This window comes from Balaenoptera ricei, chromosome 3 (genome assembly GCF_028023285.1).
Source record: "Balaenoptera ricei isolate mBalRic1 chromosome 3, mBalRic1.hap2, whole genome shotgun sequence".
NCBI classification, from domain to species: domain Eukaryota; kingdom Metazoa; phylum Chordata; class Mammalia; order Artiodactyla; family Balaenopteridae; genus Balaenoptera; species Balaenoptera ricei.
The window spans coordinates 80,508,283-80,652,461 of record NC_082641.1 but is presented as its reverse complement, the minus strand read 5'-3'; the positions used below and the strand labels follow the sequence as shown (position 1 = coordinate 80,652,461).

The 144,179-nt window shown below is 36.1% G+C and overlaps 1 protein-coding gene across 4 annotated transcripts; it reads left to right on the top strand.

The window, feature by feature from the left end:
• The first annotated feature begins 24,600 nt into the window (after positions 1-24,600).
• Positions 24,601-101,281, top strand: CHD1 (chromodomain helicase DNA binding protein 1). Of its 4 annotated transcripts, none has more exons than XM_059916825.1 (37): positions 24,601-25,142; positions 27,211-27,409; positions 51,871-52,072; positions 53,111-53,215; positions 54,491-54,555; positions 56,505-56,654; positions 56,792-57,066; positions 58,444-58,669; positions 58,850-58,950; positions 59,178-59,356; positions 60,605-60,732; positions 61,418-61,634; positions 62,306-62,395; positions 63,286-63,476; positions 64,199-64,387; positions 65,708-65,870; positions 66,735-66,887; positions 68,606-68,677; positions 69,139-69,288; positions 72,179-72,327; positions 72,703-72,799; positions 72,919-73,014; positions 75,036-75,212; positions 78,051-78,211; positions 79,510-79,551; positions 80,245-80,375; positions 81,074-81,212; positions 81,441-81,591; positions 82,931-83,053; positions 83,859-83,987; positions 84,429-84,692; positions 85,054-85,194; positions 89,092-89,270; positions 96,263-96,359; positions 97,322-97,373; positions 98,054-98,101; positions 99,652-99,814. In XM_059916825.1, exons 2-37 carry the CDS (start codon positions 27,357-27,359, stop codon positions 99,732-99,734), a joined length of 4,968 nt encoding a protein of 1,655 aa, XP_059772808.1. In that variant the 5' UTR covers positions 24,601-25,142; positions 27,211-27,356; the 3' UTR covers positions 99,735-99,814. The 4 variants fall into 4 exon arrangements, with proteins under 4 accessions (XP_059772808.1, XP_059772809.1, XP_059772806.1 ...); XM_059916823.1 differs by having other exon boundaries at positions 24,602-25,142; positions 97,891-98,101; positions 99,652-101,281; XM_059916826.1 differs by lacking the exon at positions 98,054-98,101.
• The last annotated feature ends 42,898 nt before the right edge of the window (positions 101,282-144,179 follow it).

Genomic DNA, 144,179 nt, shown 5'->3' with positions numbered 1-144,179 from the left:
TAGCTATGCCAGATAAAACAGGCAATGTTGGAATAATCATTCGTTCCTGACCAGAGATGAATTTAGCCAATGTGAAAAATGGAATAAGCTTCCAAAGTTAAAAACAATACAATGTGCAGAGTCAAGAACTGTTTCCCCTTTGCATAGCCTGGCCTGCTCGTGAGCATAGATTAAATCTCTGGTATTAGCTGTACAGATGATGATTTGTCACCAGGTAGAACAGGAGATCATAGAATTTTAGAACTGGGTGATGCCTTAGGGATAATTGATATCCTATATCTCCACTGTACAGATCAGGAAAGCAAAGACCATAAGAGAGTTAGTGTTCAGCTCAATTCTTACCTAATGCTTTCAGATTCTTACCTAATGTTTGTTCCTCTAGAATAGTTTGCAAACTATATTTCTCAGGGACCCAGGATTCTTGGAGAAACCTACAGGGCTTCTAGGATGATGGAGGGGTGGCTAAGTAGAAGAGCCTCTGCATCTCTCCCTAACTTACTCTAACAGCTTTGACTTCATAAGATTCTAAGCAAGCTTTTGTTTTAAAATAGCTTCACTGCTAAAAAAAAAACACGTTTAAAATTTTTGGCATTTGCTAAACTACTCCACAGTGTCCAGGGGAGGTACATACCTAGCACTGCACACACAGTTTAAATAGCCTGCCTAGAAAACTGCTCAACACCACCTAAACACTAAACTGGTTTCTTAGTACATGGTATATGTTTTAGGAATTGCTCCTTTTTCATGCAAGAAGATTTTTTAAAATATACTGTCCATGTTTGAAAGCCCCCTGAAGAAAGCATTTTTCATTTACTGACCTCAAGTTCAGGTTCTGAAATTACAGAGAAAAAAAAAGAACAAAAAACCCACACACGGGTAGATGACTATATTTATTAACTGAATGCAAATCTATCCACATTCAAAAATGTATTTCTGACTATAGTTTCTGTTATATTAATCTGAATTGAAAATAGAATAGCATCTTCCCTAGAGTACTTCATTTTTAAAAACAAAGTATTTATAAAGTGTTTGAAGTCAAATTATGCCTAAAGAAATAATAAAGATGCTTTGCTAAAAAGTCTATTCAAATACATATTCTAGTACTAGCATAGTTCTACTACTAGGATAGCAAGTATTTGTTTATTTCCTAAGGCAACTGGCCTTCAAGGAGTATGAAAGGCTGACTTGGCACCTGGAGTACCCAACATGTGTACTAAGTGTCACCAAAATGTGTTGGAGTAAAAAGAGTGGGGTATAGACACTAGATCAAAGCTCTTTGAAAGTCATCTCAATAAATTTACTTCTGTAGAAACTTTAATGCTTTCTTGGGTCACTCACTATATTCTAGGGCTGCCATTACAAAGTGCCACAGACTGGGTGGCTTAGACAAAAGAAATTTATTTTCTCAGCGTCCTGTGATGCTAGAAGCCTGAGATCAGGGTGTCAGCAGGGTAGACTTCTGAAGCCTCTCTCCTAGGCTTGCTGATGGCCGTCTTCTCCCCAACTCTTCACGTGGTCTTGCCTCTGTACCTGTTTCCAAATTTCTTCTTATAAGGACACCAGTTATATTGGAGTAGGGCCTACCCTAATGATCTCATTTTAACTGAATTACCTCTTTAAAGACCTTATCTCCAAATGCAGTCACATTCTGAGGTCCTGGGGGTTATGACTTCAATATATGAATTTTGAGAAGACACAATTCAGTCCACAGTGCTCACCATGCAGCAATAAATGCTGCTGGTAAATGTTTAATAAGCAGCTCTCCAAAAAGAAAATGCCCTGAATTTTAGCATTTACTTATTTCTTTGGCAATAAGTCTCCTATTTCAGCCAATGTCAGGCTACCAATGTGATTCCTCCGAGTGCAGAGTTGGGAAGAGATAGGCGGCAGCACAGCATTTTATAGTATTTCTACCACAGAAATAACGCAGACGTAAAAAACTTAAGAACAGAGGTCAGGAGTCAGCAAACTTTTCTGTATATGGCCAGGTACTAAGTGTTTTCCATTTGCTCAACTCTGTGTTGTAGCAAGAAAGCAGCCATAAACAATATGTAAATAGATGGGCATGGCTATGTTCCAATGAAACTTCAGTTTGCAGTTGGCCTTTGCCCAGTGATAAGAAGTTGGGGACATCTAGCATTCTCATTGTTTCTTCAGCAGCTTTCAACCAGCCTTCATGAAGGTCCATTCTCCCGATCAAGTTCTCCTGCTCCAGCTGCTGGTACCCCCTGAACCTTCTCAGGCTAGATCAATAGGGCAGCCATGAAAGTGCACTTTGTAGGTCTCCCTTCAAGATATAACTTTGCCATTCAGCTGCCATGAATGCTAATAAGCTAACTGCCTCCATCTGCAGCAATTTTAAGATATGCTACAGACTTCCAGTTGAGGCCATCTCTTCCCTAGCAGCCCATAGCCAATGACTGAGCATGTGATGGTACTAGGGTCGAGCCATTTCTGCCCACTGTAGGATTTCCATGACAGGCAATATTTGCTCCAGAGCTCCACATTGTGTTGACTGAGCTTTTGTCATATCTGTAGCACAATCTGAAGATTTTCCCCATTCCTGCCTTCTCCCTCTTTTTCTTTTTTACAGTAGACTTCTTGCACTCCTAACTTCATGTCATCTTCTGCTTCTTGGAACACCCAGAGTGACACAGTGGGTAAAAGGAGTAGTCCAGGAAAGCAGGCAGTAAGATAGGGGTTGGGCTAGATCAGAACTGTCCCACTATCAATGAACTTCATTCCATATGGTGTTTGGGGCACAGATAGTCCCTGGCAGAATGTGGTGGCCTGATTACTAAAACTCTCACCAGTTATGACTTGGAAGATCATTCTGATATGGAGGAATGCCCTGGCTGGGGAAAAATGCAGGCAGTTTAAAACTTTGTGTATGTGTATGGAACAATGGATACAGGCTATTATTGGCTAGCCATTATTAACTTGCATTGAGGCCTACAGGAAGTTAATAAAAAACCTGAAAGCAGTTTACAAACAAGTGAAAACTCATTGCCAGATGGCTTCTTTAGTAGCTTCCAAAGAAGGCCTTATCTCTGGAAAAACAGAAACTTGAACACCAAACTCAGAACTTAATCGTCAAGATGCTTTAAAAGGTCATTAAAGCCAAGGATAGGTAACTTGTTGGAAAACTTGGTACCCTGACACACAGAATGGGGACAGCTGGGTGTATGCCCCCAAAGATTCTGGGTCCTGAGACTCCTCTGAACACTTGGAGCCTGCAGAGGTCACCCACCTTTCTTATTAAAAGCTAGCACTCCCCCTAAGCAGAAAAGCCACTGCAGTGAGTGCTTCTGAGCAAGATAACAGAAGGCCTCTCAAAAAACTACCTCACCTCCTCTCAGGGCTGCCACACCAACACCTAGTGGCAAATCACAGCATAACCCACATGGGAATGTGCTAGGTCTGATCTATACCCCAAAGAAGCTGCAAGAATTAGTCAGCATATACTGGCAGGAAACAGGGGAGTATTTGGGACTGGATTTTGAGGGTGCTTGATCAAGAGAGCTAGAAGGTGAGACTGGATAAGGGTGAACTTACTGAGTTAGAGGCATTTTTGGAATATGGGATTTAATACCCTGACACTAGGGGATGGTGCCAACTTCCTGTTAGGATGGTTACTAAAAGTCTGCACAAAGTAATAGTCTGTGCTGAGATGCTGAAATGCTTGAATTGCAGACAGTGGAGAGTGGGATTAAAAAGCTCAGAGAAGTGGGCAGGCTGGACTGCATATGTTATGGGAGGCCAGAAGCCCACAGGGAAGATTATGTTCCATGGGAGGGGCCAGAGGGTACACCCTTCACCAAGGTCATCAGGAGTGCCCTGCTAAAAGAGATAACTACCATAAGAAGCTCAGTGACAGCTCACCTCTGAGGGTCAAGGCTCACAGTAGGAGATGCTATCACAGGCTTGCTGTATTAAATTGCAATGGAAATGATGGGGCCTAGAAGCATAGTAGATCCAGGAGGCAGAACTTAATGCCAAAAATCAGGACAGTCACAATTATCATAATGACTAGCAAAACTGCACTGACAGTTAAGGGAGCTTGACCTGGAACTAGTTGAGATGTTTTATAGAACCCAGTGTTACGAGGAGAAAAACAGATGGGCAGGCAACAAGAGTACTGCCTACCATTTATAAGCAAAGAAAGCAAGAGTGGATGAGGAGACTGAGAGTAGTTACTACAATAAGAGAATGTCATGATCTCTTGCCCAGTTCCCAGATCTGAGCCAACGTTCAGACCCAGAACGTGCTGACTACAGAAGTGGCCAGGTCCTGGAGGAAAGTACCCCAAAACACTACGGCAAGTGTATATTGTAATAATTCTTCTAGTCCTTCCCTAAAGGCATCTAGGCCATTTTCTCAGGTGACTGCAGACTGAGAAACAGGGAATATCCAGACAGTTCATGGAAAATCAGACACAGGGTCTGAGCTGACATTGATACTTAGAGATCTGGAGTATCATCATCTTGGCCTCCCCATTAAGGGTAGAAACATTCAGAGGGCCAGGTAATAAATGTAGTACTGGCTAAATCCTGGCTCACAGTGGGTACTGGGTCCATGGAAACAGCTAGTGGTCATTTCCTCAGTCCCTGAAGGTTACAATTCTGATTGACACACTTGGCAGTTGGAGTAATCCCCACACTGGGTTTTAGCTCCTGAAGTAAGAGTTATCATAGTGGGGAAGGCCAAGCAGAAGTCTGGGAAACTTATACCCAGCCCACTACAGACAAAATAAACCAAAAGCAACACATCGTATTTTAGGTGAGGATGGTGGAGATCAGTGCCACTCTTAAAAACCACAAGGGTCGTCTGTGATGGTTAATTTTATGTGTCAACTTGAGTGGGTCACAGGGTGCCAAATATTTGGTTAAACATTCTGGGTGTGTTTATGAGGGTGTTTCTGAATGAGATTAACATGTGAATTGTTTGACTGAGCAAAATGCCCTCCCTAGTGTGGGTGAGCCTTATGCAATCTGTTGAAGGCCTGAATAGAGCAAAAAGGCTGAGTAAGGGAGAATTTGCTCTCTCTGGCAGACTGTCTTTGAACTGGGACATCAGTCTTCTCCTGCCTTCAGATTCAGACTCAAACTAGAACTTACAGCATCAGCGTTCCTGGTTCTCAGGTCTTGGGACTTGGACTGGAACTATACCATGGGCTCTCCTGGGTCTCCGGCTTGCCAACTGCAGATCTTGGGACACCTCAGTCTATACAATTGCATGAGCCAATTCCTTACAATAAATCTCTATTTATAGATATCCTATTGTTTCTGTTTCTCTGGAGATTCCTGACTAATATGGTCCCTATCATATCTCTATTTGTTTTTAATAAATTTATTTATTTATTTTTGGCTACGTTGGGTCTTTGTTGCTGTGCGCGGGCTTTCTCTAGTTGTGGCGAGTGGGGCTACTCTTCGTTGCGGTGCACGGGCTTCTCATTGCGGTGGCTTCACTTGTTGCAGAGCATGGGCTCTAGGCGCACGGGCTTCAGTAGTTGTGGCTCGCGGGCTCTAGAGCTCAGGCTCAGTAGTTGTGGTGCACGGGCTTTGTTGCTCCGCGGCATGTGGGATCTTCCCGGACCAGGGCTCTCAAACCTGTGTCCCCTGCATTGGCAGGGGGATTCTTAACCACTGTGCCAGCAGGGAAGTCCCTATCACATCTCTATTTAATTCACCTGTCTGTCTCCTACAAAAACTAGATGAATCCTGGAGAATGACCATAGACAACAGCAAGCCCAACCAAGTAGCAGCCCTAATTGTAGGTGGCAGCCTTGAATTGTCTCTTTACTCAAGCATATTAACATGGCTTCAGGTATACAGTATGTGAAAAAGCAAACTGAGCACAGAACGTTCTGAATGTTTATGCTATTTTCCTGTTTTTGTTTTTTGTTGTTTGTTTTTACAGTTGTTTCATCCACACCTCACTTATCTGAATATTTTTAGTCAGTTGCCTTTGGTTTTTAAAAAGCATTCCACAAAAATTCATGGAAAGAACCGTTTGCCTTCTTAGTTCATCAGTTTACATAATTTTTTTCAATTACATAATTGCAATAACAAGTAGCAACAATAGGCTTAAGAACAAAAACATAATCTCTTAAAATACACAATTCAACTTATAGGAGCAGAAATGTATGTGGTACTAGAGCAGTTTACCACCTGTAAGCATTTAGAAATTCAGCATTCCAGTGACAGCAGTGTGTTTTACAGATGGAAAGGAGAGGATCTGTTATTCATTCCAAGGAGTTAGAGTAGATTTAAAGATTAAGTGGAGCTCAGTTATGAGTGTGTTTACATTCAGAAAGGACATGATTCTCATCTCTTTCTCCCTCCCCCCATGTGTGTGGGAGGAGCATGGAGAATAGTGGTAGGGGAATGTACTTTTGCTCTTTTTCAATGCTAAAAAGATCTGATCTTATCATTTGCCTGCTTCCAAACCACCATCAGTCCCCAATGCCTTCAAGAAAAATAAACTCCTTAAAAGTAGTGTATCAGGCCCTTCACCGGCTCAGACTCCCTATTATTTGTCATATTTCTACCTCATGCCATTTCCACCCCCCCCCAACCTCCCTGTCATGCCAAACCAGAGATCATGCTTTTTCACTTACTCATGATTTTGCTGCTCAGTCTAGAATGACTTTTTTCCTTTTTTAGGGTGACTACATAATTTACTGTCCAAACTGGTACACATTTGAGAATGAAAGGGGACATTAATCAGATGGGACAATGAGAAAACAGGTATGAACTGGGGTAGCCCTATGCAGACAGGTCTATGGTTCCCCTACTCATTATGGGCCCACCAATTGCTTCATTAATATGATCTCAGTGCCTAACACTCAGCTTGTGCTCCAAAAAGCTTAGTTGAAATTGATTATATATTCTATGACCTTCTCCTATTGCTGTTTTTATTTCCCTCTCCAACCTTGTTCACCACTAATACATACAGAAATTTTGTGTGAATGACAAAATGTGCCCTTTCTTCCTGGAAGCAAAATCCAGACTACACAGTGTGTGGACACAGGCTGGATTTCAGCCACTGCTTTCCCCTCATGTGGACACTTCTGTGTGTACTGAAAAAAATTACTCAATGTGTCTCCAACTATTTAGACTGTATAAAAATTAAGTGGTTGTGGAAGATACTGAAACACTCCACTAAAATATATGTCAGATGACATTTGAAATCTGGATGAGAAAAGACACAAAGTGAATTTGTAGTAGTAGGAGGAAAGTATCAAACATTATCTGAAATTTTATGCAGAGTGAACACGAGAGCACTGTGAACATCTACTGGGGAGTAATAAATTTGCTTTACATAGAAAAAGTATTTTACAAGAGGAACATGGGCCATAATATTATGTAGGGAAGTGTATATCAATATCACCCTAAGAAAAAGAAAAGCTGATATTCTTACCAATCAGAAACAGGCTATGATAACCATATATATAAAATGTCCATTTCATTTTAAGAAATCTGTCTTAATAAACAAGCATTCAGTACTTTTTCAGTTGTTCAACACTTTCGCAGCATAGTGCATACATTTAAAGATATTGGCCATCAGGCACTTAAACAAAGACATCTTCAAACTTCTTATCCTTTTTACATCTAGAACACCAAATATTTTAATCTTTAAACTGCCTTTATTAAAATAGTAATTAAAGGGAATTCCCTGGTGGTCCAGTGGTTAGGACTCCACGCTTTCACTGCCGAGGGCCTGGGTTCAATCCCTAGTTCCCTGACTAGATCCCACAAGCCACGTGGCAGGACCAAAAAAAAAAAAAAAAAAAAGTAATTAAAGAAATAATTTTTTAAATGGACTCAATTTAAAATTCTAAATTTCATTAGGTTCTTTTTGAAAAATCTAAATAATTAAGGTACATGTTTAAGAAATCAAATAGCTTTGTAAGGCGAACAAGGAAAAAGAATAGGCTGGGGCTCATCTCCCTTCCCTCCATCTCTTGGCCCTGTTTCCAAGAAGAAAACACTTCAACTATTTAAAGCTATTTCTTCTGTTAACAAGCTCCACTTTTCTAAATAGTGCATACTAACATATATACATATAATTTACAAATTTTAAATATCTCTTGACTTGTTAGGAGAGAGTTGGATTTTGTCAGTTAGGATGCCTCAATTTCTAGTAATCCCAATCCCACCTGGTTTAAGAAATTAAGAAATGCACTGATTTCCACAATTAGAAGCCCAGAGTTTGCAATGAACCTGAGTCAGCTTCATTCAGTGGCTCTGGCTCCAGTTCTCTGTCATTTCCTCAGTTCTATTCTCCTCCAGGTGACGTCCCATCCTTAGACTGCTTCTCCTGTGGGGGCAAAGACCTATAACAGCTCCTGGTTTCACACTGACACACCCAAAATCCAGAGGAAGAAAGAGGTTCATTCTCTGATCTTTCACATTTGAATAAGAAAATCTTTTTCTGAATTCCTAGACAGCTTTATACTACAAACTGGGTCACAGCTCATTCCTGAATCATCCCCTATGGCCTAAGGAATGTCATGAATTTTTTGGCTTACACCTGCCCACCTATAAATTTATTAGAGTGGCACGGGGTATTGGATTACATGAATCAATTAGGATTAATCAGGCACATTTCTAAAGCTGAAGTACATGGCCACTATGCAGGGGGTAAAGGTGGAAGGGATGTTGAATGGCAATGCTGACTTCCACTGTGGGCATCTAGCACTCACACACCCCTCCCACCCCAACCACACTGAGAGAATTACATCATCATATTTATCTAAAACAGTAACAGTGTTAACTTTATGATGACCGTGGAAAAGATGGCCATAGGGTACTAGGATTTTATTTCCTTTCTGTAGAACTTTTACACTTTACCTGTAACCTTTTAATTGCTTTTTTAAAAAAAATCCTACAAAATTTACTTTCCACATATCCTTTACTTTTCCAAATGTTTCACTGTAGCAGTCTATCAGGGAGCTTACCTTCTTGGTAAGAAGGGGAGAAAGCAATAGGCAAGTAAGACAAGTAAAATGAAGTCATTGTAAATCATGATCATTACTATGAAAAAAACAAAGTAACTAAAAAAGTCACTGAGGAAGCCCCCTTTAGAGTATGTTGTTTAGAAGACCTCTGTAAGGAAGTGACATCTGGCCTGAGACCCAAAGGATAACGAATAGCCTCCATGAGAAGAGCTGAAAGAAGCATTCCACGCCTAGAAACCACCAAAGCGAAAGCCCGTGAATGGAAGACAATTTGGCAGGCATGAGGATAGAAAGGAGGCCAAGTAGCTGCAACATAATGAGTAGGGGGGAGAATGATGGGGGTAAGACTTTGGAGAGCCAGACTGAAGTGAGATCATGCAGGCTCTTGGAAGACCATGGAAAGAAGTTTGGCTTTTTCTGAAAGGGTGTTAAACAGTAGAGTGATATGATTTGTTTTATGTTTTTAAAAGACCCCTCTGGTTTCTATATTGAGAGTGGATGGAAGGTAGGGGGCAGGGTAAGGCAGAAATGGAAGTATGAAAAACAAGCAGGGTACTACCGCCACTCTCTTCCTCATAGCAATTCTACTGGACTGTACTTTTTGTCCTATAAACGCAGTTTTTAAAAAAGAGGGTTTTTTTTAACGTCTTTATTGGAGTATAATTGCTTTACAACGGTTAGTTTCTGCTTTATAACAAAGTGAATCAGCTATACATATACATATATCCCCATATCTGCTCCCTCTTGCGTCTCCCTCCCACCCTCCCCATCCCACCCCTCTAGGTGGTCACAAAGCACGGAGCTGATCTCCCTGTGCTATGTGGCTGCTTCCCACTAGCTATCTATTTTACGTTTGGTAGTATATATAAGTCCATGCCACTCTCTCACTTCGTCCCAGCTTACCCTTCCCCCCCATGTCCTCAAGTCCATTCTCTACATCTGCGTCTTTATTCCCGTCCTGCCCCTAGGTTCTTCAGAACTTTTTTTTTTTTTTTAGATTCCATATATATGTGTTAGCATACGGTATTTGTTTTTCTTTCTGACTTACTTCACTCTGTATGACAGTCTCTAGGTCCATCCACCTCACTACAAATAACTCAATTTCGTTTCTTTTTAAGGCTGAGTAACATTCCATTGTATGTATGTGTCACATCTTTATCCATTCATCTGTCAATGGACACTTACGTTGCTTCCATGTCCTGGCTATTGTAAACAGAGCTGCAATGAACATTGTGGTACATGACTCTTTTTGAATTATGGTTTTGAACAGTTTTGAAAATGCCTAATCAACTTTAATAATGTATTGTCACTTTAAATTAAATGTTAATTTTAACTATGACGACCCATAGGACGTCAAACTTAAACAAGGTACTCACACTTATTTTTCCTTCCGTTCAAATATGTCTATTTGTCTTGGCTAATTATTTCAGATGAATCATGTAGGCTCACTTCCTCTGAAAGTTTTGCTAGTGATACATATCAATTGATAGTTTCATGTAATTTTTACCTACATTTCTCTAATTAAAGTGATATTAACTGAACAGAGGAAAAAATAGGTGATCCATAGTTACAAATAATATTAAGAAACCATAGAACCAAATTGATTTCTATTTTTTTTTAAAAATAAAGCCTTTATGCTTTATTATAACTGTTATACCAAGTCTCCAAATACTTCAAATTTCAGGTTGAAAAATTAAAATCCATGGATAATTTAAAACATGAAAAGAGAGAAACTTCTAGCTAAATAAGCATTCTTACTTCCTGAAATTTGTCTTAACGCAAAAATTAGTATAAATGCAAACAAACAATTTTTAAAAATTAGTATGTGAGTGCTCATGCTACTGAAATCACATTAGATTCCTTGCTGTTCCATAAACATAATAAGCCCACTCTAGCCTATGGCTTTCTCTCACTCTTCTACATGGTGGAATGCCCCTGCCCCTGCCTTTGCCCCTGCCCCTGAAATATATCTGCAAGTCTCTCTTCTTTACTTTATTCAGGTGTTGGCTCACATATCTATTACCTTTTCAGGGAAGCTCTCTGTGATTGTTTAAAATACCATCCCCATCTCTCTCTCTCTATATATATATGTGTATATATATATGTATATATACACACACACATATATGATTTTTTTCTTCATAGCACTTACCACTATTAGGTATAACATATGTTTATTTTCTGGCTCCCCTCACAGGAATATTAAGCCCCAAACAATGCAGGGACTATTTTTGGTTGTTGTTGATTGCTGTATCTCGAACACTTAAAACAAAAACAGAATACACAGATGTTCAACACATAGTTGTTGAATAATACTGTGTCCTTTTCAAATTAAGACCTATATTCTTAACATTAACTGAGTCTAGGCTGTCTTAAACTCATAATGATTCAACCATATCAAGTGAAGACCTTCTTTGCTCCTGTATTATGAATCTCAGGGTTAGGATCTGGGGCCACTATTCTCCTTTCTCCAAGAATAATATGCTCCCTTGAAGCTAATGTTATCAGCTCTACCACTGATCAGTCCTCTGTAGCTGTCCATTCTAGTTACTCTCTTATTTATTATCAACTTTAGTTCCTGGTTTACTATCATATTTTCCCTTTCCAAGACTATATACAGTCATTCCCAGTGACTTTCAAAAATATATGTAGATGGCCCATCCAACAGCACAGTCTCTTAATTCTTTTTTTTAAAAATTTATTTATTTATTTATTATTTTTGGCTGCACTGGGTCTTCGTTGCTGCGTGCGGGCTTTCTCTAGTTGCAGTGAGCAGGCTTCTCATTAAGGTGGCTTCTCTTGTTGCGGAGCACAGGCTCTAGGCTTCAGTAGTTGTGGCACACGGGCTTAGTTGCTCCACAGCATGTGGGATCTTCCCGGACCAGGGCTTGAACCCCTGTCCCCTGCATTGGCAGGTGGATTCTTAACCACTGCACCACCAGGGAAGCCCTTAATTCTTTTCTGTTTCACTGTTTTTTAGTTTTTGTTTTTTTGGTTTGGCTGTTTATCCCTAGCACTTCTTTTTGGTTCTTTCTTAGGTTTTCCATCTCTCTGCTTACATTACCGATGTGTTCTTCCATGATGTCTACTTTATCCATTAGAGCCTTTAGGACACTAATTGTTTTAAATTCCTAGTCTGATAATTCCAATATTCTTGCCATGTCTGGGTCTGATGCTTTCTCTTTCTCTTCAAATTATGTTTTTTGCCTCTTGGTAATTTTTTTATTGATAGCTAAATACATTGTATCAGGTAAAAGAAACTGTTTGAAATGTCTTCAGCAATGCGGCAGTGATGTGTGGGGGCAGAGGAAGCATTCTCTAGTCCTATCATTAGGTCTCAGTCTTTTAGTGAGCCTATGCCTATGGACTGTGTACTTCACAAGTGTTCCTCAGTTTTCTTTCTGCCCTCTTTGGTGGGACAGGATGGCTAGAGTGGGCTGGAGTTGGGTACTTCCCTTCCCCTAGGTCAGTTAGGCTCTGATAATATCCCAGCAGATTGGGCTCTGGCTAACTAGCTTCCCCCGAGAGCAGGTTTTCTTTAGAACAGAGTGCTCTTAGATATTTCAAAATGGGTCCTTTTCCCTTCCTCCTGCTGGAAGCCCAAGAAGATTTTTTGTCAGATATTTACTGTGGGAACCTAGTCGAGCTCCTGGAGGTAAACCTTAACGATTCTGTCTTCCCTAGCCGCCCATGACTGAGTCCCCTGAAGTTTTTAACTCTTAGAGTTGTCTGCACTGGGCTTCCAGCAATTCATAATTACAGTTCAGATTTTCTTACCCTGGATTGGTTCCCACAGTGGTTTATGCTCACCTCTGCTTAGGTGAACTGTGACTCCCAATATTCTCCTGTCTCTCCAATCTTGGGGACAGAGGTTTGTCCTGTGTCCTCCCCCCTCTTACGGATCCAAAAAGAGTTGTTGATTTTTCACTCAGTTAGGATGGAGTGGAAACTTGTAAGCTCCTTACACGCAGAACCAGAAAAAACTTAATTCTCTAACTTCATCACCTCCAAAGACTATTACACAACCTAAACTCATATCTTAGACTAACCCCAGACGACGTAAGCCCTGATAACTGCACTACCTGTGAAATATCAATTCTGGGCATCTTATTCAGTCCACCATCTCACTTTAGGTTGGCAATAAGTGTTTGGCCTCTTAGAGATGTCCAGTCCATTGACCCCCACCTCCCACCTTCACCCCACTACTTTTTAATTATCTGTATTTACTCCCAGGTTTACCCAGCTTGAATTTCATGGTTCATCATTATATTCATTCCTTTTTAAGCACAATCAACTGCCTTGGCTCCCATCTCTCTCTGTTGAACTTACTTAACAAAATCCCAGATCTGCTTGAACTCAGTTTGGTTCCTTGTGCAGAGAACCAAGCAACTTAATAAAGAAACAATACAATTACCTGATTTTTTTTTGAAATTCATGACCACAGACTGCAAATGAACACTCAAGACAACCTGGCAGTCCTACTATGCTTCCCTAGGAAGTTCATGTTCACATTCTCTGAGGTAAAAATGTCATATTTTTTTCCTGTTAGGTCAAACTCTTTCACTCTACCCATTTTCAGCTGGTGATCCTACTCCATAATTCATTGTGAATACAGAAACCATCAGAGAGGATTTACTTCAATTTCATTCCAACAAATATTCACACCTCTCTGCATCTGTACTCACCTTCTCAGCCTCTTTTCTGTAAAAAATTGAAAGAGTGTCATTTTTCCTATCATGGTCAATTCTAACTCTTAACACCTATAGTTTCTTTTCTTCTCAGTATTTTGCTTCTTCAGTTATTCCGTTTGTCTACTGCACTTCATCAAATTTTCATTCTCTGCTTAGTATTCATGCATCATACATTAGTTATTATTCTGCCCACATACATTAGTATTTTCTACTTAAAAAAAAATCCTCTGACTTCCTCCATCTATCACTACACCTCTCTGACCTTTTCACAGCAAAGCTTACACATAAACACATTTACACACATATATACAATTTTTATAAGAAAATGATATTGAATATTTATAACAAAAAATAGCATTCTGTCCCCCACCCCTCTCCACTCCCAACTATCTTCAGCATTTCTAGCTCTGATATGTCTCCACATTTCCAAATATGTTTGTATTGCTTTTTATCAATTAACATATTTAGATACTAATGAATGGTAAGTGAGGACCTCAACTCAAATGTTACTTTAACATCCCCAATTTATCTTGATTCCATCTTGTCTACATCTCTAAAGCTACTCCTCTAATCCTAACAGGCCATTATACACTAAAGTAGGTCCCTAAGTGGAGAGCTAGAGAGTGGAGAGCCACTCTTGCTACTACTACCATCCATTTTCTACACAGCAGCTAGAACAATCTTATGGAAGGCAAATCAGATTATGCAATTCTCTGGTGTAAAAACTTCCAATGGCATCCTGCTGTGTTTGGAATTAAACCCCAAATGCTTTCCATAGCCCTCAAGGCTCTAGATCAAAGGAGGTTCCTTGGCCATCTCTTCAATCTCATGTCAACCCAGCTTCCCCCTTGCTATGCTTCAGCTGTATTTGTCGCCTTCAGTTCTTCACACGTAACAAACCCTTTCTTACCTTAGGGTCTTTGCACTTGTTCTCCTTCCTACTCTTCTTGTGGTTCTTGCCACAGTAGGCTCTACTTCACTCTACCAGTTATAGCTCAAAGAGGCCTCCTCTGACCACCCCACTGCTCTTCCCATCTGAGTATGTCTCTCTTTACTCTCTCTGACATTACACTATCTATCTCTCCTTTATAGAGTCCATCCCAGCTTATAAGCTTATTTCCTCATTCATCTCTCTCTCTTCTCCTCCTTCCCCAAACTAGAATGTCAATTCCAAGTAAGAAAAACCCTTGTCCATCTTTACACTATTTTGAATGTAACTAGCCCTAGGATAGGTATATAAAACCCATACAAGAAATACTTGGATTAATTCTGCAATCTGTGGACTAAATAAAAATTTAACTAGTTTGCTAAAGTATGTATTGTACCCAGCAGGAGTGGGATAGTAAATAATGGCCCTTGAAATCTCATAAGGCATGAGTTAACTGAACAACTTCCTAGTCAGTTATTAGAAAATCTGTCTATATCCTGTTTGGATTCTCTTGTACAGAGTCCTCCAGGGCCACTCTTGACAAGGGACACTAAGGTTCTTCATTTCGGGAAAGGATACCCACTTCGAGCTGGTGCAGATTCTTTTGTACTGGAAAACAGGAGGTGCTTGAGGGGTTGAGATAGTCTGTGGCCTGAGTCTACTTTGGGGTTTTACGGCATGCAACTGCTCTACTGTGGAAGAGAGCCTGCTAATTTTGTTTTAGGCAGATTCCTTTTCCATTTAGCTAATGCTGAAGACTTTAGTGGGTCTGGTTTCTCCTTGTCAATCTGGACTTGTTTCTTAGCAACAGTTGAGACTCTGTCCATCCCCGTTGTTCTCTGCTTTAGCCTCAAAGCAAACAACAGAAAAAGTAGGCAAGGCAGTTTGCAGTTTGCCATTTAGTAATATTCCCAGACACATACTGCATTGCAATCCTAGTGGCTATTGATAGACAATGTGAAGGATCATCACACTTTTGTGAAGCATGAGAGGGGATGGGAAGTGGAAAATGTTTTGGAAGGAGCTGAGGAATTAGAGTCCTTAATATCATTTGTTCTTCCTTGACAGTCCTATTCTTATTACTAAAATTCCACTTTCTGGTATTCAATGTCAAAACTTTAGTGTGAGAAACAGGTGGCCAAAAAAAAAAAAAAAATTATGTTGCCATTCAATGAGCCCTTTGAGTAATCTCTTGATCTAGCTGTATATTCTCAGCCCAAAGGCAAATTGGCTTCCAATAATTGCTAAATCAAATTTGCTAAATTTGGCACAACCCGTTCCAATCTACTTTCACCTAGGAACTCTGTTTAGAATTCCTCTCTTTTCCAACATACTTTTCAAAACTCCACACATAGAAACCAACGCACTCAATATTTTTTATATTTGGCTACCAAGATCTCTAGGCCCTACCTCAGTGAGTACATTAGTCTGAGTTCTGAGACAAGATTGGAGAAAGCCTGGGTAAAAGATTCACTATTGCACAACAGAAGCTAACAGGTTCCCATCTTAAGGTAGGAAAGTCTTTATTGCCGGCAGCCCCACCTCGATTCAGTCAGTTTTAGTTTCTCTGAGCTTTGTTATTTGCATTCCAATTCATAGTCAAACTAGAGCAGGACACTTTCAGTTGCAATTGGCTGATCCACTTAGGCAAAGACATGAAATTTTATTATAAGGATAAATTATGATAAATAATTCAAAGATAGGGAGCAGACTACCCTTCTCAAGGGACTGAGCTCAGGAACTGGAAAGCTATCAGGAATCAAGGCAGCTATTATACATGTGTCTGATATGTCAGCACTTCATGAAAACACAGACTGGATTCAAACTGCCCAGGTTTTATTTTAGCTTCCAAAAAAAAAAAAGAGAGAGAAAGAAAAAAAAAATTTTAGCTTCAGCGCTTCAGCACTTTTTAGTCAAGCTTCTCAGTTTCCTTACCTGTAGAGATAACAGTACCAACCTCATAGAGTTATGACATTTGTAACACTGAGTGATACAGTAAGTAATCTGAGATTATTCTTGTTTTTGCAACAAAACTCTGACTCTCCATGTGCTGCTTCCAAACAAAGTACCCTGGCCTAACTTTATGTTTCTCAGGAAAAGATCAGCTGTCTGATGAACTTTCCAATTTTAAATTCTCAGAACAATCTGATTGGTCCAGATAGGGTTCAGTTGTTCATCCTGGCTAAAGCTAGGATAGTGTTCCTATGAAACCTTTCGCAAACCTAAATGAGGTAAAACAAAGAAGCAATTACCTTAGGACACATCTCGCTAATGGATGCACAAAATAAATGGAGATAAAGCACTGATGCTCAAAGCATGATGGCTTGATGCTGAGAGGCTGAGTGTAGTTCCCAGGGAAGGAGCTTGGAAGTGCCACTCTTGCTGCTCAGGGCGCATGCCACCTCTGTTACAACGGCTCACTGCAAAACAAATGCTGAATGCTATTTTCGCTTTTTGTCTTATTTTGTAAAAGCAAAAATCCTCTTCGGATTTCTTTTGTTTAGTGAAAACAGGTACTAAGGTATGTTTTTCATAAAAGTGAAGTGGCATAAAGTGAACTTTTGAAAAGGGGATACCTATACATATATAGCTGCTGAGGCCCACCCTAAATGTCTCTGGATATTTCTCAGTGGTGGGGGATCATGAATCAAGGCTGAATTTTTTTTTTAAGAATTTTTTTATACTCCTCCCAACTCACTGATCTTCTATTCTTCCATAATCACAAACATAAGGTCCCAATTTAAGGACTTTCCCAAAGTCATATGGTAATAATGGATGAAGGTGTGGTTCAAAACTAGGTCTGACTCCAAATCCAAAATTTACTTTCACTATACAATGCACTAGAGTTGTTTTTATCTGTTGAGAACATGTTAGGTAGCCAACCCTTTATTTAACCAAGTACTTAAGATACAAGATTTCAAGTAGTTCAAAATTAGGTTTCCTGATTTTTTTTCATAACTTTTAATTTTTAAAAATTGGGGTACGGCATGTGTAAAGTTCACAAAATTTAAATGTTCAGATTGATGAACTTTTTCATATGTATGCATTCATATAACAACCAATGAGATCAAGATCCAAAACATTTTCCATCATTTCATAAGGCTCCCTTGTGCCCCTTCTAAGTCAATACCCATGCCCAGAGAGGTAACTACTATCTTGACTTCTATCATCATGAATTAGTTTTTTTCTTGAATTTCATATAAATGGAATAATACTGGGTTGTCCAAAAAGTTTGTTCGAGTTTTTCCGTTACATCTTATGGAAAAACCCAAACAAACTATTTGGTCTACCCAATACAATATGAATTGGTTTTTGTCTATTTCACTCAACAAATACCTATGAGATCCATCCATATTATTTTGTGTAGCAGTTTATTCATTTTTATTGCTGGGTAATATTCCATTGTAAGAATATATTTTACTTTGTTCCTATTTGAGGCCATAATGAATCAAACTACTATGGATATTTGTATACAAGACTTTTAGAAGACACCTGCACTCATTTTCTTGGATATACACTCACGAGAGAAACTGAATTACAGGCCTAAATTCAGCTGTAATGGATACTGTCTATCAGTTTCCCAAAGTGACTGCAATCAATGTATACCCCCGCCAGCAATAAGAGTTTCAGTTGCACTATATTTTTTAAACTAGGAGAATAATGTTATCAGTCTATTGTGCTAGTCACACTTCGTAGTTCTACAAATTTATTTTATTTGAGGCTCTTTTGTTGCTGATTATAAGCAAGGCTAAGTTGTTAGGTGGGGCTACGTTGTTAGGTAGATCCTCATTCATTAGCACTCTTACTAAACTGTAAGCCCCACCTGTTAAGACTTTACTAAAAAATACTATTTAGCTTGCCATCCTATTTTATAGCAGGGTTTCTCAACAATGACATTATTGTCATTTTGGGCCAGATAATTCTTTGATGTGGGGGGTTGTCCAGTGCATTGTAGTATCTTCAGCAGTATCCCTGGCCTTTACCCACTGTATGTCAGTAGCTCCAACCCCCTTTCCCATTGTAACTACCAAAAATGTTTCCATATTTTGTCAAATGTCCCGAGAGGCAAAAACTCCCTGTTAATAACCACCATTTTCAAAATAAGTGACCTGGCCTCTCTCTACTTCATCTAAACTAAATGTTGAGTCAATGCAGTGTTAACATGATGATGTCCATAGTTTTTAAACGTCAGTGGCACATTAGAATCATCATTTAAAAAGCTTTTAAAGAATGCATATGCCCAGGCCCCTTCTCAGAACAACGGAATGGAATCCCTTGAAGTAGGGTTTCAGCATTTTTATCGTGAAGTTCCTCAGGTATTTCTAAATTTTGGCACAGTTCAGAACTACTTTCTTAACAGATTACTTTTCCCATGAATATATGCTTTAAAATAGATTTCTACCAACAACTTTTCAAACATTAGTAGAGCATGAGGCATGTATTTGGGGAGTAGAAGCTTCACAGAAACCCTCAAATCACAGCAATTAAGTGGCCACCTATAGCCCATAACTATAAACAGTGGTTATCTAGTGTTCAGTTCCTGATTGAAAAAAAAAATTCTATTTTTTCCCCAAATCACTTTGAAATGTTCATGTATTTTCTTTTTGAATGATTATTATGTGGTAATCCTTCCAGCTAATTCTTGTAGCTAACTCATATATTCACTCTCTCTCTCATAATGACATTTTCCATTGTCTTTCAAACACTCTAAATCTTTCACCTAAACAAAAATCCACAAAAACCAGCAAAAAAAAAAAAATTTCATATTCCCTCCCAAGTCAAAGTCAAATCACCTAAACGAGAAATTTAGACTCAGATTCCACTTTTTCATTTATCACGTTCTACTCCAGTCTGGCTTCTAGCCCTATTATTCCAACAAAATAGTTCTTGCTAAGGTAACTGATGACCGTCATGTTATTAAATCCAGTGGCTATTATTCAGGCCTTATTTCACCATAAAACTGGACACTATTCACCACTCCTTCCTTGAAGCACTCAGACCTTTGTCCTCTATTGCACAACACCCTTCTGACATTGCAACTCCTTATCCAGCTAATCTTCCTCTACCTAGCCAAAAATTAATTGAAGTTCTTCACTGTACACTCCTAGGCTGTCTTCCAAGCCTATTTCACATATACTAAAGATTTTAATTTTCCCCTACACACTTAACAGTTTTTATTTTTAGTCTAGATCTCCCTTCTCAGGTCCAGACTTCTATCCAAAAGCTTCTTGGATGACTCAATGACATGAGAAACTCTAAATTCTAAACTAAATCTATCATATTCACACCTACCCATTTCCAAACATATTACCATTCAGTTCCATTCCATTGTATGTACAGCTTCCCTCCTTCTCCTAACCTTGAATCCAACTGCATCAACAGATCCCATGGACATTTCCTTCCAAATCTACTCTCTCTACTTCCATACTACTACCCTGGTTCATTAAAGTTATTTCTAATCTTTTAGCCTCCTAATTCAAGAATTTTGTGTCGACTTTGACCCACCTTTAATCCATTTTTGGAATTTACAGTTAAAATTTTCAGTTTGTAAATCTCATCATTACCACCCAATTTAAAATCTGTCAAAGGTTTCCCTTTATTCCAGGCAAAGAACCTACTTCTTTACCTGGCATTTGGGCCCTGAATGGTCTGGCCACCATGCAGCTTCATCTTCCTCAGTTGTTGCTCCAGCAGTACTGTACTTCTTTTAGTCCCTTATACAGCGACAATGTAATTTATCATCCAAACCAGAACACTTCCGAAAGTAAAAAAAGGCCTATCCTTGGCAAACTGGGATGTAAGTTGATATCATCTCTCTGGCTCCTGAATTTTTGCCATGTTGTTACCGTTTACCTGTTACGAAGCTCTTCACTTCCCTTTTATCTAATCCACGTTAAAATCTTAGTTCTCATGGTTTGCAAGGCAGAAATAGAGACACAGATGTAGAGAACAAACGTATGGACACCAAGGGGGGAAAGCGGGGGTGGGGGGTGCGGTGGGATGAATTGGGAGATTGGGATTGACATGTATACACTGATTTGTATAAAATAGATAACTAATAAGAACCTGCTGTATAAAAAAATAAAATTCAAAAAAAAAATTCTCAGTTCTCAGATGTCACTTCCTTTAGGGAGACTTTTGGGACTAAGGTTCTGAACTATGAATTCTCACAGCACTATATGTTTCTTCATACCATTTTTCTCAGTTATCATTTCCAAGTGTGACTGTTTCTTGCACTAGACTTTAACTCCTGTAAGTGTCTGTGTTTGCTCTATTATAACCCTCCCTCCCCCACCCCTGTAGAATGCCTGGTATGCAATGTATTGAATAAATGTGGATATAATGCAATGGGAAACAGAGTCTGCTCAAGGAGCTCACAATGTAATATGGAAACAAATGCTTTATTACAATATAACGATATGCTGCATTTGCAGAATACAAAATTTCCTAGAAGGGAAATGAGAGAGCTGCATGACATGCCTCATAGGGTTTTGGCACAATTTGTCAGTGTATTCAACAGCTATTGATTTACTTACACCTAAAATAAAATGATTCATAAGACAGATGGACTATATCCATTTACAGTGATATTGATACATTCCCAGTGACCTGGAGAAATGTATGGCTGGAGTGTCAAATGTCTGCTAGGAATGATGGGATGCAATGTTGAAATCAGATTGTGAACAAAGTAATTAAAATATTATGTATGCAAATATATGTGGTATACTTAAACATATGTATTTGAAGCAGGGGAGTGATATCACTAGATTTCAAATCTGAAGGAAGCCTGTAGGGTAGCCTGGAGGGAAAGGTGTAGGGAATAGAACCTAAGTAAACAAAGTAGTGGGGATTAAGGAGAAAGGCTGAAGACAACATATATGAGGTAAAATGGACAGTAAATAAAGGATCTGGGGGAGAGGAAGGAATGATACAGCATCAAGGCACCAATCTGATATTTTGAGGTTAGCTACTTAAACAACATTTTTCCCCATCTGCACACTTAATTTTTAAGTAGAATCTTTGTATCCACTTCAATACCTATTAGATTTTATACACAGTTGCTTCTTAGTATCATCTCTAAGAGTTTTACATTTGAAATTTTACTTTCTATGATTTAAGAATTTTTACTGAAAAATCTCCAAATACAATGGCCATAAACAAGGTGGATGAGCTGTTGGTGGTTATCAGAACAATCTAGTTTTTCCAAACACTACTTAGAACCTAGAAATTGTGCATTTCAGAAAGGGAGTGTCCAGCATGTGTAATTAGGAAAAACTTTCCAAGGTGACTGACTCCTGTCCCTGCCCAACACTGGGAACCACAGCTACTCTCCTATAATTTTTAAGATCAAGAAAATAGAAAAGGTACAGTAAATTTTCACTATAAGGTGACTTGGGATTTCATGGGTTCTGTTTATAGCAGACTTTGTAAATTTAAGTATCATATTTGGAGGACTCTTTCTCTGTTTGGCAAAAACCCGGGAAATGATGTCATAGATTGAGATTCTAGAGTATTTTAATACTGTCCTGATTGTTTTAGCAGCTTTTTGTATACAAATCCTCTAGGCAACAAGAACATAATTATGGAATTAAAATCCTATCTTGGCATCCAAAATGTTAACAGAAAAGCAAGAGTTGTTACTGCCTTTATGCTGCACATCTCACAATTCTGGGTAAGTGGTTTTCAATCTATTCCCACCTAAGGATACCCATTGGTAACTAGTCCTAGTAGAGCATGTCAGAATTAAGAACCTATAAAGTGCTGTCCCAGATTTTGTAAAAGTAATATTCTTTCCAAAGAATATGAAATTTCCCAAATGGAAAATCAGATAGTAATAAAGACCTCCTGGTTGATGTTAATTTTCAGGGATTTTTGCTATTCATGTGTTCAGATTATTTACTGTTTGTCTATTGTTTTCAGTAGACTTTTCAAAAAGGAGACATACAGTTTGTTTAAACAAAGTGAAACTGAGACTTTAACTATGCAGATAAAATATGGTCAAAAAATATTTTTGTCTTATTTATCAACTGACTTTTAAAAAACTGAACTGGTAAGATTTTTCAATTTTCCACTTACCTTGTATTTCTCCACAGTCTCAACAGTCATTCTAAAATTCTGTGAAGTCATAAAGTATATTATAATTTTACCAGAAATATAAGTCTCCAAGGTTCAATATATTATTACAAATTTGGCAAGGTTTTTTTCTTTTTTGTCTGCAAAAAAAGTGTCTCAAAATTATACGTAGCATATCACATCCAAACAGCAACTCAGTTTAAAAAGGTGCTTTCAAAAAACATATAAAACAGATTAAGTCAATACAGTAATCATTTTTTGGTGAGGTAACAAAATGCAATATGGTTATAATTGAAGACTTTATTATCTGAATCACACTTCTGATTACAAAATTCTTTACCTGCCATGTTTTCCTCGGGTTTTTATTTTTTACTTACCACTCTAGTAATCCAAGAAATAAATTAGTCCGAGGAACAGGAAGTTCCTATTATCAAGGCATCTTATCATAATTTTAAAGCACAATATTAAAAATTAGCACTTAGTTTCTAAGGACTTCAGAGATGGATATTTGTATGATCTTTTTATTCCTCACAACCCAGAATTATAGCTATTTAATAACTAGGATAAAAAAAGAGGCTGAGCATAGATCATTTTGCAAACTATGGTGGTGTTTCATTTTGTTTCACTATTCATTGACCACAGACATAACACATTTTTTTCGAGAGACTGTGTCTACCTGTTTGCCTTCCCCTATTCCCCAAGGGTGAGTATACCTTTCCATATAATAAATACGTATTTGGTGTTATGTTTGGAGATCTTTTTGAGGGCTCGGAACAAACTGTTTAAACAGACAGTAGACTAAAACTTGAATATTTCCCACATGTGAAAATAATTATTTTGGGAATGAAGCTACCGCATTCAAACTCATTTGACTTGGAAGGCAGTCCTTTACATCAGATCAAATAACTGAAAAATGGGATTAGAAAGTTTCAGAAATTATCATTAACCTGGGCTGACTCAACACTGATCTGTGGACGAGAAAAATAATGAACTGTAAAATAATTCTGACTTAAAAAAATGGTTTAAAGGAGAGAAGCGGAACACTCCCGTGCTTGAAAAGATAGTGTTTCTTTGGACAGATCTAAAAGGTTGTAACTGAGGCCCGCAGTTACAGTTATGAAACAAACCGTCAACTAAATTACAGTACGTTAACCTGCGACAGTTACTAACGTCTCTCGCGTTGCATTTTTTGTAGTGATTCGGCACCGCACCCTCCCCCAGCCCTCCAGGGAGCGACCTGGAAACGTTCTACACGTTTTTTTCCTGAACCGGGCACGGGCTACCCACAAATGAATCAAGAAGGGTCACAGGGTGTCAACAACTCGGTCTCTGTTTTCTCTCCGCCTCCTCAGGTGCCCGGCTCGCACCTCCCTTAGGGAGCCTTTGTCTCAGGTCGCCTAAGCGTAGGAGGCGGCGGGAGGTGACCACAGTGGTCCAACAGTTGGGTTCCCAGGCTGCATGGTGTGACGCAGCATCCCCCTCCCCGCCTTTCCAGACAGGCGCTCAGACCCGGCGCGGGGCCGAGGCCTGGGCTACCGACCCCACGTTCGACCCCGCCCCCTCGGCTTATCCAACACAGCCCTTCCGCGGCTCCCCAAGCCCCATCAGTCTTCAATATCTCCCCACCCCCGTTTCCCTAGTTCCTTCTCGGGCTCTCGGTCGTGACGTCCTTACGCAACCGTGCCAAGTGACAGTAGCGTCCATACCCGCAAGGAACGAGCCTGCAGCTCCCACTTCCCGGAATTCAACTCCAGGCCGCTAAGGGAGGGAGCCCGAGCAAGGCTTAACAGCCCACCGCGGTAGCCAGAGTCCGGCAGCCTCTGCGCGGCCGGCGTGCGCGTTCCCATCAGTGCGCGTGCGCGCACTCGCTCTCCGCCCCGCCACAGCACCAATCGTTTTCTTCCTACGCCCCACGACTCCACAACGTAGCCCCTCCCACTGTCCGCGCGCCAGTTGGTGGAGTTCCGCGTGCGCGCGCCCGCTTGCCCGCCTCGCGCCCAGTGAGGAAGGGGAGTGAGCCGAGAAGCTTACGTCGCGCGGGAGGCGGAGGCGACGGCTAGCTCGGTGGCGGCGGCGGCGGCGGCGGCGGCGGCGGCGGAGGCGCCTACGACGGAGACGGTTGCGCTCGCTCTCTCGGCGTCATGGCGGCTGCCGGGAGCCGATAAGCGGCGGGAGCGGGAGCGCGCGCGCGGCCGCGGTGAAGACGACGAGTCGTTACTTCTTGCTTTTGCTGACCTCGCCGTTGGTGCTTTAATAATGAATTGATTGTTGGATCCGCTCCGCAGGGTATCGCGCGTTAGAGCCGCGGGCCGGGGCTTCCCCTTCTTCTCCGCGTCCTTCCCCTTCCCCCTCGCCCTCACGGACTTCTGCTTACCCCGAAACGCCCGGAGCCCGAGGACTCTCGGCGGCGGAGACCGCGGGCCCGGACACACGGGAGGCCGCCGATCGAGTTGGCTCTCTCCGCCCCGCGAAGCCTGCACGCCCGCCGGTAAGAAAGGGGTCGGCGGGCGGGTCAGGATGTGGCGGGGAGGACGGGAGCTGGCCAGGCGGAGGGCGGGGGCGGCGCGGTGCCCGGGCTGCGGCCCAGCCGCCGGGCGCCGGGCATAGGCCGGGGCGGTCTTAGAGGGCCGGCGGCGGCGGATGGGCTCGCCGCTCAGGGGGCGTGTGAGTGGCGAGCGCAGGCCGGCGCTGCGGAGCGCATCCTCTCTCCGGACGGGCGTGCAGCTGGCGGTCGAGCCCGGGCTTCCTCGGTCTGGGGCCGGCCGGGCCGCGAAGGGAAAGCTGCGAGACGCGAGCGGTGCGCTTGGCCGGTGCGTGGGTCCCGCCGCCACCCGGGCTCCCAGCACGTGGGGAGCGGCGGGGAGGGGGAGGGGGCAGCAGCCTGGGCGAGCCGGGAGGGCGCGGGGTGGGTCTGTAGGAAGTTTGAGGCGGGAAGGGAGACTCCGGGACCGGGATGGAGGCCCTGGGAGGGATGGGGGTGGGGGGGTGCGTCCGGGTGGCAGGCTGATTGGAGCGAAGCTGCGACGGACGGGGGAGGAAGGTTTCCAACCTCCTTTCGAGAACCGCTTGAAAACTTAGCAGGAGGAAAGCAACTGATAAAAGACGGGGCAAAGAAAAGGCGAATTGAAGAGATTTAAGGATTTAGGGAAGAATCATTGTTAAGACGCGTGAAAGGCAGGAGAGAGCTGCGGGTGCTTGGAGCTTCAGAACTTACGGTTGTAAGAAGGGTCTCAGAAAGAGGACTTAACTCTGAGAAGGAAAATGAGGAGGAGAAAGGAAGTTACAAAGTACAGAGAAAGCCATTTTGAGGGGCGAAAGGGAGGTGAAAAGGAAAGAACGAAAAGAGGAGTGAACTTTCTCAATGAAGAGAGACTTCCGGGAAGGAGAGGCAGTTTGTTAGAGTACCTAGATTTTTAAGATCTAATTGTTTAATAGTTAATCTCTTTGGCTAGTTGGAATTAATATTTAACATTAGGAATAAATGTTGCGTGAAATAATTTTTAGATAACAGTTCTTGCTAAGTCTACTGGACTGTAGTTTCTGGAGAATTAAAATCCCGATCTAGATGCAGAGTTTGCTATGATTAAGTTGGCAGCAGCCTATTTCCCCCCCCCCCCCACTCTTTTTTTGTGGAATGGAAGTAATCGTAGGAGTAAATTCTCTTTGCTGAGGTCGGAGGACAGCTCTGCTCTCAGTCGTCTGTATCGGTACTTTCTGGCTGGGGAAGGATCTGACGTCTCCTTCCCCCGCTTCTTCCTCTCCCTCCCCTGCCAGAGATCTCCTTTGTTTATTAGTGGGTGGCTTGTAGGTGACTCTCCAGTGTTGTGCTGATATGTTGAAAGGTGGAAATGTTTTGTCTTGGTCCATGATTTCTGCCGCAAACCCCTTACTTAAAAAATCATAGTGTATATTCTGTTACCTTTTTCCCCCAGAGGAATCTCTGCTTGTCCAAACTGGATATATACTGTATTATTTAAACTTAAAACTGCACTATCGGTTTACCTGTGAAAGGACACATTTATTTTGACCTGTACATTTTTTTGGCTAAGATTATATGATACACTTTTACTCTCCTGTTCTCATGTGAGCATTTTCAACACTTCCCCTCGCTCTGGTATACGAAGTCCTTCGTGATAGGAATTAGTGCTTGATTAAGGTAACCTTTTTCCCCCTTATTTCATTTGTTTGGCCATGTAATAAGACTCTATTTTCTATTCTTGGAACGTAGGTATATGTTACATACTACCATTTTGCTTTAGTTTTTTGTCTATAATGTGTGGTATATACACACGGTTGCAATTAGTCTAAAAGTTCTATCACTCCACAAATATTTTAATTTTTTCTGTCAAAAATAAGCAGTGGTGTGTTAAACTCTAGTAAGTAGTCAAGAATGTAGTTAATAGAAGCCTAGGTATTTTGAGAAAAAGACCCCTACCGCTTCCTTACCACCTCTAATCTAATTGGCGTAGATAGATTTGTATAAGTTCCAAATAGACTTATTTATCTTTTTGTCTACAGGAAATTTTCTCACTTTCTTAATTTTTTTTTTTTTTTAGGTGAGTCAAAAGGGTCCCAGGAAACCTGTGAATGTTGAAGAAAATTCGTCTGTGAATTTTTGATATTCAAAGAGGAGTCAGTATTTATATTCATCTTTTAAACTGGGAAGATTTATATTTTATTTTAAAACTTCTTGATATTTACAATGAATGGACACAGTGATGAAGAAAGTGTTAGAAACAGTAGTGGAGAGTCAAGGTAAGTACTTTATTATCAAGTTTTTATTATGAAAACAATTTAAAACTTATGTGACTCTTTTTAGTTTTTCTAATAGGTGGCAGAGTTTTCAGATTCAGATTCACTGTTAGCTCGCCAAACATTAAAAAGTTTCTAATAAATAAAGCTTTGTTGAAAATACAGAGTTTAATTATTTTTTTCCATTGAGATGCACAGAGAGAAATTTAAATATAGAAAGTTTGGGATACTTAAATCTCTTTGGAGATTTATATTGTTGGGGTTAATAATTGAAACTAGAGCAAGTAAAGGAAGACATTTAAATTGATTTGACTGTTACTGCACTCTTCAAATAAAGACAATAAGAATTTCTTTACTCATTTTTTTCTGGCATTTTGTCTTCTATACCTGTGCTGTCCAATGTAGTAGTCAGTAGCCACATGTGGCTATTTAAATTTAAATTAGTTTAAATTACAAAATATTCAAAATTCAGTACTCAGTCACATTAGACACATTTCAAGTGCCGAATAGTCACATGTGGCTAGCGTCTACCGTGATGAATAGAGAAAAATAGAAAACATTTCTATCATGGCAAAGGTTCTTTTGGACACTGCTGATCTGGACATTTGTTAGAGTCTTGCTGCAACACTTTTTTCCCCCATTACCTTTTCAAATTTGAGTTTTAATTATATATGACTGAGTTAAGAGTTCTTACGTGGGCCATGTCTTTGCAAAGAAGATATGGTTTATGGGAGTAAGCCATGTTAAGCTATTTTAATGTGTAAGAAACCTCTTCAAATACAAAGACTTTTAAAATTCTTCTGTAGCCCCCCAGTTTTAAGTTACCAGCCACGTTAATAATGCAATCCCATGTAGTTATATATGCTTATCATATAGAGAGGTCAGGAATATGGACATTGGGGTCAGGCTGCCTGATTACTTACCCAGTTGTACTTATTAGCTGTGTGAATTAGGGCTAATTTTTTAACCTCTGAGACTTTGATTTTTGTATTTATAAAATGGGGATTATAGTATTATTTATCTTATTTGAAGTTGAGGATTAAATGAAATGCTACCTGTAAAGGTTTTAAAATAGTTCCTGATATAATGAGCACTCTATATTATTATAATTAGCATCAGATTTTATATAACATAGAATAATACATAACTGAAACATTAATTACAGTGATGGAGAAATGTGAAGGACAAGGAACAGGAAAGTTTTGGCAGTTAAGAGGGCTTCAGGAAAATGTTGGATAGAAAATGAAGCAGTGGGATATGTATTTGACCTGAGGCTTGGGATTTTCTGGTTATGCTAGGTATACTTTAGTTTATCAGTTTCACAGGCAGACAGTTTGGATAACAAGAACATCATAGAAAACAAGGAGCAGTTATGGGAAGCAGAATGATTTAGTAAACAAGTATTGGTCTAGGAGTTACAAAACCTGAGTTGACCTGTCTCTGCACTAACTAGTTCTCTGAATGACTTCTGAACTGTAAAATAAGGAGAGTTGAATTAAACGATTTTGAAGTTTCATCCTACTACTTCATATACAAAGTATTTAACAACAGAGTTTAACTGGAAGCGCCAAAGTTGAAGGGCTAAGCTAGAAGACCTTTGAATTTCAGCTTTGATTCCAGTCTCTACAGGTATATTGACTGGAGTAAGTGAATAGGAGAGTCACATTGTCCACATTCTCTTGTTCATTAGTGAACAATGAAATGGTTAATAGGTAGAAATATCTAGGGGAAACGCAGGAGCCTAACTACCCATGGAATAGGAAATAAGGCTCTTGAGAGTAAATCTTCTGGTTGAACATGTAGAGAGATCACATGCTGTTATATTCTGACCCCTTACCTTTTCCAGTAATCTTTTATGTATTTTGCTGCCATATGTAAAACAAAGGGGGAGTCGTAAATCAAATTTGATATAGTAGAGATGAAAAAAATTAAACCCTGTGAAATCAAATTTACTTGAATCTTTTACAATGCATACTCATTTTAAATAATTGCAAAGTATATTCTCCAATTATTCTGAGTCATTATTTACACCATATAGATTTTATGTACTTCTGAGAATTGTGGCTGTCAGGTTATCTAGTTCTTGCAACTGCCTTGGTGTTTATCTGAAGAAGGGAGACCTGCTTCTGTTTTCCTTTCATTTTCTTCCTTTCTGCTGTTATGCTGTCCTTTTCCTTTGCTCTACCGAAGTTACTAAGCCTCAGTGCCCCCATACCAAAAGCTTTCATAACAAGGCAGTACAGAGAAGGGAGATTGTGCTTAGTTAAAAGAGTGAGGTGAACTTTATAGATACAGGGATTTTCTTGCAAAAACCAAAAGTCACCATAACTATGAATATTAATATAGAGTGATGAGGGGAGAAATATGCTTTTTTTTTAATAAAGCACACATCTTTTTTTTTTTTTAATTAATTAATTGGTTTTTTTTTTTTTTTTTTTTGGCTGTGTTGGGTCTTCGTTGCTGCGCGCGGGCTTTCTCTAGTTGCGGCGAGCGGGGGCTACTCTTCCTTGCGGTGCGCGGGCTTCTCATTGCAGTGGCTTCTCTTGTTGCGGAGCACGGGCTCTAGGCGCCCGGGCTTCAGTAGTTGTGGCGCGTGGGCTCAGTACTTGTGGCTAGCGTGCTGTAGAGCACGGGCTCAGTAGTTGTGGTGCACAGGCTTAGTTGCTCCGTGGCATGTGGGGTCTTCCCCGGCCAGAGATTGAACCCGTGTCCCCTGCATTGGCAGGTGGATTCTTAACCACTGGGCCCCCAGGGAAGCCCTATGCTTGTTTTTAAAATTGATATATGCTGTAAAATTTGATTGTTATTGGCTAGAATTTTTACATGTATTTTTGCTTCAGATTTCCTTTTTTTCCTTCATGGAAATTTATGAAATGAAGTAGAATTAAGCAAGAAGTCATTTGGCATTTTTAGTTGGTATGATTAGCTTTCTACTCAAGTGTCTTTTTTGATTCTTTTGATATGAAAACCTTTCCATAACCATTGACAGAAAGGAAGAAGAATACACGGGAGAACGTCTCTTTGGCTGTGTTGTAACTGACAATTTTGAAACTTATTTACTAAGAAATGTGTGTCAGGATGCACCTGTACCTCAATTTCAAGTTAGCACAAAGTTTATTATATAACTGAAGTTAAGCTTTCTGAAGATACTATTGGAAGATTTCAAAGCATCAGTTCCCAGCTGTGTAGATTTCTGTTGTTATTTGTAATGAAGTTTTTCAAAGCCTGGTTAGACATTTTTTATTTTAAAGTTAACTTGAATGATGATTTGCTCCAGAAATAGATTTGTGGGTAAAGACCAGAAATACATGGTTACATTTTACTAATTTTTGGATGATTGATAAATGCTTAATACTCAAAAGTAGTTTCTCTGCTTGCCTGTAGATTAAATTTTCAATAATGTAAATTTGTCCATGTAAATTTGAGAATTTATTTTAATTGCTTTAATTAATCTATATAGTATGCTTATGAAAAATTATCACAGAGTGAAGGAAATTTTGGTGATGTGTTGTAACAGTCTTACCTACTTAGAATTGATCTAGAGCTGGCAACTGAGCTATATTGACCTGATTCTAAAAGAATTTTTTTTTAAAAAATTTATTTATTTATTTATTTGGCTACATCGGGTCTTAGTTGCTGTACGCGGGATCTTCGTTGCGGCACGAGGGCTTCTCTCTGGTTGTGGCATGCGGGCTCTAGAGTGCATGGACTCAGTAGTTCTGGCACAGGCTCTCTAGTTGTGGTACACGGGCTCAGTAGTTGTGGCACACAGGCTTAGTTGCCCTGCGGCATGTGGGACCCTAGTTCCCTGACACGTATCGAACCCTTGTCCCCTGCACTGGAAGGTGGACTGTTAACCACTGGACCACCAGGGAAGTCCCTAAAAGAATTCTTTTCCTTGATATATTATAGCTTTTTATAGCATTAACAGTGCTTGACCAAATATAAATATGTTTTAAATATATGTGTGTAAATTTTATATTTACTTAGAGGAAGTCTGTTGCAATTAAATTTCCTTGGCTTACTGAAAATATTTTAATTGTTTTATGCTTCAAGAATCTTTGGGTCTCAACTTTTGAAGTGTTTTGAGTAGGCAGTGAGTAGGAAATATGATCAATGGAAATGTTCTAAATGAAAATCTCATTTTTAGAAATTCAGAGTCACTAAACACTATTTAAAGGCTTTGAGAAAAAAGCCAGATAGTCGAAATGACCTGTTAAATTTAAGGAACACCAAGTCAAAGTTAATTTGAAGACAGGGCTGCATATTTCACCATATACCTGTTAGTACCCTATCAAAGACTTCTATGGTATACCAATTTTGGAAACATTGCTTTTATGTATACACATACCAGCAAGATTTCTTGCCATCAAAATCAGTTTCTTTTAATAAATGAAATTGAACATTTTTTAAAGGCAATAGAATGATATTTCCTGAGTTTACTTTGATGTTATCTCAGAGTTTTAAAAATTAATTAATTAATTTTTATTTTTGGCTGCATTGGGTCTTCGTTGCTGTGCACGGGCTTTCTCTAGTTGCAGTGAGCAGAGGCTACTCTTCATTGTGGTGCACGGGCTTCTTATTGCGGTGTCTTCTCTTGTTGTGGAGCACAGGCTATAGGCGTGCGGGCTTCAGTAATTGTGGCGCATGGGCTCAGTAGTTGTGGTGCACGGGCTCTAGAGTGCAGGCTCAATAGTTGTGGTGCATGGGCTTGGTTGCTCCATGGCATGTGGGATCTTCCCAGACCAGGGATCAAACCCCATGTCCCCTGCATTGGCAGGCGGATTCTTAACCACTGCGCCACCAGGGAAGTCCTCAGAGTTTTTTTAAAAAGGTTCAATTTATTCTTAAATTTCAAAAGTTTTTGCGAAGAAGCATTTTAAGGAAGACAGGAAAATGTGAAATCACAAAGCCAGAATGTCTAGAAATCATTGAGTTAAAGAAACTGGTTTTTAAAATTAACTGTGATGTCATTAATTGTAGGAAAGTATGACTGTTTTACATCTCATTTTTTTGTTAATTCCTATTTCTTGATTCAGTATGTACTTTCTTCATCTTTTCCTACTAGTTTTTTCTTTCCTCAAATATCTTGTACATGCTACTGAATCTCAGATCATTTATTAAGATCATTTTTTATGCTTTGAAAACTCAATAAACTGTTAATCAGGAGCTTTGGTAATAGGTTACTCTCTCCAAACAGAATTCACGGAATTAAAATTTTCCGGGGACTTCTGAAAGTTGTGGTTAATCTAGATTACTGTAGTGTATTTAGACTAATTTTTAATTGGTAAAGATAAGAGAATTGTATGTGATTTGACTTTGAAAGACATTACTTTTATCTTCACAGGCATGAGATAATGTGGGGGCAAATATTAATGTGTAGTTGCCCCTTTTTTATACTGATTAAGTCATTGCTTATTTAAGATATTGATGACTTGTGGGTTATAGCTGGTACAGTTCTGTGTTTAAAAATACGAGTATTTGTGGCGAAGACATAAAGTTTGATGGAGAAAACTTTTTTTTTGTATTTTTTATGAAAAATTTTAAAACATTACAGAAGTAGAAAAGTTATAGCTCCAGTTGTGGTACTTGGTCTAGCAGCATTGGCATCACCTGGGAGCTTGTTTGTAATGTTCAACCTTGGACCTCACCCCAGACCTCCTGAATCAGAATCTTCTTTTTAACAAGATTCCCAAGTGATATGTATTCATAATAAATTCATATGCATATATATGAAGCTGTTTGCATGGAGTCATTCACCACCTTGCTACTTGTTGTTATTGAGTTTATTACACATGCTTTTTATTTTCTGGGAACCCCCCAGAGAACTGTGTCATAGGCCATGCAAGCAAGGAGCTGGGTACGTTTCATTTCACAGTAGTAATGGCAACCAGTAATTACTGAGCTCTTACTCTGACTGAGCCATGGTGTACATGGTGCATTACATTAATTTATTGTAGGTATTCCTTCCAAAATTCCTGTAATGTATTTAGTACTATGTTTCCCATTCTCCAGAAGGGGAAACCAGATTTATAGCCTTTTTAAACGTCTTAAAAAAAATAAAACAACTATTAACCAAATTTCAGATTTTACTTGGATTTTATTGTTTTTCCATTAATGCCCTCTTTCTATTCCAGGATTCAATCCAGGGTACCATGTTGCATTCAGTTGTTAACTCTCCCCAGTGTCCTCTGATCTGTGAGAGTTTCTAAGTCTTTCCTTAATTTCTTTAACAGTCTTGAGAAGTACTGGCCAGGTATCCTATGAAACGTCCCCCAATTTGGCTTTGTCTGATTTTTTTTACTAGGATAAACCAGGGTTATCAGTTACCAGTTTTTAGAAAGAGTATCACAGAGACGAAGTGCTCTACTGGTCACATCATAGGGGGAGCAGAATATCCACTTGACATTACTGATTATGTTAACCTTTATCATTTGACCAAGATAGTATTTGCCAGGTTTCTCCACTATAAAGTTACTGTTTTTCTCTTTCCATACTGTATTCTTTGGAAGTAAGTCACTATGTCTAGCCCACTCTCAAGGGATGTGGTGAGTGGTGGCATGGGTGGGAATTAAGTTCTATCTCCTGCTGGGAGGGAGTAACTACATAGTATTAAATGGAATTCTTCTATAAAGAAATAATTTCTCCCTCATTAATTCCGTCATTCACTTATATAAGCATGGACTTATTATGTATATTTTATTCTTTGGATTATAATCCAGTAGGTTAATTTTAATTTTTCTCAAATTGTTTTAGCCTTGCCCATTGGGAACTCTTTCAAGTTGGCTTCTGTGTTCTTTTTACACCCTCCCATTCTTTTGCCCTAGAATCAACCATTTCTCCAAAGAACCCTGGTTTCTTTTATTGGAGAAAAGGGTATTAGAAACCAAGATTTGGGTGCTGGGTTGCTACTCAGGTGTCACTGCTTCGAGGCCCTGTCAGTAGACAGAGCAGAGTTATATCAATCTATAGATGTTTATATGTACTAAACCATGTGTATCTATAGTTGTTTCTGTGTCTGTCCATCTGTGTACATTTTTTAAAGTTTTATTTATTTGTTTGTTTATTTATTTTTGGCTGCGTTGGGTCCTCGTTGCTGCACGTGGGCTTTCTTTAGCTGCGGTGAACAGGGGCTACTCTTCGTTGTGGTGCGCGGGCTTCTCATTGTGGTGCACGGGCTCTAGGCACACGGGCTTCAGTAGTTGCAGCGCATGGGCTCAGTAGTTGTGGCTCCTGGGCTCTACAGCACAGGCTCAGTAGTTATGGCTCACGGGCTTAGTTGCTCCACGGCATGTGGGATCTTCCTGGACCAGGGCTCGAACCCATGTCCCCTGCATTGGCAGGCAGATTCTTAACCACTGTGCCACCAGGGAAGCCCCCATCTGTGTGCATATTAGGGTAAACATGAGTTAGTACTGTTGTCCCAACTCTAATCCTATACTACAGGATTCATCCTAATCTTCCTTTCTTGTACTTTCGTAACTTCCGTCTCTAATAGAGAGAAGCCTGGCTCCCACCATCTGCCATCCACCATGCATGTACTCCAACCTCAGTATACAAGTAAAGTAGTTTCAGAATTTTTAGGCTATACCCCCAGAAGAAACAGATTTACCAACTAAAATACAGTGTTTATGTACAGTGTACAGTTCCTATTATATTTAGCCTTATGATTTCTAGTCAGAACACTGATTTCCAAAGTTACTCAAGGTAGCTTTCTTCCCCTCATCCCCTTCAGTGTGGTTATGTCATAAATTTGTAATAGTTAGATTCATTTATCAGTTTGCATTCTATCCTGGGATCCTCAGTCACATGGGTTTATGTTTTAAACTTGCATATATTACATTTACTCTGTGATATACAGTTTCATGGGTTTTGACAAATGCATAGAATCATTTATCCTCCACCCCAGTACTGTACAGAATGATTCCTTTACCCTAAAAGTTTCCCTCTGTGTCCCAGATCTGCTGAATGAGAATTTTCATTTTAACAAAATTCCCAAGGAAATGTATAGGCATATTAAATTTATATGCATATATATGAAACTATTTACCTGGAGTCATTCAGTATCTTGCCATGTTTTGAAATTATAAATTAAGTTGCAGAAAGATTATTTTGATCTAGAGGCGATAATGGAATAGCCAAGTTTAAATACACAATCAAGTGACTATACTCAAACTCATGGGGTCGTATAGGCATTCAGGTGAGGTGAAAGAAAATGGAATTGGGCAAATCACTGGAGTCAGGTAATGGGCTATATGGGAAGTCTTCATGGAGCTTTTGAACTTTTGTAATCTTAATGATCAGAAATGATGTGGTTTGGAAAGAAAAGAAGAACAAATGATGTATATCGAGAAACATGATGGAGAGGAAGGTTTTCACAGGATTCATAGTCCCCCAGTAAAAGAAGTACAAGTTCCCTAGTGCAGAGAATGTGTTGGACATCTTAGTTTCGCAGTTCTTGTCCCTGAGGTTTGTTTAGTGTCATATTGAAGTTTTTGTATGGTTTAGTCCCAGGTGGAGGAAGGAGGAAAAAAGGAAGCATAGCTGAATAAACACTACGAGTATTAAGAGACACCCATGGGAGAGTATATTACCCATGTGAATGGACTGGTCAGACCCACTGGTTTCAGAGAGAGACTCTAGGAATCTCGTGTACCAGAATCAAGTTCTTGTGTATTAATGACTGAGAAAATTGCTGTTTATAATTAGGAGTATATTATCTGTCATTGTGATATGAGGTGACTGCTTAGAAGTCAACTTTAAATAAATGTTAAACTGAATTTGAAAGTTTCTTTGGTGTGGATAGATTGAGATTTCAGTTATTGAGGTTAAAATACAGAGACACACAAAGTTCTGGCTAAACAGTACTGGCTTATGGGATCCACTGTCTACAGTATCTATCAGAGCTGTGGCATAAGGCACAAAAATAGTGGGGAGCACTTTTTTTAATGAAAACCATTCCCATTAGCTATTTCACATCTCTCCTGTTACTGCTTTTAGAAATACAGTTCTCTGTCCTCAGATAGTTATTTAATTTAGATGATTGAGCAACTACTATGTGATGAGTATCATTAGATGCTAAAATTTGAGATTATTCTCTAAAACTTAAAATCAAGAAAGAGACAGACCTAAACCTTAAATGTCTGAGTATCAGGTGGGTATGGTAAATACAGAGAGATACAGTCTGCAGCAGTTCAAAGGTAGGAGACAAGGAAGTTTGATCATAAGACAGATGGTTAATCTCTGTATCAAACCCAATATCAGAATGAAATTTTGTGCTTTTTTTTGTTTGTTTTTGAGAGATCATTTAAAACCTCTGGTAACCTTAAATTTTACACATGTTGAAAGTCCTTGTTATGTGGCTTTTATGGTGGTAAGGTGTTTTGACAGGCTTAGGCAAAAAGCAAAGAAAAATTTTTTATACCGAGGAAAAATGATGTTAGAAGGCAATACATTATGCTGAAGAGTTTTTATGTAAAGGATTGGGGCCATTGGAAAAGAGTGGAGTTAGTCTAAATTCCCTCAAAGAAGGCTGTTCTTGTTTTTGTGCTTGAGGTAGATTATAATATGATGATTGCCATCTGATGCAAATACTACAGTATTTCCAGTTCTAAATTACTAAATCCTGAATTACATTAATAAAAGGAAGAAGTTTGATCTGAAAGGAAATTTTATAAGAAAAGAATTACAATTAGGGGTACATGAGAGCTGAAAAGGTAAATAATCTCCTTATTCCAGTTTTAGCATGTATTTTATACCAAAGGTTTGACCTAGTGTGCAGTAGTTTATCTCAGTCATACTGTACTACATTGATCATTTCACTTTTTTTTTAACTAAATGACACAGTAGATGGAGGTTCTTATGTGCAGCACACTCTCATGGGTATATGCAGACTGTGATGAAATACCAAATTACAAATGATTTTGTTAGAAAGTAAAATATATAGTGCTGGGAACTTTGTTTTCTTGTGAGAGTAAAAGTAATTTAAAAGCATATAAATATTTTAAAAACCTTTTTAAAAAAGCAAATTAATCAAATGATTAATCTTTTAAAGATTGAACTTTTAAATGTAGACATTTATTTTATTCTTTGTGCTAATTTTAAAATTGTGGATAATTTCAAACATATGCAAAAGTAGTGACAATAGTAAAGTGAACCCTTGTGTATACGTCATCTAGCATCAACATATTTCATCTCATGGTCAATCTAGTTTAATCTGTAAATCCTACCTACTACTCCTCCCCTCAATTACTTTGTGGATTGTTTTGAAACATTATATAATTTCTACATGTGTTAGACAGGTGTTCCGCATGATAGGTAATACTAATGGGGAAAAAATATAAACGTTAAGTTTTGCCTACTTTTTATAATTATAAATAATAGAATTAGAGGGTTTTATCATATCATTGATATTATAACAAATTTCATACATGTTTTATGAAACTTGTTAAGTGACTTTGAAGTGTATGTATACATAGTCCTTATTTCTCATCTGATTCCCTGAATGCTTATTAGAGAAACTTTTGAGTTTACTGTCTTTACTTCAGATTCAGCATGACTAAACCCAGTCATCTTTGAAATTAGTCATGCTAAATGTTACCTTTCTTAGCATCTATTTCTAGCAGTTTTATTCTCATTTATTCAGTTAGAGACTTTAAGAATAATACTGTACTTTAAGAAGAAGAGTTTATGATAGAATTTTGCATTGGATTGGTAATTTAGAATGCTGAAAGGAGCTGTTGTGTGTGTTCTTTACTTCCTAACAAAGGCAGTAACTGGTTTTCAGACCCATGAGGATGAATACTTTCCAGATTTTCTCAAACCTTTGATAGTTATTTTATGGACTGTAGTGAAATATAAGGATAACAAATTTTAATACAATGTAATTTTATAGAACTTGAAGGTTATCTCATCTTAGTTATCATCTGGCTGAACCCTTCTCATTTTCTAAGTGACTGCTTCTAGGCTAATATATTTTAAATAGTGGGTTGCAACACCTTAGAGGACCATAACTGGATTTTTTTTTAATGGAAGAGAATAATGTAAACTAATAGTGTTCCTTTTGTAGAGTATTACTTCATCAAACTTTTGTTACTTTACTTACATGTGTGCATGTGTATACTACATCATGATATAAAATGTATTTATTATTTAAGTCATGATCCAAAAAGTTTAAAAGCCATTGCCTTTGACCACTAATTTGTATTTTTTTTTAATTGTAAGTGCTCAATACCTGCTAATTTCCATATTGTTTCTCTAGCTCTGTTGAAGTGGATAATGGTCTATAAAAATAACTAAAGGCCCCAACTTAATGAATTCCAGGATGTAGTTAGAAGAGAGATACATGTATAAGCATAATTTGTAATATTGTGAAGGAATTATTAGTAACATATGAGCAAAATATTGTGAACACATGGGCTGGAACAATTACCTGTCCCTAGAGAAATTGGAGAAAGTTATGTGAAGGATAGGATATTTTTGAGTAATCTTAAAGGGTGAGAAGTTTTGTCAGTTGCTTCAGAGAAGAAGTGTTTTCTAGAGGGAAAGTGTGGGGAATACACCAATACCCAGCTCTAAAATTACTCCCTCCATGAAGCCTTGCATCTAATTTCATTTGCCCTACCTCCGGTTCCTCAATCAACAACTGATCCATCCTTATATCTTTTTTTCCTTTTTTTAAATCATCATCCTTGTATCTTTGATTCTCGCAAGTTTTACTTTTCCCATGGCATTTTGTCCCTGCTAGAAACTCTTGTTCAATACTTGTTAGTTGAAGAGATGAGCAAACGAATTCAAATTACATATGTATAAAACTTGTTATTTCAAAAGTGTTTATTGCAAAAACATTATTATAGCATATCAGTTAGAGAACCAATTAAGGTGCCATATATACTAGAGTCCTCAAAACACAGGGTCTCAAAATTAGTTACTTCTTTTCATTATCAGGTAAGTGAGCTCTACCTCTTGAGGTTATCCAGGTACTCTGGCTAGTAGGACAGCTTTGTTATCTGTAACATGTGGCTTCTATTGCTCCAGTGGTTGCCATCTTCAGTCAACAGGAAGAAAATGGGAATGGGGAGGATTTAAGGCAAGCCAGTTAATGTTTAAGGCTAAGATGTAGAAATTTCATATCACTTCTAGCCATAATCCGTTGACCAAAACCTGTTCACATAGCCACACCTAGCTGAAAGAGATGCTGGGAAATCTAATCTTTAGCTGGGTGGGCATGTGCCATTTAAAACTGGAGGGCCAGTTATGTAATACCAAAGGGCAAGCACAGTGGATACCGGGTGAGTGGGGAGGGGCAAGTAGACAACATTCGTATGGCACAACATAAAGGGATATTAAAAATAAATCACTCCTGGGCTTCCCTGGTGGCGCAGTGGTTGAGAATCCGCCTGCCAATGCAGGGGACACGGGTTCGAGCCGTGGTCTGGGAAGATCCCACATGCCGCGGAGCAACTAGGCCCGTGTGCCACAACTACTGAGCCTGCGCGTCTGGAGCCTGTGCCCCACAACAAGAGAGGCCGCGATAGTGAGAGGCCCGCGCACCGCGATGAAGAGTGGCCCCCGCTTGCTGCAACTAGAGAAAGCCCTCGCACAGAAACGAAGACCCAACACAGCCAAAAATAAATATAATAAATAAATTAATTTAAAAAAAAAAAAGCAGAGGTTCTTTTTTTTTAATTAATTAATTTATTTATAATAAATAAATTAATAAAAAAGCAGAGGTTCTTTTTTTAATTAATTAATTTATTTATTTATAATAAATTAATAAAAAAGCAGAGGTTCTTTTTTTAATTAATTTATTTATAATAAATAAATTAATTTAAAAAAGCAGAGGTTCTTTTTTTAATTAATTTATTTATAATAAATTAATAAAAAAGCAGAGTTTCTTTTTTAATTAATTAATTTATTTATAATAAATTTTAAAAAGCAGAGGTTCTTTTTTTTAATTAATTAATTTATTTATTTTTGGCTGTGTTGGGTCTTCGTTTCTGTGCGAGGGCTTTCTCTAGTTGCGGCAAGCGGGGGCCACTCTTCATCGCGGTGCGCGGGCCTCTCACTATCGCGGCCTTTCTTGTTGTGGGGCACAGGCTCCAGACGCACAGGCTCAGTAGTTGTGGCACACGGGCCTAGTTGCTCCGCGGCATGTGGGATCTTCCCAGACCAGGGCTCGAACCCGTGTCCCCTGCATTGGCAGGCGGATTCTCAACCACTGTGCCACCAGGGAATCCTCTACAGGTTTTATTCATAGACATTTTATATATTTATACTTATAATTATGACAGTCCAAAGAACACCTAACACAAATTTTGAAGTAATGATTCTGATCTTGAACTCAGAGAAAAAAAAATCAATTTTTAAAAATTCTAATAGCTATTAATATTGAGCTCCTAGTATATGTCAGATAATATGCTTTACATTTTTTTAAATCTTCACAGTAATCCGTAAGTGTGTTTATTATTTCCACGTGGTAGAAACCTGAGGCTTATCTAATGGGTGTAAATATATACATATAATGAGACAAAGGGGCTAGGAGGCGAGGAGAAAATAAGTCAGTTGAATTTCAGAACACCATTGAGTTAAATTAGTCCCGAATTTCCCCACAAATGTCTGTCAAAAAATTCTTTCAAAAACTCCCTCAAAGAAGTCCTTTTGAATGGCATTGAAAATTAAGCAGTAGTTAAGGAGGAAGGGAGCAAGGCGTAAAGTGAGAATTTAGTGCAGTATGCTTGTTCTTTAGAACACTAAATACAGTTCTTTGATTGCAAATACAGTTCTATTTATTATAATTTAATAACTTATTACTGTAATTGTCAGGCACACAAGCCTCTGTTATAATATCTGTGTAAAATCAGTTTACCTTTTATCAATGTATCCTATAACTTCTCTTCCCCTCCTCCTCCCCAGAGTCTAATTCATCTAAATTCTACCAGTTTAAAAAAAGGAAAGAAAAATTATGGAAATGTGATATATTAGAAAGAAAATCTTTACATATTAGGAAGGAAAGAAGTAAACAAATGGATACGTTTTTAAAATGAAATCGTCGATTTAAGCCTTTGATACAGGTAGTCTAATTTACATATGATGTTTAAATACACAGTGTTTTTTTCTTCTTCGTTAGTGCTACTGTTTTGAGATGTTCTTTTCATTCCTTCTCAGTACTTCTACACCCACTTCAGTGTTACTTTCTTTTGACTTTTCAATCTATTCCAAGATTTATCAGGGCCAGTTTCTTCTGTTGGTGATCTGGTGGTAAGGAAAGCAGCTGTCCATTGCTACCACTTTCTTAGAGGGTCATTATTTTATTCATTCTTTCTTTATGTTCCATTGCAGGCTAGTTTCCAGTTCCTGTGATAAAAAAGCATGTTTTTCCTTGTAACATAGAAGAATCTTTGTTTATTCACTTGAGAATACATCATTTTCAAGTACTCAGTATAGGTAGTAGTGTTTTCTTTAGTTCAAAGGACTGATAAGAGTGGAAAGTTGAGTATAGAGAAAGGAGGTCTTGCAATTCTGTTATAGGCTGGGCTGAGCTAACACAGACTCTCACTCTGAAGCACTTCCTACCCACAAACACATGAAAATGCTAAATAATATAGAGCAAAGGAAAAAAAAGTAGATGTGCAGCTGAACTTTAGAGAAAACTTTGATGTGCCAGGAACAGAACGGAACTCAAAGTCAGAGCAGTAAGCTCTGAGCAAACAGGGCAACGCAGGATATTTGGAAGGATACAGGCCCTCTGTACAGGGTGCTGGGATTGGGACTGGAACTTAGTATTTGACTACAGAATTAAGTCTCCTTAAAGCTGGGACCTTAGAAGGGTTGTCTTCTCTGAAAACAGTTCATAAAGTCTCCCTATATGTGCCTTCAAGGACATTTTTTGGTGGTGAGGATAAAATGGAATTCGTTTTACCAAAATATTTTGAAAGCTATAAAGAGATATTAAAAATTTTGCCTTAATTGGAGTATAAATGAGAAAAGGAGCCATAAGGGCCAAACAGATAACATAAATGAATGAAGCTGTCCAGGTATAAGACATTTGTTTAGAGGAGGCGACTGGTGAATTGGAGGTCATATCCTTCATCAAAAGGAACCAGTGCTACTTAGATATAGACAATTGTGACCATGTGGGAAGTGGACCTGGTGTTTTCAGATCGTCTGATTCTTCAAAATAAAAAAAAGGAAGAAAAAATTTCTTCTTAAAATTATTTTCTCCAAAACAGTTTTAAGTTAGATGACTTGGAGGAAGAAAAAACCCAAAAGAGAACAGCAGAGGCAGAGAAACCAGGAGTAAGAACAAGAAAATTTCTGTGGAAGACTTAGGCTTATGGTGTTTTTGAAAAAAAGTAATGAGGAGGTAGTATTAGCCACTTACTAATTCACAAATATATTTTCAGAATATGTCAGGTAGAGTGCTAGAAAGTAGGGATACAGTTGTTAAGTAAAACACCCCTGTGCTCATACTAGTTTATGTTAAGCATACACTAAGTGCCAGATACCATGCTAGATGTCTAATGTAGTCTAGGGGAAGAGGTCTAAAACTAGGGAAGAAGGTGGGATGAAGATTAACAAGTTTTCCAGGTAGGGAGAATTGCTTTATACCAAGGCTATGAGGTGAGAAAGCATGGCAAATTCAAGGGCTAAAGGAGGTTAGTGAGACTCGGGTGCAGAATAGAGATATTTAAGATAAATTGGAGAGGTAGGCAGAGATCAGATTTTAGTCATTTTATCCCAAGAACAAAAGTGAGTCATTAAAACTCCTCAAGGCGCTAGCTTCACCAGAGGCTATGAGATGGGGCCAAGGCATATGTAATTGAAAACTTGGAGAGGGATGGTCATCTTCATGTTTGTTAGAGTTTGAAAAGCATTTCTCAGAGGTAATCCATAGATACATTTTAGTTATGTGGAACTCATGAGGAAGTAAACCATTGACGATAGCTGCACTAAAGCTCCTAAAAACTTAACTTGAATAAAACAATTTAAAAATGGATTTAATGTCTTAGAACAGAATATTAATTTTTCATGGTCACTCAGGTTATTAAGAACATTCACTTACCATAACCTTGGGAATATTGGAAAAGAATATTGTCTTTTATATTAAAAGAACCTGTGCAGATGTGAATTTTGAGCACTTTTACTACTGTCAGACAGCTGGAAATTTTGAAGGTAAATCAGAAGGGCCAGACAAGGGAGCATCTCCTAGCTGAGTCAGCCCGGTTGAGTAGCCTTCTGGGAAGTACAACCCAACATTTCTGCTTATGTTTCATTTGTCAGAACTTTTAGCTAATAGCCATACTTAGCTGCAAGGAGTTGTTGCTGTACACTTTTTTATACTGTGTAGACCATAACATTGGGATTTCTGTTACTAAGGAAAAGAAGACATGCTGAGTTGGGTGACTAGCAGTTTCTGAGGCAGCTGTTGTATACAGCTGGTCTTTAATTTCCCTTCCTTAGTGTTTTTATCTTTCCATGTCTCTTAAGGAAAAGCTTTATGCAGTTCTTATATTTTTACCTATTCAGCTTGGCCATTTTATTGACTGAATATTAGATACTTTTATTTTTCATGCCACTGAATGTTTACTTACTTGCCTGTTTCATATGCATTTGACTTCTGCAGCTTTAAAATTTCCTCATCTTTGTACCTTTTACTACTTGAATATGAGATACCACAATATTGAATATTAGTGACAAAATCTTGTGGTATTGGAAAAAATTATTTTTGTTTATTAACATTTTAATTTTGAATTAATTTCAAATTACAGAAAAGTTGTAAGAATTTCAAATTACAGAAAAGTTGAAAGAATAGTTCCTGTAATACGCTTCTGCCTGGATGCACTGATTTTTAGCTTTTTGCCACATTTCCCTTTTATTCTTTCTTTTTATACATATATGTTTATATACATGATATTTATGTAATATGTATTTATTTTTCCTGAATAATTTGAGAGTAGGTTGAAAAAATCATATCCATTTATGCTTTTAAAACTTCAGTATATATATTTTTAAGAACCAAGGAATTCCCTTATATAAGCCCTGTATAGTTATTATATTCACGAAAATTTACGTTAATATAATACTTTAATCTTTATTCTGTATTCCAGTTTGGTCAATCATCCCAGTCATCTTTCAGTACAGGGTTCAGTCTAAAATTGGATTTGGCTGTCATGTCTCTTTAATCTCCTTTAATCTGAAACAGTTCCTCTTTCTTTGTCTTTCATGACATTAGCATTTTGAAGGCTATAGGCTAGTTATTTTATAGACTATATCTCTCAATTTAGGTTTGTCTTATGTTTACTTATGATTTGATGCAATTTATGCATCCCCTTCACTCTGCATCCCCTGGCTGGAGGACTGTGTGAGTGATGATATGTCTTTCACAAAGGTATCACATCTGGAGGCTCATGTCTCTGTCCCTATTGGTGATATTAGTTTTGATCACCAGGACAGGGTGATATCTGGTTTTTCCACTGTAGTTTCTAATTTATCCATTAATACAGCTAATAAGCAATTTGTGAGAAGATACTTTGAGACTGTGCAAATACCTTACTCATCAAACTCTCCCCCTAGATTTAGCATCTTTTGATGATTTTTGCCTGAACCAGTGTTTTCTATGATGATTGCAAAATGGTAATTTTCTAACACTGCCACCCTGTCCACATTTACCAGTTGGCATTCAGAATTCTTTCAGCCTGTCATCTGCCATCTGTCTGTCTGTCTTTCTACCTACCTACCTATCATCAGCATGGACTTGAGGATTCCTGTTTTATTTACTAGGTAATAATCCTTTACTGTCTGTTTTGATGCTCAAATCAGATTGAGCTGATGGAAGCCCCTTCAAGTTGGCTCCCATATCCTGTTTTTTCTTCTTTTCTCTTTAGTATTTTGCTTTTTGGCACAGCAAGCTTGTTTAGGTTCATCTGGTGCCTTCCCTGTCCCAGCCTTAGAATCTGCCATTTCTCAAAGGACTTCTAGTTTACTTAAGTGTGGATTTGTATTTAGGAATCAAGACCTGGGTGCTAGGTGATTGTAAATTTAAAACTTCAAAGGGGATATATTTACATTGGTTGATAAATAGCAAATAAGAAGATACACTGCCATAAATACAAAAAAGATATATGCAGAGGGTCACTTTTTTGTGTCATTGTTTGTGGTATCAAAAGACTGGTTCATCTTTGAGGGCCAGGTTGAAACTATGGTGTATCTACAAAATGGAGTATATGCAGTTGCATAAAGGAAAGGGGACTATATCCCTACACTGCTATGGAATGACCTCCAGGATACAATGTGTGTATAATATGACATTTATATAAGATTGTAAATATGTTAATAATCATTTGTGAAAGGGGAATATAAATATACTCTTATTCATAATTTGCTTATATTGAAAAAGGGAAAATAAGTGAAAAACTTAAAAAAATAATTTCTGAAGGCAGAGAGAGGTCATGGTGTAGAGGAGACAAGGATGGAAGCTGGATTTTGATGATAACTTTGGTAGCTCTCAAGTTGGATCCAAGTAAATAATAAAGCAACATTAAATCAAAGTGAATAAAAAGCAGTTCCTAAAAATGAAAAAAAAAAAAGCAAATGACCCTAATTAAACAAAATTAGTGACCATACAGAAGTTTGGTGATCAAAACTAATATCACTAATAAAATATCACTATTTTAGTTGGCTTCAAAGCAATAATTTGATAGTAGGGGTGAGTATTCCTGAAGGCCAAGAAGAATTGTGAAGAAATCTTAACTTTTAGTTCAGACGTCTTAACTAAAAGTTAAGACATCTTAACTTTTAGTTAACATTGTTAATCAGTGTTATTGCTATTTTGAAACTGTTATGTCTATTCTAAGGTAAAGCAAATAAATAATTTTATTAGTGTCATTTGGAACCAAGAAACTCAACCCAAGTGATGGTATAAATATAAAATCAGAGAAGTAAAAAAACCTACAAATTTGACTTGGAAATACAGTGTAAATCCTTAATGCATTGTCTCTAAAAATACACGTATCCTAGCTCATCTTATTAAAAAAAAAATCTTAAAAACAATGACCAATCCAGTAGTAATAGGCTCACCCAGTACGCAGATTGCAATTTAATTTCCAGCTTAAACAGAAGCAGGGCTTTTTTTTTTTTTTTTTTTAATAAATTTATTTATTTATTTTTGGCTGTGTTGGGTCTTCGTTTCTGTGTGAGGGCTTTCTCTAGTTGCGGCGAGCGGGGGACACTCTTCATCGCGGTGCATGGGCCTCTCACTATCGCGGCCTCTCTTGTTGCAGAGCACAGGCTCCAGACGCGCAGGCTCAGTAGCTGTGGCTTACGGGCCCAGTTGCTCCGCGGCATGTGGGATCTTCCCAGACCAGGGCTCGAACCCGTGTCCCCTGCATTGGCAGGCAGATTCTCAACCACTGCGCCACCAGGGAAGCCCAGAAGCAGGGCTTTTTGATGAAATGCCTGAGTTACAGTCTGAGGCAAGAAATATACAAGATGAGCGTGGTTCATCTCATCAGACCAGAAAGTGAGGAAGCTATCAAAGACGACTTGAGGTCTTGTGAAAAGGATTCAGGAAGTAGTAAAGGGTTTCCTGTTTGCTAAAGAGGGGACACTTTGGGCATTAACAATGATAATGGATTGTTAAAACTCATCAAATAACTTCAAATCCATGAGTTCATAATGAGACTTAGAAAATTACTGGTCTACTTACTTTGAAAGGATGCTAGCAATTTAACTCATTTTGAAAGCTGGAAAAGAAGGAAAAGAAATGAAAGTGCATTTCCTGTATGAACTGTACCTCAAAGTTAACAAATATGGTGAGGGAAATTTTCTCCTTATAGAAGAAGTATTCCACCTACTAGTGAATAAATGATATAATGGGTAAATAAAGAATGATATAATATCACCATTTTACTGCCTCTAAATAAATAGTGGATGAAGTCCCTGTAGGGGTATGAGGAACTGTATAATGGAAGGATAAGGCTGAAAATAACCTGAACACACAGATCAAACAACCTCATACAAAAAGAGACAACCAAACATTGTTTTTTCTAATAGAAGTCCACAACAACTCTTAAAATACATTCTTGCCAAGAAGAACTGAATTTAAATCTGAGCCTCTAGATCTAACAGTTTACAAGAAATACAAGGGACAGAAAAATCTGTCAAATAATACCACAGAGATGCAGTCAGTAAAATCTGGAAAGCAGGAAATGTCTGCAGGAAAAACTGCCTAATTTATTCCACAAAATAAATTGCAAGGGGAAAAAAAAGAGGGAGAGGGAACTGTCAGGTTAATGAAAGAGACTTAAGAAATATGTGATTCAGTTGCAGTGTATGAACTGTGTTTGGATTTCCAGTCTATGAAGAAACAAAATCAACTAAAGAGATAAACTAAACTGGATATTTAATACTATTTAATAATAATATCATATTTAACATTAAGGAATAAGTGATTTTGTTTTAAAAATGATACTCATTTTGTGGATGTTTAAAAATAGTAGGGGTTTTTTTGTTGTTTGTTTTTACATATGAGTACTAAAGTATTTATGGATGAAATTTTAACATGTTTGAGATTGTGTGTTTGTGGGAAGCTGGATTATTTGAAACAAGATTGGTATGAGTTGTTAATTGCGAAGCTGGTTGTTAGATAAATGGTAATTCATTATATTCCTCTCTTGTTTATATTTGAAATTGAGCATAGAAACAAGCTTGAAAAGAAACTTTAATTTGAATTGCTATTTTATGTTTAAATGTTGTATTTCTACTTAATTTACCCTAAGAAAACTATAATTTTATCAAAGTACCCATAAACATGGTGGTGGGGTTTTTTTTTTTGGTAAATTGAGGAAGATGAGGAAAAGAATTCAGTGTTTTTAATAATCTACCACCTTATTACTGTTGGGCTAGTGAGATTTAATATAAGTAATAAGGATAACTCTTAAGTGGTATACAGATACTTATGTTGTATTAAAAAATCAGTGCTATTGATTACTACCTAAGTAAGTAAAATGTTAATTGGAGCTTAGAAGTATTTTTTATAGTCAAACTCGATTTGTGAATTTTATATGAGACGTTATATCCGTATGTATCTTTGATTTGTTTGCTTATGTATGCATCTATCCACCCACCAAACATATATTGAGCCCTTCATTTAGTGCTCAGCATACAAAGAACAAGTAAAAATTCCAGCACTCCAGGAACATATGGTAGAATACCAAAGGTAGGATACCAAAAAACAAAAGAAAACAGAAAACTACAGTGATTATTACATGATATGTGTTATGGGCAAGATAGTAATAGGTACAGGATGCTGTGGGAGTGCTGAGGTAAGTATTCCTGATTTAATGTTCAGGTGATTTAATGTTGGGGTCGAGAGATTTGTTGGAGAAGTACCCATGAAGTGAGGCGCAAGTAGAAATTATATAGTGGGGAAAAAAAGGCAAGTAATTATGCAAAAGCAGGAACTGGGAAGAGAAACTCGCTCTCAGAGAATTACAAGTAGTTTGCCATCACTAAGACTAAGGGTTTAAGTGGGAAAGTGGCTGGAGATAGGTTGGCAGAGACAAATTCCTGCACCTCATAGGTGTTTGACCTTTGTTACAGAAACACTGAAAACTTATCAAGTTAGGCCATGTTTAATTTTTATTCTAGAAAGAGCATATGCAGCAGTGGGCTGAAATAGAATTACTTCATTAGGGAGAGGCTTTTCACCTATTTTAGCTCAGAATTTTATGTCTGAATATAGATTTTTCCCCCCCTCTGAACCTATATATATTTTCTCTCAGTTGTTAGGATTTCCTTTTTTTTTTTTAAGGGCTATTATAATCTTTTATTTATTTATTTTATATTTATTTTTGGCTGTGTTGGGTCTTCGTTTCTGTGCGAGGGCTTTCTCTAGTTGCGGCAAGCGGGGGCCACTCTTCATCGTGGTGCGCGGGCCTCTTCACTATCGCGGCCTCTCTTGTTGCGGAGCACAGGCTCCAGACGCGCAGGCTCAGTAGTTGTGGCTCACGGGCCTAGTTACTCCCGGGCATGTGGGATCTTCCCAGACCAGGGCTCGAACCCGTGTCCCCTGCACTGGCAGGCAGATTCTCAACCACTGCGCCACCCGGGAAGCCCAGGATTTCCTTTTTAAATAAATTATGTAAAGCATTTACATGGTTCAGAACCTGACAACTCATTTCTATCCTTGTTCCCTCTACTTTCTTCCCTCCCCTCCCTTTGTAGGTAACCATTTTTAATTTAATTGTTGTTTTATGCTGCCATTATTGCTTTTTTCAGAAGCATAAGCAACTATGTGTAAACATTTCCCCCTTCATATACAAAGGAAGCATACTATAAACACTTTTGCATATTGCTCTTTTTACCTAACTATATCCTATAGTTCATTCTCTGGCAGTATGTAAAACATTCCTTACTAATTCTTTGTCTATTCTTAATCCTGCTATAAACAACTAAATAAAATAAATACTTTATACTTTTAATACCTAAGGTGAAGACATTCTAATAATAAACCTATGCCTTTAGAGTAGTCTAGGCTCAGGCTGTTAGCTTTTATCTCCAGCCAACTTTTGCCTAGAGAGTATGAAAGGAAGATTCATACCTTCACTTAAGAATTTTGACTTATTAACAAGGAATTTTGACTAGCTACTTTATGACTAATCAAGATATAATTAACAATATAGGCTCATGATAGTTCCCAAATTCAATCATCCGTCCATTTACTTTTCAGGTATTTACTGAGCGCCCACCTGTGTAAGGTATGCTGGGAAAAATAAACAGTACCCTCAAGAAGCTTGTAAGCAATTAAAATGATACCCCTCTGCTTAATTCTTCTTTCCTAAGGGATTAGTTCATCTTCACTTTCTTCTAAATGTTCCGTGATTACTGTACCTGACTTGTTTGTGTCTTCAGTGCTCCCCATACTCCTAGTTCAGTTATCTTAAATATGCCCAGAGTGGTATTTATTGGTTGACATGACTGTCTCTCCATAACAGGTTAGAAGTTCTTTTAATGGTAAGGACTTTGTCTCATCTCAGTCTTCCCAGTGCCTAACGAATGAAAGTTCTCATAAGGTTTATTGAATAAATGAAAAACGTCTTTTGCCTAGTGGGTTAAAGGAAAAATAAAATTGTGTGTCAGGAAAAATATCTTCTCTGATATTCTTGTTGAAATTTCAAGGGACCCAAGTAAAATACAGTATGGTAAATTTTGTTTTTGTTTTTTAATTAAAAGACACTATGCTGTTCTTGAACCAGGTGTCTAGAGGGTAGAAATTGTGGCAGAAATGTAGAAAAACATATATTCCACTAGATTCCCAGATTTTAAAAATAGGCATATGTTTGTTCACACCTTAAGCATTTTAATTTATATCTTTTGGAATCAAAAGTCTTCTTGAAAACTTTTATGTCTGTATTTCCATGTAGAAACTTCTTGCTCTCGAAAAGGAGAAATTACTTTTAGAAAGGGATTACTTTTTGATATTGCAGTATTTTCTTAGAGTAATACCTCCATCTGGTGGTATTTCTGAAAATTACAGCAAGAGAACATGAAGCTTGAGTTTTGCTGTGTGTTGGTGTATATTATATTACCTGTTGTTTCTCATGAAGCCAGATGAAATTACATCAAAAGCTGAGTCTACCATGTATTTCAAAAATTTAATGCCCTGGTTTTCAACAATTCAAATGTAAACACCAAGTGAACAAATGGCCTTTTGGGTAATAGTAATTTATACAATCATTTATTAGTACAGACCATCTCTAGACTACTTCGGACTGAAAATAAGTTCTGGAGAATGAGATAGTTTCTCATTGAACTGTTAATTGCTTTCACATGTGTGTGTATAGAGGCTAGGAAAGATTGTGAGAATTTGCTATTTCAGATTTATTACTAAGGCACCATAAAAGACTCAGTAATTTTCTCAGAGAAGCAATTACTGATCTTATTTTTTAGTAAATTGTATTTTATCATAGTTTAGTGGTAATTAATTTACATTCCCCTGAGATGATAGAACATAAAATGTAAACTTGAAAACAAGTTGAAACTGTAAATTAATTTGTTTTCTACCTTTTGCTATGAGAATGTTTAACACATTTAACCTTTTCTTCACAGAATTCATTCTTTATGTTTACTACATCAAATAGCCTTTTAAAGATAGGGACTGCCGCTTAAACTTTTCGTTTTCCCAACTTTCTAGCCCAGGATTCTGTACTTGGTAGGTTTTGTTCATTATCTTGGAGGAAGATTGTGATCTGATTGCTTGTGTTTTATCCCAAACTGTACTTAATCTATCCAGTATGTCAGTTATTACCAGAGATTAACATTAATTCCTTTTTCTATTTGTTTGGTTATAGACAGTTGACATATGAACTGAACAAGGTTTAATGATTTGGGGCTTTTTGCTGAGTTAAGAAAAACTAAATTTTTTAATGAATTTTGTTTGAAATCTGTTTATTTTCAAATTGTAGCCAGTCGGATGATGATTCTGGGTCAGCGTCAGGCTCTGGATCTGGTTCAAGTTCTGGAAGCAGTAGTGATGGAAGCAGTAGCCAGTCAGGTAGCAGTGACTCTGACTCTGGATCTGAATCGGGCAGTCAGTCAGAGTCTGAGTCAGACAATTCCCGAGAAAATAAAGTTCAAGCAAAACCACCGAAAGTTGATGGAGCTGAGGTAATAAATAAACTATCCAATGAAAGGTAGATTTCTTGTATTACTTTGGAAAAATGTATAGCTTTGGTTTAGAGCATTCTTAATCTAGCTTTTAGAAAATGTTAATTTCAAATATTAAAATACACTTTAAGTGATTCCTGAACTTGTGGTTCAGTATCTGTGGACTGATTGGCTTGGAAGAGAAGCAGTCTGTAACTATATGAACACATACAAAACTTTGTAACTGTACAAAACTTTGTAACACATACAAAAATGAACACATACAAAACTTTCTCTTTTTGAGGCAGAAATTGTTACATAAACATTCATTGTCTCATGGATAAAAATTTAAGGGTTTGTGAGGTCTTTTTGTTAATCTTACAGTGTGATCTCTACTTTCAAGATCTTCAGAGGAGATACTTTATTGCTAATAGGAGACTTTAATAGAACTCTGCTTCCTTGAAGATACATGGTAGAATCGGCTAAGAGCCATTCTGTTTAAAAAAGGCTATTACAAGATTTACTAAAACTTGTCTATACCTCAGAATAGTATACAGTAGTGTTACTTAGAGTACCAGTCATGATAAGATGCTTGGGCCAGAATATACATACAGCTTCCTTCATTCAGGAAGTCTTGCTATCAAAAACAAACAAAAACAAAAAGTCAGTTGAACTAAAACTGTGCTTAGTTGATTTGCATTCTGACTCAAGCTCTTCATCTTCACCTCACACCAATTAAAACAATAGCAGCCACACTTTGAGTAGCACTGGTGTCATATATTATCACATCATTTTTGAAAATAATAGTCTTAATACCAAAGAACATATTGATTGATTGTGAAACTCAGAACACCATAAATTATTTATATACAACTAAAGCTCAGCATTTTATTTTAATTATATTGCAATAATATTGTATTACATATAATGTGAGTAAGAAAAATAGTCTTAATTTATTATTTGGAGGCAGTGAAAATGTTGGTACTACTTTTCAATAAATTAATCTTTTTCCAGTTTTCTCAAAACTTTGTTCTTCACTTGTTTATATTTCTATTATAGTTTTGGAAATCTAGCCCTAGTATTCTGGCTGTTCAGAGATCTGCAATGCTCAAGAAGCAGCAGCAACAGCAACATCAAGCTTCATCTAATAGTGGATCAGAAGAGGTGAGTTTTCATTGTGAAAACTCTTATCTGAAAAGTAGACATGATATGTAATCATTTAGGTAGCTATTTATGAAATTACTAGAAACAGTAAGGGTTTTAAAAGGATAGGAAAATAACTACATTTAAATATGTGTATCAATAGTCTTGAAATGTAGACATATTTTTATCCAAATTCCCTCTTGTTTCTAAAACGAACAACAGAAATTTGTATGCATTTGCTCATAACAGCAAAACTAGAATAAACTAAATATGAATACTAGGAAAATACACATACACAAACACACACAGGTATGCACTCACATATATGAATGAAGAAATACTATACTATTAAATCATATTTGTACAGAACATTAATATCAGAATTCTCAACATGTTTTTAAAAGAATAGGCTGCAACTGTAAACAGTGTAGTTCCTGTGCGCACATGAGCACACATGCAGGTATGTTTGCACAAAGACATTCAGGAAGAACTGTAGGTTTCCCCAACTATCCGAAAGTAGAGTGTTCCTTTCCTAAGCCAAATGGTGTAAAGCAAAGAAGCTATTTCCTTAGGACACATCTTGGTAACTGTTGTGCAGAATAAACGGAGATAAAGCACAGATGCTCACAAACACAGTTCAGAATTAGGGAGCTAGTGCTGAGATGCGGAGTGTAGTTCCCAGGGAAGGAGCTTGGAGGTGCTGTTCTCGCTGCTCCGCATGCTTGCCGCCTCTATAACAGCTCTCTGCAAAACAAATGCTGAACGCTGTTTTTGCTTTTTGCCGGTTTTTGTAAAAGTAAAAATTCTCTTTGGATTTTTTTCAGTTAGTGAAAACAGGTACCAATGAAGGTTTTTTGTAAAAGTGAAGTGGTAGAAATTGAACTTTCAAAGAGTGGGGGATATTTGTGTATCAAAAACTGCCTGATGAGGAAGAAAAATATTAAATGAAAATTTGACATCCCAACAATTAGGATTCCTTTCTGAGGCCATACTAGGCAACAGTAATAGTCTCCAGAGACAGTAGATTGTAAGATTTTATACAAAATGCTGGCATTGTGATGTTTACCTAATTTCACTGGCTGTTATATATTTGCAATAAAAATGTTATTAATTACTTTATGTGCTAATTAATGGTATAAACATAACATGGAAAAAAGAGCCTTTATTATTAAAGTGAATGCTAATAAAAAGTAATAAAAGTAGTAAAGTAATAAAAAGTTAATAAAAGTAATAAAAATATATTATGGTTAAATTCTAATCATTAATAACATTAACTTTATATATTTTTCTCTACAGGATTCTTCTAGCAGTGAAGATTCCGATGACTCATCGAGTGAGGTCAAAAGGAAAAAGCATAAAGAGTATGCCGTTTTGTTCAACTGATTACTTTTATATCAAGAAAATCCTAATGATTTTGTATTTCTGCCTTTATGAACAATTGTTGCCAAAAGTGAACTTCTTGGTTCATGGCATTTTATTAGGTTAATTTAAACCATTAATTTTTAACTTTTATCTTTCCGTGACAATCTGAGTTTTTTGTGCCATTTGTTTATCTCCTATAACCCCTCTCCCTTGTATATTTTTAAACTTCAAAGATCTTCTTAGTCACAATATCAGAAAATCTTGATAACTTGAGAAACCTATATAGGAGTGTAGGGACCAACAGATGATAGATTTTAGGTGACTCTGATGTTAATAGCTATCCTTACTATTTATCTGCACATGAAATTTACTTCTTCTGTAGAACTCATTTAGAAACTCACTGTAATTTCCTAAAGATCTTGACCCAGGAAGTGTTAAGAGTACCTCAGATCTCAGTTCCGATATTTTAGATGGTCTGAGTTTTTTTTCTCTCATTTCTCATTGTTCCATTGTCTTGTCTCTTATTTTTCTCTTTGTCTTGGGTATTCTGCACTTTCACTTTGGTGCATCCAGCTTTGGATTTGTTATTTATTTATCCCACTTTATGCACTTTATTTTATGTATCTTTAATGTGAAGATTCATGAGTTTTACTAGTTTCTGAAAATTCAGTCATTGTATCTCTAGGCATTTTTTCTCTTTCCCATTCTGTAAATCTTCTCTGTTACTACAGTTAATAGATATATATTGTATCTGTCTTACTGGATCATATCTATTGTATATATTTGTTGGATCATCCATCCTATCCATGAATCTTACTGTATCATGTTTTTTATCCTTTTATTGCTATGCTACATTCTGGCTGATTTCTTCAGATCTGTCTTCTGTTTTACTAAGTATTTTCAACTACTGTGTCTCATCAACTGTTTAACTCTTCCACTGAGTTAGTAATTTCTGAACTTAGCATGGGTGCAAGCAAAGAATATTTTTAAAACAAAAGTAATTTGGGATGATGGATAGATTTGGTTGGATATAAAAATCATAATATTTATTATAAAAATGTAAAACAGAGACTTTTTCATATATCCTGCCTGTTGCTATTGTCTAATGTGCAAACTCTGAAAAAAAATCTCAAGATAAAAAAATTAGTTTCTCTATTATGTTTTTTTATCATAAACCAGATTTTATCATATGTGCTTGCTTGTGTAACCCTTAACACAGTCTTAATTGATGCAAGCCATGCAGAGCAATGGAGTAGCAACAGCAACTGTGAGACAGGATGTAGTGTATACGTAAGAACTTAAATGTGTATCTTTCATTTGAAGTTTATATTATAGCAGAATATTAACAGTGCATCCAATATGTTTTTCTTTACATGTTAATTGGAATTAAATAGACTAAAAATAGTAATAAAGTTAAGGTAATAATTGAATGTTGGTTAAGATGGAATTTTTTGTTTGTTTTTCCATTTTCTGATCCCTTATTTTAAGCTTCTTAATGAACATGTTGTATTTTAAAAATCATTTTTGAAGGGTATGTTTTTAAAAATCACAATCTCCAGAAAATTAAGATGAAAGGGATTAGAATCTCTTTTTGAAATGGCAAGTATAATAATTATACAAGGTTTTCAAAATTAGACAGTGTGACTCTTCAAATTAACATACTGTGTTTTCATCTATACTAATAATCAAAATAGATCCACTTAATTTGCCTTTCACTGAGGTATAACTAAATAATTAACAGAAAACTCTGGAGTTGGAGAAATCTATGAAGAATATTTTCTAGCATTTTTCTTATTCTATAGACATTTGAATATTTTTATAATGGGTGAAAGCAATATTTTTGATATCAGCTGGAATGTAATTTAGCCTGATTATTTTTATATCTTATCAGACATAATTTGCTATATGATAAGTATGAATAAACATCCTTTATATATTTTATATACAGTGAAGATTGGCAGATGTCTGGGTCAGGATCTCCATCTCAGTCTGGTTCAGATTCAGAATCTGAAGAAGAAAGAGATAAAAGTAGTTGTGATGAAACAGAATCTGATTATGAGCCAAAAAACAAAGTTAAAAGTAGAAAACCTCAAAATAGGTAAGTATAGTATGTTCTTGGTTTGATTCTGAAAATTGTTGGTTACAGAAGGTATTTGTTCTTTTTCTCACAGTTTCTCAAATCTTGTTTTATGCCAGTATTTCTGTAAAACACCTCTCTCCCCTGGTCTTCCCTAGATCTAAGTCAAAAAATGGAAAAAAGATTATTGGACAAAAAAAGAGACAGATTGATTCATCTGAGGAGGAGGAGGAGGATGAAGAGGACTATGATAATGATAAAAGAAGCTCTCGTCGACAAGCAACTGTCAATGTTAGCTATAAGGAAGACGAAGAAATGAAAACAGATTCTGATGACCTACTTGAAGTCTGTGGAGAGGATGTTCCTCAACCCGAGGAAGAGGAATTTGAAACAATAGAACGGTTTATGGATTGTCGGATTGGGAGAAAAGGAGGTATTTTTTTAAGAAACATTTATTTTTTGGTTGTTTCAGTAATACTTACTAGAGTAAAGTATTTCTTGAAGATTTTTCAACTTTGAAAGCCAAGAGGGTGGATTTTTTTCTTTTTACTTATTTGCTTAGCCTGAATATACTTTGCTTAGCCTGAATATTTTCTTCCCAGGAAGTATCCATTTGATCTCATCGTACGTTGCGGATATTAGGGAATTTTTAACCCGTGCATTTGAGTTTTTCTGTTACCATACCTAAATAAATAGTTGTTTTTTAAGTATTTTCAATTTGACATATGGTTTGGTTTAAAACTTCGTTCTTCCATCTCAAATATGTAAGTTATTTTTTAGTTACCTTGACATACATTTTTTTCCTTTCAGTTTTTTTAAGACATAATTGACAATGCAGCACTGTATAAGTTTCAAGGTGGGCAGTATAATGACTTGACTTACATATATTGTGAAATGATTACCATAATAAGTTTAGTTAACATCTGTCATCTCAATATAGATAGAATTTTTAAAAAAATTTCCCTTGTAATGAGAACTTTTAGAATCTACTCTCTTAGCAGCTTTCAGATATACCATACAGGAGTGTTTACTATAGTTATTATGTTGTACATTACATACCCAGTACTTATTTATCTTATAATTGGAAGTTTGTACTTTTTGACCACCTTCATCATACTTGCCCTACCTCTGGTAACTATGAATCTAATCTCTCATTCTATGAATTCTTCCCTTTCCTCCCTCCCTTTTCCATTTATGTGTGATCACACAGCATGTCTTTCTTTGACTTATTTCATTTAGCATGATGCCTTCAAAGTCCATCCATGTTGTCACAAATAGCAGATTTCCTCCTTTTTTATGGCTGAATAGTATTCCATTGTATATGTACATGTATATGTATATGTATGTATCATGTTTTTTTTAACCCAGTTATCTATCAGTGGACACTTACGCTCTTTCCAAAGAGTCTTGGCTATTATAAGTAATGCTACAGTGAACATGGGGGTGCAGATATCTTTTCCACAGTGATTTTGGACATGTAGTTTTTAAAGATGATTTTTAGTTATTTTAATTTCCAATTATTAATGTTTCAATCGTCAGTTATCATAAATTGCTGTATGATCTCATGTGAGCTGCTGTCTTTTTGACCCTTTTTTTTCTAATTTTAAAACCAAGGGGATTAAATTAGATAATCTTTCTGTTCTAGAATTCAGAGTTTCTTTTATAAATGTGTAATATAATTTCCCATAAATTCTTACACCCTGTTTGTTATTTAAAAGACCATATATTTTTCTCTTTATATTCTTGAAGTTTTGAGTTGAAATGCTTCTATAACAGAATTACATAGAATGTATTGTGGTTTTCTTTTCAGCTACTGGTGCTACTACAACCATCTATGCAGTTGAAGCAGATGGTGACCCAAATGCAGGATTTGAAAAAAACAAGGAACCAGGAGAGATCCAGTATTTAATTAAATGGAAAGGATGGTCACATATCCACAATACTTGGGAGACAGAAGAAACCCTTAAGCAGCAGAATGTTAGAGGAATGAAAAAATTAGATAATTATAAGAAAAAAGATCAGGAAACAAAAAGATGGTATGTTTTATATTAGAGTTAAAAATTAATGATACTTTATTTCTTTTTCAGTTTCTTCATTATTCAAACTGATTCACATGATGAGTGGCAAAATGGGAGACTTTGTGCTACAGATGGTGTTTGGAGGATGGGTTATTGGGGGAGATTTTTAAGTCTGTTCTTGGATTAATAATCTTTCAGGTTGAAAAATGCTTCTCCAGAAGATGTGGAATATTATAATTGCCAGCAAGAACTTACAGATGATCTCCATAAGCAGTATCAAATAGTGGAGCGAATAATTGGTTAGTAATAAATGATTCTAATTAAACATTTATCTTTCCATGCTTGAAGTCATCTGAAAAAAATCTTAAATTTACTGCTTACACATCAAATACAGTAGCTTGCTCTTACTATAATAATAGAGTATTGTAAATCAGATGGCTTATTTTTACTTGTATAGTTTTTAACCAAGAATTATTCCTTGGATAAGAGTGTAAAAAGTAAAATAAATACCTGATTTATCTCACAGCTCATTCCAATCAAAAGTCAGCTGCTGGCTATCCTGATTATTATTGCAAATGGCAGGGCCTTCCATACTCAGAGTGCAGCTGGGAAGATGGAGCTCTCATTTCCAAAAAGTTTCAAGCATGCATAGATGAGTATTTCAGCAGGAATCAATCAAAAACTACTCCTTTTAAAGACTGCAAAGTGAGTATTGTTTGTCATTTTTAATTATTGAAAATATATTTATGCATCATAAATATTACAAGCCTACATAGAGAGTTGGATCCTGATTTCACATAGGCTAAAGGAGAGAACTGCTTGGATGGTAGGTCTTACAGGCAATGATGTTCCTGTAATTGCTATGCCATCTTACATGTGGCACTGTCTTTTAGCCTTGGTGAGTGAATCTGTGTCAGATAGATAATAAATTGGTGGTGGTAGTTGTGGGGAGTGGGTTAGGGAGATCAAAAAGGGAAAATTCCCTGGAAACTAGATGTATATGCTTGATTTAAAAGGTAGTGAAGGACTTCCCTGGTGGCGCAGTGGTTAAGAATCCGCCTGCCAATGCAGGGGACACGGGTTCGAGCCCTGGACCAGGAAGATCCCACATGCCGCGGAGCAGCTAAGCCCGTGCGCCACAACCACTGAGCCTGTGCTCTAGAGCCCGCGAGCCACAACTGCTGAGCCCACCTGCCACAACTACTGAAGCCTGTGTGCCCGTGCTCCACAACAAGAGAAGCCACCACAATGAGAAGCCTGTGCACCGCAACGAAGAGTAGCCCCCGCTCGCCACAAGTAGAGAAAGCCCACGCACAGCAATGAAGACCCAACGCAGCCATACATACATACATACATACATACATTTATTTATTTTTTTATTTTTTAAAAAGTAGTGAATATTTTCCATGATGGTAGGAAAGGAAAAGAGGGATGTCCCATAAGAAAGTATCCAGGACTACCTTGCCTAATATAATATCTTTGTACTTAAAATTACTATTAGTGATAGTTTTGGGTGTGTACTACTAGAATTTGTTTTCTTATTACAAGATGGAATTAAATTCATAATGGTAATTTAGAAATCAGAAATCAAATGGGAAGCTAAACCAGTTTTATGGTTTATTTCTACGTCAGGGCTGGAGCGATGGTTAAATGAATAAGTTTAACATAGCTTTTGCTTGTGAAACATGTAAGACCCAAGTATTTCAGTAAGAACTTACTTGTCTATCATTTTTTATTCACAAAAGAGAGCAAAATATTTTACCGTACATTGTTACAGTAATAGAAAACAGTCTTCTTTGACTGAATCCTCAGATATATTTTGAGTCATGGAATTTTGGGGCTTGATTTGAAATGAAATTTTTAAATTTATGGTAAAAGATAAAAGATCTTCTTCTTTTAATATGATTTCTTATGTTTAATAATTCTTCATATTAACATTTATTTCTACTAAAGGTTTTAAAACAAAGGCCAAGATTTGTAGCCCTAAAGAAGCAGCCATCCTATATTGGAGGACATGAGGGATTAGAATTAAGAGATTATCAACTGAATGGTTTAAATTGGCTTGCTCACTCTTGGTGCAAGTAAGTATATTTTGAATTGTCTATTTAAGAGGGTAAAAATTTTACAAATACAGGGTTTGGAAAAGATTTCTACCAACGTAAAGAATAAGACCCTTTGGTGTTTATATGCAGGTCTTTGAATTTCCAATTATATAAACAGTACTTATTACATATTAAGAAGAAAGAACCTTTTGATCGTTGCAGTATTTAAATAAGTTTTTATTGAAATTGAAATCAGAATATGTATACATTCTGTTTCACAGTAGTCCTGGACTATTTCTCTTCCAGTTATTTCTAATGTCCATTTAGGCCTCTATTTTTCTTTCCTCTCTCCTATGTCCCCTACTCTGTTCTTGGCAATATAGGTGACTAAGGTGCAATTTGTTTTTAAAACTTTAGCATAGCTGTAGTTTTATCTGGGCTCTACCACTTGTAGATGGGTTGTGTTCTTGTCTACATATCTGATTATAGGTAATGCTGTTAATCTTTTAGCTGCTTCTGGTCTAAAATGATAAATTCTTCTCTTATAGTATTATAATGGCCTTGACATTTATTATTTATAGTTAATAAAAGTGGCATATTATAAATAATACTATCAGATTCATCTTATTTAACTTCATATAAACTTGTACATGGATTATGTAAAAAGGTTTCTTGTAAATTTGAATCTTTATTGCATACCTGATTTTTGTTTTTAACTTTGTAGAGGAAATAGTTGCATACTTGCTGATGAAATGGGCCTTGGAAAAACAATACAGACGATCTCATTTCTGAACTATTTGTTTCATGAACACCAATTATATGGACCTTTTCTATTAGTAGTACCACTCTCCACTCTCACTTCCTGGCAAAGGGAGATTCAAACATGGGCTTCTCAAATGAATGCTGTGGTTTATTTAGGTGACATCAACAGCAGAAACATGGTAAGTTGTTTCTCCACAAATTTAGAAATTTAGACAAACTTGTCTTTGAGGACACATCTTGATTTGTCTTTATAAAGTCTTAGTTTCTAGCATTAAACTTGCCACACAGTAAGATTCAATACGTGTTTGACTGGCTTAATAAAAATTAATTTTTGGTTTAGTGTTACTTTATATATACATTTTTCCTGCCTTATTGAAAGTTTCAAATATGCATGAAAGCCTACAGAAGAGTATAATAAAGTTCCATGTGCATAGGTCCAACTTCACAATTTTAACTCTTGCCAGTTTTGTTTCATCTGTACCTCTACATGGTACTTTCCTCCCAGTTATTGTGAAGCAAACCCCAGACATAATATTTCATCCTCAAAAAAAAAAAAAAAAATCACTTGTGTTCGTCAAATGAGAACTTCCTTCAGTAAGAAGTGTATATTAAAAATGTGTCTTTTTTTTATAGAAGGTTTAGATATGCTGGAGTATTTATATTTTATTTATGATAAGTAAGATCATTGTAGCTTGTTGGACTATATAAAGAATAGTTAAATTATTTTATTACCTAAACATATAGACATAGTTTTTTGTGTATTTTGAATGGATTTTATTTTAGATATTCAAGTAACAGTATACTTTTTTTTACTGTTTGTCTTAAAATTGTCTTTGAAATTTCTTGATAGATAAGAACTCATGAATGGATGCATCCCCAGACCAAACGGTTAAAATTTAATATACTGTTAACAACTTATGAAATCTTATTGAAGGATAAGGTGTGTATTATCTGTGTTTCTCTGTTTAGTATATATCAGTGTTTTCTTTACCATACGTTGTGGATAGGATGAGAAGATAACTTAAATCAGGGGTCAGTAAATTAAAGCCTGTGAGTCAAATCTGGCTTATCTGTTTATTTTTTTTTATGATCCTTGAAGTAAGAATAATTTTTACATTTTTAAAGTGTTGTAAAAACAAGCCAAAGAATATGAAACTAGTTTGGTGTAGTGTCTGTTGATTTGTGAAGTCTTTAAAAAGGAGGAAGATACTTAACAGGATTACGCTGCCACTGGGTAAATGCTTTATAGCTATTGTCTTATTTAATTCTTCATAATTACTTTATAATATACTGCTGTCCCTATTGTGAAGAAAAGTCAAGTCTCAAGGAAGTTAATGAACTTGCCTAAGGTCATGCAACTGTTAAGTAGCAGAATCAGGTTTGTCTCTGTTTTAAGTCGGAGACCCACGTTTATGTATTGGAGATATACAATTCATAAAATTTATACAGTAAATTATAACTACACTTGGAGTAACACACTGTTCCAAATTTATTTTCTCCAAATTAACATTAATAGAGGTTTCTACTGGGCTTAGGCTTAAAAATCTTCTGTAAAATTTTTAAATGATACTATAGTTTTTATTTTCAATATGTAAGCTGGTAAAAAAAAAAACTTTCATTTTATTATATTATACTTTGTTTTTCTAATGGCTCAATTAGTCATGGAAGGAACTTTATTTTGCATGTTGAGTTACTTGATTTGAAGATTCCAGTAAATCTTAGAATAATACATAATTTTTATCTGGATATTAGACATAGGTTTGTTTTTAAATTTGCCTCATTTTAATGTTTCTCTCGAAATGTTAACTATGTTTTTCTGTTCATTTTAAGGCATTCCTTGGAGGTCTAAATTGGGCATTTATAGGTGTAGATGAAGCACATCGATTAAAGAATGATGATTCTCTTCTGTATAAAACTTTAATAGATTTTAAGTCCAATCACCGTCTTCTTATCACTGGAACTCCTCTGCAAAACTCCCTCAAAGAGCTCTGGTCTTTGCTACATTTCATTATGCCAGAAAAGTAAGATAAATTGAGATATACAATGTTAGTGTTAGTTTTGTATGCTAAGTTTAGCAGGAAAATAATTAGTGTAGGTAATAAGGTCAGAAGGAGGTTATATTGTCCCAAACATTGGACCAGGGATTATTAAGAAGAAACGAAATGGAAATGGGATGGAATATTTCATGTTTGAAATAATACTTTAATTTTTCAACTTTGTAAATAAATAAGCTTGAGCCACGTATGATAAATTACAACAGTTGATTTTGCCTGGGTTCAAAATATACCTTGCTTAAAAAATAGAAATAGTATCATTCTTAGTACTGAACGGTAGCAGTAACAACAGTAATGAGGTGCTCTTAGAAAATTCCATTTTCTAAATGAGGAAAACCAGACTAAATAAGGATAAATAACTCATCCAAGTTCACATACATATTTTCTTTGAATAGATTCAGAACTTTCTTTGAGAAATATTTTAGTGATAATTACTCCCGTATTTGAAAATATTTCATCTTTATTTAACTCAAGGAAAGTCAAAAATTATTTATAAAACAACTCCTTATATTTTACCTCTATATAGATATACAATAGATTTCTTGGAAGGATAGTTATTAGAAGTGATTAATTTTAGCTAATTTTTTTTTTCTAAAAATCTGTATTTTGTTTACATCTGACTATCCTGAAAAATCTCAAATGCATTTTGACTTCTTTTAGTGATTCTTCCATTTGCTTAAATTTTTAAGGTTTTCTTCCTGGGAAGATTTTGAAGAAGAACATGGCAAAGGCAGAGAATATGGTTATGCAAGCCTCCACAAGGAGCTTGAGCCATTTCTGTTACGCAGGGTTAAGAAAGATGTGGAAAAATCTCTTCCTGCCAAGGTTGAGCAGATTTTAAGAATGGAAATGAGTGCTTTACAGAAACAATATTACAAGTAAGCTGTAAACAGAGCACGTGTTCTGAACATTTAATTGTACATAACCCCTGTCCTTGTCTCATCCAGGTGCCCCCCAGCCCCATTTGGGTCTTAGAGCAGTAACAATTCTTGAATTTTAGAATGGGTTTATTCTATGGCATATTGATTGAGGCAGAGAGATTTAATGGTATGTCCAAGATCACGGGTGACATAAGACTAAATAATTCATCTTATAACACATCATTAATTGCTTTTCTCTATTTCATACTATGTTACATTATGGAGGGTTTCTTTTTAAGTGTTAGGATTGCCATGATACCAAGGCATTATTATGTAATTATGATGACTATATAATTGACAGATAGAAGTAGAAGCCAGAAGAACAAACTTAGAACAAAATTTTAGGCCTCCCCTGCTTTTCGAAGAATGTTAATAATCATATTTTGTATAAATTATGTATGTTGGATCTATATAGTAACACTTCAAAGAATCAAAAAGAAATATCTGTCCTAATATCTGTTTAAACATCTAATTGCATAAAATGCACTGCTACATGCATTTGAATTCTCAGAAACATTTTATGACAAATGTGTGTCATCCACTTAAAAACTACATTTATTATATAAATTTTACATTTTTTTATGGAAAATTTCAGACATATGCAAAATAGGGTAATATATTAAACTCCATCACTCAGCTTGGTTTTCAGCTCATAGCCAGTCTTATTTTATCTCTAGCCACCCCCACTGCCCCTATTTTCTGTCATTTTGAGGTAAATCAGATGTAATTGTTTCAAGTCCCTTCGAAGACTAACTTTGTAAAAAGGAAGAAAATAAAAGGTGTTAGTCAAGTTAGATCATGGTGAGAGGAAATGTTATGTATAATTTGCAGTAATAAAATAACCACTTAAAATTTTTCTCTAAGTTGCATGTGTATTGTGTAACTGTAATTTAGAGAAGGCAATGGAGCTAAACCAGATATCCTCATGGGGTATTAGGTGCCCAATGTAGTGAAATTTGTAGGAAGGTTAAGATAGGTAATACAGTTGACCATTTAAAAAATAAATTTTGGGGGTAAGGGATTAATACACTATATTCACTGTGTTATGTTAAGCCTTTACTTTGTATAGTTAATGGTTCGGATAACAAGTTATGTGTTCTCATGAGTCTTATGAATGAGGTTCATTAGTCTTGTGAACAGAGTTTGGTCCATTGTATATGCAGTTGAACTTCTTAATGGTGCAGTTTTGCTTTGGTACTTAATTGATTTTTTATGGTTTTAGAATTCATCCTGATAATTGTTCTGCTACATCATTTTCATAATCATTTTTCTAAACAGATGGATATTAACTAGAAATTACAAAGCCCTCAGCAAAGGTTCCAAGGGCAGTACCTCAGGCTTTTTGAATATTATGATGGAGCTAAAGAAATGTTGTAACCATTGCTACCTCATTAAACCACCAGATAATAATGAATTCTATAATAAACAGGAGGCCTTACAAGTAAGAATTTAAAATTTTTATTACTTTGTGGTAAAGCAAAATTCTAGAAACGTTTATTTCAGTTTTAACTGAAAATGGCACAGTGCTTTAATATATTGACTCGAAGTTCTCTTTGGTTAATGGTATATTTAAATAATGGTGCTGCTTATTTTTTAGTCTTTATAAAAAGATTTTAAAATTATAATTTATCCATTTAATCATTTTGATCATTTTTCTAAAAACAGATCTCTCTAACCATGGGCTGTCGTACTTTATCCAGCAAAAACCCCTTAGCGTATTTTTCATTGTGGAAAAAATTCACTAATAGTGATTGTGCTGAATTCGTGACATGGCAAATGGTAGTCTTAAGAAGGGCATCTGGACCTTAGATCTTACCTTTCCTATCACTTCTGGAAGACAAATGAAGAGTGTGAAGAAGGCACAATTGTCATCCAGCCATAGTAGTGCTTTGAAGTGCTATCAGTGACTTATATATATAAATTAGAATACATTTTCGCACTCTTTCAAGACCTTTGATTACTTAGTTGTTGCTTCTTTCAGTGTATTGTTTTTCAGCTAAGATTTTTGGAGAAATGGTGTAATAACTGACAAATAGAGTGAAACAGTGCTTTTGTTTTTTTGTCTCCAGAAAATACAGCAAAAACCTAGGTGCTAAATGGCAAGGAAAATTTAGCTTAAGTCATAGAGCAAATTGATAAAGCTTCTAGAAAATTTCAAAAACTGAAATAAACTATTTCCAACATTATAAAAATTTAAAATTTCAATTTAAAATGATTAAAGAAACAGGTGTTGTGGGGCATTTGTTTAATTTGATATAGTTCTTTTAACGCGTCATAACAGTTGTAATTTATTGTTTCTTTACAGCACTTAATCCGTAGTAGCGGAAAATTAATTCTTCTTGACAAACTGTTAATTCGCCTAAGAGAGCGAGGCAATAGAGTTCTTATTTTTTCTCAAATGGTGCGGATGTTAGATATACTTGCAGAATATTTGAAGTATCGTCAATTCCCCTTTCAAGTAAGCATTTCATTTTGTCTTTTTTGTTGATTTAAATTTCATCTAATTCCTGGGTGTGTTCTACAAAATTACCTTTGAAATTCTTTTGTAAATGAAGAATAATTTTATATAAATCATACTCTTTTTAAGAAAATAGATCTGTTAAAAATATTTTTGTCATTTTTTTTTTTTTTCTTCTTGACCTTATAGCAAAGCAGTTTTTCTTTTAAGTTTGTATTCCTCTCCTGTGTTCAAATGCTAAGGGGCAGCCTTATGTATTAGGCTTTAGTCTTAGGAAGGACAAGAGAGAGCAGTTCTTGTGAATGTTGCCAGGACTGTTGCAGATTCTGAAGATGATGAGCTCATAGTTATTCTAATGCATAGTTTGCTGAATAAAACTTACATGACTTTAGAAAATATATCAAAGACCAAAATGGGCTTATATTCCGTCTATTCAATATTTATTTTGAAATTCATTCAATATAATTACAGCTAATATGAATGAGTGTTTAATATTAGAGTCAGTCTTAGCACTTTACATCTAATTTATTTAATCCTTAGAGCAATTTTATGAACAGTACCTGGAACATAGCAAACACTCAGCATATACAGCTAATAAATGATGTATATTTAGTACAGGCAGTAAAATAGAAGCAGAATTATAATGATGAACCTCAATACACATAATCCCTGCTCTGCTGGAGCTTACAATCTGGTGTGGGAGATAGCCATTAAGTAGGTAATTACAAATAAATGTAATGTTATGACTCTGGTAAGTGCTGTGAAGAGCAGGTGTTGGGTGATATAAACTTGATTGAGATACATGTAGTCATTTAGGGGAAAAAGTAGAAAGAATGAAAGGTTTTACTAATTGTAATTTTTAGTGAAAAAGAAACATAATACTTTAAAAACTTTTTTGATTTTGGACATTCTTGTTTAGGTAATATTTAGTAAACACTCAATATGTCAGACACTGTGCTAAGTGTTTTACTATGTTCTCTAACTGAATCCTCTGTATGAAGGAAGTACACTACTTCCTATGTCCATTTACTGAGAAGGAAACTTACAAGGAGAAAAAGGCAAATTACTTGCCCAAGGCACCCATGAATACTCAGTATACTCAAATGTGGGCTATTCATCTGGAGCCCATGGTGCCCCAAATCAGTGATTCTCATACTTTAAAACAGAGGGCTTTTGCTGGATCCCTCTCTCACAGTTTTTGATTCAGTAGGTCTGAAATGGGTCTCAGTAATTTGCATTTCTAAGTTCTCAGGCGACATCAATGTGTTGGTCCGTAACCACACTGGACTCGGTGTTTTTTAAACTATGGGCTGTAACCCATTAATGGATCTGGGAATCAGTTTAATGGGTTGTACCAACTTTTTTTTTTTTTTTTAATAGATCATAAAATAATGAGGGTATATCACAGTACATTGTGTCATGAAACTTGCTTTGGGCATATAGCTGTATATTTCATTCACATGTAAAATGTATTCTTACGGTGGGTCTCAGGTAAAATGACAGCCAGTGCTATTATTTACTCTTAGCGAAAGCAGTTCCAGTGGTTAAGAGCACAGATTCTGGAGACATAATTCCTGGGCGTTGCTTTCCTACCTATAAGTACCTTCTATTGTTAGCAAAAGCGATGCTGCATTTTCATACTTAATTTCATAATTGATTTTAATTCCTTTTTAAAGTTTTGATTTGTTACAAGGCAGTATTTTAATGTTTTATTCCAGAGATTAGATGGATCAATAAAAGGGGAGCTGAGGAAACAAGCTCTAGATCATTTTAATGCTGAAGGATCAGAGGTATGAATGCTTTTAAATTTTTATTGTAAATAAATTGTTTTAGTCATTATTTTAGTCATACATAACTTCTAGTTTTTTATTGGTGGTAGCCAGTTTCAATTTGCAAGTGAGGTTTTTAAATCAGTATTCTGTGTTAAATCTGAGGAATTTTACCCTTTCGTATCAATACTATTACAATATAGGACAGTTAGATTTGCTTCAAAATAAATTAGCCCACTTTGATTTAGAATTCTTTTTGAATTGTTTATTATTCCCATATATATATTTGTATTTTGGAGTCTTGTTGATTGGTTTTGCTAGATGTTTATATATTTTATTAGTAATTTTTAAAACTACCTTTCAGTTTTATTGGTAAAATACTTTTTAAATTCAGAAATTCAATTGTAAAATTCTCACATTGATTATTCACAGTCCCAGTTTAGAAAATTTTTAAATTGTGCCTATTTATTAATTCCTTACAGGATTTCTGCTTTTTGCTTTCCACAAGAGCTGGAGGTTTAGGAATTAACTTAGCCTCAGCTGACACTGTTGTTATATTTGATTCTGATTGGAATCCACAAAATGATCTTCAGGCACAGGCTAGAGCTCATCGAATTGGGCAAAAGAAACAGGTATTTTTTTATTCTCCTTATTTTACTCTTTTATTTTTATTTTTTTTAAGTTTTTTAAATAAATTTATTTATTTATTTACTTTTGGCTGTGTTGGGTCTTCGTTGCTGCACGCAGGCTTTCTCTAGTTGTGGCAAGTGGGGGCTACTCTTCATTGCGGTGTGCGGGCTTCTCATTGCGGTGGCTTCTCTTGCTGCAGAGCGCAGGCTCTAGGCACACGGGCTTCAGTAGTTGTGGCTCGCAGGCTCTAGAGCACAGGCTCAGTAGTTGTGGCTCGCAGGCTCTGGAGCACAGGCTCGGTAGTTGTGGCGCACGGGCTTAGTTGCTCCGTGGCATGTGGGATCTTCCCAGACCAGCGATTGAACCCGTTTCCCCTGTAGTGGCAGGTGGATTCTCACACCACCAGGGAAACCCTATTTTACTCTTTTAGAATCTTTTTTATGATCAGTGTTTAGAAGTGATTTTGGTTTATCCTTCTGGTAAGATTGGAACAGTCATATTGCTATTGAACAGATAGGGTAGTGAGGAACTCAGATTTACCAGAATCACCTGGAAATTCTGACAGAACTGAGAAAAACTATGCCTAAATAAGATCATGCACTCTCTTTTGATCATAATTCTGTTTACAACTATAGAATACAGTGTTCTTCATTCAGTATATAAACTTTAAAATGTTTTCATATACTTACATTAACTATTGAAAGAGTTTTGCTTAGTACATTGCTTCCTTTTTGTTAGGCTGTGTTTTATCCATGTGCCCACAAGATTCTCCATGCAAAAAAGCCATTCTCATAAGTTTCGTACAACTGTCTGGCACAGTTGTAATAGCCCTTGAGAAAAACCGTCTGTCGTCCTTTTGATGTCTTGGTCCTTGTAATTTTAATTCATTTACCTCCATCTAGAGTAGTGTTCTCACACTTCTTCAAAGCAGGAGATACGAGCAAGTAGCACAAAAAGGCACGTTTTATTTACTTTTTAAACATTCATATTTTCTACTGAAAAATAAATCCATAATATAAAACTAAAAAAATTTTTTACTCAGATAATTCTTATAAAAGAGAGGGAAACTTGAAGTAGGGATAACAACATGCCAAGACAAATTATAGACTGTCAAAGATGAGAAAGTGAGGAAATAGGATATTCTCACAGGTGAGCTGGGCCTAATGTATATGTGAAAAGACAGCATATTCCTGTATTATGAATGAGATGGAGAAAAGTGATTAATTGCACTGAACAGATACCTCCTATATTGAAATCCTCAACACATGGCTAGACTAAACATTCCACTTATACTACTTAAAGACCTTGGCTACCACATTTTCTAATACAGGATAGAAAATAGAGGATACATATTAGGAAAAGAACCAGTAAGACAAGATACTATAGAAAGCTGTGTGGTAGACCTCTGGGATGAATACCTAAATAAGATCACAAAATAATGCAATACAGATTTCTTAACCATTGTGTTAACAAAAATTTTTAAACATAGGTATATATATGAAATATATTTTTATTATTAATGAGATAAATTCTTTATTATTTCATTATTGGTGACATATAAGATTCCTGTGCTTCATGTACTTGCTATTTTAGTAGTAGTTGGTTCTAAATCTGATCAAAGGAGTCTAAGATCTCCTTTTAAATATTTGCATGCAGCAACTACAAAGTGAGTAGTTGTAGGTTACTAATACAGATGAGTTTTATTGGTGACCCAATACTATAAATGTTTAGAAATAACTTTTGATAAAGATCCAAATAATACAATATCCAGTTATCTACTGATTTACACAGTAGTTCCAATCCTGAAAAAATTAGTGTGTATTTGTAACTTTGTAAAAACACTTCATGTTTATATTAAAATAGTTATAATTTAGACTCATGATAATTTAGAACAGTTTTTAAAAATCATTTGGAAGACTCAAAAGGCATAGGATAATTTTTCATTGAGCCAAAATGTCCAGTTTAATGAAGAATGCCTGGCATCCCAGGTCCCTGTGCTCTAAATGCTGGTAAGCCCACCTAATCACTGAAAACTAAAAATGTTTCCATAAATTTTCAAAATATCCCTATATGGTGGTATTGTTTGATATAGAACCACTGACCTTGAGAAGTAGGGCAGAATTACTACACATCAATTTTTGTCTATCTTGGAAAACTTTTTCTTTTTTTTAATGGCAGGGCTTCATCATTAACTTGGCAAGTGATTTGTGGAATTTTGGATTATTGGAATGATGAAACATTAATCAGAATTAAGGGAACTGGTATAAGGTTGTCATAAGTTTATTACCATTCCCCCTTCCCAGCTAAAAGATAATTTAAAAATTACTGTCATTCCTTTAAAAAAAGAAAAAGAAGCAAAGTCTACTAACCAAAATGTAAGAAGGAAGGACATACTCTCAGTCTTTAAATTGAAGAAACTTAGTTTTATATTTTTAAATTTTCATATTGCTTTTTTTTTTTTTAGAAATTTAAATTATTTATTTATTTATTTATTTAGGCTGTGGTGGGTCTTCGTTTCTGTGCGAGGGCTTTCTCCAGTTGCGGCGAGCGGGGGCCACTCTTCATCGCGGTGCGCGGGCCTCTCACTGTCGCGGCCTCTCCCGTTGCGGAGCACAGGCCCCAGACACGCAGGCTCAGCAGTTGTGGCTCACGGGCCTAGCCACTCCGCGGCATGTGGGATCTTCCCTGACCGGGGCACGAACCCGTGTCCCCTGCATTGGCAGGTGGACTCTTAACCACTGCGCCACCAGGGAAGCCCCTCATATTGCTTTTGACCAGTGAAAATTTCACGTCGGGTGAACATCAGTCTGTGTACCAATATTTGGGCATTTAACATTAGCAAAACGAATCCTTTTTACTGCACTTTAAGTTTCATCGTGTGTATCTTTACAGGTGAACATTTATCGTCTAGTTACAAAGGGATCAGTTGAAGAGGATATTCTTGAAAGGGCCAAAAAGAAGATGGTTTTAGATCATCTTGTGATTCAAAGAATGGACACAACTGGGAAGACAGTATTACACACAGGTTCTGCTCCATCAAGGTAGTTACTTTACTTAAAAAAAAAATTCCTTTTAGAATCATACTATACTCATTTTTCTGAAATGTTACATAGTGTAAACAGGTCATTGAAGTACTATATTTAGTGTTGTTATTTTATTTTTTAAAGCACTGAGCTAATTTCTCGTCAATGGCATACATGCAGTACATGGTTTCACCACTCTAGTTTTGTAATCTTGGGGGAAAACCCTAAGATTTAAGTTCTTTAGTTTTAAAATAAGTATACTAGTAATGCTTCACTTATCTATGTCATATTAACTGTTGTAAAGGTGACTATGTCAATAATTCATAGAAGTGCTATGTAAATGTTAAATTTGTGACTGTTAGTGTTGAGTATTTTTGTTTTTCCTGATTTTAGTTCTACTCCTTTCAATAAAGAAGAGTTATCAGCCATTTTAAAGTTTGGTGCTGAGGAACTTTTTAAGGAGCCCGAGGGAGAAGAACAAGAGCCCCAGGTAAAACAAACAAAAACAAACTTGTCTCAAAATGTGTCATTTTTTAAGCCATAAATGTAAAGTATATTTATTTTAAAACATAAAGCATATTTAAAATAAAGATTTCTTTCTTATTTTAGGAAATGGATATAGATGAAATCTTGAAGAGGGCTGAAACTCATGAAAATGAACCAGGACCTTTAACTGTAGGAGATGAATTACTTTCTCAGTTCAAGGTAGTTTTCTTCTTTAATTTTTCTTTATAATTATATAAATTGATAAGGGATGATTTTTTTTTTTGTCATTTAGTGTTTTATTCATCTTTTCTTTCTTTAAGCAGGATCAGCATGATAATCTAAAAAAATGTTAAAAACATCTTTGTCTTAAAATTTGCTTTGGTGTATAAAAATTTTTCTTTCTTATTCTGACAAACCAGTAGTGACCTGATTTGAAAGGGACCAAATCATTTATGAACAGTTACATTTTCATGACTAAAGACTTTAGCTAATCTTTATTGGAGCAGTTTTTTTTTTTTTTAATGTATTTTTTCAAACGCATTGTTTATTTATTTATTTATTTATTTATTTTTGGCTGTGTTGGATCTTTGTTTCTGTGCGAGGGCTTTCTCTAGTTGCGGCGAGCGGGGGCCACTCTTCATCGCGGTGCGCGGGCCTCTCATTATCGCGGCCTCTCTTGTTGCGGAGCACAGGCTCCAGACGCGCAGGCTCAGTAATTGTGGCTCACGGGTCCAGCTGCTCCGTGGCATGTGGGATCTTCCCAGACCAGGGCTCGAACCCGTGTGCCCTGCATTGGCAGGCAGACTCTCAACCACTGCGCCACCAGGGAAGCCCCTGGAGCAGTTTTTGACATCAGATTAATTTAAGCATTATCACAACTAAGAAAACTCAAGTTTTCAAGTTTGACTCAAATCAGTCAGACAAAGTAAGCAGTAACACTGACAAATACCCCTGGTTAGGTGAGGGCTAAAAGGTTGCAAGGAGTCCTAAAGTCAACCAGCCTCATAAAGTGTGTGCCAGTTGTTTAGCATAAAGAAGCAGGTTCCTCTATATCGTAGCCATTTCCTACAACCTGAGGTTTTTAAGAGTCAGTTAATGTCATTCATTCATTTCACACATATGTATTGTGCACCTGCAATGTGCCACACACAGACACAGCAGTGAATAGAAACTTTTGCAATTTTAATGGATCACCCTGGCTGCAGTGCAGAGGATTTACTGTAGTAGGCAAGAATTGAAGCAGGAAGAAAAGTTAGAAGACTATTTCAGTAATCCTGGTGAGAGGTAAAGTTTTCTGGAACCGGCACTCACTCTGGGTATTGTCTAATGAACTTTTGTTTTTTTACACATTGTTATACTATTTGCTTTTAATTTGACTAATTGGCAATTTGAAAAAGTCACTGATAAGTTAACTTGAATAAATACAGATTATGTTTATACCAGTGAGTTGCTACTCATACACAGCTGGCTTTAAGGCTATCATCAACATTTAGATAGCATACATGAGAGAACAAGCACTATATTTTCAGCCCCATTCCTTATATAGCATGAGCATAGTTTTCTTGTCTTTTCAGTTATCTGTAAGCTTTAATGTACTAGTATTGGCAGTTAGCTTTAATGAATGCTTTCTGTGTACCAGACTCTGCACAGTTCTTTAAATGCATTATCTTACTTAATCCTCACAAAAGTTAGTGAGCTCTTACTAGCCCCCTGTTTTCAGAGTTGAATAAACTAGGGCTTAGGGAACCTAAATAAATTTATCTATGGTCTCAGAGCTCCTTGTGTCTTGTCATTAGCTCTTTAGGTACTTTGTTTATGATCATAAAAATAAGAATTTTGGGTTTTTCTATAGCGCTTTGTAATTAATGGACTGGTGTGGTAATTTCTGCAGAAGGTGATTTAGCGTATTACTCTATAAATTACTTTGTTGTTACTCTGTTAACTTCCTCTAGTTCTGTTATTAGTAATAATTTTGTTGATAAGCAAGGCAAAAGAGAATCATTCCTGGAAGAGAATTCTTAGAAGTCATTTGGTTTGATCTACTTTGACCTCATGAAGAAATAAACTTAGCTTAGCAGTCATATTTGGTTTAACCCGTAGTCATATTCATTATCCTGAGGCTATTTAAGTTATATTATCTTATTCTGGTATGCCTCTTCCTTCCTGCTAAAAAAGAAAAATATAATTTAAGGATGAGTTCTTCTTTAATCTTATTCTGCTAAAATTCTGGAATTTATCAGGTTGCCAACTTTTCAAATATGGATGAGGATGACATTGAGTTGGAACCTGAAAGAAATTCAAAGAATTGGGAAGAAATCATTCCTGAAGATCAAAGAAGACGATTAGAAGAGGAAGAAAGACAAAAGGAACTTGAAGAAATTTATATGCTCCCCAGAATGAGAAACTGTGCAAAACAGGTGACTTTCTAATTTAAAAGATATTTCTGTATTGTAAGAGTATTTACATATGGACTGTCTTTTTTGTTTAGAGAAATATTGATTCTTAGCTTTTTTTTTTTTCCCTAGTAATGACTTCATCTGATTTAATAATGCCTGTCTCATAAAATGAGTTGGAAAGTGTTCCCTCCTCTTCTATTTTTGGGAAGAGTTTGTGTAGGATAAGTTATTATTTTCTCGTTAAATGTTTGGCAGTGTTAGGGAAACTATCTAGGCCTTTAAGTGTCTAAAGGTGTAAACTTGGATCATTAAATCAAGACTTTCCTTTTCTAATATTAGCATTTAATGCTGCAGGTTTCCCACTAAGCACTACCTTTTCTAAATCTCCTAAATTTTGATTTTTGTCGTGTTCTCATTTTCATTTATTTCAAAATATTTTCCGATACCTTTTGTGACTTCCTCTGTGACCCATAGGGTTTTTTTAGAAGTGTGTTGTTTAATTTTCAAATATTTGGGAGATTTGTCAAGTATCTTTGCTATTGATTTCTAGTTTAATTCTTTTATGGTCAGAGAGCATACCTCGTGTGATTTGAAGTTTTAGAAATGTGTTGGTGTTTATTTTATGGCCCAAATGAACAAAATGGTCGATTTTTAAATAATGGTAGCAGCGCCATGCCAAGCTATATTGGGTCCTGTGGCAAAAGGAAAAACTTTAATGTTAGAGCTCTTTGCGTTAACTTCTGTTTTTAGACTACTGTTGCATTACAAGATTATTTGTCCTGATTACTGAATTTTTTGGTATCTCCTTAAATTTTGAGTCTGAGGGAAATGAGGAACCCACCCTACCCTAATCTTTGCCCTGCTAGTTTTTTGTTTTCTTTTTCTTTTCCTACAACTGTATTAGGTCTTCTTCTGTGTCCTCGGTTCAGTAGGTGAGAAGGGTCTGGCCAGGCTTTCTGCCTGTCCCCTCAAAGGTGACTACTCTCTTTCTCTAGGCCTTCACCATGAAGGAAAGTTTTCTGTAATCTCCAGCCCTGTTTCCAGTCTGTCTCATGAGCAGCTGGTGGAGGTTTGTGGAGAAGCGCCTGAGAGTGGGTACAGGTTCTCCCTGTGTCTTTGGTTCCCAGGGATCCTCTGCTCTCATGGTAGCTCACACTCAGTCTTTAGCAAATATTAGCTGACTTTCCTCTTTCCTGCTTGAATGGTACTTGATGTCTGCCATTCATGCTCTTCACAAGTGAGCCAGTGTCCAAGTTCCATCTCTTCTTTTTTTTTTTTTTTTTTAATTTTTATTTATTATTTATTTATTATGTTTATTTTGGGCTGTGTCAGGTCTTCGTTTCTGTGTGAGGGCTTTCTCCAGTTGCGGCGAGTGGGGGCCACTCTTCATCACGGTGCGCGGGCCTCTCACTATCGCGGCCTCTCTTGTTGCGGAGCACAGGCTCCAGACGCTCAGGCTCAGTAATTGTGGCTCACGGGCCCAGTTGCTCCGCGGCATGTGGGATCTTCCCAGACCAGGGCTCGAACCCGTGTCCCCTGCATTGGCAGGCAGATTCTCAACCACTGCGCCACCAGGGAAGCCCTCCATCTCTTCTTATAATCTGCTTTATTTCCTTATATTTTAGACTACTAGATTGCCTTGTGATTTTGATGTGTGTAATAAAAGTTATTATTTTGTAGATTAGATTTGTTGTTAGAGCGGGAGCAGCCTACCAACTTTTATATCCCAGGCAGAAATGGAGCCAAGTAATTTGTGTTTGGCCTGAGAGTAATTGTATGTGTAGTTTCTTGTTTGTGTTTATTTCTGCAAACCCCTTAGTGGTTTCTTTTTATAGTGCAAGGGAAGCACAGCATTATATTAGATCTAGTGAAAGGATGGGAGAAGGTTAGAACAAATAAGAACTAAATACCATCATTGACTTTCAGTTAGCTTTCAGCATATTAGGGATTCAGAATATGTATTGAGGCTTTGGAAGAACTCCAAAGACTTGCAGGAAAAATGTCTGTCCACTCAGAGATATCATAGTAATAATATTATTACAGTATATAGTATACATAATTCTAGTATTTTTTTAATACATATCATTTGCCAGGTTTAATTGGAGTCATTAATTTGGGACTTGCTTTCTTCCTTTTGGCAGTATATAATGAATGTTAGTCATTCTACAAAATTTTTAATGGCTTCTCAGCTTTCTGTTGTGTAGATTATTTGATCTTTTTTTTGATGAACATTTAGATTGTTTGCAATGTTTTTTTTAAATTTTTATGATAAAAATGACTTGACCAGTGTTCCTTTACATTTCTGATATCAAGAAAAATGCCTAGTAGGGATGTTGCTGGGTCAGCAGAATGATAAATTTTAAGACGTTTGATACAATATTGCCACATTGCCCTCTTCCCAGTTTAAATACACACCAGAGCTGTTTGACTGTTATTCTATACCAGTACCAGTCTTGGCTATTATTGCTTAGTTAGTATTGGTCTAGTTGATGGATTAAAGAAAGAACTACATTGCACTGTAACTTTAATTCACATTTTAAGAAATATACCAATGAGGTTGTATAATTCTGTGTTTATGTTATTTGATTGCTTTTTAATAACCTTTCATATACTTTTACAAAAGGATAATGGGTATTTTCCTGCTGATTTATGAGAATGTTTTAAGTGTTAAGGCTGTTAATAACTCTTTGTCATTAATGTGCTATATTTTTTCTGTTTTGTTTGCTTTTTAATTTTGTTTATGTAATATTTTTGATACATATTTGTTAATTTTGTCAATGTTTTATAATGTTTTCTTCGCCCTTAACATAGAAGCCTGCTTCACCTAAACTTGGGCAAAATTTTATTTTCAAATTCCAGATTAGTTTCAATGGAAGTGAAGGGAGGCGCAGTAGAAGTAGGAGATACTCTGGATCTGATAGTGATTCAGTCTCAGAAAGGAAAAGGCCAAAGAAACGTGGAAGACCACGAACTATCCCTCGGGAAAATATTAAAGGATTTAGTGATGCAGAAATTCGGCGGTAAGATGACATAAGACCGTTTTTACTTCAACTTGCTTTTAGTAGGGGGTGAAATTAAAACAAATTCCATAAATTTTAAAGATTAAGATGAAAGTTTTAGAGGAGGCAAATATATGATAATTGTGTAGGGACTGGGTGGTTCTGCTTTTGATTGTTCTTTATAACTATGGGTAAAAAATGAGTTTGCCATTAATCTTTGCTGTGTTACTTATTTATTGGTACTCTATTTAGACAGCTAAATTATTTTGGTTTTATTAATGTGGTTCAGAATAGTGGCCCTTTTGAATAATGAATGTATATTTCAGTACATTATTTATTAAAAATTCTGACTGTATTTATGACTCCCAACATTACTCTTTACGTGGGAGTAATTTACTTCCATATTTTTCTAGTTTTTTTACACTGAGGTGATTGGTTTTTTGAAACTAACCATGTTAAAAGTGTTTCTGATATGTCCAAATAGGAGTTGAGGTAAGATTGGCCAGGCAGGATAAATTGTAGTTTTCTTTCAAAATATGTTTGTTCATATGTACAGATTTATTTAAGGGGAATGGCATAGCAGCTTACTTTGTTTATGTAATATTTTTGCATATGAAATTTGTGAAAGGTTGTTTGTTGTTGTATTTTGAGAGTTTGTTGTTTCTTTCAAGCCATTGTAACTCTTTTCTTCTAAATCATAGACCTGACTGATAAAGTTCTTCCTCATTTTTTTCTACCAGAAAACTAAATATATTGTTAGATTTTGTTTAGGGTACTTTTGTGACCACCTGATTTGCTGGACTTTCTGTCTCTAGTTGAAGAGGCATTTCAACTTCTACTTTTCCTGGATATTTTCCTCCATCCATCAACCACTTGGGTAGCTTTGTTCTTAAGTAATATTTATTTTTCCATTGTTGGTATAATACCATACATCTGAATTAAAGCTATACTCAGTAAACTTTTATCTACACTTAAAATGTGAGGAGGTGTAATATGATTGATAATTCTGGAGGCACTTCCTCTGGTAGCCTTGAACCTTTTTTGTCTTGTGAAAAAAATAATTTCTAAAATAAAATTTAGCTTCTGTTTTATTTATATTGGTTTCTAAACATTATCCTGGGTGTTAAAAAATATATCTTGTCTTACGTGGTTTATCTTAATGTTTTAATGTTTTGATTCTAGCATAGTTTATTCATTTTTGTTAGTAACAGTGCCTTGAATTAATTTTTATACTAACAAGTATTATTTCTATATATTTATATCTATTTTTTAACGAATAGTGAAGCCCACATTTAAACCAAACAATTAATTTCTGTTAGGTTTATCAAGAGTTACAAGAAATTTGGTGGCCCTCTGGAAAGGTAAATACATCTGTCATTCTCAATAGAATTATAGAATGTATCACATGCTGTCAGCTTTATTTGTACTATTGTTAAATTTGCTGTAAAAGGTTTTTACAAAGTTAACCTGTAGAAAGCAAATTTCAGATAGATTTTTGAAAGCTTTTTGTACTATCCTTAATCCTTTCTAGTCTCTAAAGTTTTACCTACAAATGAAGTTTTCTATAAAATACATGGCCTGTAAAACATTTGCATTTTTGTAATTGTAAGCTACTTTTCAAATGCTTTTTCTTACTTTTTCATCACAAGCTTATAAAATAGCAGATTCATCCATAGAGAAGCTAAGTTGCTAACCTAGCCTCTGACTTAAAGACCAATTTTGTTTAACAGTTATTCTCAATAACTGCTATAACCACTATGTTAATTATAGAGTGGCAGAGACTCAAATTGGTTTAATTCTATTTTTCTCCCCAAAACTCCATCTTAAAATAGAGATATTTTCAGTTTTATTTTGGGATGACTTGCATGAAGTTACAATGAAATACTTACATAATTATTTTAGATGATGAAAAAAATGTTTTGAACATTTATTATTCATATTTTCTCAGTGTATAGTAATAAAAAAATTATAGAACTTTACTCTTATAATATCTGTCTTAAATGGCTCCATTTTATTCTGCATATTTACCTGAAAATTGTATTATTTTATTACAGATTAGATGCAATTGCTCGAGATGCTGAATTAGTTGATAAGTCAGAGACAGACCTCAGACGACTAGGAGAATTGGTACATAATGGTTGCATTAAAGCTTTAAAGGACAATTCTTCAGGAACAGAACGAACAGGTAATACTAAAATGAACGTGATTTAAAGAGAGGTAAATGGAATTTTCAAAATATGCTTTTATTGAGTTAGTTAGGTATTATATCTTAAGTTACCTATTCATTAGTCTTAAAAGATGCTTTATAAAACAAAGCAAGGCCATTTCTGGGTAATAGAAAATGGGCGGCAGAATTGTATTATTGAAGGCAGTAGAATCCATCTGCCTGGTATATTTTCTGGCTGGGAGGTAACATCAGGAATTATTGTTAGTTGTACTATATTTTTAGTATAGATGAGATATTATAAGTGTACACATGTGGTAATGGTTTTAGCATAGTTACTTCATTATACTTATTTTGTAATTCATCTATCTAAATAAAAATAGATTCAGTAATTAGATGTACTGAAAAAAATCATACTGGAACTCTTATTTAGAAAGGCTGACATATTAATAGATTGATGTATCTTATGCATTTGCTAAAGTACATGAAATGCTTTTTGTGAATCTTTGTGTGCTATATTATAATCAGTAGTATGTACTGAAAAATCTCGAGTGAAATTTAGGTTTGCCAGCAAGCCTCTCCTTAACACAAATAAGTAATACTTAAAAATATAGGTAAATAAGTAATAGTACTTATTTATATAAGTAATAACATATTTTGCTTTGTGTTTCATAGTATATATTTTATACTTTTTAATATCCTTTTTCAAATAAATTAAGGTGGTAGACTTGGAAAAGTAAAGGGTCCAACGTTCCGAATATCAGGAGTACAGGTGAATGCCAAGCTAGTCATCTCCCATGAAGAAGAATTAATACCGTTGCACAAATCCATTCCTTCAGATCCAGAAGAAAGAAAGCAGTGAGTTGTTTACTTTTTCCATTGTAAAATATTTGTTGTTATTCAATAATTTGGATATGAATGTATGTTAAAAATGTTTTTTATGCCATTGACCAATTTGAATAAAATGTTTTTAAAAATAAAATAAAGCATAGTATTTTGAAGTTGTAATGACTCATATATGTTTTTCAAAATTAATTTTTAATAAGGCAATTATAACTTGACAGTGGCTGTTAACTTTAATGATAGGTATATCATCCCATGCCACACGAAGGCAGCTCATTTTGATATAGACTGGGGCAAAGAAGATGATTCCAATTTGTTAATTGGTATCTACGAATACGGATATGGAAGCTGGGAAATGATTAAAATGGATCCTGACCTCAGTCTGACACACAAGGTACTTAAATATTTCTTGATTCTGTTGACCACTGATGTTAAATTGAATTTTTTGCCTTTAAATTATGTTAGAAATAAACTCAGCTGGGAGTCAGGAAACCATGGCTCTAGTTAGCTGTGTGACCTTGGCTTCTTTGGAATCTGGTTTTCATGAAGGGATTGAATTTAAATGCTCTCTAGATTCTGCTTTACCTCTGAAATTACATTTTTCTTATTGAGGCATAGGTATATTTTTCTTCATAGTATCAGGTTAAAAGTAAACCTGTCTGTCATTCAGTCATTATATTATTCAAGAGCAAAAAAGGATTGTTTTTTATGTGTGTGTGTTTATATATTTTTTTTAAATAACAAACAATGTTCAGGAGTTTTGGTGATTTGATGCCACCACACTAGTTATGATCATTTCTTTGCCTAGAATGGAAAACATTGGAAGCATTGCCCTATGCTTATCATTTATCTTTTTATATTTTACTTCTTCATGGACAAATGGGAACCTTCAGATATTTGTCATTTGCTACTGTGAAACAAAATTAGTTTATGTTTTCATTATAAAAGTTTCCTCACAGTACATGCTTTGGGTCATCTTCTACATGAACGATACTTTTTTTTTTTAAATTAATTTTTTATTTTTGGCTGTGTTGGTTCTTTGTTGCTGCACGCGGGCTTTCTCTAGTTGCGGCGAGTGGGCGCTACTCTTCGTTGTGGTGCGCAGGCTTCTCATTGTGGTGGCTTCTCTTGTTGCAGAGCACGGGCTCTAGGCACACGGGCTTCAGTCGTTGTGGCATGCAGGCTGTAGAGCGCAGGCTCAATAGTTGGCGGCTCACGGGCTTAGTTGCTCCGCAGCATGTGGGATCTTCCTGGACCAGGGATCGAACCTATGTCCCCTGCACTGGCAGGCAGATTTTTAACCACTGCACCACCCTGGAAGTCCTGATAGATGATACTTTATATTCTAGGAATTTTTGTATACTTTATACTTAAAATATACTGTTGAGAAGGAAGGAAATCTAAGAATACTATGATGTTTAATAACACTGAATGCCAATACACCATTACAAATTTGAAAGAAATTTCTAACCTCATACTGTGTAGTCTCATTTTGAATAGAGGGATATTTTTCTCATGTATTTAGAATTCATTCCCAGAGAAATTGAATCTTTGTGGCATAGCTATAAAAAATGTATTTTGCATTCTAAGCTGTTTATTCCTACAGATTTTAAGAGTTGTAACTTGTTAGTGAATTATACATATTTTTTAAATGAGTAAGCCTTTTTTAAACAATGATTATTATTTCTCATGTTATTTATTAAGACAAGATGAAAAAATTAATTGCTTTTCAGATTCTTCCAGATGATCCTGATAAAAAACCACAAGCAAAACAGTTACAGACACGTGCAGACTACCTCATCAAATTACTTAGTAAAGATCTTGCAAGAAAAGAAGCTCAGAGGCTTTCTGGTGCAGTAAGTTAACATATGCTTAAGAGCAGTTTACTTTTGAATAAGATAAATCTAGTTTTCTGATCACCCTAGGCACCTGTGGTTAGCATGGGCTCATCAGTATGTTTATCTGTAATTTAGCTTTATTTGAATATGGTAATATTTTGCCTTAAATGATCTCAGCATTCATGTTAAAACTCTAGTGAGTCCTATCTTTCAGAATGGGATCTGTTTTTTCCTAGTATTTAGAGAGAGAGTGGGAGCAACTTTTGGAGTGGATTGGAGTGCTTTTTGAGAGGACAGGCTTCCGTTATTATTTCATTTGGCGACATTGGGCAGCTTAAGGAATAGCATTAAAGATCACCAAGCTTATTTATGAGGGCGTTTCACAAAAGAAGGAAAAAGACACTAAAAGAGAGGTGATTGATTGGAAACTAAAGCAACCCTTGAAAGTTTACCTGTGACCACAGTGTCAATAACTACCTATGTACTATTAAAAATAATTTCTAAGGCTATCTCTGGTGACATTGGATTTAGTTGAAAATAATAATAATTTAGGAAGGTGAACAACCCTCCTATTTCTCTCTACTCTGTTTTTTTTTTAAGAAATAATTACAGTTGGTTAGCATTTATTCACATTAATTTGTACTTGATTCATTAAGTTATATCACTTTTGTTGATAATAACTTTCTAAGATTGGTGTAGCTTAGTGCCAGCAGATTAAGGATTGGGTTGGAGTGTGTGTTCTTTAGCTTTATCGATGTGGTATTTAAGATTTTTTTTTAATGGAATCTGTGGGGTTGGTTAGAATAAAAATAATTATTTTTAGGGAGGTTCAAAAAGGAGGAAAGTAAGAGCTAAGAAGAATAAAGCAATGAAGTCTATAAAAATGAAAGAGGAAATAAAGAGCGATTCTTCTCCCCTGCCCTCAGAAAAGTCTGATGAAGATGATGATAAGGTAAGAATGTGTTTTAGAAAAGCAACCTGTTACATAGAAAGGGGACATGGCATATTTGAAGTTTGAAGTAAGGCTTGAAATTTTACTTTTAGATACTGAAGTTCTTTTTTATAGTTTGTTATGTAGTCTCATTTACAGAATAGAATTCTACCCATCCAATAGATTATATTTCACTAGAGGGATAGAGCAAAGGTCCTTCCTTTTCAAACATTTGCCATTTAAAGACATTCTGTCTCCTTTAATTTTGTTATGAATTTTGAATGGGATTGGCTTACCTTAATTTTTATAGGAAGGTAAATATTGCATGTATCATTACTAATGGGATTCTGAATTACTTCTCTCAGAATCCACATACATGCAATCCATAGTCATGCAAAGAAAAGAAATTAGTCTTTGTCGAGATTTGGTTAGTAATACATTGGCCATACTTGCACTTTTCAGGATGAGATCACTTCTGTGAAACATCCAAATAAAAAAGTTAAAACAGAAAGAGACAGTGAAGAAAAACCTGAGCCAGATGTTTGTATAAAGAAGGAACCAGAAGAAAAGAGGGAAGCGAAAGAAAAGGAAAATAAAAGAGAACTTAAAAGGGAGATAAAAGAAAAAGAGGATAAGAAAGATATAAAGGAAAAAGATTTTAAAGAGAAAAGAGAAAACAAAGTAAAAGAAGCTATACAGAAAGAAAAAGACATAAAGGAAGAAAAGGTATGCAAATCATAATATAAAATTTAGAAAGTGACCCAACAGGATATTTACAGTTTAGGAGAATAAATTGCCTGTCAGCCCAATTAGTCTCAATAACTGAGTTCTTTAAAAATGCATATGGGTATCTAGTAGAGGAGAACAGGTTTGAATCCTTTTTTAGATGCCTTACCTAAAAGGAATGTTACAGAATAGCTTTATTTTTGGTTTCCCCAAATAAAATGGGGGAAAGATAAAATAGATAAGAATGTTAAATGTGAGTAAACTTTATAGAATAAAATGAGACCATAGTTCTTCTGGAAGTGTTAATCATTTTTGCCTTTGTTGTTGTTATGTTTTTGTTTTATTTTCTCTTTTTCATCAGTTGAGTGAATCCAAGTCTGAGAGCAAGGAAAGATCTAAGAAATCTTCAGTGTCGGATGCTCCAGTTCACATCACTGCAAGTGGTGAACCAGTTCCCATATCTGAAGAATCTGAAGAGCTAGATCAGAAGACATTCAGCATAGTAAGAAAGTTTCTGGTTATTAGGAATAATTCATATAACATTTTATTTAATTTATATTCATCTTTTAAAACTTTAACTTTAGAAATATGTTTGAATTTGATAGCATTGCAGTTCAAGTTGACAAAAGCAATAGATTTAAATTTTGAAAGGTATCCTAAATTTAGAATCAACCTAGAAAAACTTCTTCATAAATTAAAGATTTTAAGAAGAGGTATTTAGGGAATAAACTTTTTTTCCTCCAACTTTAGAATTTTAAACTTTTCAATTCCTGAGCCTATTATCCATATAACAGTGCTTTTTATCTACAGTGAAGGACCCTTCTTTTCTAATCTTTTACAGACCAGTGTTTTTAGAAAATAAAATAAAAATGAAAATAGGAAAAAAAGAATATAAAATATAAACCCCGGTGTTGTATTACTAGATTCAGTAGGTATAAATTTGCACTGTCAAACTGATATAAAGGTTTCTAAAATTTCTGTACCTATCCTGCTTTGGACTAACACAGGTTCATAGACCACACTTTGAGTAACACTGGTCTAAAATATACTGGTTTTACATGCTACCATGCTTTTATATTCATCGAAGTCAGGGAGAATCTATCTTGGCCTTTCTCCAAAGGGTTTATTTGCTGTATATATTCAGGAACCCAAATAATCTTATGGGTGTAATCTTAAGTCAGTTTTATCACTGATACTAATCAAGTGCTATACTTGAAAGATGGAAATTTTCACCTTCTAAAATTATATTTGTGTTTGACCTACTACGTCCTTTTAGATCCCCAGCTCACCTTCATGTCCCATTTTCTCCTGCTGTGTACTCTGACTAGATGATACTAAGACTGAGAACGCATTTATTCATTTCCTGCTGATTCCATTACATGCCCTAATACAGTTCCAGATATGCTCTTTAAATAACATAGTTCCTACCACAGTTTTCTTGTCCTCCTCACTTTTGGCTGTTTACAGCCCTCTAATCTCTGAGAATATTGGGGACATTCCCAGGTAAGCTGTTTCAGCTCCTGTCTTCCATCTTACTTACTTGAATGAACATATATCTTATCTCTTGACTTTCATTTTTATCTTTTCTCCAGGTTCACATGTTGTGATTCCTTAGCAACTTTTAAGGCTAACCTTTCTATTTATGGCCTAGATCTTAATCTAGCCTCTCTATCCATTTTCTATTGGTTTTTTGTTTTGTTTTGGTTTTTTTACCCCCTCTGTATTGGGTGGGAATGGGTGATGGTGTGATTTTGCTTTTCTGAGGTGAAAACACTGAACTCTTCTGAACTGCTTCCCCTACACTATCTGCTCCATTACTGAGGTTAGGTGAAATTGCACCTCTTGCCTCTTCTTTGCCCACATTTCCTCCTTAGCCATCTGACTTGTTCATATAACCAGTGAAATGGAAAGTTTCCTTTTGTGCCCAGTGCATGAATTTCTTCTTCATTAACCTTCATAAATGATTTAAAATCTCTTGTATTATGGAAAGGAATAATGGAATAGTTTTAAACATGGACTCCAGAGCCAGATTTTCTGAGCTTGTATGATTAAGATTTTCTTGGTATATACATTTTATTGTATTCGGGAATAGCTCTGATTATTAAGAAATTCACTGGTCTTAGTCGTCATTTTTCTTGACATCTTTGCCTCATTTAGCATCTCTTGATTTTCTTATGTCTTATTGATCTGTCTTCCTAGATAGCAGTATAATTTAGCAGTCAAGAAAGTGTTTGAGGTCAAAACTGGGTTTCACAGATGTCATTTCATTCTAAGCTTCAATTTCTTTTTCTATAAAATAGAGTGAATGGTATTGCGAAGGTCTATTGTCAGAATCAAATTTAAAACAACGAACACACAGCCTCTGGTACCTAATAAGTGCTTTATAAATATTAGTTATCATTGCTCCAGTTCCCATCTTCAGGCCTTGACCTTAGCATAGATTTTAGTATCAATTCCTCTCTTTTTCCTCCACTCACATTCAGTCAATGAGTAAATCATATTGGCTCTAACACACTGGTTCAAGCCACAGCCATCTCCTTCCTAGATTATTTCAATAGCTTCATAGCTGTTCTCACTGCTTTCACCCTTCCCATCTCACTCTATGCCCTTTTCGTACCCCAGTTTGTACTCCACACAGCAACCCAGACTGACAATAACTGTTACAGGGATAACAAAGTCACCCCATGTTACTTTGCTGTTTAAAACCCTTGAATGGCTTTCCCTCTCGTTCAGGATAAAAGATTCATAACAATAGTCTAAAAGATACAGCATCTGGTTTACTCCCATCATCTCCTGCTGTTTGCCTGACTCACTTGGTACCAGCGACACTGGAATTCATACTGTTCCCTTGAACATGTCAGACAAGTTGTAGGACATTTTTACTTGATCTTCCCTCTGCTTGAAATGGCTTACTCCTTCGTTTTCTTTAGATACCTGCTCAAGCATCACCCTTCTCTGAAATCTTAAGTAAGGTAGAAAGCTCCATGGTCTTTCTTGCTTTATTTATTTATTTTTTTATCATGGTTGTCACCATCTTAAACACTATGTCTTGTTTATTTATTGGCTCTATTCTCCTACTAGACTACAGGTTCCATAAAAGCAGGGTCTCCGTTTTATTTACTGCTCTGTTTTCTGGGTCTAGAACAATGCCTAGAATATAGTATGTATTCAGCCTACATATGCTGAATAAATAATTTTCTAGCAGAATATAAACTAGAAAATTGAACAAGAAACAGAAAATGTAGAGAACAAATATGAGTAACACTAAAAATTAGAAAGGAAATTAAAAATTTCCCTTTTTTAAAAAAACATTAGGCTTGGCTGAGTTCTAATTTTAACTAAAGAATAAATGATTCCAGTGTTATTTAAATTATTCCTGACAAAAGATGGAAAGTTTCCCAACTGATTTGGAGAAACAGGTCAATAAAACAGAATAAAGTACTCATAAACAAATTCGCACATATAATATAGACACTTAATTGATAATAAGAAAGGCCCTTCACAGCAGTGATGTAAGGATTTCTTTTTTCAAATAAATGGTGGCATTGGGTCAACTAAATATATTGTCTGTAGTTGATCCATCCTTGCATTCCCCTAGCTAACCCAACTTGCTACTCATGGATATAATTACTATAAAGTTGTTTTTGCATTTGTATACAATAAAATTTATCTGCAGTTTGCTTTTTTAGTAATATTTTAATTCTGGTTTTGGTATAAGGTTAACAGTTTTTATTACACAAATTGGACTTTACTGAATGGTACAGTTTGGGTGTGTTGTCCTTTTACTAGCATGCTAGTGCTGTGTAGGCCAAGGAAGAGGTTGGTTTCCATCAACTACCCCCACGTCCCTGACTGCCCAGATATGATAGAAGCAAAATTCATCATTAGCTACTTTGGCCCCAAGAATAGACAGGTTATACTTGTAGCTATATTGATGTTAATAGCTTTGCCACTATATTATATAAAGATTATTATTTATGTATTTATATATAAAAATAGCTTTGCCAATATATTACATAAAGATCTTTTTTTAAATTTTATTCTATATTATAGTCAATACATAATATTAAGTTATACTCTGAAATATTTTCTTTTAACGTTCTTTAAGTCTGTTTAGAATGGTGTTCTACAGTGTAAAAAGTAACCATTTTTATAAAAAGTAAATCCAAGGCTTTTACTTAGGCAGAGATAAATGATAATGGAAAGCCTTGCTTTCTGAAAAAAGTCTGAAGGAAAAATGCTTGATGTTTAAGAGCTGTGAGGTGAGATTTAATGCTCATTTCAGCATTAGACAGTGCTATCTTTACTCAGGTAAGTAAGTAACATTGAAAGAAGTAGATCTTTGTTGAATTCATGGTTTTAATACATGTATTTGTGTTCTTATTTTCCTGTTTTAAAGTGTAAAGAAAGAATGAGGCCTGTCAAAGCAGCTTTGAAGCAACTTGATAGGCCCGAGAAAGGCCTTTCAGAAAGAGAACAACTGGAACATACTAGACAGTGCTTAATAAAAATTGGAGACCATATCACGGAATGTCTGAAAGAGTATACACATCCTGAACATATCAAGCAGTGGAGAAAGTAAGTGATGTATTTTTCAGGAAGTGTTAAATTTGTAATTTTGTAACCATCTATTTGTCTCTTGTATTTCAATTTTTTTTCTACTTCTGAAGTTTAGGTAACAAAAAGTTTAAAAAGGTAACCTGAGGATGATTGCTTTCACTTTTTCCTTTAACTTTAAAGCTTTTTATAAATAAGTGATTACTTAATTGTGCATCATGATAAACCACAGGTGGCATCTCTGCCTTTAAATAAATAGTGAAAGGCATTTCATCAAAATTCAGATTGCATTTTATTTTTAAAAATCTCCACAATCTATGAAATTATTCTCAGTAATATCTTCAGAGGTTGGTGTACCAATTTGTTAGATAAATTTAGCAATTCATCTTCTAAGTATCACTGTAAAGCCTTGCAAAACTCAATGTCCTCAAGCAATGTAAAATGCAGACTTCTGTTTTCCTCTTCATCTTAGAAGTGGCAGCAATTTGATTGATTTTAAAATTACAGTTGATTTTAAAATTATAAATCTGAACTGCTATAATATATACTAATCACTTAATGATTACCAAATCCAGGACACTGTTAAGCCAGATGACTAGACAGGATAGGAAAAAAATAAAATGAGCATAAACCAGTCATAGACATCTGTTTATTAGCCTTCTGATTTCTTTGCTACATGTAGTGCAGTTACATATCAAAACAAAAAACTTTAATGACACATTTCTGGAGGAGGCATGATGATTACACAAAAGTTAAAAAAAAATTCTCTATCCTTGTCCCTTTTCTTCTTAAACTCAACCAGGACCCCCATTTTAGAAAGAGGAGATAGAAGTTGATCGTGATCACTAGGCTTTTGAAAACAAGTGAAACTGAGCTCATGTCTAAAGAAACTGAAGCCATTCACAGACATGAAGAAGAGCCTAAAGTCATGTGCCTATAATGACATGGAATGATCACTGGAGTTGGCATTACAAGACATGCATGCTTAGTTCCATCCTGGCTAATTTTTGGCTTTGTGACCTTAAACAGTTACCAATATCTATGAGCCCCCCAGTATTATCATCTGTAAAATGATAAGGCACTGCATATTTTTCAGTTATTGAAGGATAATGATAAGATATATTATGCAGAATGAGAGGCAGTAATTCTCAAGTACTATTCATAGTGTCTAGTTGAATCTTTTATTTATGGTTGGAATATATATACACCGGAGCTTAATGCTTTCCTTAAATACCGTAAAATAGAATTACTCCATCCTTCTCAAGCTCTTATCAACTCATACAGGGACCCCTAAAGTACAGAACCACAGGACATGAATACAATAGAGTTTAATTATATATACTAGGATTAAATGAGAATATAGCGGAATTCCTCTATCTTTTTATATTTAAGATCCAAAGTTAAATAAATGTTCTCTGTCAGTGGCTCCCGGACATATTCTTGATTGTTGCTTGTCTGTGATAAAATTAGGGAAAAAAAGGAAATGCAGTGAGTTATTTTTAAAGCTAAATTTAGTTAATTTAAAGGATTATATTAAAGTTGTTTTCTACTTTTTAGTGTAAAGGAGCTTATATTCTCTCTGACAAAACTTAATTGTGTACTACATACCAGTTTTTAAACCTTAATATAATTAGAGTTTAGATTTTTGAGGTTGTGAAGAAGGCAGAATATCTATTTTACCTGCTTTCTAGATTAGAAATAAGCAGCATCTCGTTGAAATTACATGTCGACTAATACAACTGGATGTTATTTCAGGTTTAGGTTGTTATTAGGAAATGGGGGAGGGGGGGTAAAAAACCTTTAAAAGAAGAGAGACCAAATAGCCAGGAGACATTTTTCTTTGTGTTCGCCCTTACCTCCCAAAGTTGTATTCCTCTTTTTACCCAGCTAGGCAAATTAGCTTTTGTTTTTCTTCCATTTAGCTCTCATCTACCTTGATTTCATATTCCTTGGTACTTATTCCTGCTGCCACTGTCTCTGGTTATACCAGATTCCTTTAACTGGGAAAGGCGAACAGAAAGACCCCAGTTGAAAAATATTTCAAAAGCAAATTTGTTTTTGCTCTGGTCTGAGTGCTGTCTTAGAGAAAGATTGGGGAAAAATGTAGAAGCAAGGGAGAGTCCCTTGTGTTAAGGTTGAACTTCTGACCACCCTGCCCTACTCCACTCCACCCCACAGAACACAGCTACAGTTACTGATTCTACAAAAGGAAGGAAGATCAAGACCTTACCTGTAATTTTAAAGATAGGGACTTCACCCATAATTATACAGCAGTTGATGTTAAGCAAACTTTTACAGTAACCATAATTATCTGCTTTATTTCTTGCTTATAGATGTTTATATATAAATATTTTGGCCAAATGAATAGTTGGTGAGGAAATGCAACACTAGTTTTTATTTAAAAATCACTTACAATCAAGTGATAACCATAATAATGTGTATTTGTGTTTCATTTGTATATCAAAGTACTTTCATATGCTTCATTCTAATTGATCCTTTTAAAAATGCTGTATTTAGGAAATCTTAATAGTTAATACTTCCATTTTTAGAGAAGAAAAAGATGGACTCAGGTGAACAGCTTTGTAGGGCTGGGACTGGGGTATGGCCAAGGAGGCGCACAGGGCATGAACTTTAACAACAAGGTGCTCACTCTTACGCTAGTTCCAGGTCTGGAGTTTTGCCCAAGATCGCACAATTGAGCAGGTGATATAATTAGGACCAGAATCTAATTTCAACTAGATTTTTTCTAGGGAAAAAGTATTCTTAAAAAGAAACTTAATTACTAACAAAAACACAGTTTATTAATTCCTACTTCTACTCTTGAGTTAACTGTAGAATGTAGATAGTCTAGACATAGTCTATAAATTCATTTAAAGGCGATGAATTTTCTCAGCTGCTGTGGATTTCACTTCACTCAGTTATCATTTAATTTTTTCTAAGTTTGCTTATAAATTTTATTTCAAGGTTAATGTCATACCTATAGTGAAAGTTTTAATATCTTCTGGTGACCACTGCCCTAACACAGTATTCTTAACAATTTAAAGACATGCTGATTCTTTTTAGCCTTTTGTTGCAGTAACAAAATGAAAACCAGATTATACTCATTTACCTTTAATAAAAACTCAAGTATTTTATAAATTAATAGAGCCCCTTGAACATTAGTCATAATTTTAATTTCATTTGTTTTTAAACAGGACCAAATTTGCATTTTACTTTATTTTTATTAAAATATAGTTGACTTACACTATTAATTTCAGGTATATAACATAGTGATTTGTAAATATACAGAGTTGTTATATTTATTGACTATATTCCCTGTGCTGTACGTTACATCACTGTGACTTATTTATTTTCTTACTGGTAGTTTGTACCTCTTAATCCCCTTTACCTATTTTGCCCATGCACCTACGCACCTTCCCTCTGGCAAGCACTAGTTTGTTCTCTGTATCCGTGAGTCTGTTTCTGTTTGTTACATGTTCATTTGTTTTGTTTTTTTAGATTCCACGTATAAGTGAAATATATAGTATTTGTCTTTGTCTGACGTATTTCATTTAGCATAATACCCTCTGGGTCCATCCATGTTGTTGCAAATGGCAAGATTTTATTCTTTTTTTATAGCAGTGTAATATTTGTGTATTTGTGTGTGTGTGTGTGTGTGTGTGAGAGAGAGAGTGTTCCACTTCTTTATCCATTCATCTATGGTTGGACACTTAGGTTGCTTCCATGTCTTGGCTATTGTAAAAATAATGCTACAGTGAACATGGGGGTGCATATATCTTTCCGAATTAGTGTTTTTATTTCCTTCAGAAAAGTACGGAGGAGTGGAATTGCTGGATCATATGGTAGCTCTATTTTTAATTTCTTGAGGAACCTCCATGCTGTTTTCCATAATGGCTGCACCAATTTACATTTCCAGCAACAGTGCATGAGGGCTCCATGTCCTCCACATCCTGGTCAACACTTGTTTTTCCTTTTTTATGATAGCCATTCTGACAGGTGTGAAGTGATATATCTCATTTTGGTTCTGATTTGCATTTCCCTTACGTTGAGCATCTTTTCATGTGCCTCTCAGCCATCTGTATGTCTTCTTTAGAAAAATACCTACTCAGGTCCTCTGCCCATTTTTAATCAGTGTTTTGATACTTTAATTTTTAAATAAGCTGTTCTAATTTAATGTCAAACAAACAATGGATAATAATAGGATTTGGCTAATTAAGTTAGATATAAATTACAGAGATTTTACTATATTTAGTATTGAAGTTGGTGAATGATTTAATTTTCCCAACTGCTATCTGATAAACTTTTATCAAATTTGTTGAAAGAATTATCTTTCATGACTCGGTATCAGCTATTTCTTCATTCTTTCGTTTCATTGATAATTGATTACCGAGAGTAGTATAATCTAAAGAGCGTTTCAAAAGAAAAAACTAAATAATATTGACTCCAGTTAATGATATGCATGCTGAAGTATTTAGGGGGGAGATATACTAATACCTATAATTTTTCTTTGAAATATATCAAACAAAAACTAGAGGGATTGACAGAGGGATGGACATATGGAATCATATGTGATAAAGCAAGCACAGTAAAATGCTAATAAGAGAATCTAGGTATTAGGTATATGGGTGATCATTGTAAAGTTCTTTTATCTTTGATGTATGAAAATTTTCATGATGTTGAAAATTAAGAAACAAAATAGTCTATGCATATGTATTATGAAAATGTCCCATTAGTTTAAAATAGCCTGCTAATATTAGTCTTTATAACTTGATATGCCTGTTAATATGCCATAATTTATTTAAATAGCCCAATTTTACAGGCTATATGAAGTATCACTATAGAAGCAAATTTTGAGAGTATTACACACACATATGCACATTAAATATAAGGGTTTGGGTGACTGCTCTTTAAACTGCAGTAGAATTTTATAGTCTAGTTTTTGTAAAATTATAGATCAAAATATTGATGAGGAATAGGTATCATCATATACACAGTTAAGCAAAGAGCTGTCACAAACTAAGTTAATTATAGATGGTAATTTATAATTAATAAAACAAAAAGAAAGGAAAGAAAACACTTGAGAAAGCCACAACTGTCTTAACAACACTGGCAAGAATTCTTTTAGAAAATCACCAGATATCCATCTCTGTATGCACATATGCTGGGATAATTTTGCAGTTATTGTATGACTCACAGATTTCTGATTTCCAAAATTTACTAACACTTAGGAGTTTACTAGCAAGCAGCTCTTCACACATATCGATGTCCAAAATCAAAAGGCTGGGAATTACTCATCTTAGTGGAAAGAGAATTAGGAGCCAGAGCCCTGCCTTCTAGCCTTACCTAGCTGTATGAGTTTAGGCAAGTCACTTAGCCTCATTACCCCATTTGTTCGTTTATTTTAAAAATTGTCTGCTACATTGACTGTGCCTACCTAAAGGCTGGTTATTTGTGGAATTAAGTAATAGAAAAGAGCTTTGAAAATATAAAAACTGTATAAAGTACCTAGCCAGACACAGGTTAGGTACTTTATACAGTTATCTCATTCAAGCCTTTGTAACAATGTATGTTTTGTAGTCATAGGCAATTGATGCTTGGTATTTGAGAGAAATATGTCTCAGCTGTTCAGAAATCCCCAAATTGGGACTTCCTGGGGGTCCAGTGGTAAAGAATCTGCCTTACAATGCAGGGGACGCAGGTTCGATCCCTGGTCAGGGAACTAAGATCCCATATGCTGCGGGGCAACTAAGCCCGCGTGCCACAACTACTGAGCTCGCGCACCTCAAGTAGACAGCCTGCGGGCCGCAAACTACAGCGCCCACGCGCTCTGGAACCCGCGCACCACAACTACAGAGCCCATGCACCCCTGGAGCCTGCACACCACAACTAGAGAAGAGAAAACCCACACGTCGCAACGAAAGATCCCACGTGCCGCAACTCAGACCTGACGCAGCCATAAATAAATAAATAAATCTTTTTAAAAAATCCCCCAATTAAGTGCTTCTGTATAACTTTATTTCTCCCATAAAAAAGAATGAGAATAGTTATTTTCTAGCTAAGAATTTTTGCTTCCTTAGGCCTTCTTTCTTCAATTAATATCCTGAGAGATGGCTTTGTTTTGGGAAGTCATTATTCACACACACAGAGTTTTATTATTTTTTAAAAATCACTTAAAATCTATTGCTTGACTCAGCAAAGATGTTGATGTTGGGTAGTCCACTAAACCTCCATCATTGGCTAATTAGTAATTTCTTTCCTCTGTTTATATAAGCAAGATTCAAAATCTTTAACATACCTACTGTAAAGCTAGTGGTTCAAGAAAAAATTGTAAATATATGAAGCTGTTACTTTTTCAGTGATGGCAGATAGACTTCAACTCAAGTGTCACTGGTTATTAGTGGCTCTCAGGAAGCTGTGTTGAGAAGGATTCAGAGACTGCATCTGAATTTATCATGAAGGAGTACCATGATCAGTTACTGATCCCAGCCTTGGGAATGGGAAGAGAGACCTAAAGATACAATACTGTCCTTGGTTTATAGTGTCTGATCATGTTACTCTCATGACAATTACATCACAATTATAAAATGACAGTTGCTTTTTAATACATTATTCAGGACCTTTAGTTCACAGGCTTAATCCATATTATCTGATGGTATCTTTACTCAAACTATTAACATAGTTTGTTCCTTTTGTATCTAATCTGAACCACAATATGAGTCCCTTCCTGATTTGTAAGTTTATTTCCCTTTGGTTTCAAATTAGGATTGATTACTACTTTTCAAATCCAAAGATTGTAAAATGAAGGAATTTGAAAGAGAAGTAAAAGTTAACAATGTCCAGTTTTATTTGGAATCTTATCCATATATGAAGTTTAAAAAAAAAATGCTAGAAATAATCTCTTGAGACCGTGTTCCATAGAGGGCTAAGATGTGTATATTTCTGTGTAGACGGAAGGGATTTCATTAAAAAGCTAAACATTTTCCACCAGACTAATTTGCCTTTTCTTCTTCTAGAAACCTGTGGATTTTTGTATCTAAGTTTACTGAGTTTGATGCAAGAAAATTACATAAATTATATAAGCATGCTATTAAAAAACGGCAGGAATCTCAGGTAAATTAATGCATCATTTTTTCTTTATGTTATTGAAACATTTTTCCTTACAGAAGAATTCAGTTAATAAATGTAGAAGGAATGAAGGAAATAGAAAATCTCACAATAAAAATTGTTGCAGGTAAGATCCTCCAAGGGAAGCTAAAATTAGTGGGCAAGAAAACAAGATATTGGCATAGTCTAAAAGTATCTCCTCCAAGATGTTTATTGATTACAAAGAGAAAAATAATAGCTCTGTAGAGGAGAAACCTGCCTCACACCACCTTAAACAAGCAATCAAAGTTAATGTCACCAGTAATAAGACATATTGACATCATGAAGCCCCTGCATTGTGTACTGAAAAAGGTACATCACTTCTGTGGAATTCCTGGCAAAAAAGCATCACTTCAATCCAATCATGAGAAAATATCAGATAAACCCCAATTGAGAAATACTCTATAAAATAGCTGTCTAGTATTCTTCAAAAGTATCAAGGTCATGGAAGACAAGAAAAACCTAAAGAGCTGTCCCAGTTTGGAGGAAACTAAGAAGACATGAAAACTGAGTGTAATGGAGTACCAGATTGGATTCTGGAGGAAAAGGATCTCAGTGGAAAAATGTGAAATCTGAATAAAGTCTGTAGTTCAGTTAATAGTACTGTACCAGTATTAATTACTTAGTTTTGATCATTATACCATGGTTATATAAGATATTAACAGTAGGAGAAGCTGGTAAAAAGCATATGGGGACCCTCAGTACTATTTTTGCAGCTTTTCTGTAAGTCTAAAATTATTTCAAAGTCAAACTTTTTAAAAAGTCATGGGACAAATAGTTTATGCTTTTAAAAAATATCTGCAAATATTACATTTATACATTCTAATATCTTGAGAACTTCTTTTAGCATAAGGATTTTCTGTATCCTGTTTTTTATAAGGGTGTTTGAAGCCACTTAAAAGATTCTTACACATGTGCATTTATTTTAGCAAAATAATGACCAGAACAGCAACTTGAATACTCAAGTGATTAGAAATCCAGGTAAGTAAGTCTTGCTAATTGTTTTGGAAAGTAAATTTTAAAATTGGGGGGGTTTTTTGGTGGGGTTTTAGATGATATATACCCATGTTATTATATCGAATCTAGTATCTTAATAATCCTTTTTAGCTTATTATTAACTTTCCCATAAATCAACCTATTACCACTTTCTAGAAATTATAGAATAATTGTTGAAATGAACATATTTTTAAAAAAACATTATTTGGAATAATAATGTATTCTTTCTGTGTAAGAGTCACAAAAGTATAGTCTAAGAAGGAAAAGGGCCTTATACTTTTCGGTTGTGATTTTTCACATTTCAGATTAAAGTAACCTATTTGTAAGCCTTAGTATGGCTTTTATAAAGCCATTTCTAAATGCTTTAACTGCCTGTATTTGAGAACCGGTTTTGTTAGTTGGAGTTGAAACAGGATTTCTTATAATCTAGCAGTGAAGTTACTTTTGTTTACCATGTATTTTTTTAAGTCATTAACAAAAGTTGGACACTTCTATCTAACAGATGTGGAAAGATTAAAAGAGAATACAAATCATGATGATAGCAGCAGGGACAGTTACTCATCTGATAGGCACTTATCTCAATATCATGATCATCATAAAGACCGACATCAGGGAGATTCTTATAAAAAGAGTGACTCTAGGAAAAGACCCTATTCTTCTTTTAGTAATGGTAAAGATCATCGTGATTGGGATCACTACAAGCAAGACAGCAGGTAAACTTGACAGTTTTAAAATTTTGCTTATTGATGTCTTCTTTATTTTATTTGCTGTATTTGACTTTATCGGCCAATTCAGTCTTCAGGTAATCAAAATAAGTCTTATGTAAGGTAAAGGTTTCGTTTGTAAATAAGAAAAACTGAAATATAGTTCTTTTGGTTAATATTAAGAGCTGAATTTCTCTATAAAAATGGATTTTTAATTATAAATTTAAGATCAAAGTATACAATAAGAAAAAGTTTAGGGAGTTCTATAAGTCATGGGATTCATTATTGGTGGTTTTGGAGAATATTGGCTCAAATACTCTTAAAAATATAGTAAGTAAGGTAAAATAAAAGATTGATGGACTGTGGCTGAAGTGAGGTGGTGGTGAATTCTACATTCTATTCCATTAAAAAAAAAACTCCTAATATTTGTGTGAGTAATTAATTTATGTGAAAACAATTCATTGAGGTTAAACTTGAAGCAATCTGAGATAGTCCTGAAATCAGGAAGTTTTCTCCATATATTATTATTTTTCTGAAGCCTTTAAGTAGTAAACAACTGTAATATAATAATATATTTTACTCCTTTGTTGGTAAGGGAATATTTTCATTATAGTGATCATTACTGTAAGCCAAACAAAAATACTGAGAAGGGTAAAAGTAAAGATCAGAAATAAGGAAGTTAGTAGGTTTTTTTGTATTTTAGTTGTGCTCACTGCAGTAATTTCTTCTGAGAAACACAGCCACATTATAAACATGTCAATTGTATAATGGCTCTTAAAATTAGAAAAAGGCACACAATGAAAAGGAAAAGCCATATTTGTAGTGGTAAATGTTTGTAATTTCACAGACTTACGTAACAATTTATTTTGTTTATAATAAGGACCTTTTGTGAACCAAAAACCATTAAATTATGTTTGGTGTATTTTATTTGAAAAGGCAAACATTTTAGAGATTACTTTTCATTAAACTGCCATAATTTTTTTAGCCAACTGCCACATTTATGTATGGAGTAAATTTCACAATGACTTATATATCAAGTCTTACTATATAAGTAATCAAATTAAGGAAGCTTTTAATAGGCATCACCAACCAATAAAAATTCTCTTTTACAAATTTATTTCATAGACTGTTTTAGAGGTTTTTATTTTTTTTCCTGCTTACAGGCTCATAAAAGGCTCTGATTTCAGGGGTATTTAGATTCATGTAGTTATCTTAATTCCAACTTTCAGATAGTTAAGATGTATTAAGACAAATGATGCATAGAATAAAAAGTAGCAACCAATCTAAAATGAGCATGAGAAATTAGATGCTACCTGAAGTGCTTTGTATGGTTTCACTTTAGTTTAATGAATGGAATAGTTTTTCCAAAGGCATGCAGAGATATTTCCAGTGATTTTTAAGCTCACTTATAAAGTTTTGTGATTAAACACTGAATTTGTATACAATTAAAAGTATGCTTTAAAGTAATTTTGTTTTATTTTTAATAAGATTTTGTTTATTTGGAAACATTTAATTAGCATTATTAATTTAACTAAAATTCCTAATTTCTCTTTTGTTAGATACTATAGTGATAGAGAGAAACACAGAAAACTGGATGATCACAGGAGTAGAGACCACAGGTCAAATTTGGAAGGAAGTTTAAAAGACAGAACTCATTCTGATCATCGTTCTCATTCAGATCATCGGTTGCATTCAGACCATCGGTCAAGTTCTGAATATACACACCATAAATCTTCCAGGGATTATAGGTATCACTCAGATTGGCAATTGGACCATAGAGCTTCCAGTAGTGGCTCTAGATCACCACTAGATCAGCGGTCTCCTTATGGCTCCAGATCTCCATTTGAACACTCAATTGAACACAGAAGTACACCTGAGCATACCTGGAGTAGTCGGAAAACATAACAAAAACTGATAGTGTCTTTCTGGACTTTTCTTTTAGCCATATATCATAAACCAACACAGTAATTGCCTTACATGACTTGAAAGATATAAACAGATCTTCTATCAGTAGCAGTATTGTTACTTCTTTCCAGGATGCAAGGTCTATTATCCCAACAGAAGAGAAAATATTTTTATATTTAAGGATTATGCTGCACTGTACTACAAATATTGTAGTACTTTTTCTTTTCTTTTTTAAAGAAATGGAAAATGTTTACTATTACAGGGACCTCAACACTGCCCTTCCATATAGGCTGGATAAAACTGTTTTTAAGTCAGTGGTTTTAGACTGACATCCATTTAAATTATGTTTGTATATGAACTTTACTCTGACCTGTGATCATGTTTCAGGAAGGAATGAAAGAGAGTTCTTTTCTTAATAAAGAAAACACACTCAAGGACTTTATTCACTTTCCAAAGCTACTTGTTTACATGTACACTGCGACCACCTTGCCGCTTTTCATCACAAGCTTGAATATTTAAATTCTGTACTTATATCTGTAAAATAGCCAGGAATTTCCTGTTTGTGATCTATTATTATGCCTTTTTACACACACAAACAATGGCTGTAAATTACTGTAAATGGATTAAACGAGCTTTCCTTACTTCCTTCCCCTTCTCAGGCTTTTTTTGACTGTTCCTTTCCCTACCAACTCAGGCCTTCTTATCATTTAAAAATATATATATCAGTGTAATAACACTTTTTAATAATTTGTCTTGATGGAGTCATTGTTTAGAATGTAAAAAAATGGGGAAAGGGGCCACTTAATTCCATTAGTCCTTTTTATATTGACTATTTTATTAGATACATGTTATTTCTTTCCTTTCCCTTTTTTAGTCAATATTGTGTAAGAAAATGGTGAGATGATAATGTAAAATCTAAACTGCATGCTCTGGAAACATTTTTTTCAGATGCATTTGGTTTAAAAGGGTAGGTGTATGAACACTTTCAGAATCCAAATGGCCAAAAGTTATTGTAAATCCATTTGTTTTCCTTTTCATGTGGGCAATAATGTCAAATGTGCTATGCAGCCAGGTAACATTTTAGATAAACTTGATTGACTTTTAATAAAAACTGTTACAATGCACACTGATTGTATATAAAAACCTTATATATGACAAATTAAATTTAAGAAAAAGGATATGTGGGCTCCTGTAATTTTCTGCTGCATTCTTATTCCCTCAAGCACTTAACTTTTTTTTTTTAAGTAGTAACATTTAGCTTCTAGAAAAGGATATTTTGATAAGCAGTTGAATATTGTTAATGTGTAGCACTACAGTTAAATCTATTTTGAAGAATATATGAATCTATGAAGTAAAATTTAGATCATAGAAATCTGTTGGACTCTTGATTTTCTGCAGATATTATTTTAGAATGCCTTATATTTATTTACAGATTTTTTAATTTTGTTATATTCAGTGGGAATTTTTTAATCATGTGGCATACATTCTTGGATGTGTGCTGTGATGTAACAAATTTGAACCTTAACTTTGACAAATATAAGTATATTGATATATTCCTATAATATTCTTAAATGTATCTTTTGATTAGCTGTGGGAGTAATGTACAGAAATTTGTCCATAGATGTATTTTTTAATATTTTCCTTTTATCCAATTAGGTCTAAAATTTACACTATGTGTAAAAAACAGAGCTTCTTTATCCCCCCCTGCCCACCCCCCCCCCCCAACCCCCCCGCCCAGAGTTACCCTGAATGTCTTTTCCTGGTATGTCAGATAACAAGAGGAATAACTCAAATTTTTAAACCTCTGATTATAATATAAAAGTGATAAAACAGTTTAGTGCTGGTACACATTTTTTAAGCTTTTTCACTTTTTTCCACTATTAGTATAAATGATTACTTTATTCTACAAGATAGCATTAATAAAAAATTATAATGCTTAATAAAATCATAATATTAACAGAGCAAACAAATCAGGGTTGGCATTTTTAATTTATCACTTTGTAGCTGGGACATTTGCATTATATCCTATTGTGAAAATTTCATAAAACAGTATTACATTTTTGAGACAATGGAATGGGCTCTAACTTTCTTAACAATGCTACGTTTAGTTGAATATTTCAGTCAACTAATAGCTGAGTTGAATGAAAAACCTAAAACTGTATGTAACATTTATTAATTGATGGAAAATATGTTCATTATTTTTAAGAATCAGCAATTATGTAGAAAAGGAACAAGCCATAAATTTTTTAAGACACATGGAGAAGAACATTAGTACATAGATATAACAGGAAAAATTCTCTATAAAATATGCTTAATTTTTGTCTTTTTACATGCTCATTCTGATCTGCCATTTTTATCCATTTGTGTTTAATTTTTTGAGAATGAGAGATTATGCATAGTATTGTACCAATTAACCCTCCACCTTAATAATACACAATAAATGATTCTTACTAAAAGCAATGGCCTGTTTGCGTATAAAGAAAATATTCTTTGCTTAGGGTATGTTAGAAGATAATTTTCAGACTGGAAAACTGTGGAAAATGAGGGTGAATGATTCATTCATTAACTTCACAGTGAGTGGGCTTAATAAAATTAGGACCTTAAAGTTGCATAAAACATAGATTACATATGTAATTTCCCTTTTGTGATCTGTTTTGGAGGTTAAATAAAGTTTTGTGTAGATTATAGGCTGGTTTACACAGATTTCATTTCCTTGAAATTTATCAAGAGTATGCACAAAGGGTAAATGGCATAATTCTGTCTTCGCACCACATTACTGTTTCTGACTAGAAAATGATCATTGGACTATAAATAACTTTATGAGGGTTTTTAAGGTGGGGGGATTTGAAAAAGCAACTAATCATTAAACATAGGATTTTTTTCCTAGACTTTCCCAGCTTCATCTGAAAGTTAAAGGTAAACTGCTTAATGTGGCTTAACTGTTAAAATTTTGAGTAGTTCATTACTTAGCAAATAATGCAAAAAAAATTTTTTAATGTTTCTGAATTGATACATTCAAGCATATTAACATAGATACCTCTATCAAACAGATTATTTACATTCAAGACTCAATTCAAAAATACAAATAAAACCTATTACATATTCAGCACTTTATGCAAGATTGATGGATGGAACTGTTTAAAAGGAAGCAACTAGGCAATAGTGCAACAACAAAAATATCAAGACAGTGTCAAAACTTCTGTGTTCTGTGTTAAATTCTTAAGGCATTTACTTTTAGACATTTAAAAGAAAATAATTCAATTGAAATTACATTTTCTCCTGGAAATGACTATATATTGATAGTGAGTGATTTTGCATAATGCTTTACGCTAATTTTGTTTCTTTTTTCTTTTTTTTTAGCACCTACCTAATAGGTAGATTTTATTACAGAAAATCTTTGGATTCTTTATAAAGAAAGACCTAGATTTAGGAAATAGTACCTATGTTAAATAATGAAAGATGAGATTACTTGGTAAAGTAGAATTTTAAAAATACTTTTCATATTTTTTTCAAGTATCTATACAAGTTCTCCAGTGGGGCTTCATGTGCCAGATTTTCTATTGTAAAAGGCCATTAGCCATCTTGTTCTTAAGTTAAAAAAAAAAAAAAAAAAAACCCAACCTTTACTTGAAATGGGATTGGTAGTTCAAGCTCCCAAATGAAGGAGATGCTTAGTTTAATTCCAAATTCTATTCTACATTTGAGTTTTGATCTAAATATTAAATTGAAGAGGTATAAACAGTTTCAAGAAGCTCCCCAGCTTATAATGATTCTATTAAATGAGCTAAGGATAATCGATTGTATTGATGACATACATACTTCACATGCAGAAATGTGGGTTGCATTGTAATTTCATTATTGTAGGCTGCCATTAGGTTTCCAATCTGTAGAATGAGCTATGGAATTGAATTGGCACTTACTGCTTTATTCTCTTTTTACTTTTAAAACCTTTGCTTTGTCTGTGGTGTTGTGCAGTTTCACTGTGCTAAGTCTAGGTGTGGTTTTATTATTTATTTGTTCACAATTTGCCTCTTGTCCAGTTCTTTTTACTTTTTGGAATTCCTATGGTGTTGCTAGCATACGACTTTTGAATTTCTTTTCTCTGTCTCAACAGCTTTACTGTTTTTCCTTCTTCCATTTCTGTGCTGAGTATCTTCAGCTTCAACCACTCCCCATGAAGTCATCTCCACTTAGATATCTAATAGATACCTAATTTTAAAATAGTAAAACTTGATTCAACTCTTCTCCATCACTGACAGTTAAAAGAAAAAAAAACAACTTCCAAATGTTCCATAATTTTTGATGAATGGACTCAGCATTCACAGCTCTCTAATCTATGACACTTTCCCCCTAGCTATTTCTGTTTGTTTTGCCTCACTCATGTTACTTCCATTGTTTTTAGAATACACCCGAGAATACTCTTGGGTCTTTGGATTGTTGTTTCCTCTATTAAGAATATTTTTATCCCTGATTTGCAGAAAACTTGTTCCCTCACCTAATTCAGGTCTCAGCTCAAATGTCATCTCAGGTCTCAGCTCAAATGTCATCTCAGGTCTCCAAATTAGTACCCTGCCCTTATTTTTACATTCCTTATCTTGCTTTCTCTTCTAACGCTTAACCATTACTTGACTTTATTATTATTATTATTTTCATTTGTCATTGTCTCTTCACTAGAATGTAGTTCCAGTAGGGCAGGGCCTTTATTTTGTTCACTGCTGTATCCCCAGCACCTAAAACAGTGCCTCACACATCAGTTGTGTTTTTTTCATTATTTTGATGTCTCCCAGAAATGCTATGTTCCATAAATGGCTAGCATTACCAAACTTTTCTTTCTTGTCATTGTTACGTGATCTGTTAGTATTATTGGAAACTTTAGTATGTATGCCTTATCAGCATCTCTATTACTAGAGTGTGTTTACTATCTTCCAGTTTTTAAACCTGACTAATAAATCACCTGAGACACTTGAGAAATAGAGAAACAACTAAGTGTCATTTCCATAAATTGAAATTGGCAGAGAGGGGCCCAAGTAATATTTTTAGGGATTTTAATATTTATTGACTTGAATAATAGAGGTTAATTCCACTGTTATAAATAATATGCATGTGCTTACATATAAATGAAAAATTGGTTTCTGTTATTTATGGCTACTTAAGAAATTTAATGATACTTTGTGAAAAGATTCAGAGATGTGGTATGTAGGTGGAAAATACAAAACATTTTGATTTGTCTATTTTATTTATCTTTTGAGAGGAAATATGTTTTTAGATGGCATGCCACTATCTTTTCCTACTCACAAGTAAAGAACACAACTTGTAAAGACACTATAATGCAAGAGAAATAGGTTGCATTTGCAATATTTTTCAGGTGAAATAGCAAAAATCCCCTCCTTTTTATTACTGAGTAGCATTTCTCGTATTGGATGTACTACAGTTTGTTTCTAACCATTCACCAACTGGGTTTCCAGTCTTTGGGTTATGAATAAAGATGCTATAAACATTTCATGTAAGGGTCTCTGGATAGACATATTCTCATTTTTCTTTGGTAAATACCTTGGAGTGGGATTGCTGGGTGGTATGGTAAATCATATGTTTTACTTTATAAAAAACTGCCAAACCATTTTCCAAAGTGGATGTACCATTTTATGTTCCCACCAGATACAGATGAGAGTTCTTATTACTCTCTACTCGTGAGCATTTAGCATTTTAGCCATTCTGATAAGTGTGCAGTGGTAACTTAATTTGTGTTTCCCTAGTGACTAGTGATAACATCTTTTAGTTTATTTATTTGCCATCCTTATATCTTTGGTAAAGTATCTGTTCACACTTTTTCCAACTTTATAAAACAGAATTGTTGATACAAGTCATCTATCAGATAAGCTGCAAAGATTTTCTCCTACTCTATGGCTTGTGTTTTCATTTTCTTAACAGTCTCTTTTGAAATGCAGAATTTAAAAAATTTTGATAAAGTCCAGTTTATCCATTTTTTTCTCTTACGATTCATTCTTTGTGTGTAGAAATCTTTGCCTAACTTGAGGTCACAAAGATTTTTTTCTCCTATGATTTCTTCTAGAAGGATTATACTTTTAGGAACTGCTTTTAAGTCTACGGTTCATTTCAAGTTGATTTTTGTATGTAGTATGAGATATGGATCAAAACTGCATGTGGGGGTGGGTTTTTCATATTTTGTTTTTGGAATATGTATATCCCATTTTTCCAGCACCATTTATTGAAAAGACTGTCCTCTTCCACTGAATTTTTATTTCACCTTGTTGAAAATCAGTTGTCCATATACATGTGGGTCTGTTTCTGGGCTCCCTATTCTGGCCTATTTATATTTCTGCCCTTATGCTAACACCACACTATCTTGATTACTGTACTTTATAGTAAATCATGAAATCAAGTGGTATGAATTCTAAATTTTGTTCTTTTTCAAAATTGTTTTGGCATTCTAAATTCGTTTGCTTCGTTTGCTTTTTCACGTACATTTTAGGATTAACTTCTCAATTTCTACCAAAAAGCCTGCTGGGATCTTTATTGAGATTATATTAAATCTATAATCAATTTGGAGAATATTGACAATTTAACAATATTGAGACTTCTGACTTATGAACCCAGTATATATGTCTGTTGTTAGGTCTTTAATTTCATCAGGTGCTGTGGTTTTTCAGTGTACAAATCTTACACATATATTGTTAAATTTACCCCTTAGTAGTTCATATTTTTCTACTATTATGTTTTTTTAAATTTCAATTTTTAAGTGTTCATTGTTTTTTGGATTTGACCTTTATTTTGTGACCTTGCTATACTCACTAATTAGCTCTAATTCCAGATTCTTTGAGATTTTCTACATAGATAAACACATCTTCTGTGAAAAGAAAAAAATTGTATCTTCACAATCTTGATGCCTTTTCTTCTTCCTTTAATGTCCTTTCAATGACCTCTAGTATAATGTTGGTAAAAATGGTCATCTTTACCTTATTCCCATCTGGGTTGGAAAAGGTAAGAATTCAGTCTTTCACCGCTGAGTATGGTATGAGCCATAGGTTTTTTGTATATGACCTTTGTCATGTTAAGGAAATTCCCTTCTAATCTTAGTTTTTGGAGTATTAAAAGAAAAATATTTGTTTTTTATTCTTAAAATAACCTTAAGTACTTTTTCATGGGATATGTGCACCTGTTGTACAACTTCTCAGATCATGGAATCAGATTGGAGACAGCCACCCTTATCACCTGTTTCACACTGATTTTCTCCCAGTACTTGTTTATCAAAGAAACCATCAAAAAACAGCTTTGCAATGTAATGGGATATAATGATGAAACTGAACCATCTCAAGCTGGTAGTTAATGTTGTTTTGGGCCAATAGATATTTGTCATTGTGTTTCCCTTGAAAATTTAAAATTTCCTGCAGCATCCCTGTGTTTTTGCTGCATTTGCAAACCACAGCAGTAACCCATACACAGTCTTTAAGAATTCATTCAAACTGAACTAATTTATTCTTACCTGCTTTATAAACTCTCTCTTCCTGTCATAATATGTCAAATATAGTATACAGTTAATGTATATTAGCTCCTCTTGGAGAGTCTTGTCATTCTTTATAATTCGGCTCACTTGGTTGCCTGGTGACCTCTGGTCTCTAATGAGTTCAAGAAAAACTTATGTTTTTTTTTTTAGATTAACCATCTTTTTTCTTGTTAGGACAGGAGGAATGTTCTCTTGGAGCTATTTACATCCTAAGAAGAGAAACTCTCAAATGAGAGTTTTTTTGAGTCATCTTTACTGGGGTGTAATATACGTACAATAAGTTGCATGCTCTGTAAGTATACAGTTTGGTGAGGTTTGAGAAATATATAACATACTCATGACACAGAATATTTTCGTCACTCCAGAAGTTTTCATTGCCCCTTTCCAGTCAATCTCCATACTTAAACGGTAGCCCAGGAAACTACTTACTGGTCTGCTTTAAAATACTACATATTAGATTTGTCTAACAAGTTTAATACGTAAATTAGTAAAAATCATACAGTGTATGCACTTTTTTGTCTTTTGCTCCACATAGTGTTTTTGAGATTAGTTCATGTTGTTACATATATCCGTGGTTTGTTCCTTTTCATGGCTTTGTAAAATTCCATTGTATGGATACACTGCTCACCTCACAAATGGGTTTCCAGTGTTTAGCTAATATGAATAAAACTTCTTTGAACATTCCTTTACAAGTTGTTTTTTGCATATGTTTTCATTTCTTGGGTAAATACCTTGGAAAAGAGTTGGTAAGTCATATGGTAAGTACTTAATGAACTTTTAGAGAAACTACCAAACTGTTACATAAAACAGCTGTGTCACTTTGCAATGTATGAAAGTTCCAGTTGTTCTGCATCCTTGTCAGCATGAGCTATTGTCAGTTTTTTTAAGCTATTGTAATAGTTGTGTAATGCAGTCATATTATGGTTTTAATTTGCATTTTATTGATAACTGATGATATTGATCTCTTTTCATGTGCTTTTTGGCCATTTGTATGTCTTATGTAAAGTACCTGCCAAATCTTTTTTTTTTTTTTAAAGAAGTTCACGTTCTTTTATTTATTTATTTATTTATTTATTTATGACTGTGTTGAGTCTTCGTTTCTGTGCGAGGGCTTTCTCTAGTTGCGGCAAGTGGGGGCCACTCTTCATCGCGGTGCGCGGGCCTCTCACTATCGCGGCCTCTCTTGTTGCGGAGCACAGGCTCCAGACGCGCAGGCTCAGTAGTTGTGGCTCACGGGCCCAGTCGCTCCGCGGCATGTGGGATCCTCCCAGACCAGGGCTCGAATCCGCGTCCCCTGCATTGGCAGGCAGACTCTCAACCACTGCGCCACCGGGGAAGCCCCCTGCCAAATCTTTTGCCTGTTTTGTAGTTTGTTTTCTTGCTAGTGAGTTGTAAGCTTTTTTTTCTGTTGTAGTTTTAAATACATTTTACTTTTTAGAGCAGTTTTAGGTTAGCAAAATGGAGCAGAAGCTACAGAGATTTCCCATATACCTTCTGCTCCCGCACATGTATAGCGTCTCCCATCATCAACATCCTCCATAAGCACTTTTAATATATTATGAATACCAGTTATTTATCAGATATGTATATTGTAAATATTTCCTCCAAATCTATGGTCTGCCTTTTTTTCCCCCTAACAGTAATTTGCAAAGAATAGAAGTTTTAAATCTTTACGAAGTCCATTTTCTAATTTTTTTCCTTAAAATTTTATACATTTTGTATCCCATGTAAGAAATCTTTGTCTAACCTAAAATCTCAAAGCTTTTCTTTTTTTTTTCTAGAAGAGTTTTCACTGTTCTGTTAGGTCATTGTTTCAGTTCAAGTTAATTTTTTCTGTGCAATGTGAAGTAAGAGTTGAGATTCATTTTTTTCCCTCCATACTGGATGTCCAGTTTCTGTGGCATCATTTATTGAAAAGAGTAACCTTTCCTCATTGAATTTTTTGACTCCTTTATAAAAAAAAAAAAAAATTGACCACGTGTGTGTCTATTTCTGGACATTCTCTTCTTTTCTATTGACTATATATCTAATATCCCTGGGCCAAAATAAAATGATCTTGATTACTGTAGCTTTATAAATAATTCTTGAAGTCAGGTACTAAGAGTAGTACTCCAACTTTGTACATTTTCCAAATTGTTTTGGCTACTCTAGGTCCTTTGTATTTCTTTATACATTTAGTCAGCTTGTAAATTTCTACCAAAAAAAATCTTCTTAGGATTTTATTGAAATTGTGTTGAATCTATAGATAAATTTGGAGAGACTTGGCATCATAATAAAACACTGAATCTTCTAGTTTACAAACATGCTTTATCTCTCCAATTATTTACGTATTTAATTTCTCTCGGCAGTGTTTTTTTAGTTGTCAGTGAATTGAATTTACATTTATTTTGTTAAAGTTATCTCTACAAATTTAGTAATTTTTTTTTTTAGGTGACTTTTGATAGGATTTTTTTTTTTGGCTGTGTCAGGTCTTATTTGCAGCACGCGGGATCTTCGCTGAGGTGTGTGGGCTTCTCTCTAGTTGTGGCATGTGGGTTTTCTCTTCTCTAGTTGTGGCGCACAGGCTCCAGGGCACGTGGGCTCTGTAGTGGTGGTGCGGGGGTTCCAGAGCGCGTGGGCTCCGTAGTTTGCGGCAGGCGGGCTCTAGTTGAGGCGCCGGAGCTCAGCAGTTGTCGTGCGCGGGCTTAGTTGCCCCACAGCATGTGGGATCTTAGTTCCCTGACCAGGGATGGAACCCGCATCCCCTGCATTGTAAGGCGGATTGTTTACCACTGGACCACCAGGGAAGTCCCAAATTTCGTATTTTTGGATGCTATTGTAAGTACTTTATTTCAATTACCAATTTTTTGATTCTAGTGTATAGTTATACTGTTGATTTTTGTGTTGACCTTGCATCCTGCCAATGTGCTAAACTATTAATTCCAGTAGATTGCAGGGGAGGGGGAGGATAATTTCCTTAGGTCTTTCTATGTACATGATCCTGTTTGCAAATAAAAACAGCTTTAATTCCTTCATTCCTAACTGTATACTTTTTTCCTTTCCTTACCACCAGTACAGTGTTGATAATGGGAGAGGGGGTGGGAGTGGACATCCTTGGCTTATCCCTTATCTCAGCATTTGTCTTGCTCTGTTAAGTATGATCATAGCTGTAAGTTTTTCATAGATGCTTTTTATCAGGCTTAGTAAGTTAACCTTCTCTTCTTGGTTTGTGGAGACATTTTATCATAAATGTCTGTTGAGATGTGTTCTTTCTTCTTTCATATTAATATGAATTACATTGGTTTTTAAATGTCAAACTAACCTGGCATTCCTCAGATAGACCCTATTTAATCAAGGTGTATTTCCCTTCTCCATATACTGTTGGATTCAACTTGCTAATATTTTGTTTAAAATTTTACATCTATATTCATGGTGATATTTGTCAGTAGTTTTGTTGTATTATTTTATAACTTTTTTTTTCTGGTTTGAGTAGGATAACGCTGATCTTGTAGGTTGAGGTGAGAAGTATATTCCTTTTCTCTTTTTTTTTTTTTTTTTTTTTTGAGCTATTAATGTTTATTTCGGATCAAAAATAAAGGGCAAAAATTGTGAAAATAAGACATAGTGAAAATGACAAAGTTCAGACTCCTAGAAAAAAAAGTAGCTTTTCCCATGGTAGAAAATATGGAAAATGTGGAAAATACAAAGAAGAGTAAAAAAATTCCAGCACTGTCCCCACTGTCTATAGGTAACCGCTGTTAATATTTTTTTAAATATTTTAAATATAATGTTTAAAATATTGTGGTCACACATGTATGTATATTTATATGTTCGATGTGTGTATGTGTATTAATTTATAGCCTGCTTTTCACTTAATAACATGATATTACAATGTGATATAACAGCAATATGATATAAAATGGGCTTTATATATTTTTTAATAACTGCATAACACAAATTTGTTTAACCAATCCCCACTGTTGAGCATATAGACTCTATTTTTCCTTATTATAAATAAAACTTTAATAAATATACCTGGTACATCACTATTTCCTTACTATAGCTTTTTAGAAGTGGAATTTGTGGGTCTTAAGATTTTGGGCAAATATTTCCAAATTGCCTTTCTGAGAGATCATTTTCCACTCCCACCAGCAGATCCCTGTTTCCTTTTTTGATGACTGAAAATAGTGAAGGTGAAAATTTTTAAAAATATGTTGGCTAATTTTTTAATTGCCCGTTTTGATTTTGAATATTTTGTCATTTTCTTACAGGTTTATAAGGGTTCTTACATATTAGGGGTATTAACTGTTTGTCATTTTGTTTATGGTATTGTGTAATTTTTAGTTTTTTTTTTAAATTGAAGTATAGTTGCTGTACAATACATAAGTTACAGGTGTACAATATAGTGATTTAAAATTTTAAAGGTTATACACCATTTATAGTTAATATGGGTTACATTCCCTGTGTTATACAATGTATCCTTGTAGCTTATTTCATATCTAATAGTTTGTACCTCTTAATCCCCTACTGCTGTATTGCCCCTCCCTCTTCCCACTTAACCACTAGTTTGTTCTCTGCATCTGTGAATCTGCTTCTTTTTTGTTTTATTCATTTGTTTGTTGTATTTTTTAGATTCCACATATAAGTGATATCATACAGTATTTGTCTTTCTCTGACTTATTTCACTTAGCATAATGCACCCCAAGTCCATCCATATATATACACCACAACCTCTTTATCCATTCATCTGTTGATGGACACTTAGGTTGCATCTATATCTTGGCAATTACAGTTTACAAATATTGTTGCTATGAACATTGGGGTGCACATATCTTTTCAAATTAATGTCTTTGTTTTTTTTCAGATCTATACCCAGGAGTGGAATTGCTGGGTTATATAGTAGTTCTATCTTTAGTTTTTTGAGAAATCTTCATACTGTTTTCCACAGTGGCTGCACCAATTTACATTCCCATCTATAGTGTACAAGGGTTCCCTTTTCTACACATTCTCACCAACATTTGCTGTTTGTGTTCTTTTTGATGATAGCCATTCTGACAGATGTGAGGTGGTATCTCAGTGTGATTTTGATTTGCATTTCCCTGATGATTAGCAATATTGAGCAACTTTTCATGTGCCTGTTGGCCATCTGCATTTCCTCTTTAGAAAAATGTCTATTCAGTACTTCTGCCCATTTTTTAATTGGGTTGTTTGTTTTATTGATGTTGAGTTGTATGAGCTGTTTATATATGCTGGATATTAATCCCTTACCAGTCATATCATTTGCAAATATTTTCTCCCATTCAGTAGGTTGTCTTTTCATTTTGTTGATGGTTTCCTTTGCTGTGCCTTTTCTCTGTTTTCTAAAACAGTTTGTGTAGGCATATTATTTCTTCTTTAAATGTATGCTAGAACTTACCAGTGAAGCCATGTGGACTGGTTTTAGTAGATATAGGACTATTCAGATTTTCTACTTTATCAGTTTTGACAATTTGTGTCTTTCAAGGAGTTTGTACATTTTCTCTAAGTTGTAAAATTTTTTGGCCTATAGTTATTATCTTTTAAATATCTGTAGGATCTGCAGTAATGTTTCCCTTTTCTTTTGTTCCTGATATTAATCAGGAACATTGTAGCTTCTTTTTTTCTTCAGTCTAGCTAGAGGTTTACCATTTTTGTTGCTCTTTAAAAAAAAAAAACCAGCTTTTGGTTGTATTGATTTTTTTGTTTTATTGCTTCTCTCTTTAAAAAAATAGATTTTGTTTTATAGAGCCATTTTAGTTTCACAGCAAAACTGATTGGAGGGTGTAGAGATTTCCCATATACTCCCTACCCCTACATATGCACAGTCTCCCCTACTAACAAAGTCACTCACCAGAGTGGTAAATTTTTTATAATCAATGAACTTATATTGACACATCTGTTATCACCCAAAGTCCATAGTTCACATTAGGGTTCACTCTTGGTTGTTTACATTCTATGGGTTTTGACAAATGTATAATAAAACGTTTCCACCATTATAATATACAGAATAGCTTCACTGCCCTAAAAATTCCCTATGCTCTGCCTACCCATCCCTTCCTCCCCCCAACCCCTGGCAACCATAGATCCTTTTACTCTCTCCATAGTTTCGCCATCTCTAGAGCGTCACACAGTTGGAATCTTATGGATGTAGACTTTTCACATTGGCTTCTTTCATTTTGTAATATACATTTAAGTTTCCTCCATCTTTTCATGACTTGATAATTTTTTGTTTGTTTTTAGTACTGAAGTATAATCCATTTTCTAGATGTAACAGTTTACTTATCCCTTGATGGACTGAAGGACATCTTGGTTGCTTCCAAGTTTGGGCAATTATGAATGAAGTATTCATATAAACATTCATGTGCAGGTTTTGGTGTGGACCTAAGTTTCAACTCATTTGAGTAAATACCAAAGAGATTGTATAGTAAGAGTATGTTTAGTTTTGTAAGACATACTCTTACCAAACGGTCTTCCAAAGTGGCTACCATTTTGTATTCTCACCAGCAATGAATGAGAGTTCTTGCTGCTTTACATCCTTTCCAGCATTTGGTGGTATCAGTGTTTTGGATTCTGGTCACGCTAATAAGTGTGTAATAATATCTCATCGTTATTTTTATTTGCAATTCCTTAATGATACATGATGATGAATGTCTTTCCATATGTTATTTTTTTAATTCTCATTTTTGTTTTGCATTTCTCTGGATTAGCAGTGAATTTGAGCATCCTCTTCACATATCTTCATATATCTCATATTCATTTACGTTTCTTCTGTGAATTGCCTGATCATATATTTTGACCATTTTTTTCTATTGCTTTTCTTTTCTCTTGTTGATTCTTAATTCCTTTGGCATGCCAGAAAATTAGTCCCTTATTGGTTTAAAATATTGTAAATATCACCTCCCAATTTATTATCATTAACTTTTTCATGGTATTTTTTATTGAATAAAAATTCTTAATCAAGTCCATTATCTTTTCCTTGCCTTATGGTTTGTACTTTTGGATTTTAAGTCCTTTATCTGCACATTGGTCACAAAATGTTTTCCTACATTATCTTCTATTCACTTTTTATAGTTTTAGATTTCACATTTAAGTTTTTAATTCATTTAGAAGCTACTTTGTTCATAGTTTTAGGTGAGAATATAGGTTTACTTTTCTCCATATTGTGAACCAGTTCCTCTAACACTATCAGGTAACAGTCCTTCCTATTCCCATTGATCCGTGGTGTAAACTTTGCGATATATCAAGTTCCTACGTATACATGGCATGAGTCTAAGTTTGTGCTTCCTGTTTTGTTTGCATCATCCACTTGTCTGACCACTTTATTATTATATCACAGAAGTGTTATTATGTAGCAGGGAAAATCTACCCTCTTTGCTGTTCTCAAAGCTGATGTGGTCACATATGTATCTTTAAGCAATATATATTTTCTTTGCATATTGTCTATTTATTTGGGACTAAAGATTTCTAATTAATTTGTACAAATAAAAATGTGTAAGGAAAAATGTATGATACAGTTGATGCAAAATTTCTCTGGCTGGATTTATGTTTTTTGGTCTATGCAAATAAACCAAAATAGTTAATACCTCTTTTAATGATATGCTTACACTATATATATGCCAGTGTCAGAGGAGTTAGTAGAAGTATTTTTATGTTTTAAATTGTTTTATTCTATACTCCCTAAATATTTTGGAATGAAATATATGGATACATCTAAATGTTTTTATTTATATAGAATCAGAGTCAGAGATTAATCTTAGAATTTGCTTCATGTGTTTCAATTAATAAATAAGAGAGACACAAAGAGGTCAACTGACCTGCCCAAATGGATACAGGCTAATTAATTGTGAAATCAGTTGTAAACACATACTTCTTGACTTTGCCTTTTATATAGTTCTGAACATATCTATGATTTATTTGCCTTAGACTTTAGTTCGACTATAACAGAAAAACATGTCTGGCAAAATAGGTTTTTCAGATATTAAATAATATCTTTTTTTACATTTACTTTGTTCCCACGTGACCTTCATTATAGGGTTAAATCTTCTGTGTGGGGACAATAGTACTTTTGATAAATTTGGGCAAAATTAAGACTAGAGGATGGAAGTTTAGTAGAAGTTTCTTGCCATCAGAGCAAGGAATATATGTCTGTAAAAGCAAGTGCTTTCAGAATATATATTCTTACTACCTGCAAATTCACCAAGTTTAGTGGTGATAAATGCTCTCTTATTTATAACTTCTAATTGAAATAGTAGGATGCCTGAGCAGGTGCAAGTATTTTGCAAAATAGATGCTACTAAAAGGCTCTGGTAAGGATACATGTTAATATTTAAATGTTCTTTCCAAAGGCCATCTTATTAGATTACAAAAAGTAACATAATGATATTATTGACTATTTCTTTCATAAGAGACAGGCAAGTTTTGATGACTTTGTAATGTGTCACCTTGGCTAGGCTACATTACATTCCCCTAAATTCCTTTACCTGTTTGTTGCCAGTTAGGGTGGGCCACAAGGGATATATCTGTGGGGGATTTGGAGAGCAGAGGTGAAGAAGCAGCCATATGTGTGTTAGACATCTTGTTGTTTATCTGCTGGCTCACCTAGGGTGAGGAAGTGGCCAGGACTGCACCCCTGGAGTCTGCCACCCCTGGAGTTAGTGTCTCTGTCTCCTTGACTTGATGAAGTGCCTTGGTTCCCACAGGACACATTCCATTAAGGTGAGAGGCAACAAGAACGGACACATTTGTCAGACTGTTCTCGAGATCTAGCTCATGCTTGTGAGTTTGAGATTGTTTTTGCTCTTCCTCACTTTATATCCATTTTCCCTTCCCAACTGTCTGCTATGTGGACTTCAAGCTACAGCATCAGATGCAAAGTCAACAACCTTATAGAGACTACTTACCCAGCTCTCACAATCAATAAGGTCAAATCCTTGTATCAAATCCCCTTATTTTATCTATCTACCTACCTATTCATCATTCATCCATCCATCCATCATCTACCTCCTAGTCATTCTTCTTTTCTAATTAAACTCTGACTGATATATTTTTCATTTATTCACACAAGTATGATTAAAATGTACTTCTAACCTGCATTCATTTAATATAGCACACGTATAGTTTACAAAATTAGATTTTCATTTTTTCGTTTTGAGTTTGAATCTAGACCAATGACTTTTTTTCCTTATTCTTGAATTATCAGAAACATTTGACACTACTGATCCTTACTCACCTTGATTCGAAGGTGAATATAATTCATATATTAATTTGCACTTTTGGCTGCAAATACAATGACAGAAAATCTTACTCAACTGATTTAAAAACGCTGGGGAGAAGTTACCTCCCATAGTTCTGAAATATTTTGTCTCTAGGGTAAACAACAATTCAGTGATGTGATCAAGAGCCAAGATTCCTTCCACTTTCTACTCTGCCATCCTTGAGCTAGTTTCCTTCATCGCTACAAGGTGGTTGCAGCAGTTCAAAGAGGCACAACAACCACAGGAGAAGGGGACCTCCTCTTCACATGTGTTTTTTATTAGTAGCAAATATATCTTTCCTGGCAGTCTCCACAGCAGGTTTCCCCTCATAACGCATTGGCCAGACTTGTGTATATGTATACATGTATGTGTATGTGTATATACGTATGTGTATGTGCCTAAATCAATCTACGGCAAGAGGAATGGAGCATCATGATCAGCATAGATCACTTAGAATTTACCCCTGGAGCTGGCAGTAGCTCACCATTCCCTGAGTGAAGTATGGCAACATGGAATAAACTGGGACTTGGACAGCAAAAATGAAAGAGGAAAAATGTGCCTGAGAGGCAAACAATAGTGCCTGCTACATAGTGCATGTCTTATCTCCCTTATCTCAGACCTCTTTCCCTGTATGAAATCCATAAAAGTGTACAAAGCTCTCCTTTTTCTCTTGACACATTCTCCCTTGGCAATCCCATCGACTTTCCTATCTTTAAGTACTATGTTTCAGAGCATGGTTTCCACAGCATTGTAATGGTGGCCTCTCCCAAACTCTAGAGTACTGTTTTTAGAAGCCCATGGGATATTTTCATCTAACTATGTCACCAACAAAGCCCATTAACAGTTCCTGGGAAATGAAAATAGAATCTGCACTTAGTCTAGTTTCACTTGCTCATAGGGTGCTGTGTGCAGAAGCTTTGCACTCAGTGCTTCAGACTGGAGTTTCTAGTGCAAAATGGTTACATGCATTTCAGCTCAGTGGGCCGTGTGCACAAGCACTGCACAGGACACTTCAAGATGGCAGCAGCTTGCTGTGTGAAGAACCTGGCACTTTGATCTGGAGTGCTGGGAGCAGCACACCTGTGCCTGACAAAGATACCACAAAAAAAGAAAATTACAGGCCAATATCACTGATGAAAATAGATGCAAAAATCCTCAACAAAACACTAGCAAACCGAATCCAACAATACATTAAAAGGGTCATACACCATGATCAAGTAAGATTTATCCCAGGGATGCAAGGATTTTTCAATATCCGCAAATCAGTGTGATACACCACATTAACAAATTGAAGAATAAAAAAAATATGATCATCTCAATAGATGAAGAAAAAGCTTTTGACAAAATTCAACACCCATTTATGATAAAACCTCTCCAGAAAGTGGGCATAGAGGGAAACTACCTCAACGTAACAAAGGCCATATATGACAAACCACAGCTGACATCATACTCAATGGTGAAAAGCTGAAACCATTTCCTCTAAAATCAGGAACAAGACAAGGATGTCCACTCTCCCCACTTCTTTTCAACATAGTTTTGGAAGTCCTAGACATGACAATCAGAGAAGAAAAAGAAATAAAAGAAATATAAATTGGAAAAGAAGAAGTAAAACTGTTACTCTTCACAGATGACATGATACTATACATAGAAAATCCTAAAGATTCCACCAGAAAACTACTGGAGCTAGTCAATGAATTTGGTAAACTTGCAGGATAAAAAATTAATACACAGAAATCTATTGCATCCAAATACACTAACAACAAAAGATCAGAAAGAGAAATTAAACAATCCCATTTACCATCGCATCAAAAAGAATAAAATACCTTGGAATAAACCTACCTAAGGAGACAAAAGACCTGTACTCTGAAAGCTATAGGACGCTGATGAAAGAAATCGAAGATGACACAAACAGATGGAAAGATATACCATATTCTTGGATTGGAAGAATCAATATTGTCAAAATGACTATACTACCCAAGGCAATCTACAGATTCAATTCAATCACTATCAAATTACCAATGACATTTTTCACAGAACTAGAACAAAACATTTTGCAATTTTTATGTAACACAAAAGACCCCAAATAGCCAAAGCAGTCTTGAGAAAGAAAAACGGAGCTGGAGGAATCAGGCTCCCTGACTTCAAACTATAGTATATAGCTACAGTAATCAAAACAGTATGATACTGGCACAAAGACAGACTTATAGATCAATGAAACAGGATAGAAAGCCCAGAAATAAACCCACGCACCTATGGTCAATTAATCTATGACAAAAAAGGCAAGAGTATACAATGGAGAAAAGACAGTCTCTTCAATAAGTAATGCTGGGAAAACTGACAGCTACATGTAAAAGAATGAAATTAGAATATTCTCTAACACCATACACAAAAATAAACTCAAAATGGATTAAAGACCTAAATGTAAGACTGGATACTATAAAACTCTTAAAGGAAAACATGGGCAGAACGCTCTTTGACATAAATTGCAGGAATATCTTTTTAGATCCACCTAGAGTAATGAAAATAAAAACAAAAATAAACAAATGGGCCCCAATTAAACTTAAAATCTTTTGCACAGCAAAGGAAAACATAAACAAAATGAAAAGGCAACCCAGAGAATGGGAGAAAATATTTGCAAAGGATGCTACTGACAAGGGATTAATCTCCAAAGTATACAAACAGCTCATGTAGCTCAACATCAAAAGAAACAAAGAACCCAATAAAACGGGCAGAAGATCTAAATAGATGTTTCTCCAAAGAAGACATACAGATAGCCAAAAAGCACATGAAATATGCTCAACATCTCTAATTACTAGAGAAATTCAAATCAAAACTACAAGGAGGTATCCCCTCACGCCAGTCAGAATGACCATCATCAAAAATGTCTACAAACAATAAATACTGGAGAAGGTGTGGAGAAAAGGGAACCCTCCTACACTGTTGGTGGGAATGTAAATTGGTACAACCACTATGGAGAACACTTTGGAGGTTCCTTAAAAAACTAAAAATATTGGATTTCTCTGGTGGCACAGTGGTTAAGAATCTGCCTGCCACTGCAGGGGATATGGGTTTGATCCCTGGTCCGGGAGGATCCCTCATGCTGCAGAGCAACTAAGTCTGGGTGCCACTACTACTGAGCCCGCAAGCCCCAACTACTGAAGCCTGCGTGCCTAGAGCCCGTGCTCCGCAACAAGAGAAGCCACCATAATGAGAAGCCTGTGCACCGCAACAGAGAATAGCCCTGGTCACTGCAACTGGAGAAAGCCCGCACGCAGCAATGAAGACCCAACATAGCCAAAAATAATTAGAAAAGAAAAAAAACCCCTAAAAGTAGAGCTACCATATGATCCAGCAATCCCACTCCTGGGCATATATCTGGAGAAAACCATAATTTGAAAAGATAGTTGTACCCCAGTGTTCATTGCAGTACTATTTACAATAGCCCAGACATGGAAGCAACATAAGTACCTACTGACAGATGAATGTATGAATAAGATGTGGTATGTATATACAACAGAATATTACTCAGCCATAAAAAATGAAATAATGCCATTGGCAGCAACATGGATGGACCTAGAGATTATCATACTAAGTGAAGTAAGTCAGAGAAAGTCAAATATCATATGACATCACTTATATGTGGAAGCTAAAAAAATGATACAAATGAACTTATTTACCAAACAGAAACAGACTCACAGATGTAGAAAACAAACTTATAGTTACCAAAGGGGAAACATAGAGGGGAGGGATAAATTAGGAGTTTGGGATTAACATATACCCACCACAGTATATAAAATAGATGATCAACAAGGATTTACTGTATAACACAGAAAACTCTACTCAATATTCTGTAATAACGTATATAGGAAAAAAATCTGAAAAAGAATAGATATATACATATGTATAACTGAATCACTTTGCTGTATATCTGAAACCAACACAACACTGGAAATCAACTATACTCCAATATAAAATAAAAATTAAAAAAAAGATAAAGTGCAACATGTCGGAGGGAAAAAACAAGAAGAAAAAGAAAAAGCAATTACTAGAGACCCCTGCCCTGGCCCTCCCAGATTTAACTAAACCCTTTGACCTTAACTAAACCCTTCATGAGACGGGGAATCGCCCTTTGGGCATCAGCTCAAAAACTGGGACTCCCTTGCTCAGGTGATTGCTTATTCCTCTAAACAGTTAGATCAGGGCTTCCCTGGTGGTGCAGTGGTTGAGAATCTGCCTGGCAATGCAGGGGACACGGGTTCGAGCCCTGGTCTGGGAAGATCCCACATGCCGCGGAGCAACTAGGCCCGTGAGCCACAACTACTGAGCCTGCGCGTCTGGAGCCTGTGCTCCGCAACAAGAGAGGCCGCGACAGTGAGAGGCCCGCGCACCGCGATGAAGAGTGGCCCCCGCTTGCCGCAACTAGAGAAAGCCCTCACACAGAAACGAAGACCCAACACAGCCAAAAATAAAATAATAAATAAATAATAAATAAATTTAAAAAAACCAAAAAAAACAGATCAAACTGCTGAGGGATGGCCTCCTTGCCTAGGGGCAGTAGCAGCTACTACAACCTTGCTAAAGGAGGCTGAAAAGTTAACGTTTGGCCAGCCAGTCACTATATGGACCCCACACCACATTCAGGCTTTAGTAAGTTCTAAGGGAACAGAGTGGCTATCCCCTGCAAGGTCGATTCAAGTTCAGGCTATGCTTTTAGACAACCCAGTGGCCAGCATAGAAACCTGTCACATGCTAAAATCTGCCAGCCTGCTACCCACAGAAAACGGGGTCCCCGGAGCATGACTGTATAGAAACTATAGACATGATCTATTCCAGTCACCCCAACCTAGGAAGTTAGTAAGTGAGCCTCTCCTAAATGCCAAAGAGGAATGGTTCACAGACAGGAGTGATTTTATGAGAGAGAGAAAAAGGTTGGTGGGATACACAGTGACCTCCCAGACTCAAGTCATAGAGGCAAGAAGCCTACCCCCAGGGATTTCTGCCCAAAGGCTGAGCTGATAGCCCTCATCTGATCCGTAGAGCTCGGGAGAGGGAAGATCTTAAATGTTTACACAGATTCCCGGAAGACATATGCCATCCAACATGCACACAGAGCTATTTTTTTTAAAAAAAGGAGGTGTGCTTACTGCATAGAATAAGCAGGTGAAACATGGATTAAACATATTGAGACTCCTAGATGCAGTACAGCTTCCAAAAAAGGTGGCAGTGATTCATTGTAGGGGTCACCAAAAGGGGATGCAGAGACAAGAAAGGGAAACAAAAAAGTGGACGCAACTGCAAAAAGGGTGGCCCTAGAACCACTAACTTGGCAACTACCTTTTATACCTCGAAGGCCAGATCCATCCAATTACTCCCCAATCTACACAAAGGAAGAATTAAACAATGCCCAGAAATGGGGCTTCAACAGAAACCTAGGAAGCCATGTGTGGCTAGTTAATGATCATGAGCAATACTTCTTCTCCCAAACTGCAGCTTGTCAAGCCATCAGGGAGGCTCATCAAAGAACTGACTATAGGAGGGAAGCCCTATATAATTGATTAGTGGAGGTCATGGTAACTCCTGGCATGAAAAGTATAATCAGTCGAATAGTCGAGACATGCCCCATATGCACAATAAACAACACAAATACCAGACCACCTTCCCCCGTCCCCCACAAGGAGGCGCCCAGATAAGGCCCTTTCAGCCAGAGGGGCATACCCTGGGGAAGACTGGCAGATTGATTTCACTGTCAGGTATTTCAGACGACTGGGAATAGCACCTTGACTAGCAAAAACCAGTCAGCCGAATTTGGCCAAACAAATGCGGAGCAACGTAAAACAGGCCTCCCTGGCATCATTTAGTTTTTACCTTTCCTGGGCCCCTAATGACCATGATTCTCTTGCTGATACTTGGGCCATGCATCCTAAATTGTCTGGTGTCCGTCTTCAAAAGTTTTATGAAATGGAGCAGGAGCCTATGGGGCCTTTCTGGGACAGACGCCCCCTCTGCCCCATGCCCTCCACCTGCCTCTTGTTTGTAGAAAAGCTTTAGCCTCCTAGGCCTTCCCTCGGTTCCAAAGAATAAATTCAATCAGAGAAGTGAGAAAATACAGAAACAAAGGAAAAGAGTCAAGCAAGACAAAATAATAATAGTTTAGCCATTAAACAAAGTCAAGGACCCTTAGTTCCTCCTCAAGGGCCGTAGATAACATTCTGAGCCAAATCCTTGAGCCGTTTCACAGATACTAGAAGCCCGATCAGGTGAAAGATGTTAACTGCATGCTGCCCACAAGCACGTAGACCCCAGACCGGTTGGAACCAGCAGGTTGATGATGTTGATTCCCAAAATACCACCCTGTTACGTCACCACCAACCAATCAGAAGAACATCTATGAGCTGATCGTGCACCGTGCAACCTTCTCCCTCACCCTGTCTTTAAAAAACCAGGGACACCTGAAAGCCATCAGGGAGTTCAGGTCTTTTTACCATTAGCCACCAGCACTTGCTTGGCCTTGCAATAAACACTGCGCTTTTCTTTACCACAACCCGAGGTGGGCAGTTTAGCTTTACTGCACAAGGGCGAGTGGTAGACCCTCGTCTACCAAGTTTGGTTCAGTAACAGAATCTATACAACTCCAAATCGTGGTCACTCAGGAATGCGAACAGTCAGGGCTAAGGCCTGGTGACCATCAAACACATCTAAAGGCACTGGGGAGAAGCTCTGCTCCTCCACCCAGGGTTACGACCACGGCCAGAATCAATAGGAAGCAGTTTCAGAAGACGGAGCGGCGCCCCTCCGCGCCCCTCAGGAATGAAGAGCAGGACAAAAGACAGAGGACGGATTTGTCATCAGCAAAGCCCGTTGACAATTCCCAGGAAATAAACATGGAATCTGGGTCATAAAGTAAAGTCTAACCTTTTTTTTCTTTTTTTCTTTCGTGCTTCATATACTTTCACTTGCTCAAAGGATGGCGCGTGCAGAGCCTCCTACCCGGACCTTCAGCCTGGAGCTGCTAGTGCGAAATGGCTGCGCCTGACACCTCAGCTCAGCGGAGCGCCGGCACAGGCCTCTGCCTTCAGGAGCCAGAGCATCTCAGCTGCCCCCAGCCCTGGAGAACTCCGCCCCTCCCCGCTGAGGGTCTGACCCCAGTGAAGCAGCTCCTTCACAGCTGTGCCCCTTCTGCTGTGGACCAGAACCCTACAGAGCAGCCCCGCCCATGGGCTTTGGAGAGCTCGTGTGCTAGAGAGCGTGCTTGTTCTTTGACCAAAGCAGAAAGCTTTCCTTTACTTCTGAACTGGACTGGATCTCGTTCTGTTGACGGGAGCAACACTGGGCAGAAAGACCCTTGTAGGGAGCTGACTTGGGGGGGTCATCACGGGTGTCCTCTAGCACCCCCAGCTGTTTAATTTAGCATCACATTTTCCTTCCTCACACCGTTTCTCCACACCTCAGTTCCTGCGTAACTTATTTTCTAGTCAGTAGAATTCTAGTTAAATTATGGATCTACTCTAACTATAAATGATGTGAAAATAAGACACACACAGACAAAAACGAAACACCACCTCATCTATATTTCTTCAGTCATTTTAGCATTTGGATAAGTATTTTATATTTAGAATGGAATTCAAGATAGTCTTTTGCTATCCTGGAAAGAAGGGGGCAAGAGTAAAGGTTTACTAGTGACTAGTTGCTGTCAGAAGGTGAGGTCAGATTCCTTCCTACTCTTTTCCTTGGGCTTCTCATCTCTTTGCTCCGTTACAATGAACTTATATATAGGATATCTTTTGGAACTGTCACCTCTTCTCTTACTCCAAGAATGCAGAGGGTTCCAAAGTATCTTTCCTATTTTAATTCTAGCTATAAAATGTCAATAATGATAGAAGATATTGAAATTAAATTATGTAACTAATAATATTAATTGTATTTATTTGATGACACAATAAATAGTAATGAACACATGCTAATATTTTAATATGATTGTTGGCCAGTCTCTACTTGAGCATGCATAACTGGTTATAAGTTTGAGATTCTCTGATAATGCTAAATATAATACATCTGGGTCACTTCTGCCCATATCTTGGGCTCTAAACCTGCTCGCCAGCCATAGGGGAGACCCCTATGGCCAAGCTTATTCTTTGTGACTGCGTTAGTCAGGGTTTTCCAGAGAAACACGATAGATTTTTCTCTCTCTCTCAGAGATGGATTTAGTTTAAGGCATTGGTTCATGTGACTGCAGGACATGGTGAGTCTAAAATTCTGATGGCTGGAAAGTGAGTCAGCGTTTCTATCTTGCAGAGTCTGGAGGCAAAAGCCTTTTTTTTTTTTTTTCCAAAACCTCAGTCTTTGCTCTTAAGGCCTACAGCAGATTGAATGAGCCCACCCACATAATGGGGTGGGGGGGAGGGAGGGTCATCGGCTTTACTCAAAGGCTACTGATTTAAATGTTAATCACATCTAAAAAATACCTTCACAGCAACATCTAGACTGGTGTTTGAGCACACAACTGTGTCCTGTAGCCTAGCAAAGTTGGTGCATAAAATTAACCATCACCATGACCCTGCCACTCCTTGGCCATGGCTAATTGGGAAAAGATGCACACTTTAAGCAGGACTAATCAAGTTTCTCTCATGGGAATTTATTATGAGGGACTTAGGGACTCTTGTGGGTCTTTGTTGATCCCTTGACCTAGAAAGGTGTATATATTGGTCATCTTTAAAGGAGCATAAGCACGAAGCAGACATGCAGAGAAGCAAAAACAAGAGACCATGCACATTCAGAGCAGCCCAGTGAATTATTTTATGGGGCTTGGCTGTACCTCCTGCTCTTATTGTGTGAGATAATATTAGACTTTTTCCAAACGAATTCTTTTCTATTTAAGTTACTTTGACTGAGTTTATATTCTTTACCACAAAGTCATCCCTACGATGCCATTTTCGCATACCATATTTTTTCTCATTCATGTGGTCAACTGTCAAAAGTTGTTAAGGAGTCACTTAAGATAAGAACAGAGAGGGTTTTTTTTTTTACTGGATTTGGTAACAGAGAATTAAATTTCTGACCTTGACAAGTCTCAGCCAAGTGGAAGGATATTATTGCAAGTGAAGTAGATTGAAGAAAGCATGTGAGGTGAGGAAATAGAAACTGTGACACACAGACGTTTTTAAGAACTTCAGTGGTGAAGGGGAACAGAGAAATAGGTCATTATCTACAGGGTTATGTGGAATCGAGGAAGATTTTTTTCGGGGCGGAGGTTGTTTGAAAGAGAAGGAGATACTTGAGGATATTTTTCATTTGTGGAAATGACCCAATAGAAAGAAAAAAACATGATGCAGAGGAGAGGGGATAATTGCAAGGATCAAGCCTTTATAAAGGTGGGAGTTTATGAAGAGAGAGTTTCAGAGCACAGGGGAAGGCGCTACTGTCCATAGTAAAAGGAATGTGAGTGGCACGTGGGTGTGATTGCTCACAGGCTGGTGATTTTAGAGGCTGTATCTATTTTCTCACTATAAACCAAGTTCAATCATCTGAGAAATGGAGAAGGGAGAGGAAGTTTAATAAAGATGAAAAATGGTGAAATATTTCTCTTAAAGGGAAAGAAATATTTAAGCAAGATACATGTAATGGCACTGCTGTAACTAAATAAATAAAAATGACCAAGATACCCCAACAAGTGACTCCCTGTGACTATATTTCTTACCCCCCAAATGGTCAGACCTGCTTATCTTTCAAATGTATAAAATAGGAATAAGTACAGTTGGTTGCTCTTATTGAGCACCTTACCTATGTGTTTTTAGTTTTCCATGGCACCTATGAGGCCGGTAGTTTAACCGTTTTCCTGTTGTGGAAACTGATCAAGAGAAGTTAATTCTCCCAAGATCACAGCTAGTGATGGCTGGGAATAAAATTCAGATATAGTTCTTTCAAATTTCATTATGCCCCACTCTTTCCACTATGCCACACTTTCTCCATTATGTTCATCCCAGTTACTGACAGCCTCAAGGCATGGAGTCCCTGGGGGCACAGAAGGGCAAGGAGAGAGGATGCTACAGGGAGACTTAAACGAAGGTAAACCTCCACAATTGCACGGAGAAAAACCCCAACCTATGCGCCGATTTTACATTCAGCTGATGGAGTGTCTGTATCATGTCTGGAGACTCTTTTTTTTTTTAATTAATTAGTTAATTAATTAATTTATTTATTTATGGCTGAATTGGGTTTTCGTTGCTGCGCGCGGGCTTTCTCTAGTTGCGGCGAGCGGGGGCTACTCTGTTGCGGTGCGCGGGCTTCTCTTTGCGGTGGCTTCCCTTGTTGCGGAGCACGGGCTCCAGTAGTTGTGGCATGCGGGCTCAGTAGTTGTGGCTCACGGGCTCTAGAGCGCAGGCTCAGTAGTTGTGGCACACGGGCTTAGTTGCTCCATGGCATGTGGGAAACTTCCTGGACCAGGGCTCGAACCCGTGTCCCCTGCATTGGCAGGCGGATTCTTAACCACTGTGTCACCAGGGAAGTCCCCATGTCTGGGGACTCTTGAGTACTGTCTGGATATCTCTGGAAAGCAAAAATCTGCTTGCTTGGTCAATGCCAAATCACAGTTACTAAAGGCGGACAAGCTGATTTTTTGATCCATTGGATGTCAAATCTTAAATTTCAAAATCCTGTCACTATATCCACATTTCATAAAAACTGTGATTATGTGTGAAATGTAGTCATCTCTACAACAAACTGCTATTTTTTCAATGCAGCAAAAAGGAAATAGAATTCTGTTTCCAAAATGCCACAGGTCCAAATCTGTACTTCATGCATTCCAACCACTGTAACCACCAGAGGGCAGTATGAATCCGCCCTTTAAAAGGAATCACAGAAAAGACAGGTGTTCTGCAAAATTTTTGCTCTGAGATTCTTAAAAATAATTTTTAAAATTATGAATCCCTCCAAAAAGTTTGTCATATCTAAAATATTTCAAAATAAGGACATAATTTTTGTATGTTATAATAAAGGATATCATTTCTGGTATATTTTGAAATATTTATATTTTAAAATAAAATTTATATCACCTTTTCCATATATCCAAAGGAAACTAAATACCATGGCAATTTGATACCCATCACCAGCCATTCAAAAATAAAATGGTGGATGTAGGGGAAGGAGGCCCCCAGGTGGTTCCCCGCTACCCCTGCCCTACCTGGCCTCATCCTTGTATTTTATTAATTAAACAATCTCTTGTTTTTTAACCCCTAAAAAATATACATGGAAAAAGCTTTCTTAAGCAATTGGCAAATTTGTATTTTTCTATTTTCTTCTTAACTTGTATATAAATTCCACTTTCATTACATCACATATACTTGTAGGGTTTTTTGGATTACCCTCACACACTTTCCTGCAACAAAAATACATATATAAATCGAAATATAGTTTTTAAAAACTTCAAGTGACCATAATTATTACAGCTATTACTAATATACAATTAATCACAATAGCATACATGTATTATAAACATTGATATAGAATTATTAAACCTAAAAAGTAAAATTGTATTTTAAATGTAGATATTAATGAGGTGGATGAGGATATATTTATTTTAGAATAAGACAGGATTCAGCATCAATTTTATTTTTATTATGCTGACAAACTCGATCATATCAATAAGTAGATGGAAATGGAAGGAGTTTTGTTCAGGCAATGTCACAAAGTTATTTGAACCCCTCCCAGGTTACATGCTGAAAGTCACATAGTGATTGATCATCAGGAATGTTTTAATGATCTAATAGTTGATGACTGGATTAGATCTTCCTATTTTGTGCTAAGAAATAATTGAAAACTATTTGATTTGCATAATGATTATTACCCATTCATTAGAGTCATTCACTTGCTTAAGCAATATTTTGAATTGTCCCCTGGCTTGATGCTCCAGAGGTTTTTCAAATCAGAGCACTGTTCCATGGTAAGACTAAGGATGGTTGAGGGATATGCATTTCACGTGTTAATTGGGAGAAGGCTGATTATGAAGAGGGAGCGGGCAAGGAAAACCAGCATGATCTTCAACTTCAGGGATGGCTTCAGGCAGAACAGTTCTAAGAAATATTACCTATGAAACAAGAGGATCTGGAAATCACATGCACATATGCCTTAGAAAGTCTTCATGTGCATCAGTCGGAAGATTATTGTCCTAACTAACTTAAAATAAAAACACAGCACTTCTCTCACTTCTGGACCTTTGAAATCAATTGAGTTGAGAACATGTGATGAAAACTGAGAAGTATGCATGCCCCAAAATCTGATTTTAATCTAAGTAAACATATTATTTTAAGGTCCAATGAAGAAATTTCTTTCTCCAAATCAATGTGTTTATTATTCTATACCTTCTTCTAATTCTTGTTCCTATCATCATAGATATGCTTTTCTATTCTGCATTTTAACTGTTTGAAATATACTTTTTATTGAAATTAAAAATACTCATGATATAAAGATAGAGATACCTCCACAAAGCTTTTACAAAAAAGAACTGTCCTGGGTCTTAATCACCTCACCACAGCATCGTTTACCTCCCTTTTTAACTCTCTTGCCCCATCTTATGATTGTAACTGACATATACCAAAACAAAATGTGGGTATTGCTGCTTTTCTGTCTTACAGTTTTAGGCATTAACTATTATAACTTTCCATTATGAAAGATGAGGATTCAGTTCAATTTTACCTCCATCTGCACCCCGTAGACTTCCCGTGCTCCAATCTTTCCTGTGTAGATGCAACTTTAGCAGGAAACACGTTCAGTTTCCACATTATGAGGGTCATGTTAAACACTATCTGCACCTGAGCCACATACTCAGTGCACTGATTACTCTGTCTTGCCTGCACAACATTTCATTTTCCTTGGAATTTTTAATAGTTTCCTATGTACTCAAGTCAGTTCCAAACTCCCCCTGAATTGCATGTCTTCAGTTAATATGTTCAGACATGTTAGGTTTCAATTTCATCTTCTTGAAGAAGTCTCTTCCAAAGCCTTCTGACCTTTCCTATTTAGGATGGGGCTGCCTCTAGCCTGATGCATGACCATGGCCTCATTTAGGAATTCTGTCGGCTTCCTTCCTGCGATGGATCCCCTGGTTCCTGGATCCCCTAGTTCCTCCTGGGCTTATCCCCTTATTCTGGTGGAACATATTCTCCAGTAGCATTCTGAGAAAGGATGAATAGGAATTAGGTTTTTGAAAGTGTATTTCTAAAAATATCTTTTTTTTTCAAATCTACAACTTAATTGATAATAGAGAAGGCTTTAAAAATCTAGGTTGGAAATCATTTTTTCTTTTTTCAAACCAATGGTTTAGGAGAACATGTTGCTTTCCAATCCTTGTCCATATTGTAACCTCTTCTTCTCATTCTTGAATCATTCATTGTGCCAGAAACTCACAATCTGATCTGCAAATTCTTTAAGAGCATATATGCTTCCACCTTTGAAAAAGCTTTGGAAAAAAAAAAAGAGCTCAAAAAAAAAAGTAAATGGAAGTTTTATAAGTCATCACTGAGGAAACAAAGAATTGCCCTTTGAATCACCTTTGCAGTTGTTTTCCATCTCCTATATACTAATTCTTCATTCTCAGGCACTGGTCTACTCACCACCCCCAAACTTACCTCACTTTTCATGCTTCTGTACCTTTGCATGTACATTTCTGGGTCCTGAAATATATCTATTAGCAAAGTCATAACTGTCCTTCAATTCCCACTTTATTTCCTATTTTCTTTGTGGCATTTTCACTATTTACTTCTTAAAAAAAAAAGATACTTATTACATTTTGAACATTTTATGTAAACTAACAGTGGCTGTGGGCCACTTTATAGCCAAAGTTTAGCCACTAATTTTTAGGCAGATCAAAAAACAAGAATTCATCACAACTTACAAAAGGGGAACAATACTTAAAACATGAATGATCTTTGTTTCAAACCATGGAGAAGAATGACAGTATGTGCAGTCTTCATGAAGGTAGCACAGTGAGGTTCCACATCTGGGGTATTTCTTATTTTGATCTCTATTTTAACTGGATTAGAAAATCACATTTGTGTACCATTAAGAATGGGAGAAATGTTTTGATAATCAGTTTTCCATGTTTGTATTGTACATAACATTGAAGTTAGATTTCTCACTGAAAATAACTTTCATCACTTTGCTGGACACTGTGTAGATGAGTTATTACACTGAAAACAACACCAGCAACAATAAAAACCTATAAAGTTGATTGCTTCAACATATAAAGTTGAACTTATAGGTTTCATTTAGCTCTGGAACATTTCTTCATGCTCTGTTTTAGCATTTAAGTAGAGACAAGGTTTGTACTGTAATATATCATTGATTTCATTCTCTGAAGGATGAAAAAAATCAAGTGCTTGTAAAGAGTCAAACTCAGCAATACAGCGATTTGAACCCAAATTTTGTCTTCTTAGGAGAATTTATCTTCAACATTATTTTCATTCAAATTCTTATTTTCAACCTTAAGCCTTGTGGAATTTTGGTCTTGAATTATTAGATTCTGGCTAATCACTAGAATAATTACACAACATGAAAGTAAAAATACTGTCTTCACTGGCATTTTCATTGTCATGATGAAGTGTCTTATTTCATCTCTCCTTTTACAAACTCATGAGAGCAACTTTCCCTTCAAAAACCAGTTTACTGTGATATGCAAAAGCAGAATCATTTACTTATTATTTCTTCACATAACATGAGGAAAAGCAGTTATAGTCATCACAACAATTTAATTATATTAACAATTTTCACAACTTCATTTAGTGCCAAATCATGATTGAATGTCATATATTCTACATAACTGTTCTCTGTAAATAAAGCAGTGTGTAAATTCACATTAATGTATAAATTATTTGCAATTTACGTCTCTTCCTTCCTGCATATCAGCTGGAGTGTTTTGAGCTACATTTATACTCTGTATCAGAGGGTCAGCAAACCCTCTGTAAATGTCCAGAGAGTTAATATTTTAGGTTTTGCAGGCCTAAATGTAGCATCAAAGTAGCATAAACAATATAAAGATGAAAGTGCTTGTGTTAAAAAAAAACTGTATTTATGAACACTGAAATTTTAATTTCACATAATTTTCACATATCAGGAAATTTACTCTTAAATTTTTTTTTCCCATTTAAAAATGTAAAAGCTACTGCTAGCTGGTAGGCTAATAGGTGGTGAGTCAGACTTGGCCTGTGGGCTATAGTTTGCTAACCCCTGGCCCATATCATGGCTCAAAAAGAAAACAGTTAACAAAATGAAAAGTCTGTTCCTACGTAGCCTGGGTTTTCAGTAAAAAGCAAATAAACAGTAAATCATCAAATACTTCTACCTTATAAGTATCACATAGATGCCAAAATCTGAACCATACTTTGACCACTGGTGATTAACAATGAAGTAAACGATCTACTAGCACGCAGAAGAAAATAATTGATCATCCACATTATGTGCCATTCATATTATATAACAACTAACAGTGTCATTTGAATAAGGAATTTTACCAGTAGCCATTTGTTCATTGGCAGGCACATGAGAATATTTAATTGTTGGTATTCAGGTTTCATAATACATTTAGTTATGTCCCATCCCAGACATTTTTATTCTCTTGGTACAAATTGTAGCCAAAAGATCTCAGCTCAAACTCAATTTCTCTTTAAAAAAAGTGTGTATTCATAAGAATTCATGAGAGGGTGTGTGTATATTTATATCTTGATTCATGTCTTTCATCAATTTTAGAAAATATTCAGCCATTATCTCTTTGAATATACCACTCTTCCATTCACTCTAACATTCCCTTCTGGAACTGTGTTTTACATATGATGGACCTCACATTTTATCAGCATGCCTCATAAGCATTCTTTAATTCTTTTTTTACTATAAACTATTTTAAGCATAAAATAGAGAAGTTATAGAAAACAATACAACCCACACCAGTAAGTCAACTTTGTCAGACCATAGCATTTTGCCATATATGCTTGTTATACATATTGTTGAGAGATAAATTATAGATATAATTGAAATCTCCTGGATACCTTCCCAGAATCTTTCCCTTCATGCCTCTCCCAAGTTGACAATGATTCATTTTTTAGTATCTTTGTTCATGTAACAAAATAATATGTCCTAAAATTGTATGTCAAAGTTAAATATTGCAGATGTATCAATTTTTTTTTCATGTAGTTTGCTTCTTGTGCTTTTAGTATATGGTTTAAGAAATTCTTACTTAACTTAAGGTCATGAATCAATCAATCAATCTATATTTTCTTTTCAAATTTAAGAAGGTTTTTCTTTTAACACTTATGTCTTTAAATCATCTGGAATTTATTTTCATCTAGAGTGAGGTAAGGATACAATGCCAATTTTTGCATGTGAATAAGCAACAGTTCAAGCACACTTTATTAAATACTTCATTCTTTTCCCACTGATTTGAATGATCAATTCCATTATATATCAAGTTCCTATTTAAGCTCGGGTCAACTTCTGACCTCTATTCTGTTTTCCTAGCTTATTTTTCTCATTCTGAGATAGTTTCACACTGTTTTAATTGTTATGGTGTTATATAGTTATAGATACCTGGTAATCATGCTGTTTGGACATGTTTTTCTTCCAAATTATTCTGCTTTCTCTCTAATAAAGCATACAGTATTGACCTTTTTTGGTTTTAAAGTCTTCACAGCAATAAAGAGTAGGAGGTATATAAATATGAATAAATATCAGTCTGTGATATTGGTCATTTACCTGCCTTCAGAAAAAATTTCAGCAGTTATGTAATGAATAGCATTATTTTGCATAGTTTTGTAAAACTGTGATTGATTTTACAAGACTAGTCACTATGCAAGAAATCCCCGAGGGCTATACGTCACTACAGACAAGTGTTTTAACAGATAACGCACTGGGACTGGTGGCAGTGGGTCAATTTTCCAATAAAGTTCATTTATCTTATATTCATCATCATACTTAATCACGCTTTTCTTTATTGGCTGCTTGTGCAAAATCATTACAAGTTTAATTTTCCTTGCTCTAGCTTATGAAGATTCACATTCTATATTCACCCTGGAGTTCTGCTCCCTATCTATATTTCCACTTTGATTCTTAGTTGCAGTATTTATACTACCATTTTCATCACTCCTTTTAATCTTTAAAGAACTATTTTTAAGCTATGGATATACTTCTTTGAATTAGAATGATAGCAATGAAGAATGAAAGTTTAACAGATTTAAGTGATGATACTTAATTGACTTGAAAACACCATGAGCATTGAGATAATATTTCAGTTTAGTTGAATATCAAGCAAGAGTTTCTTGATCAAATAGTCCAAATAGCACATGTACAGCCTCTAAAAGTTTAGAAATCATTAAAACATAATGAGATTTTAGCAAAAATTATGATTAATATTACATTTCAAATTTATAAAATATATGCTAACAGCTGTACTGTGTTTCAGAGAAGTAGAAGTTTAACTACTACTTTAACTACTACATATGAACTCAGATAATTACATATGAACCAGTAAGACCCCAGGTCTCCACTCAAAAACTGGCTCAGAGGAACAACTTGGAATCACCCAGGCCTTTCTTGGTACCTGGTTTCTCCCATTCCTGAGCCTTTCAGAAGAGCTGCCGGGCAAACTGACTTGCTTCCCACTGGTATCTACCTTTACCTTTATCTGCATTGGGTGTTTCTTCACTCTGGTAGATGAGTGACCGTTCCCCTATACACTTCTGACTTACACCGGGTTTAGGAAATATGGATTTATTTTAGTATCATCAAAAACTGAGTTTCTGTTTCTTTTCTGTTCTCATTTTTGGGCTGATTTTAAAGTGGATAACAGGCAAAAAGTTTTTTTTTTTTTTTGCCATTTTGTACCTGGTAATGAGATTAGTCTTGTCCGAGATGATAATGCCTCTTTCAGCCTCTGAATTGTCCAGAGCCAGACGCAAGGGTGTAATATCAACCCAGGAGGAGAGGAGCACTGCACTTCGGGAGTAAAGAACTCGTTCAAGTTTACTCAGCTAATCAACCCAGATGTCCGTGATTTTCAATAATTCAAGAAACAATTTACAGCCTGCTGCACTAAAAATCTCCAGAAGAATCCTTGAAACAATCATGGAAAATCTGTTCCTCCGTTCTCAGGATTTTTGGAGACTTGGGTTACTTATTCTCAGGCAGCTAACAGCACTATTAACCGTAAGATAAGATGAACGACTGAGGCCACTCGCTAGGGCCTGCATGTACTATAGCCTGCTAAATAAAGAGGTGGGAAACACAACCCTCAGCAGGCCAGGAGGAAGTGCAGCAGGGAGCATCAAATCACTGCAGCGATTCCCCACCCAGGCGTCTCTGATTAGCTGTTAGCTGCCTGATTAGATCACAGTGTGTCTTAAGGATCTCAGGAATACAATAAACACTTTAAAATCACTTGAATGTAAGCATACACCTCTATCTATATCATACACCTCTGGTATATTTGACACTGCTGGGAAATAAGGATACGTTTAAGTAAATTTTCCAGTTAATTTTATTAGCTAATTGTTTATGGATTGCAATATATTTTCTTATTTTCCAAAAAGACTTTGTGTAGATTAAAAGATACATATGATAACGAATCTCTCAGTGTCAGTTTTTAATGATCTATAAATGGATATCGCATAGCATAATTATGAGAAATAAATGAGCTAATATTTGTAAAGGGCTTAGAACAGCATCTAGCGCATGACAACTTCCATACAAGTTTTTAATAAATAAAACAAACTATAGAGCAAAAAGATATACATTCAAAATAAGTGAAAAGGATGAGGCAAATGGAAAACAAAAGGTATGGAAACAAAACGCAGTGCACAAAATAACACCCATGAAATCCCTTCAATAGTGAGAAGTGGGTCACAGTCTTAGCTTGAGCTCTCTGGTACCAAGGCAAAGGCAGTCAGTTATATGACTCAAAGAGCCCATAACTTAACAAGAGATAGCCTTATTCCTTATATTAAGAACAGAGAGACTGCATCCCCAGGTCCTAATATCTATTATTTCCACTAAGTTTCTCACAGTTAATAAAGCAATGGGTTTTACTGAGCTGTGTCTCATCACCCCATTCAGACTCATCAAGCAATCCACTGACAGCAATCTGAGGCTGCAGCAAACCTGCAGAAGGGAGGGCACTGGGGCAGTGATGTGCTATCTTTATGGCCTGGCTTAGTCTCAACAATTTTGAGAAAATTGTTAGGAATGAGCAGATAGCTTATCTTCCAGGCCTCAGTTATCTAAAATTAAAAACAAAAGGCAGGGGATGGAAGTCGAGCTCGGCACATAGTAAGCACTCGATGTCTATTTAATAAATGAATGAATTGAAATCCTTTATTTCAGCCACTTTTATTGAAAAACTTTATGTAATGGGCAATACACATTCTGCCTTCTTATTGGAATTCAAAATATAATTTAACCTTTTCTTGATGACTCAGTTCCACTGTACTGAACATCAGCGATGGCCTCAGGGGATGTTGAGATGCTCCCATGCACTGATTTAGAATGATGTATCTTTTATTCTGCTGTACATTTTGAAGTTCTCGCTTTTGCATCCAAAGCAGTTGTCAGGTTTATTTTGGTTATTGCTAGTGTGCCTGCTTCTACCAGCCTTCTTTCTTCCTTCTGCATATTTGCTGGTTTTCTTGTGATGTTAAATAAGAAGTTGGTTGATTATCATGTACGAATTGCATGTAAAATAGAAGTAAATAAGCCCTGAGTGATGGCTTGAGATTCTTCTCTGAGTAAAATGAGCAAGATTTTGTGTACATATTTTGTAAGTTTCCTTTAGTGGCTCAGATGACTTTTTATCTTCCTACTTACTCTTGGCTGTGTTCTGGATAGCTGAGTTTTCTAGGTAACTGATCTTGGGACAAATACATTATTAATCTACACAGGATACAGTATTATGCTCAGTAAGGTGTCAAAGGGAGAGGTGTCTTGCAAAGCATTTCATGAGAAAGAGATTGCAGAAGTGTTGGTGGGAAAGCCACCTTCTTATACATAATAGATTGGCTAAGCAAGAGCTGCAGGTGAATGGGGACCAGATAAAACAGGCTGTAGCACTGAGTCATCCAAATGAAGGAGACAGAGGCATTGAAGGCCCAGGGCTTGGAGCTTGAATGTCCTAGATACCCATCTGTACCCATCTGCAACATTGTTGGCCTGCCCTTGGAGCAAGAGTTTGGGGGTTAGTCAATGCCTCTTTTTGTCATTTTCATACTCCATAGGTGGAGTGAACATTCCTTTCTTTGCTGAAATTTGGGCAAGTTGCATCCAATTTTCATTTAGTGATTTTATTGTCTACCCTAAACATTTTTAGGTACCTAGAAATATTGGGGAATGGTACAACAAAATGCATGGACCATATAATACAATATAACCTTAAGGAGTTCAATTTTAGCAGCATGAACAAAGATAACTGAGGTCAGTTTAGTTTTTTAAGTGGATCAGTGTAGTTCAGTAAACTTGAGAAGTGGGGTAAGATTCTCAAGAGAACAAGGGATGCATAGTCTGTAAAGAATAAGCAAATCCTTGAGATTTTTTTCTGACGAAATGGTACCCCACGTACTACTGATACAGTTGAAAAGAATGCACTAAGGGTATTTTAAATCTTATAAAATTTAGTCCACACTCTCTACCTATTTGGACATATTCTTCTTGCCATTTTAATCAGATAATCATTTGCTAGCAATTGAGTTTGTTGATACTGTTGCCAACTTGATTAATGAAATGGAGTGTTTGGAACACTGACCCATTTATTTCTCTAAAAAACAAACCATTTATCTTTGTTTCTGAAATTTCTTCCCACACTTTCACCACCTTGGTCCCTATCCAGTTCTTCCCAAAGATCTAAATGCATCTCTTTCCTGTAAAAAATGGGCTTCATAGTGGCCGATCATTGCATTGTGGATTGGCTTGTTCAATTTACTTTAAGGTCATGTTAAAACGACATTGTCCCAACTATAAATAAATTGCTTAAATTGAGGTCAAAGGCAGCCCAAGGAAGTAACCTTCATTGAGCCATCTGAGCCCACTTCCAGAAATTCATTGACCTACATACACAACACACATTCACAATCGATTAAAAGTGCCCTCCAGTGAACCAGCCTCTTGCTACTTTCTTTGTAACCTCATCAGAGAGCTTGGGGGCTATCAGGACTGTCCCTACTGATAAATGGCGGCAAGCCTCATGCTGGGGATGGGAACTAGGAAAGGACTGAATCTTTGCTCTCCATCGTACCAAAAAGTGAGGCAGGAGGAAGATCTTGTCAGGAAAAACTGCAACTTTCTAATATCTTTATCTCTCTTCCTGCCATGCCAGAACCTGTGTATTAACCATCTGGGATTTTCTAGGTCCCCACTTAGGTACATTTTCTTTTTAAGAAGACTAAAAGATGCAGGGACATAGAAATTTTTAAGAATTGGGAGAACATTTTGGGGTTTTCCAAGCCTATCTAATGACCATATTCAAACATGAAGAGTTAACAGTTAACAGTTAATTTTTAAAAAATTAATTTATGTCAGTTATTGTGAAAATTGTTCATATTTCTCTTTTATATGCAGCACTATGGAAAAATGTTGAGACTTTTACCACAATCTTATCTTTACTGATGGGTAAACAAGAGATGCTTGAACATGTTTCTAAATTAATGCAGGTTAAAAGTCAGCCTCCATAAAATTAATTCTGAATTTTGTGCAACTTATTCTGGTAGCCATTTGGGGGAAAAAAGCCAAAAACCAATAACACTCAAAAATAAGGGACACATCAACCACTGCTGAGAGTAATCATGAAGAAGAGACAATATTTTTCTGCCCTTTGGCATAAGTTGTAAATTCCAGGAAGACATGGTTTCTGGATTATAAGCTTTTATACAGTCTAAAACACTTAACAGTATCATATAGTTGATTTCAATAGATTAATTTCTGTTTGAATAGATGAAGAGCTGAAAGGACATGACACTCATAGATGAGCATTTAGATTTATTATCACCGAAGACTGTCTGGATGTATTATCTTGCCCTAGATATTAAAGACTTGTTTCTGTGCTACTTGGGGTGTGGGTGTGCATGTTAGACCTGCACTAGTACTTGTCTCACCATTGGAGGGAAGTTCTTTCCCCAAATGTGGCATTTCCTTCTTTCCCTTAGGAAAGTGTAGCTGGGAACAACCTTGCTTGTCAGACAGATGATGATTTACTGCATTTGAACGTTTTAACGCTAGGTTAACATAATTTGGGACTTCCCTGGTGGCCCAGTGGTTAAGACTCTGTGCTCCCAATGCAGAGGACACAGGTTCGATACTTGGTCAGGGAACTAAGATCGCACATGGCATGTGGTGTGGCCAAATAAAAATTAAAAAAAAGAATTGAAATGAAACATTGCTCAAAACAATGACTTTCCTATCTGTCGCAGATGATGTTTTCCAAAGATATCTAAAGATAACTCTAATCCCACATTATTCTACAATGTGGTCTTGATACTCCCTCATCAAGAGATAGAGTTTATTCCTCTATGTTCCTAAGTCTGGATAAGCCCTGTGACTGCTTTGACTTATGACATACAGTGGAAGTGGCGCCGCGCTAGCTCCTGGTGTAGCCCTTAACTGTGTTTGATTTATCTTAACTGCGTTTGCATCATGCTCACTCTCCATGTGCTCCCTCTTAGAGCCGCCATGCTATGTATGAAAAGCCCGAGTCAAAGGCACATGGAAAGCCACATGCAGGTATTCTAGTGTCCAGCCCAGCTTACCTCCCAGCGAACAGTCACCTCTGACTGTCAGCCAGTTGAGCGGGCCATCTTGGATGTCCAGGCCAACTGGACTTTCGGATCACTGCATCCCTGAAGACTGCTAACCACCACTGCATGGGAGATCCCAGGGAAGAACCACCCAGCTGAGACCAGCCAGTCTGTAGAAGCATGAGAGAAAGTACTTTACTTTATTGAAATTGTGGATTGATATTATAGAAATAAGTTACACTTGCTATATGAAATACATATTAGCCCATTTAAAAACATTTCATTTAAAGTTGAGCACTGAGCGATATGATCACAGCCCTGTCCAACACCTTCATGGCAGCTTTGTGAGATCCTAAGCAAAGTACCCAATTAAGCCATGCCTAGACGCCTGGTCCACAGAAAATATGAGATAATAAATGTTGGGTTATGTAGGTTTTTTGTTAACAATCTTATTCACACGTAATACAACTTGCCCATTTAAAGTATACAATTGAAAGGTTTTTATTCTCTTCACAGCATTGTGAAACCATCACCACAATCAATTTTGTAATATTTTCACTACTCCCAAAAGAAAACCCATATTTTTTAGCTGTCACCCACCTTTCTTCTATTCCCTCAGCCCTAGGCTACCACTAACCTACTTTCTGTCTCTATAAATTTGTCTGTTCTAGACATTTCATATAAATGGAATTATACAAACAAAGTTGAGCACTGAGGGTTGAACATAATATTCCTTTTTGCTAAACTGTAAGTTCCTCTAGGTAAGGAAATATGACTATTCGGACTTGAATCTCTAGCATTCAACAGTGTTTTGAACTTAGTAGATACTCAGTATATGTTTGTTAAATGAATAACTCTTCCCTTTTATACTACACTCAGTCCAATTTTCCTACTCATTAAGATTCCTCTTCAATGTCAGTAAGTTATTTTATAAATTGAATTCATAATCCTACCCCATGATTGCCAAAGAATGTGGTTCTGATGAGTTGACAAGTTTTGGCACCTTTTTGTCAGGTGATTAGTAATGTTGAAACTTATGTAAGGTTTTATAAATGTTATACACATGCATATGTGTTTATATAGATATTTACACATAAAACAGACTAAACATTCTTTAATTTTTGACCCCACTGATTCAAACAAGGATGATAAACTTCCTTTTTGTAATAATTAATTAATTAATTATTGCTTAATTAATAATTAAGCAGTGTTTGATAAGATTACAGATGTACTATTTACTTTCTTATGACAATATTCTCAAATATTTTAGATGTCTTATTAGCAAACAATTAAAATGGTAATTTGTAGTATTTACTATTCATAAAAGAAGGTTTGGGGCTTCCCTGGTGGCGCAGTGGTTGAGAATCTGCCTGCTAATGCAGGGGACACGGGTTCGAGCCCTGGTCTGGGAAGATCCCACACGCCGCAGAGCAGCTAGGCCCGTGAGCCACAACTACTGAGCCTGTGTGTCTGGAGCCTGTGCTCCGCAACAAGAGAGGCCACGATAGTGAGAGGCCCGCGCACCGCGATGAAGAGTGGCCCCCGCTTGCCGCAACTAGAGAAAGCCCTCGCACAGAAACGAAGACCCAACACAGCCAAAAATAAATAAATTAATTAATTAATTAAAAAAAAAAACACAAATGAGATTTAAAAAAAAAAAAAGGGTTTGTTTAATAGGCTATTTAACCAGACTTTGTTAGCATTTCCTTTCAAGCAAGTACTATAATTTAATGTAAACCATACAGCAACAGTAAAACATTATTGGGCTCGGGCATCATCTCACTGGCAAGTGTGGGCTTTCTGGTTCCAGTGAGCCTGGATGCTAATGTAAGCTCCACCCCCCACTGCTTGGTGATCACAGTCTAACAACTCAACCTCTCCCCTCAATCTTCTCACATCTCATGGAGTTTGCAAGGTGCCTGCATTATGTCTGAGACATAATAAATGATCAACAACTATTAGATCTCTGTTGGATGCAGGATTAGTCCAGTTCTAGGATCAGCTCCTCCCCTTTCACACAGCCTCCATCTCGATATTCCTAATACGTAAGTGTCAGAAAAAGTGGTTACCATAAGCTTGAAGTCTTCCTGATTATAATAATCACATCTGTCAGCTTATTCTCAACTCCTCTGATTTCAGTCCTAACTTCAGTCCTAGCTCTACTCTTGAGGGATCACTAAGTTGAATTTCAGCATATCTTCCCCCTTTCCTCCCACCCTCCCTCCCTCCCTTCCTTCCTTCCTTCCACAAATACTCTATTAATACATAGTGAGTGCCAGTATTCTCTAGGGACAAAACAGTAAATTAAAAAAAAAAAAAAAAAATCTCTGCTCTTATGGAGTTTACATCCTAGCAGGGGAGACACAATAAACACATAAACATGAAACACAGTATATTGTAAGATAGTGAAGAAATAAATCATGCAGGGTTTGGGAGTAGAGAATGAGGGAGGGGGTATCATTGTAGATGGGGCAGTCATGGTGGGCCTCTCGAGGCCTGAATAAAGTGGGCCACACCATCAATGCCCTAAGAGCTCTCAAGTGCCAAAACTTCACAGAGGCCTGTCGTGTAGTGGAGATGCCTGCTGCCATCCTGTGTTATGCTCGCTTACCTGGCTTAAGCTGGGCCAAAGAGATCCCCAGTGAATATGAACTCTCTGTAGGTAGATGGAACCACAACTCTGCAGTTTTACCAAGAGTTCCTGTGAAGTAGAGGAATCAGCCTGCAGTGTGAGAGAAAAGAAAATGCGTTTAGAGTCAGAAGCAGAGATGAGACCTTAACAGCTTTCCAGACTCTGTTTCCCTCCTTGTGAGCCTGGCGCCATTCCTGCCCTAGATCCATAAGACGCTCTATAACTTACAACAAGGCCCTCCTTTCTCCTTTTGTGCTTGGTAGAATTAGATTTTGTTGATGAAATCAGGCTCTTGATTCCTTCTTACTCCCTCCAATGCCCGAGGGATATATAATAAAATGTAAAAGCAAATATATAACAGAAGGATGTGAAGGTTAATTTTTATATGCCAATTTCATTGGGCTAAGGGATGCTCAGATAGCTGGTAAAACATTATTTCTAGGTGTGTCTGTAAGTGTGTATCTGGAAGAGATCAGCATTTGATTCAGGAGACTGAGTAAAGGGATGCATCCTCAGCAATGTGGGGTGTCATCAGCCAGTGGGGGGCCCAAATGGAACAAAAAGGTAGAGGTAGGCAAATTCTCTCTCTTTTCTTGAGCTGGGACATCCAGCTTCTCCTGCCCTCAGATGCTGGAGCTCTTGGTTCTCAGGCCTTCAGACTCTGGGACTTAATACCAGTGGCCCCCGCTTGTTAGGCCTTCGGACTCAGACTGAATGACACGCAGGCTTTCCTGGGTCTCCAGCTTGCAGATAGCAGATGGTGGGACTTCTTGGCCTCCATAACCGTGTAAGCCAGTTCCTATAACAAATCTCTTCATATACGTATTCTACTGGCTCTGTTTCTCTGGAGAACCCTAACTGCACAAGGATATCTGATTCCTCCATGTCACTGCTCTTCTTCATAAATACTTCAAGCACTGCCTGCATTTCTGTATCTCTATTCCATGTTTTTATTGGCTGTCTACAACTTTTCTCAGTCATCCCTCCTTCACCCTTTACTTCTTTGTCACTTTTTCCATTTTCTCTTTCTTATTTCTATTATTTTTGTAGTCTTTTTCAACACCTTTTCTTTTCATTAACTTTTTTCTGTGTGGCCTTTTTATTGAGTGATTCCTCTCCTCTCGCTTCTTAACATTTGAAAAAAATCCTAACATCAGAGATCAGAAGGACTTGCTCAATCAAAGACTGCTAGCTGCCATGGTAGGTCTCTTCTCTTTCCTTTCTCCATTTTCTCCTACAAACAATTCTGAGAAGATAGGACTGTGTTAAATTGGCCTAGTCTGAACAACTAGAAGAGATCTGTGGGTAAGAGTTCAGTTTACGTGTGAGTACTGAAGGCCTTGCTAGCAAACCTTCTACATGCAACCCAATCTATGAAAACATGGCAGAGTGTCCTTTCCCAAAGTTGGATACTCTCTCCATTGGGACTCTTACTTGCTGAGATATATAACACATGACCGGAAATCTCTAGCAATTATTTCACTGGAAGCAGCTTTTCTTCAGAATTCTTCCAGTCCCCAGGCCATCCTGAATCCCTGAGCTTCTGTCCAGGTCAAGTGGTTGCTCACACGTCTGGCTTACTCTCTTAGTAGAGTCCTGAAAGAGTCTACACTGAGATTTTGCGGGGGGACGGGTCTGCAGTGAGGAGGTAGACAGGAGGCATCTGGGATGCACAGCTCTTGCTTTTGGTCTTACCCATTCCCCTAGGAGCCATGGTACAGAGTTCATCACCCTCGTGGATGTGTCTAATCTCAGGGATCGGCAGAACTCTGACCCAGCCCTAAATTCTGGAATGTTCACAGGGGCCTACATGCAAACTTAGTTCTAGAAATAGCTCAAGAGTTTGCCAGTTCCTAAAAGTAAACACACAATTCTCCGTCTCAGGTACATTTTTATGTAACATATGTTGAGGGCTAGGTCTGTACTAGGTGCTGTGCTGAGCACTTTAGATGTGGTAACATATTTAACTCTCACAATGAATGTTTGAAGAGTGAAGTTCTATATGGCTTGTCAAATCTAAGGCTGC

Coding starts and splice junctions, on each gene's coding strand:
- CHD1 (XM_059916823.1), top strand. CDS start 27,357: ATGAATGGACACAGTGATGAAGAAAGTGTTAGAAACAGTAGTGGAGAG. Junction 53,216..54,490: donor CTAATAGTGGATCAGAAGAG/GTGAGTTTTCAT, acceptor TTTTCTCTACAG/GATTCTTCTAGCAGTGAAGA. Junction 78,212..79,509: donor AGTGATGCAGAAATTCGGCG/GTAAGATGACAT, acceptor AATTTCTGTTAG/GTTTATCAAGAGTTACAAGA.